Source organism: Aquila chrysaetos, chromosome 9 (assembly GCF_900496995.4).
Source record: "Aquila chrysaetos chrysaetos chromosome 9, bAquChr1.4, whole genome shotgun sequence".
NCBI classification, from domain to species: Eukaryota; Metazoa; Chordata; class Aves; order Accipitriformes; family Accipitridae; genus Aquila; species Aquila chrysaetos.
In genome coordinates, this window is record NC_044012.1 from 11,875,009 (window position 1) to 12,019,187 (window position 144,179).

General features: G+C 42.5%; 1 protein-coding gene and 1 long non-coding RNA gene across 3 annotated transcripts; both read right to left on the minus strand.

Annotated features, from left to right (window-relative positions):
* Nucleotides 1-14,016: 14,016 nt before the first annotated feature.
* Nucleotides 14,017-101,917, minus strand: LOC115346393. Of its 2 annotated transcripts, XM_030026401.1 has the most exons (5): nt 41,170-41,385; nt 29,377-29,508; nt 28,908-29,164; nt 25,938-26,067; nt 14,017-14,573 (listed from the first exon to the last, which is right to left on the minus strand). In XM_030026401.1, the coding sequence occupies exons 3-5, from the start codon at nt 28,973-28,975 to the stop codon at nt 14,088-14,090; spliced, it is 684 nt and encodes a 227-aa protein (XP_029882261.1). In that variant the 5' UTR covers nt 28,976-29,164; nt 29,377-29,508; nt 41,170-41,385; the 3' UTR covers nt 14,017-14,087. The 2 variants fall into 2 exon arrangements, 1 of the variants encoding a protein (XP_029882261.1); XR_005933223.1 differs by lacking the exons at nt 14,017-14,573; nt 25,938-26,067; nt 41,170-41,385 and adding exons at nt 27,884-27,962; nt 101,797-101,917.
* On the minus strand, nt 15,299-20,486 carry LOC115346394. The gene is made up of 2 exons (XR_005933224.1): nt 18,715-20,486; nt 15,299-18,116 (listed from the first exon to the last, which is right to left on the minus strand). It is a non-coding gene; the product is annotated as an uncharacterized LOC115346394 (long non-coding RNA).
* Nucleotides 101,918-144,179: the final 42,262 nt, after the last annotated feature.

Sequence of the window (144,179 nt, forward strand, 5' to 3'; positions counted from 1 at the left end):
CTAACTCCAGTGATGTGAGGGGGTACGTGACTCAGTTACCAGTAACTGCTGTTTACAAGGGGCAGGAAGAGTATATTTGCTCAAATGAAAAAAGGTCAAGGCAGAGGCCCATTTGCTGTTTGTTAATAAGTAATCTAAAGTACAACACAGCTTTACTGTAACAAATCAGCCTGGCTTAGCTTTTCTTCCATCACCATTATTTCCAATCCAGTTCTGGACTAAAATGCCAATTCAAAAATAATCCACATTCTCATAGATTATTTTCAGCATCTCCAGATCTATGGAGAGGATTTGTAACTGGGGAACAACAGCAACAACAGAAAAAAAACCCTTTCCATATTTTTGCAAGTGTTTGTCTCAGGACACGGTAGGCAACCAAGGTTGAAATATCAGATAGGGCATTATTTATCTCCTGGGAAATTCTCCTTTAGGCTCAGACCTGTGCATCTTCCCTATGGAATTGTGCCAGTCAAGAGCTGTGGTGTTGCTGGCCCACTTACAGCCACCTCGCTAAGTTACTGATGTAACTTACAAAACCACCTACGTCATCTCTGAATCTGGCTCACAGTCAACAGTTAAAATTCAATCATGGGTGCTAGACAACATCCTTCTTCCAAGTGTCTGAGCGTATGTGCACTTTATGCATTGTGACCACTGCCCTGTCATTGTCTTTTGCAAAAAAAAAAGGTCATTTTCCAAGCAACACTTGTCTTTAGCCACCAAGCAGTATTCTGGAAAAGGGCTGGAGTCTGTCCTTTGTGGTTTGTCTACTGGCTGCAGGTAGGATTCACTAGAAAAGGTTTTGCCATTAATGAGCCACTTAAAGTGCTTATCAAAAAAGCAATACTGGTGCCAGCTGCCAGCTAACCACAGCTTCTCATTTGTAACCCTTGGTGTTCATGTCCTTCAACTGTACTGGCCTGAGGCACACATCTAGTCCTCAAAATAGGGAATGTGATGTACACAGTGCTAGGAGCAGACATAGTCAAAGCACAGACAGCATGGCAGTGTTGGCATGTACCCACAATGCCGGTTTGTGAGAGTGTTTTGTCTTATGTGTAGTTATTTCTTGAAGGAGGGTAGCAGGGGCACACATGCACACGCACACATGCACGAGGTCACCTTTGGAAACAGAAACCATGCAGCTTGCAAACTACAATTCCTAGCTTCCTGAAATGCAATTTTGAAAGGCAATGATCCTTTAACAAATCAACAACCCCTGCTCCGGCAGTCCCAACTGCCTGTTAACCCAGGGGGAGGGAAAGAGGTTGGTGAGGAAAGATTTTTCCCTGTAGAGCAGGTCACGTTTGGCTGTGAGCTCAGAGCATCTTTCCAGTGCCAGAGCCTTAACAAAGAGTATTCTTGAGCTCTGTAGTCCTAGAGGGCACCAGGGCCTGCCTCTGTCCAAGGCAGGGCCACACAAACAGGGAAGGGGAGGAATGGCTTTCTACAGAACTGCCTCTCTGCCGCCAAGCAGAAGACAGTGAGGCTGAGCAGCAGATGCTGATGTGAGGAAACTGTAGAGTATACAGGGAAGAACACGTGGGAGCTGTTGTAGGGTCTTTGTAGTGGGATGGGAAGAGCATTTATGCAACTGAGTGCTCACACACACCAGAAGGCAGCACCAGTGGCTCCTAGCTGCCAGGAAAGGGGTATTTGGATGCCCCAGAGCCCTCATGTTTGCCTTACTGTTCTGTGTTATTGACACAAGAGAAGAGGAGGAGGGAGGGGTGGGGAAGAGGGGAGTGGAGGACACACAGTGTCCTGGGGAAGCAGGCATGGCTGGTGCTGCCCTCTGTGTCTGTACCTGCATGATGGGCTGCAGCTGGGTGGTTGGCAAGCAGTACAGTTCACAGAGATACTTGACCTGATCTGATGTGTGCAGGAGGTTCATCCCGGAATACCTGATGTGGGCAGCAGGGAGTACAGTGGAACCGATGCTCACTTCTATGAAATTTGGCTGAGCTGGGGATCTGGGCAAGTATCTTGTAGCTTAAGCAAGGTTAAGAGGATAGTAGCATAAAGTCCTAGATCCTGTGCCTCCACACTGCTCTGAAAGAGCACGTGGCCATGCCATACATCACACGTCGTGGCAGGGAGAGCAGTAAGTGTTACTAGCTGGCAGCCTTTGCAAAATGGTGATGCCACATGAAAACGCACGTGTTCGTTACTCATGAGATACACATTTAGTGCCCATCCCTGCCTTTCTACAGTAGTATACACCCAGGGTGGTGGAGCTTTCTGCTTCTGTCCCTGGATGTTGTGCTGTTTCCTCTTGTGCTTTGTTCTGGGTAACATCTGTTGTTTCTGAGTTGCCTAGTGAGTTGCAGGAGTCTTTAACAACACTGATACACTGCACTCATCCTCTAAAGACCGGTGAGCATTTACTTCCCCGTACAGCAATGGGAAAACCAGGGTACCAGGATGTCAGGTGACTCTCCTGAAGCAGTGGGATTAGCTAGAAAATGTTAAGTACTCCCTGAACCCAAGCCTGAGCATTAGTCATCACTGCCATGTCACCCCTCAGTGGCATCACGATAGTGAACTTCTGGACTGTACAGTCTTTTGCAGACAAATGAGAGGCATTTAATGAAAAGCAAGCCCAGTGCTGCAAACACCACTGTAGAAACATACACTCTGTTCTAACCGGTAGCCAGGGTGCCTGGGAAAATATGCAGGTGATTTCAGAAAATCATAAGTAGCCTATTATCACAGAGGAGAGGGGGAAAAAACCTCAGGAGTTTTGCCCCATGACCATCTGTTAATTTTCCCCTGAAGCCATTATTGATTTGCACGAGGTAGCATAGTAATGCCCTGCAAACAGTGCTGTGAATCAGAGCTCTGCACTGCTGTTGCTGGACCAAGCAAGCTTCACTGACGGGAAATGGCATGGTGACATGCTTTCTCAGCTTGTACCTTGGAGCTTCATGCACCTGCCGATCATCAGCCTCAGATAAAGTTCTTCTGTTTTCCCATAAATGCCGTGCTTTGCTGCACTTCAGTCTGTGGCAGAGGTGAGCCCCTCTTGTTTACTCACTGGCCGCCTTCTGTATAGTTTGTATAGCCCATAGCCCTTCTAATAGAGGTCTTGCTCATAAACTGCCGTATTTGCATGCATTTGGAGATACTCAGGTATCTAGCTATGCTTCAGGAGTAGCCCAAGATCACCACACAAAGGCTATGCTATTTAAGGGGTCAAGTGCTAAGACTGCTCCTTGTCTGCTGTCCCCTTTGGCCCTTACAATTTGACCAATGCGTACACATGTGCGACAATAAAAATAACTGATGAGCCTTCATGGCAACAAGTGTCAGCCTTTTGTATGTGCCCTGTGGTATCCATAGCCCTCTGTAGCTAATGGTGGTCTTGGGGTTGGACCCACCAGTGACTGTGTTTCTGCTTCTGCTTTGTGCTGTGCTGTGGAGGAGACGAGTCTCTTAGAGCAGCAGCTGTAATGCCTTACAGCTGGGTTGGGAGCTGCCCCTGCTTTCAGCTGGAGAGTCCCTAATGTTGCCTGCCATGGCGAACGTAATTGAAATCCAAAGATGAGCTGTGGCGTTGTTGGCAAAAACCTGGTGGGGCTCGTTTTGGCTGAAGTACACAATTCAAAAGCATTTTCCCAGCTTTCTCTTTCTTTTTTCATTCTTCTGAGGTATCAAATCGTGGCATGGAGGCAATGTGAACAGCTTTGCTCTTTATCCTGGCATCTCAGACAGAAGGAAACCTGAGAGCGTTTATAGAAGCGACTTGGCCTGTGCCTCTCTCCTGGTGTTTTCTCTGTGTGTACTGGGTGTGCTGAGTGGTTTCCAAAGGAACTTTCTGAGCACTGCAGCAAATGGGGAAATTCACTGTGGAACAGTTGCTGCAGTAAGTGAAACTTAGAAACAACTTTTGCTTTGCATTTGTGAGCAAAATATGGTGTTTTCCAAAGAATTTTTGTGTCAGAATTACCAATTTCTATCGTCACAAATATAATTTGTGTAGTAAAAATGGGAAACAACTAGACCAAGCTGCACACTGTCTTGAATTTGGTCCCAATGGAAGCTTGTCCAGTTGGATGTTTCCTCAGAGAAATGTCATCATGTGTGCATTTTAATGGTAAAATAATTCTTCTGCTCATGAAAGAATGTTTTTAATATCTATGAGCAATGCAAACAGATACAGGAAGCATTTTGCTATTCAATGATCTGAATACATTTCCCCCCCTTTTTTAGAAGAAACAAAGCTGTTTCCTTTCTCCTTAAATGGTCCTGGATGAGACAAATGCACCAATGCTTGTTAGGGAGAGAGCATTATCAGGCAGGAAGTTGGTGTGCTGCTGGGGTAGGGGAAGATTTTGTTTCTCTGTAGCGATAGCAGCAGTACAGGTTTTCCCAATGGCTTTCTCCCTTAGCACATGCTAACTCATGAAACTCCTCGTGTTATGCACCAAGACCTGAGTGCCCAGGCTGAGTAACTATGCGGTGTAGCCATTTGCAGATGCAATTACAAATTTTTGAAGTTGTACCCAAGAGTACTTTGATGGCTCAGTATTAAGCTCTGTGTTTCTTGATTTCTAGTGCCCAGCATCTGACTATAGAGCCAGCAATCCCTGCAGTGTGCCCGAGGCAAGCCTGGCACTGCCACACAAGGACCAAAACTTCCAGTGTGGTGGCCAGAGAGACTAATAGGGAAATTTTAAGTCTTAAATGCTACTGCTGCAGTGACCCAGCCCAGCAGCTCCTCTGGAAGGTGAGTAGAGACAGCCTTTCTGTCACAGCAAAGATGTCTAATCTGAAACATGGATTACCAGCAGCCAGGAAGTGACAAACAGGGTCACTGTTCTCCTCAAGCTGTTTGTTCCCCTCTGCCACCTCTAGCAGAGCACCCAAACCACAAGGCAGGGAGCTGGACGCTCCTAGCCCATTCTCTGCTGAGGATCTGCTGCTCTACAGCAACGTGCTGTTGACTCATTCGGCCGGAAAGCAAGTGCACATGGGGGAGCATGGCTGTCTTACCTACTGGTTTGAGCATTCACATGGGAGTTTGAGATTCTGGACTCTGCTCCCAGGACTGTTTATGCATTTTACACGAAACAGTCACCAGGTAACATATAATCCCTGATCAAAGCCCTCAGGGGATTTAGGCAAAGCAACGCCCAGTTTCTGGATTCTGATCAGTCTCAGGTGTGAATTGGGCTGAGCTGCTTGGCCCTGTCAGGACTGGGACAGTTCTGGACATGCATGAAGGTAGAACTCTAGATAGCTGATGAGCTTGGAAGTATTAAAAAAAGTTGGAGATTGAAGGGGCCAGATAGTGGGAAGGACCTAGCAGCTGCAGTGGGATGTATATGCCAGCATTTCAATCTAAAGTACAGATTTAGGGTAAAACATCAGGTGCTCCAGTAACAAAGTCCTCTTACAGGGAAACAATTGTTCTCACAGATTCCTGAAGTGGAAGCTTATTTACATAACCATTTTATGTGCTTTTTAAAAAAAGAAGTCCCATCCTAGCCACTGTGTTTGCTTGGATTTGTTTCCACTAGGCTGCATGTGCTGAGCTGCACAATGGTGGCTGCCGTATGAATAGCTTGTTATTCTTACCAAGCGTGACAACTGCTGTAGCGAAATCAAGAGCAACCTGCTCTAATGTAAACTGATTTCAGATTGCCCCCGGCAGTCCCAGCTACCTCATCTAACCTCTTTTTTTTGCCAGTTTTTTTTCTTTTTTTCCTTTTTCTTTTTTTTTCACTGAAGATGTACCCTGTGCTTTCTTATAAGGTGTTTTATCATGCTGGCTGTTGCACTGGTGTCTACGACCTGCAGATGAACTTCTCTGGTATTATCCTTGGTGCATTGCAAGGCCACTTGGACCCTTGGACCCCCCAGCAAATGCAGGCTTCATCTGCCTGTCCACTCCAGGGATGAGCTCTGTAGTGGCTGATGATTTTATCCAAGAATATCTAGCTACAAAGCACCACAGATGTGTGTCTGGCTCTTGATGGGGCTGTTGCATCTTTGATACCCCACCTGCATGTTTGGAGAGTGCTGCAGGGCTGGATAAATGCGGACAAAGAGAGGCCTATTCAGAGCGACACTGCTGTCACGCTGAATACAGGCCAGATACCAAGTAGGAAGCAGTTGTGTTGGTAAGGGAGCGGGGAGCATCGGCGAGTGGATTTGGGGCAGGGAGTGCTGTGGGAGAAGCAGTCCAATTTGCTGATCAAAGCTGCCAGATCAGTGTGTATGATGGGTGTGATATAAATTACTATCTATAAATAAATACCACAACAGCATTTTAATGAGTTGTTTTCTGGTAGCACTTGTCCAGGCTGGTAGTGTTATGTTACTGCTGGAGAAGTATCTCCAAGCAAACTTCTTGGCTAAACCTTCATAAACACGGTCTCACCCAAGATCCAACTATGATTTGTTTGGATAAGAGGTTTTGCTTGTTTGTTTCTGAGCATACTTTCAAATATATTTGGGTTTTTACTTTTATTTATTTATTTTTTCCTTCTTGACCCAGGTTTTGTGTTGGTGTCATAGAACCTAACTGATGCAGAGATAGGGGACAAATCTGGCGGCTTTTCTGAGCATTCATTGTCGTTCTGACAACAAGAAGCTTGCAGAAGGGCTGGGTCATCTGGGGCTTTGGGGGTGGGGGCATTTGGGGCTATGACTCACAGGAGTGACCTGTGTCTCTCCAGAGACTGGCAGGTAAAAATATCCTGGGCCCGTCTCAGGGAGTGCTGCGTCCTTTGCTTCTCCTGCTTTGCTGACACACCTGACATTGCAGCCAGTGCTGTTTGGAGGCATGGTCTCGTGGACCCATGCCCCACATTTGCAGTGTGGTTCTGCTGAGACTCAGCAACCAACTCTGATTTTTTTCTTTTTCATGGCAGCTAGCTATTTTTCTGAACTTTTGGCAGCCTGGGCTGCTGGACAAATGGCTGCACATAACTAGTGCACAGCACAGCGTGTTGGATGGGACTCAGCCACATGCACTGTAGCAACCCGTGTGTGCTGTAGGTTGCGCTGTGCACAGACACACTCTTTATGTGTCCTGGTCTATAAAGTCCCCCCCCAGCATTGTGTCAGATCCTGGAAGGTTGTCCCCGTGCATACCCAAGGACACAGGCTGCTTCATACCTCTATGCCAGGAGTGGACCCGGGACTAGAGATGGGCTGTGGTTTTTCTATCATCTGAACCAAACAGATCATGGTGGGAGGCAAATACTGAGGCAGGGGTTGGGTTTGGAGGCTGGATCACAGGCGTTGCTTTCACATTTCAGGCCAAAATAATGGTTTCATCAGAAAGCCTCTCAACACGTTAAGTTGCCACCACAAGAATGTGTGAGAGCTGCATATATCCAAAACAAAGCCGAAAAATAGTCTTTCTCATGCTAGGTCTGAACTGAGGAGTTTTTTGCAAATTTGACTCCTGTGTGAACGGCAGGACCTCTTTTCTGCTTAATTTGAAGATCTGAGAGAGAAAGTTCAGTTCTTTGATCCTTAAACATAAAATCTCTGAAGTGACGCCTCTTGACTGTCTGGACTTGTGATGCATACTCAGAATTCATTCATATTATAAATAAATGATTGGCAGGTGATGCTATAGAGATAACAGCTTCCATTCTTTTTGAGGAATCATTAACTCCCGCCAGGTCTCCCTGATCAACAGCTATAAAAAAAACCCAAACAACAAAACAACCCAGAAAATAATATCAGTTGGAAGGGACATCTGGAGGGCTGCACTCCAACCTCCTCAAAGCAGGGCTAACTTCAACATTAGCTTAGGTTTCTCAGGGCTTTGTCTATTAGATTTTTGAAATCTCCAAGGATGGGGATTTCACAAACCTCTCCGGGCACCTGCTCTAGTTTAACCGCTCTTACTTCGAAAAATTTCTTCTGTGATGTCCAGTGGAATTTTTCCTTCTGCAACTCTCAGTCATTGCTCTTGTGCTGTGCACCTCAGTGGAGAGCCTGGCTCTGTTCTCACTCATGCAGCCCAGGGTGCGATTAGCCATCGTCACTACAAAGGCACGCTGCTGACTCCTCTTCAGTTTTTTTTGTCCACCAGGACCCCATGTCCTTTTTTTAGCAAAGCTGCTTTCTACCCGCTCAGTTCCCAGCCTGTACTGTTGCACAGGTTTATTCTGTGGCAGGTGCAGACTTTACATTTGTCCTTGCTGAATTTCAGAAGATTTCTTTCAGGGTTGTCTTTCAGGTTGCTGAAGACCACCTGAATGGCTGCCTCATCCTCCAGCATAGTGACCTACAGCCTCAATTCAATGTCATGCACAAACTTGCCGAGGAACCCTTCTGCTCTGTCATCCAGGTTGCTGCTGAAGACTGGCCCTAGTGTTGTCACTTGAGGAGTGCCATCTGTTAATGACAATTAAACGTCTAGTTGTTGACCGTTATTATCCTTTGAGCTTCATGGCCCAGCCATGAGCTTTTTCCAGCCAGGTTGTGGTCCATCCATTCAGGCAATACCACCCCAGTTTGGCCTATATGGGAGACAATGTCAAAGGTCATGGTAAAACCAAAGTAAGTGACATCCACTGCTTCCCCCACCTTGTCCATCCAGCCCGTCATTCCAGCACAGATGACAACCACGTTGCCCGGGTACAATTTGTCTGTAGTAGATCCATGCTGGCTGTTCCTAGCTATCTTCTTGTATCTACACATGGCTTCTGTGTGGACTTGCTTCATAATATTCCCAGGAAACATGTACTGATATCTTACGTAAGACATCTTCAACTTTGCTAATGCTTTGGCTAATCCCCTTTAGAAGCAGCCTGTTGATTACATGTGTTGAGTTTGTGAGACCTTCAGCATAAGCCTGCAGTGTTGGCTGAGGGAATTTTTGGTAGGGAGTGGCTGAGCAGGTCAAACTCAGAAGCAACCTAACCAGGACACACCTCTTTTTCCTCTGTTGGGAATCCCTTTCTTCCCAGTCTCGCCACCAAGGATGATCTTCTTGCCATTGTTGCCACGGCCTTTGTGTTACCTCAGGGTAGGAGCCTTAAGGGGCGGAAGTGGGAAAAGAGGAGGAATGAGGCTACCATGCCAATGGACAGGAGAGAATGGTAGTGTCAGATCCTGGCACCTGGCAAGGATTCAACTAGTTTGAGTAAAAGGAAAAAATAGGGAAGAAGAATGGGTAAGGTCATCTGCACAGAGTGCTAGGGACAGGCATGGTCGTTTCTAGAGAGCATGAGTAGTTCAGTCAACAGGAGGGGCCAGGCACTTGCCAAAATACACATTTGCGCAATGGCCTACGGTAGTTTGAATTCACAGAAGACAGTTGAGGTTCACTAGGTATAACTTTGATTCACTGGGGTCTGAAGTACAATACTGAGGTAAGTACTATTATAGAAAGTAAGAAACAAAACGGTTGGAAAGCCACCAGGTCTGACTGTGGAGCCAGAGCAGGACAAATGCTGCTTTGCCAAGCTGGCATGCCCTTGGGTGGCTTGAGGCTCGCTCCTGCCACAGGGGCATGGCTGCAGCCACGGGACCCGCTCCCAGCCAGGGAGGCATCTGTGCTGGCCCCTGAATCACTCCGTTTCTGTGGAGAACAAAACTCCTGGAAATGCTGGTCAGTACAGCGATGGCCAGCCTCACAGAGGGCCTTGTAGGATTCGCTGGGACCTTCATGGCTGGAAAGGCTTGGCAGAGCACACTCGTCCCCTGTGACTGGAACTGGACCATGTAATTGCAATTGAGGAAAGAGGCAGGCGCGGTGGTGGGAGGTAACGACTGTTGGAACACTTGGGCATGCAGCATCGGGCATGTCTTGCTAATTAGAAGAAACATACATAATCCTATCATCTTTTGTTGTACCCATACTAATGTGATTGATTGTATTTCTGTGGTGGACTTACATTTGTAATCTCCTTACTAGCGCATTAGAAGACTTTTAACAGTGATGCACAGAAAAGCCAATAGGACATTCGTGTAGAGACAACGCTGCTGTGGAGCCATGTGCACCTCTAATGAAGGAGACACAATCTCAGTATAGATTCCTCTGCACGGCAAGCTGAGGTTTCCAGGGTCCCAAGGTAAGTGTGAGTACCTGCGTGCTGCAGTCCCTCCTGCATTAATGAAACCTGACTTGCTGGGTCACCCTCCTGCGGTGACACAGTATCATTTAAAGCTGTTTGCTTATTACAGAGATACTATCACAAGGTGTGGTGCCCTGATTGGAGTCTAGCAAGAAAGTAACACTCTTATTCACCCACCCACCCACCTTTGGCAGATGGTCTGAGGGTCTCTCCTTTGCTTCATGACAGAAAGTGGTTGATTCACCTCTGCCCAGTGGTAATTATGTGTTGCTGCCTACTGGAAGTTCCCATGTTGGCATCGGAGTGGTAAGCCTACAACTCACTGCTGAGATTAATTGCAAAGTAAAAGCATGATTTCTTGATGTCTGTTTTATATTCAGCCTAGTGAAAGTTACTTAATGCACTGTATCATTTACTTGTGATTTTTTTTTTTTTAAAGATCATTAAAATGCTCCTAATTGCTATTACCCTGCCACACTCCTATGTCTCAGCAGCTATTTGCATGCAGCCTTCCCATCAAACTAGAAAGCAGTTCTGGTAGCAAAAATTTTCTGGCATTTTTGGTTTTTCCTTTCCTTTCCGAAGAGTGTCCCCTTTTAAATTCTTTTATTCTAGATCCTCCTGTGTAAAACACAGCTCCTTCTGGAGGGGCTTTGCCCTCCTGAAAGCTTATCATTTTATCCCCTCAGCTTTAGGACAAAATTATTCTCCTGTCAGTGCAGTTCTTATTAAACCAGGCTGGCTTGGCAGGTCTCCACTCCTTCTTTGTTTAAGTTTATTTATTTTTATATCAGAAAGGTAATAAAATTGACAAAAGAGGTTTATTCAGACTCTAACTGTACAGTTTACCACACAAGCAAAATAAAATGTCCAACACAATTCCTTTCATTTATGGCATCAGTGCTGAGCCATTATAGTACCAGCGCTAGGTAACTTTTCCTCCCTTCACCTTTGGAAACCTCTTTTGCACCAATGTCCCATACCGAGCTTTCTGTTTGCTCAGTGTCCTCCACCTTCGCAGGAGGTTGTTGGTACAACGTGGAAGACTTTTAACAGAATCGAGGCCAAGCCTGTAGGGCCCCAACCCCCAGCGTGCAGGGCTTTCCCTGGGAGGGAAGGAGGAAGGAGGTGAGGGGCTCTGTGCACCTTCAGCTGCTCAGCTGGATGCTCCAGCTGTAACACAGTCTGCTGGAAGGCCCACGGGAGCCCTTCAGGACGGAATCGGGGGTCCCCTGGGGAGTTCAGCCATCTCCTCATTCAAGTTGTATGGAGCCCATCCCCACAGGAGGATGTTGCCAAACACCTCATCAGGACCAGCTGTAGCCTCCACTTGGCTCAGTCCTGAGCTCCTGGAGCACCTCAGAGCTGTGGTGCTGAGTGCTGTGCTGAGTAACCTGTTCCATGGAGTGAGTGCTAAACCCCAGAGTCCTTACTCAACCAGTGGGCTCTCATTTTTGGATCAGATGTAGTACCCAAATGATCCTATAAACGCGGCTATGGAACAGGAGCTGCAATCTGTTTAACAAGGTCTGTTTTCATGTATGTTCATCAGTGAGTTGGGATCAGAGTGGGTGTAGGTCCTGGGGTTGGTTGACTGGAGTTAACAAAGAAGAAAGAGGTGTGGGAGGGTGGAGTAACATTTCAAAAGAGAAGGTTCATTCACATCTTCACTGTTTCTAGCCGGTGGACAAGAATTCTCCTGATACCATGATACATGGGGCCTGGACAAAGGAATAAATTGTCTTTTAATGCCTAGATCAACGGAGGGAATAGAGCAGAGACAGCAATGCAGGCAGGGGAAATCAATTCACTCAATATTATTTGTTAATATACCAGCTTCACCACCTTTATAAGCACTGTAGTATCAGTGTCATCTGATACAAGCATGCTTCATGTCAGCTGATGGGGAGATCGCTGACGAGGAGGCTTGGAGATAAGGTTAGCAACAGCCATGCCGTACACTGGAATGTTTAAGGCAGCAGCAGTTTCATTTCTGACCCCAGCACTAGGACTACCCAGCCTCCAGACCCATGTGTGCATTTTGGGGCTGGCCTTCCTCTTCTGAGGCTCTGCTCCTCACTGAGACCGTACACAGGCTGGGGTGTGGGGGTCTGCAAAAGGGAATCAGGGAAGTTACTGTGCTCTGCTCACTGGGATTACTGCATAACAGCTGCTCCAAGTGCAGTGCAGGCTGCATACATGTTAACCAGCATTTCAGCTTAGGCGGGCTGTAACCTGTGTCGGATGGTGGGCTGGGTTTCACAGGGTTCTCCAAGAGCTCGTCATGGCCAGTGCTACTGAAAGGCAGTGGGATGGGGTACCCAGGTCCTTTTGGTGCTGTTAACATCCCTGTCTTGCCTACTTCAGGCATGTCTGGAAGGCGTTGACTACCAGCCTCCAAGTTTCCAAGTATCAATGCCCATGTGCTCTGAAGTGCCTGCCTTTAGAAACAATGGAAGGGCATTGCCTCTTGCCCTTGAAAGGATGCACAGCGTCTGTGTGCTTAAACTCGCCAATGGCTGCAGCCAGAACCCAGGCTTTGGGAGCTCTGTTTTTGTCTGACACCGTCGACTGCCTGAGCCTTGCTTTTGAGAGCCCAGTGCTGCAGCTGAGGTGAGGTGACCCTGGTTTGGCGGGTCAGACACCCACGCTGTCGAGCCCTCCCAAACATAAGCGGTGCCTCACCTTTGTGCTACTTCCAGCTGGAGGGAGAGAGGACTTTACCTCCTCTTCTTGTATCAGGAAGGTCAATCTCCGCACGGACTGCCTTTTCTTTCAAATCTATACATTAAAAGGCATCATAAAATGCTACAGCATAGGGGTGCAATTAATGACTCTTTGGAAGCATTGTGCGATTACTGGCTCTCAGTGCAGTAAATAGAAAGCAGTGAGGTTCTGGAGTTCATTTCCAAACAGGTGAGTGGGAACTCTCAAACGAGGAGGCGATTAGCACGTCTGCAGGTCTGGTTTCTCCTTTCCCTGAAGTGAAGGTGGGCGTTAGGCTGTGGTGTGCAACATCCACATCATGCCTCATCTAAGATTTGCCAATATTCATTTGTTGCTTTCTACTCTTTAGCAATCAAACAGAAACTTTTCAGCTGGTACCTTCTGGGTGACAAGGTTTGAGAAATAACCTTTCAGTCACTATTGCAGCATTGTGAAAATGTTCTTAGGTGATATAACAGCTGCATCACATGAGCAGAGCACATTGTCTCAGAGCTACCTGTACTCTCCAGTATGGTTCAGAGAGTTTGTTACCAAAAATGTGGATTAATTCTCTGAGTGATACTGTACACACTGCAAGGGAAATGCTCCAGATGGAGCTGCTCAGGCTTACATGAACATATTTGCCTATTCCAGAAACCTTTACACTTACTACTGCTCAAACACCATCAGTGGCAAAAGCTACCTTGGCTGCCATGGGAGCAGGACTGGGTCAGTAATGCCATGTTACAATAAATCAGCCAGGTTATATCACCAATACTGTAATTGCTCAGGAGGCAGTTGGCCCTCCAGTTAGTTTGGGGAAATACATTTAAATTTCAAAATTTGTACTGTCATATTAAACCACTCTAAAAACGTAGGTAATGATAATGTAACAAACAAAGGTATCTCTTCCCAGTGAAGCCATGTTAAGTCATTTTATATTACCACCGAAGGAACAAACCAAGTTTTTACAACAATAGTTGGCAGTATTTCTATTAAATGGCATTAGCCAATAATTTCTAAAACTGCCTGTTAATTATGGCATTGAACCCTTGCAGGCGGTTCTATTTTACATAAGTGCAATCCAGTTTCCAGCCATCAACTGAAGACTATAGCCTTTTGTTGTAGCCAAACAAGAGTATGCGTTACCAAATTCCTTTCTGGGGTAAATCTATTGTCATTGGGTTTTGGGTTTTTTTGTTTGTTTGTTTGTTTTTAATCCTGACACTGCCAGGTACCATTCAAAAGAGACAGTTTAAGCGCCACTACCTCTGGGCAGCTTGTCCGGCTGGTGCGCGAAGGCCTGCCAGCTCAGGTCCAGGGCAGCTACTTAGCTCAAACACAGCACTCTGCGGACGCGGCTGGGCTGTTGTGGCAGCCAGCTTGGCTCCAGAGCCCAGGTAACCTGTTGTCCGCACCACGGCTCTGATACCAGCAGCACACGGCTAGCCCAGGGGAGCAGCTCTCGCGCGGTGCCGCGTCCGCGCTGCAGCTGCCGGCCCGGGCTGGGGACCGCTCGCGGACATGGAGCAGAAAGCGCTGAGCTGGCTTTGCGGGAGCCGGGGCTGGCTGAAATGCGGGAGGCTGCCTGCTGTTTGGGGTGCCCAGCTCCATCAGCCCGGGCAGCTGAACTGTATTGTGCGTCCCTTGAATACAGAAAGCCCGCAGCACATTCGGCAAGAGGGCTGGCACAGCGTGTGCTGCTGTGTCGGTCTGTTGCTGGTCCTCAGCTGCTCTGGAGGTGTCTGCTGGGTTCACAGCATGTCTGGAGGACATCACATTGTGCTGCGAAGCTTTAATTTCTAGCTGCACAAACACCTCCTAGAACACACAGAGCAGGTGCAGGTAAGGATAAATCTCTCGCAGGTAACTGTAACAGTGGCAGGAAAAAAGTGACATTCATTTTGTACTTATCACTTTGACTAGCTGTAATTATTATTGCTATAGTTAGTGCTACTATTGTAATATTACCTGAGGCTGCCCAGTCAGCACTGAGCTCCATTGTATTCAGCACAAATGCACCCAAACCCCTCAAAAAAACTTACAGTTCAGAATGCCAGTGCCTTACAATGGTGAAGAGGAGGGGTAAAACCAAATGGATACAATTAGCTTAGGCACAACTTAGTCATTGTCTTCTTGGTGTAATTATAAAATGGACAAAGGTAGCGCCAACTAACCTCAAATGCCCTTCTAGCCATAATTAACTATATTGCATAATAATGGTGTCAGTTTAAACATTGTTTAAAACCGATGCTTTGCTCAAAATTACTATATAGCCACACTTACATCTTGCACAACAGACTAACACATAGCAGTGTCTTGACTTCCATTTTCTATTTCATTGTGTCATCTGTGCATAGGAAAAGCTCTTGACCAAAGAGGAGTCAGTGGTACAGTGGTAAATAAAAGTGGGTAGATTCATCTGTCTGTGGTATATAAGGAGCAGGTAAATACTAGAAGTGCCCAGAGTAGAAGTGGGTGCAAAGGGAGTGCCCTTTGCCTGCATTTACCATTGACTACACCACTTAGAAGAGTTGCATAATTGATACAATTGAACCACATCAGTCCTTTTATTTATAGAACATAATGAAATGGTTTTCAACATCCTGGATCATGCTGCATGGGTGATTGCCATGTATGCACCCAAAGAGAATAAATAAAAACATTTCCCTAAGGTATTATGTCTCTTCATCTTCTCTACTTGCATCCAGGACTTTGAGAGCAGTTCTGTAAAGCATGCAGCATGTAATCCTGCTCTGCTATTGCACACGCTTCATTCGGCGGAGAGCTGCAGTGATGCTGCTCCGTAATGTTGATTGCCCGTGTAGTACATAAAGCGTTGTCATAGTTTCGTGGAGCTTAGGATGTGCACATACCTAAACATACCATAACCTGCATTTGACATAAATCTGGCTTACCTAGAAAGCATATAGGCGCAAGCTCAAGAAAAAAAAAAAAAAAAAAGGAAGAAAAAAAAAAAAAAAGCTGTGGCATTTGATAGCTGCTTTCAGTGATGGAAATGGAAGTAGGTCATGAAGCAGTCCCCTGATAAAGACAAATGACGTAGATGATCTGAGCCCGCTGTTTGAGCCACAGGCTCCCACACCGGCTTGTGTTTGTGATGGTCTCTCATTAGAGTCTGACACCATGACTGTGAACGTCATCCAAGGAAGACTCTGGTCTACGACAGAAACACGAGCATCAGGTGGCACTGAGACAGGGTTACTGTAAGTTACATAAAATAAAACAAAGCACTGCTATAATTTTATCTTTTTTTTGGTTGCTATTATTGGAAAAATACAGATAACAAGTATTTCTCTTGCTGAATCGTTTGCCCATCTTTATATGATGTTCTACTGTTCCTATTGCATCATTTGAATTTGGCCTTTATTTATGATGCTACATTGTTTTATGTATACACTTTATAATTAGAACTACTAATTGCAAGCTTGCTAACTGCCTTTAGTTGGCTTTTCCAGAGCATTGCTTGTAAAAAGGTCACAATTACTCAGTTCTTTTCAATTGCTCAGTGAGTATTTTCATAAATTGAAAAGAAACCAGGACTAGGTTTTTAACTTATCCTATTTCTAAACTTTACATGGTGCCCATCTGGTGCATAGAAATGAACTGCATCAAAAATTGCATCTTTTTGGAAGCTGTTTAAGCTCTTTTCTCAAAAAATCTTCTTTTTCTGAATTAAAAAAAAAAAAAAATTAATCACCACATCAACATACTGAGGGACTCCCATGCTAGCTGTTATATTAGATTTTAATTGGGTTTTTGACATGTAAAACTTTAGCCTAGACACATTGTCATATTCTTGATACATTTTGAACTGAAAAGAATCCATATAGGTTAATGGTTCTGCAAGAAGTCATTTCCATACACACTCTGCAAACTTAGACACAATGCTCCCATTTTATCATTTGTTATTTCAACTTTGCTGATGATTCAGTGGTGTTATTCTGCTGAAAAACTGGATTAACACAGCAGTGAATCAGGCTCATTGGCTCTGCATCTCACTATCTAAAATGAGGATCCACCTACAGGTAAAATACTATCATACTGCAAGTATCTCACAGACTGTAATCTGTTCTGGCTTGCCAGATCTTCATCGGAAAAGGATTGCATAGGTTCAAAATTAAAGTGCATGCTGACTGCATTTTAGTCAATGGGAATACTCGTGAACAAGATGAGCTGGTTTGGGCTTTTCTAATTACAAATTGCTCAAATCAAAAATAGCAGAGCATGGGGTTACTTCTTTTTGTTGCTGATGTTTTCATTACCTGGCTGCCACAGATGCAGAAAGCGGCCCCTCTGCCGCTTGCCCAAGAGGGCCGGCACCCTGCGGGGACCCCGCGGCGCAGAGGGATTGCTGGGTGCGCAGTGAGTTCAGGTCGCTCTCTCCTGTCGCCATGCACTGAGCTCCAAGGAGACACCGCCAAGCGTGTGCTCTTGCAGCAGTGGGAGTTACATCAGACACTACAGCTATTTTATTGGCAGCCATGAGCTCAGCTTCACCGCGTTACACTTCGGTAAACACTCAATGGCAAATAATGCTAGAAAGTGTATGTAAGTGTAATCAGCTTATTGGGTTTTCTTCCTTCAGTGTGATCATCTCATGATTTATTAGACAGTCTCTGTTCAAACTGCCAAATAACTTCCCCTTTCCCTTATATGTCGTTCTTGTTTTGTTCCCTTCCCAAAGTCAGTCTTAAAGGGCATCTCATAGAAATGTGCATTCATCCAGTGCCTGCAGACGTAGCCCTCTCCCCCGTGCACAAACACTGTACGTTTACCTCTCATGCACCCTGTGCTTAAACTGACTAATAAAAATATGGATCCCAGTTATGTGATGGTCCAGACAGCCTCAGCAGGAAACACAGCCAAATGTCTGTTGATGTGATGAACCACCACCACAGAGGACCTGAGCAATTAACTGAGTGTATAGTTTTATTTGGGGGGGTGGAGGGGATGATTAAGGTGAGCTGCCTTTAGCACACTAACAGGCTGGGAGAGGGGCTCCAGCGACTGCATGGGGAACACAACTGGAAAAGCTCTTTTGTCTCCACCGCTCGGTAAGAACATCACCTTGGGCAGCATCTCTGCTGCTGCAAGCAGCGAGCGAGGGTTCGGGCATGTTTCTTCGCCCAGCGTGGCTCAGACCTCCACTCTGGAACCGCAGATGCAGTGCCCAGGCGCTGCTTGCCCAGGTCACTGGGGGCTGAGCGCGCCAGGTGTGAGCGGTGTCACGCAGGCTGCGGTCTTCAGGCTGACGTCAACACCGAGGCATCGCTCCTGGGTTTCACTGGGTTAGCACAAGCTTCTTCACCCCATTAAAGGCTTGGTCTTTGGGTCTTCAACCTGAAATCAACCCAGGCGTTAGGAGGTGAAGGTTGGTACTGTCTGCTGGTGTTCAGCTGGAAGGAGCTGATGGCATCAGGCTGCGGTGACAGCTGGGTGACACCACGAAAAGAGTGCCAATTTGCCGGGGATCCCAGCAGAGGGGGAAGGGGGGCCGTGACCTGCCGTTCCCTTGCCAAAGGCACAGTCTCCGTGGCAAGGTTTGGCTGCAGCAGATGGGAGATAAGTACCATGTCTAATTGCACTGCGTGGCTTTCGGGAGCAGAGTGATGGCTTCATTCTGCAGTGACACCCAGCCTCGACCAGCACTGAGCAGTTGTCACCGTCAACAGATGAACCCAGGAAGAGTGAAATGTCATGAGGTAAAATACGAAATGAGCCAAAAAGGCAGAATCTTACAATAATGCTAATGTAAACACTGGTCTGTTAAGAAATGTCAGCCTAGTTTTTATCTCGTAGCAGGGAGATTGTTTTTGAGAACCTATGCAGAGTCAAATGAATTCATAAACCTCCGTACCAGGTGCAATCATTAGTCAGTAAATGAATTACACATAATTATCTGCTTTGTATTTAATTCACTTGGCTTCCAGTTTCTTACTCTTCATACAGTGAAACTCTCTCTCTCTCTCTCACAAACACGCTCTCCATGGGCAAGGAGGTTTTGGAGGGCTGCCATCATCCTGACTCATGAATCAGACTCCATGATTTGAATGATATTTATCTAAGCCTGCAAACAAAGAAGATGGCTATGTGTCCAATGAGAGAATAATTATTGTTATTATGTTTATAGAGCAACAAAGTCGGGAGTTAGGACCCCGGGGGAAAGGCGGCAGGAAGGGCGAGCTGGGCAGAGGCAGGAGGCTGTAGGCAGTGTTTCAGTGCAGGCATGTGCCAGAGCCCTCGCAGGGTTCCCTGCCTGTGAGTCACCTCTGCCAGGAATCGCCCAGCGGCCAAGGCGGACGGCCAGGTGATGCCTGCCTCGGCGGGGACGCTCGCCGGGAGCCGCAAGACCACCTCCCCGAGGGCTCTCGCCACGACACCAGGACAACGCTGGGCCCGCGAGGGTTTTGGCAGCGGCTGAAGGGAGTTGGGGTTGGCCCAAAGCACCCCAGACGGCTCCGCCGCTGTGAGGCTGAGGATGGGGACGTGCCGGTCTGCGGGCAAGCCAGCCCGGGCTGCGTTGGGCAGCAGCGCTGACAGGACAGCCTCCTGCTTGAGCAGACAGCGTGTGTTTTCTTCTTTTACAGAAGCCAGCTGTACACTTACATCCACAGTTACTTTAACTAAACTACAAAGAAAGGAAAAATAAATCCATAACAGAAAAAGCTTGCTTCGCGAGTAACAGCCGCTGCCACAGCAGGTTGCTTAGAAATAAAAATGGCCCTTGAAATGACATTTGGGCTCACCCTGCTCCACAACTTCAGTGCAAGCTCAGGCAGAGGAGCCCTGCTCCACACCTGGAGAGCTTTGGACGCTGTGCCAGTGGCAGTGCCGTGCGTGAGCCAGGCTTGCTCCTTCCAGGTTAATGCCCCGTCTACTCAGAGAGGGCAGTGACAGAGGAGGCTCTACCTATCCTTTAGGACTGTCTGTAGTAGGCAGTAAGTTTGGGATAACCAATAAGTTGAAACCCATATTTCTAAAATGCATCTGCCGCTCTAAAGCTTTCCTTAGCTCTCCTGGGATTGCAAGAGTCCCCCGAATTTAAAGGGCACCCCATGCCCTGCTAGGAAGGGGGCCACAGACCTCTGATGTGTGGCTGTTGCCAAGGCACGCACCTGCACAAAACTGACTCGCGTTTCTTGTTGGGCTCACGGAGAGAGTTACCCATGTTCACAGCCGACTTCTGGTGCATCTGTACAGTGGGATAACAACTGGCAGCTTTTCGTCAGCTTGGTACCACCAAGCAACGGCCCTGGCCATCACAGCCGTAGCTCTCGAGACCTTGGAAAAGGACACCAGACTCTGGAAATGTTTTGGTTTGTGGTTTAAGGACTCAGCCAGCCATGATAACGGCAAGCAGCACTCCTGTTGAGAAAGTTGGAAAAAGTGTCATTTATTTCCATTAAATCAGCTTTAGGATGGTAAAGTTTGAGCCACCTTGCAACTATATCTAATGATCTTTAGGTTAACAACATAGAGCCAGGGAGACAGCAGGACAAACAGCCAGATGAAGAGGTTACCTGGAAATAACAATGAATTTAAAATGAATCCTATGCAGGGAACAAGACGTCTTCTTCTTGTTCTCCCAAGACCAGCGTGAAACACTTCCAAATTTTATCCCTGTTATTGGAGGGGAGGCAAAACCAATAACCTGCGTAATTATCAATGCTCAAAAAATTACCACTAAAAATGCAAGATAAATAACTTGATGTCCCTTCCACTCAACCCAGTTTTAGAAGCAAGTTTTACCTCACTAGATGTTTTAACTGATCATTAAATCCATGTTCATATCTTAGGAAGAAACAGGGAAAGGCTTTGACTAAGGCAGAATTGCCAATGCAATGATAGGCAATGATACTTTGGATCACAAAACACGCCTTTGGGGATGTGCATTGAAGTGCTGGCTTTTTTAAACAGTAGTAAATCTTCCTTACTTGATTCCCTTTTAAGGAACAACTTAAATTTTCTGGAGAAGGTTGACAGAAAACACGTATATGCCAACGTTAACATCCCAGGGAAAAAAAGGGCTTTTTATGAGAGCAATCAAAAACATTGCTGAGACAGTACTGGCCACAAGAGGAGAAAATGTGGTTTTACGGACTTGGTGAAGACTGGGAGTCCTGGATCAGGACTTTCTCAATCTCCCCAAACTGGCACATAGCCTCTGAGAAAGCCAGCCCACCTCTCGGTGCTTCAGTCTGCCTTGCTGTAGCAGCAAGGAGACACTGGCTGCCTCCCCCGTAGCCTGGGAGAACAAAAGGACGTTACACTGATTACCTGAACTCACAGCACTTCTTAGCGCATATTTACCATTGAAAATTGCTGCTTCTGTTGAAGATTACTTTAGAGTGAAAACAGACCTTTGTGCCCCAAAGCATGTTTGTTTATTTATCAGTTTGTTTGTTTATCAGTTGATCTAATAAAAATATTACTATTTCCCTCCAATTTGATCTACAAGGCATTTCAAGATCCTTGAATGGAGGAAGCGAACAAAACCATACAATGTATTACCAGGCAGGTAGAGAAATAGCTAAGCATAAGACTTCATAAATATTATTGTTCATACAGCAGTTTCTGCATGTCCCTCTCTCCCTCCCTGATACACAGAGGTTTTATATTATTACTACAGGGAAAAAAACTAGATAGTAGCCAAACTCATATGAAAAGCATTCCCCTGTTTACAGTCCCTGAGAAATAATGCCAGGAACTATGGGCCCAAAGAGAATGCCACAAATACTTCCCTCTGAGCTAGCTGACAGAAAACAGTCAAAAGAACAGGGCTATACATTGCTGCTTCATTATAAATCACTGCATTTGGCACACCTGTTCCAGCACACCTTGGGGCTGTTGCTGGACATAATGTGCCTTTAATTTTTTTATTTTTTTAATAATGCAACCCAGATGGCATCTGGCTTTGCACACATGAGCATGGTCATATTGTCACATGTACCACAAGACCACAGAGCAGTCATGCTCTTCACTGTCAGACCCAAGGAGGTTTCTGAAAAACATTGTTCTCCAGTTGCCTGGTCTTACTGAGAGCACATGGCAAGGCTCAGGCGCTGTGCTGTGTAACACGGCTGTAGAGCCGGCACGCATCCAAACATCGCAGAGCGTGAGCAAAGCAAGTTCAGGGCTGTCTGCACCTGTCTGGAGAGATGTATTTTTTCAGCACAGCACAAGAACTTAGAATCAGGTCCTTTTCCAGTGTGAACACTGCCTGTTTTGGTGCAAGATCAGTATGGGAAAATATATTTCAAATTTGGAGAGAGGAATTTTTCCCAGTTTACAAACTGTTCAACGTTTACAAAGTTTTAAATTGGAGTCAGTAACAAAAGAGCACAGATTCAGCAGCAGAGATTTGAATAAGCTTTACAGTTGCTGGACTTCTTGAGTTAGACCAGTGAAGCTAGCCTAGTATTTTGCACATAGCCTGTGCTTGTCGTGATTTTACTAATTTTTGATGAAGTTACTCAAGTAATTTAGAATAGGAATATTGTTTACCAGCCCTGGGAAGATTACAACACTGGCCTGTGTTCACATGTGCTTTGGAAGGCTTAGAAGGGGACAGGGAGAACAAATGGAAAGAACCACATCTGCCCCTGGATCACAAATCATGCCTGTTTGTACCTGAAAGACCATAAATTTATCTGTTTGCAGAGTACTGGCATGTCGCCTGGGAACTTCCATTAAAAGATATAGTTCTACTGCGCTGCACCTCTCAGCGTCAAAGTGGCATCTTTAGCATGCAAAGGAAAGCTTTAAGGTCACGTCTGTGGTAAAAAGAAAAATCCCTGATTAATCTGACAGCAGATTCAGCATCACCTTCCTGTGGGGCTGTTGGGGTATTTTACCCAGTGACGTTGCAGCGTGCTCTGGTTCCCAGCTTTTATGTTATTCCATTTTGTCTTGTTGCACAAGCCTTGCTCTAGGATGAATGTAAGAATTCGTATTTTGGTGATGTGAAGCAATCTAGCCCTGACCTTGCCACAGGTTCCTTACACACACATAAAGCGTCCTCTGAAGCCAGGGAGACTTTGGCTCTAAAAGCTAATGGCAGGACAGGTCATGCCCTTTATGTCCTGGGCAGGCAAGATCTACCTGCATGCCCATGACTTCCAGACCTTCCTCGTATCTTCCTGTCTGATAGGGAGGAGACTCATAACCTGGGCTCCCATGTACAGCTCTGTGGTATGACTGGGCTCTGTACATTCATGAAAATGAGTCCCCCAGCACAAATAATGGGCACAGCTGCAAAATACAACCTTTTCTGAAGAACCCATTCCTGGCCCTGCCTCCTGCCACCCCATGCCGAAGTAATGAACTAACCCCATTTACAATTGTTTTGCTCGACATATGGGTCCCAGATAGGGAGAACTATCCAAAAGAAGGCAAATTTAACTCAATGTGGGAAAGTCCCTACTGCACTGCGTGTGGGTATATACTGGTGAGCTTGGCTCTGCAACAGGGAAAGGACAAAAAGCCAAAGAGAGGAGAAAGGCTGAGCTGGGAGGGAGGGGCAGAGGAAGATTTTGTGTGTGCCTGGGAAGGAAACAATGGGACAAGGGGCAGGAATTAAAAGAACCACATCCTTCTCTGCATCATAGCCCTGCAGTTTAAGTTACTCCCTCACACTGGACCAACCCATAGTGCCCTACTTCTAACATTGCTCCCCTGTGACTGCTGTGGTGAAGCTCCATCCCATTAGATGTGTCTCGACCAGGGACCACTAGGGCAGCAATGCTCTTAGCGTGTCAGATCAAACCTCCCTCCTTCTTTCCGATGACATTTTGATGAGTCCCCCACCCTTGCTGGCCTATCCCAAGCCCCTACAATTAAGCTCCAGCCTCACAGCCTCTGCTGAGCGTAAGTCAAAAGATGTTCCTCCCTTCCCTTCACCTCTGACCCCACAGCCAAGCCAACCCTGCCCCAGGCAGACTAGCTCTCTCCAAAGCTCCCCACAAACCTTCAGTGGGGAGGTCCTTCCCAGCCACCCCACTTCCCTGCAATGCCTCTTGAGGAAGAGCTACACAAGGAAAGGACAAAGGCAAGATGGTATTTCCTTGCACCCTCTTGTACCTATGTCCTCTCCTCTCATCTCTGCTTCCACTAATTTTCTCAAGCTCATTGTCTTGTTTGTGAACTGCTGCATGTCTCAGTAATGACAATATTGGTGCTCTTCCATTATTGCTATATTCCATAATACTTGTACTATTCGTAATATTCACCCTTGTACACTCTTTGTATGTTCAAAGCATTTGCAACTATTTACTGCTTATTTCTCCCAAAAGCAGTGCAAGGGAAGTGGGGATGTCAGCACTAGCAGCCCCACTTAGCAGATGGACCAGTCAATACAGAGAGGCTAAGAGTTAGCAGCAGCAGCCTCAGCATTTAAGTGTCCGGCATAAGGTCTTCTGGTTTGAACAACCCAGAAATAGGTCTTCTCAATTTACTGTTCCCTTCAGGTAAAAAAAAATCTCCAAGTGCCCATTCAGTGGGTCACTTTAAGAGCTCTCAGCCATGTACAATGAGCAAAAATGGTTTAAAAAATCCATGTGTGTTTAGAACTACACACACATATATGTATATACATATGCATGTATATATATGGATATATGGATATATATACATATGCGTGTGTATATATGTATATATGCATATGGATATATGGATATACATGCCCATATATAGGTATACATACATATATACCCATGCAGTGTATAATGTAAATCTAAGGTAGAACTGCAAATATATAACAACATAATGTATTTTATATTGTAGATATTATATATATTGTATATGTTATATGTTATAATATATATACATCCCTATGAGATATAATCAGGTTTCCTTTTGCTTCAGTAAGTCTTTGACTATGGTCAAGGCATCTGAACATTTGAGGTTCCCTCTTTGGAAGGTGAGCTATACATGTCCAACTTCCCTGTCTCCAGAGAGCAGAGGAGCTTTATCCCTTCCTCATAGCACCTGTGAGAATGTTGGGTTGACATTCCCATTCTCTGAGCAGGAGAAGCCTAAAACAACCTGAACACCACCATCCTCTCAGCTCTCTAATTCCTACGGCTCAGAGGTCTCACCATAATAAATAGCATTACTACCTGGAAAGCTTCTGTTGCTGAGAACAAGGTGAGTACGAGGGGACAGGTTACACACTTGGAAGTGTATAGAGTCCTTCAGGATCTATTTGTTCACTCCAGAGAGAAAGTGAGTCATGAGAAACCTTAAGGTGGAGCACTCAAAACAAGGAGTGTATAAATGATTAGCAAGGGAAGGTCAGCACTAGTCCTTCAAGTCTGAGCATGTTCCACTGTTGATGGTACATAAATAATACTATGGATGCCTGTGGTTGCAGGAGAACAGCTATCACACTTCTAGGCTCTGACACGTCTCTGACTCATATAATATCATCGATAAGGCTGATCTCAGTCTTCTTTTAAAAAGGTAGTTAAGGTTACAGGAGTAAAGTGGTAAAAAATGGAACTCAGTCAACAGACTGAGTTTCAAGTCAAAGCTGCAAGCTTGATGAAAACCAAGCTTTTTTTTTTTAATAAAAAACAAACCAAAACACCTTTACTACATGGAGAGCCAAATGCAGGGATGGCAGATGGACTGAATTCCACTTGCACTCATGCAACAATGCAATTAATCATCTTGTCAGATAAAATCCAATTGCAGAATCTTTATTAGCACACTGATGCAAACAAAAGAAAGTATACCGCCTGTTTTCTTCAGATCACAGGTTGAGTTTAGAGCATTTGCAGATAGGAAAAAAATCAGCTGACTTCTTCAGTGAGCAGGAATGACTAGTGATTCACTTGGAGGTATCTGACAAGAACATTGAGATTTTTTTTTTTTTCTAAGATAAACTTTTCTATACAATTGATTTTAAAGAAAGTATTCTGTGGATAACAGACCTAAGTACACTAAATATGTTATCCTTAAATCCACTGATACTTGTGGCATTGCATGCTGTAGCATCTAACTACTGAGTATAGATGTCCAAAGGCTGTAGGTTCTGGTATTTTCAGCAACTTCAGCTGTATCAACTATGGGGGAATCCAGGCCATTGTTGTAGTTTATTACCCAGCTGTGACTGCTCTTAGACATCTCTGACACCACAACTCTTGTAGAGCTACGAAGTACCTTTTGCAATGATACGAAGCTTTTCTTCAGATACTCTCCAGTAAATTTCTTATCATGGATTAAAGATGGACAGGTGAGCTGCATCACAGAGACGGGGCAAATCCTGAATGGTGCAGAGCAATGGAAGCTTCTGTGGAGTGGGAAAATATACACTCATATACCTTTATCTGGTCTTATACTAAGACGTACATAAGTCATTTCACAGACATCTGCATCAGAAAGGACAGACTGCACAGCATTGGGTGAAAAAGCAATTTTTTCAGCATATTTCTATTTAGAAGTTCAAGAGCACAATCCTACTAGAACCCAGCAGTTAGAAGGAATGCCAGGAAAAGCTATATATATACATACAACAGACAACATAGTCATCAGTCTGCCTTTTCTCAGGGAGCTTCTCTTGTGCATTTTTCTTTCACCTACAGTCAGTCTAAGACACTTTGATCCCTACATCCAAGCAGACATCTGGCTGAAAGAAAAGGAGCCAAGAGACCACAGAGATGCAAAGCCAAGGCCAAGTGTTCTCAGTGAGCTGTGGGGGATGAGGTGCATGGGGCACCCTGGGCTGCTGGATGGAGAGGACCAGCTAGAACAGGGGTATGCTGAGTATGCAAATGCTTGTGATTCAACGGCTCCTGTCCCAGCTGGAATAGGGCAGGTGACAACTGGGTGATGCCACTACAAAACCTGAATGTTGACTGGTGCCGTCCCTGCCCCTCCTTGCTCTCAGGCAGTGGGTGGCAGGAAAGGTGACGCTCCTGCCCTTTGACTCTCGAGGCAGGAGGCAAGAAGGATGTAGTTCCATGTGTTTGGGTAAGGATACTATTTGGGCCCATTTTCATATGTGCACACTTTCCAGTCTCGGTGTCATCTGACTTGCCAGCACTTCCTTTGCAGCCACTACTTTCTGTCTGGGATAATTCTCAGCTCCTCTGGTGACACTACAGTGCTGACAGTGTGTGCCTTGCTGGTGATTTAATGAACTGTGGAATTAAAATGCAATTTTGAATTTTAATGAGGTTTAACACTGTGCAGAACTGTACAAAGTTCAATGAAATAATTTTGCATTTTTTTCCTGTCTCTGTACATCTATAGCTATGTATCTTGTCTTAATGTAATATATTTGTGGATGTGGTCCATACATCCCTTTGATTTGAGAATCTTAAAACATTTTACAAACAAACATTATTGGTGGAATAGAGAATCCTCACTCTGAACCACTCTTACCCCTCAGGATAGCTGAGATGCAGGGGAGACATATCTTCTTCTGCACAGCAGTTATAGTTTTCAGGACCCCAAAAAATCTGACACTGAACTGGCCAAGAAAAGAGATGAGTCTCTTGCTTTGGTAACTGGATGTCAACCTCCCACCTCTCAGACAACTTTAATTAACACTTGACCTTGTCTGGTTTGCAGATTTATTTGTCTTTTTGCTTTATGATCAACAAAAATAAGAGAAAAGGTCTTTGAAAAATAATAGAAAAGATACCTGAAAAATGCCAATCATTGTACAAACAACAATGGGTGAAATGGGGATATAGAATTTGCTTTGTTTGCGTACGTGGGGAGTGGCAGAAGGAAGCAGCACCACTCAATGGCTGCGATATCATCTTCAAGTTATAAGAGCCTTTTCTAAGCCATTTCAACAAAAGTTATATGCTGAGTTTGCCTCATCCTTCTCTACCTTCTGCAATCATGTGGGTACTCACTTGTGCAGCAATAGTTAGGGGAAGGACCCAAAATATAATTGCCTTGTTTAGATAGCTGAACTTCTGAAAAGCATAAAACCTAACCTGATTTGTAAGTGCTGCCTGTGGACTAGGCCCACATATGTACATTTTGCCTAGAACAGTATTTTTCTTGTGCATTTCTACAGGCACAGTGAGCACTGAGATCATGGGCATACAATTTACTCATGCAGAAATAAAGCAATAAAATGCAGTCTCTTGCCTGTTTTCTTCTTTAGGAGGTGCTACGGAGGGCTGCCATTTTCAAAGCAATTGTCAGTGAAATTGTGTCTGCATCCTTCTGTGTGAAACAAAAGAATGAGACAAGACACAATAAGAGTTACAAGCTAATCATAGGTTTGGCACCTGCTTTAGATCACAGAAAAATGTCTTGATCCACATACATTTAAATGAATAAATACCAACTTAACTACTTAAGCAGTGCTATCATTCTTTGTCAGTGTGATTCTCATGCTTATGCAAAGTGTATGAAGGAGCAGAGCAGACCAGCATGTTAGAGAGAAGATCGGTGACTCGCAGTTCCCTGCAGTGAACTATACTGAAAAAGGATGTTTAAACCTGTAACTCAGAATTGCTCTGCCTTCATCACACAGGCACATTGCTATGACACAGTGGAGTGGGAGCATAAACAACTTCTCAGAGAAATTTATAAAAAACCCCATATATTTACTCCTTTTAAAAGACAGGAGGAATAACCCCCAAAGCTCACCAAGCTATTTTCTTCTGTCCCCTTTGTTATTTTCTAGTATCTCTGGGCTTGACTAAAAACCACAGCTGTCCACCCAAGCCTTCCCACTGACTTCTGTGGGTCTTGGATGGGGCTTGCTTGTTATCAAGCTTTGGTGCTGACCTTAGTCTGCCATCTCATCTCCCAGGCTCCCAGGAAGAGAGAATAGCAGACCCCAGACAATGTGAGGAAAGAATTGAGGTTAAAGCTGCCTGGAACAGGTTGCAATACATGTTTTGAGATAACTGGTAGTGAGGCTTGGCTTCAAAATCCAAATAGAGGAATGATGTCCCAGCATGATATCCCAGCACGGGTTTGAAGAGCACCAAACACCATGAAACTGGAGGCTTTGGACAGTGCTGTTGATTTAATAATAACAAAATAAAAAATGGAACTGCGATTGAATTTGAAATTTGACCATATTTCTTGTTCTCTCAACTTTGCTGATACACATTACTGCTCCATTTTTTTCTGGGAAAATAGGAAATAAGGACAAACCTTGAAGGTGTAGCTTTCTGCCTGGACCTGCAGCGCTTTAGGCAGCTGCCTGCAAGTGGCCCAGGCATAAATCTTTTGTCATCCAGAATGGCACAGAGGGCATCACAGTCATTCCCACACTTGCTAGCAGAGCCTCAGCAAACTACTGCCACGCATTTGGGTTCTGGCCCAGGACACATCCTCTAAACATTGCTCCTTGCAGACCAGCAGCCTTCTATTCTCCCGTCATCTGTGTTCCCTCCTATTCTGTGCAAAAACTGTGAAGCACAAGGAAGAAAAAGTCAATGAGTGTTCCATTTATCCAGTAAGACCTTGCATACGAAATGGAATAGCACATGGCACCCAGGACAACATCAAAACACAGCTCTGATTAAACACAGTGGGTTTTGACTCAAGAAGTAAAACCAGGAACTAGTATAAATTAGAGGAATAAGGTACAGTTTAATAACCGCAATAAACAGCTACTAACCATGCGGTAGTGCAGAGGTTTCCATTAACCCATGAACTTTGCAAGGCTGCTGGGAACATCCAGTGCTATCTTCTCAGGTGAGAGAGCAGGTTGAAAGATGGGGTACTCCTCAATTCACCCCTTTATTCACACCTAGGGAGGAAATGTATTCTGCTGAGAATAAACCACAGCAAACACAAGAAGCCACCCCTCTGTCACAATGCGCAAACCTGCATTCATGAAGCAGGGTGCACCCAGCATAGAGCACCCCCAAACTTCTGCATTTTAGGAGGATCAACCACCCGCTTTGTGGACATGCCTTGCCTCTGGGATTTCTCTGCTGTTCCTGAAGGGCTGTGGCTGCTTCAGGGAAAGAGGAGAATTTAAAAAAATCATACTAGTGCATTATTATGGGTGACAATTTTCACCACTTTTTTAAAAGGGTGGTTCAGTGGCCCTTTCAGGATTTGAGTGTGTTTAATTTTTGCTGTTTGGACAAGACAGACTACAACCATGGATTTGAAAAATAAAGTTTAATACCCCACTGGCTTTAAAAGAGAAGGTTTGGCATACACATCTTCCCTATGGGATTTTAATTTCTCAGATCTGAACCCCATGCAGCAGGGGAGCCATCATTTGGCAGTAATGCAAAGTGTGGCACAGTGACATTTTTGTTCACACAAATCCTTGCACACACAGAATTTTGCTGAAATGCAGCTAAATGTTTAATGAAGCTGTAGCTGGATAAACTAAGCCTCAGAAATAAAGTTACATGAAAGCGTTGCTCCATGAATGAAAAACTGGTATCTACATCCTATTGCCGTAAGTGGACCCAAGTATCACCGCAGCCCAGGAGTACGAACCCTGAGGGCTCAGCTTCTTGTTGTAATAGCAGTATGAATGTACTGGATGAGTTTTTAGTTTAAAGAGCAATAAACCTTTTGCCAATCAACCCCGAAATATACCTAACCACTGATTCCTCACCCCTGCATATTGATGAGTAACCTGCTGTGTTTCTTATCCTCATCACATTCCTGTTTTGGCTGTTTTCTGTTTTGTTTAGTAAACTCAGATGTGCTAAACAATGCTATAGGACTTTTCCTCTCCAATCTCAGTATCATTTTGTACTACAATGCTTCAGTGCCACTTAATACTGTGACGAGAAGTAATGCATTGACTGCAATGTATATTGCTTGTGTTCTTCTTCACTGCCACAATGAGTCATTATTCAGAGTATGTTTATGTAATATCATAAATACCAATCTCTGGTATTTATGCAGCATAGTATTTACTTGGGCAAGTTGCCACATGCACTAAAGGAGTAAACAAAGAGCCATTCTTTGGAGGGTTAAAAAAGTCTTAAAATGAATCCAATTTTCCTTCATAAGGCACTCCTTGTTATTTTACCTAAAGTGGCTCTTTAAGATATACAGTATGATAAAACACACAATTCCTGGGAGACATAATTATGGTTCCTAAGAGACTGGTGAATAAACAATCAGGAAAAGAGTGTTTGTTTTCCCTAGGTTTTTTTTTTTTAACTATTAATGGAAGGCATTAAAAAAAACGGGGAGGAATGTGTTGGGTTGATAAATGGTAAGAAAAGTTGAGGAGCGCACTTCACTGAACACACAGGGTTTCTGCCTAAAAGCGGTACTATTTTATTGGATTGCAAATGCTCCTATTTTGCAAATGCATTTGCAGTGAGTGTAAATACCACAGTGGACTCTTTGTTTGTTATATTTACTGTACTGTGTACATCAATGGCACAACGTATGTTCTAAAGTAAAGAGCTTGCCTTGTCTCACATTACCTTTAAGCATTAACACAAACAACTTCCTTTGAATCAAGGTGACAAAATCTTCTGCCTTGTACGAAATGTTCTGCCTGATACAAATTCCTAGGGAACGGCAGGGGGGCCCCATCCGGTACAGTGCTGAGCCATTGCAAATACTTTTCTAGCAAATCAGGGACACTGCAGTCAACCCCTACACATGTGTGGCCACTGAAAACCTAGACGACAGCTAAAACAAAGCTGAATCAACAGCTGAAGAAAACCTTTTTGCAACCCCTGTATATCAGAATGCAACTGAATTGGGGGCAGTGGTTAATACTATTGGTCCTCATAAAGTCATTCAAGTGATCCATCACCTAAAACCAGCGGCTCCCAAAGCCACTGGTCACCTCCCTACATCAGTTACCTCTTCCATAAATCAGATTGATGAAACCAAGCTATTCATTCAATTTGATGGTGTGAGTCTTCAACTTGCCGTCGTCAGTAATATTTAAGCAAATGATGGACTTTGTAGGACCCTCGCAGAAGGGTTGGCTTCACACTGCAGGGCCTGGACATGCACCAGCACCTGCCACTGCAGGTTTTTAACCTCAGGAATATAATAATCAGGTCTTATTAGTTTAGCAGAAACAAACATAGACCTTACATTCCTCCTGTGGCAAGTAGGTGTCAAAGCAATAGATCACGCTGCTGTAGTTAATATGCATTTATGATCTACTCATTTCTTTTAAAAAAAAAGACAAGACAGCAGAAGTCATGATAAAGTCTATTTTTTACCAGATCTGAAGTAAATGCTGATGCCATTACAGGCGGAAAAGCACACAGCTCCTGAGTTATTGCCTAAGTGACAGGAAATGTTTTGTCTCTTTCTATCCTACACATGCAGATTTGCAAAAATGGCTAAAAGAAAAATATGTGCACAGGATGAATCTGGTCAAGTTAGTACTTGTTCCTGTCTTAAGGATTTATTAGAGAAGTGAATAAACATGCTTGTTGTGGTAATTAACCCCATGTAAATCACAAATCCTGCTTTTATAGGGTTTTGATTGTGCTGCTATCATTAAGGCCCCTTCAGTGTTTCCAAACTGGAGGCAGGCCCGAGGTTAAACCTTGGCAAACGAAGGGGGAAGGTGCACAAAATGGGGGACAAGGGGGCCCTGGCAGGGGAACCCCATCAGCAAGCCAGCCACCTTGTCACTAGTTCGCTTCCTTGAGAGTCCAGAGACAGGAAAGGCAGCAGCAATAAAAACCATCGAATTCTACAATCTTTGGGCAGTCTCAGCGTGGTAACTACATTTCTGTAATGTAAAAAAAAAAGATTTACTTCTAACCTTGCCACGCCCAGGTTCTGTCCGTGTGAGGCCCATTTCCCTTGCCCAGGCAAACAAGGGTTTGGCCAGCCCTGCACTGCCCTGGCATGTGTGGCACGTGTACAGTGTGTGCAGGGCGCAGGGTATGGCCATCATCTCACACTGCAGGCTGATGAGGAGCTAACTGTTCGTGAGATGCTGGGTTAGCTGCTCCTCAGCCTCCGGATGGTTCCTTCCACAGCCTACTGAAATCTGCAGGAATCTTTTCCCTGACTTCAATGGGCGTTGGATCAGATTTAATGTTCCCAAACCAAATGCCAGAAGAGATGTATGGTGGCAGTGCCAGGAACGGCCCCTTATCTTCTCCTTTGGTTTGTAGGGCCCATCCTGCCCTGTTCTTTTCTAGCAGTTAACACGATTAGTAATGGAAGTCTATGTCTAACAGGAAATGTCTTCTTCCTGTAAAAAAGCCCTCAAATTAATTACCAGTCTTTGAAGAAAATCTGAATTGATGCTATAACACTGACTGAGCAGATACTTTGGTAACTTGCTAGATGTCTTGCTGACATCTGCTATATACAGCATGCAGATGATTAAGGTTAAGTAATAGCAAGAAAGAATGAGATAGTTTCTACACGCACACTTCTGATCACTTTGGTAAGGAGTGGTCCATCAAAGATGTCTTTCAGTTCAGGACGCTTCTTACTAGAGGAAGTTTAATCAGTGAATAATCTACAGCCACCCAGTTAGGAGCATGCTGAAGAATCAAAAATACAAGCTCTTCATAAGTCAATACTGCTTGTGAGACAACTACACTTTTCCTCTCATGCTATGAATCCATCTTGTCTTCTGGCTACACTGAAGAGAAAACGATCACCCAACAAAGACAGCACAACACAGCAAAATTGAAAACACATTTAGCAATTTGCATACCTTGCATGCCATAGAACACCCCCAAATCCTGGTGGAAATGTGCATAATGTGCCAGACATCTTGAACCCAGGAACTCCCCTCCCCATAATCCCTCGGGACCGAAAAGTTTCTGATTGTACTCCAGCTTCCCCATAAAAGCTTCATTGTTACTGCAGCCCAGCCTTTACCAGGAGTCATGGCATTGGGCCACAGCCTCCAGGGACACTCTCAAGCTGCACAAAACAAGTTTTTCCAAACAGTTTAAGTATTTCCCAGCCCAGACTCTCACATTCTAGTTGTTTGTGCAGGGACAGTAACCCACCAAGCCCTGCCTAAAATACTGGTTGTTTAAACTCCACAGAGACATTTTTTACTAACATTCCTTACTGCTGTAACCTCTTGACCATTTAAAACTACTATTAACGGGCAGACTCCATAAGCCTAATGTCAAGGAGTCATCCCTGCTGCAAAAAAGCAGCAATCAGACAATAGATACATAATTGCTGCTTCCTCCGGACCACTACTTCAGCTAGCGATTTCTTAGTTTAACTAGACTTTGCAGCAGTTCACGAGATACATGCAGCATCAGCTGAACAGCTCTTAGCTGCGATAATAATTTGTGATGAAAACAGGAAAATTTGCTCAAGGGGAGTTGACTTGGTTCAGTGGCACTGGAGGAGCCGTATCTCTTGGAGGGGCCTTAGCCACCCTATGAACAGCAGGACCAGGGTGCCAGCTCAGTGCTCAGCTCCCTCGCTTGGTGCCCAGAGCACCCCAGCCGCAGCAGCAGGTTTCCATGGCCAAATTTTGGAGGGGATGTGTCCAAGCTCCTGTGCAGATATTTTGCCCTCTTTTCTATTCAGGCAGCACCAGAGTGGGAAGAGGCCATTGCAAAATTGCTTATTGTACTTAAATTTCTACCCTGGGAGTTAGGGGGGATGCTGGTGTTTGCGTCAAGGGCACGGACAGGCTGGGTGCAGGGATTTGATGGCAGCAGGTGGAAGCTGGGGACGAGGAATGTCACCGGGATACTCTGCAGCTGCCGTAACAGTCTCTGAAGGTGTCTGTCTTGCTCTTTGCTCGTTTGCAAGGGGAAACCTCAGTCAAAAAGTCCGTGATAGTGGCTCAGGCTCCCCTAGCTCCACCATAAAAGCAAGAGTCTCCTCCTCTCCAGCAGGTTTCTGCCAGCCTCTTTAACATGTTCTATACAAACACCGATCCATCATGACCTCCCTGCTCGCAGCAAAGGGCTGGCAGCCTGAAATACACTGCCTTTGGGGATTTGATGAGAGTGGCTACTTTCTGCAGAGATAGCAGCAGCCTGCCCATCCATCCCAGCCAGCCCCATGGGAGCCACTGAGCTGCACCTTCCTTCCCTGCAGGACAGCAGCTCTCCAGCCCCACTTAAGCCAGAGCAGACCCCTCAATATCCCACACCTTCCCTTCCATTCTAGTTCTAATCAAGCTAATCATGGCACTCATTTGCTAAATTAGTACTAATTAATGAAACGATAATTAAAAAAAGGGCTGACTAATTCATGGCTTCTGTTCATAATGGACTTCTCTCTCAGCACTTTGGAGGCACTGGCATCTCTGCCCTGTGCTGAGAAGGTCAAAGCCATTCAAAGTCACAAGCACAGGTCATGGGGACACTCCAGCCATACCACCTCAGCTTCCCCAAGTGTCTCATGGGGGAAAAATAACACCAGTTTGAGTCACCACTTAGCGCCATGGAGTGTTTGGTGTTTTTTAATACAGGGCCCTTCAGAAGGCGGCTTTTAGATGGCTTGCTCTGCAAAGATGATAAAACAAACAGAATTGGAGCTAGAGAGGAATTTCTGGAGTGCTCAGTACCTGCCCTGGCCTCTGCCAGAAGTCCAGGCAGGCCCTTAATGAGCCGCAGCAGGCTGGCGAGTGCCAAGTGGGCATAGCCCTTTCACAGGTGTCTAAATATACACTGTTATTTGAGGAAATAAAAGACTTTAAAATGTGCTTATGAATTCAGTCAGGGGTGCTTGTGTTTAAATGACCTTAGTCCATCCAACCTGTATCTCCCTGGACCTCGAGGGGCTTTGGGCAGGGATGTAGACACTGCGACCAGCCAGCTGCCCTCCCTCCACGCTGCCAAGCTTTAAACTTTGTGGCACTGTCCTCTCCGACCAGGAAGCTGCAGAAAGCAAGCATGCAACGCAGCGTCATCTATTACCTTGGTAAGGCCCTTCAGCTCCGTTTGGTCTAATTTGCTAACACACGCACCATAATTACAGGGCTTGTGTTTGGGCATATCTCAAGAGTTCCTTGTACATGTAATAGGAGAGGATAATTCATCCAGAGCCTATCAGGGAAGGCCAGCCCTAAACTGTCCAGGGCCAGGCACAGAGCCCTTTGTACAGTTGGGAAGAGCCCCAAAAGCCTTTGGAAATCTGGTGCAGATCAAACCTGATGTCTGGCAAGATTCTGCTTTTGCACGTTGCCCTTGTCTCTTTGCAGACTCACTGGTGACTGCTGACGAGGCAGGAGTAGAGATGCAGGCAAGCTCCCTCATGAGGGTGCCCAGTGCCACTCCACTTTTCAGTGCAGCCCCCTCTTCCTTGCCTTGCCCTGGCTAGGGACACACTGGCAAGCTTGAAGGTGCCAACCTGGAAAGGACAGGCTCTGCCAGTGGCGTGCACAACACAAAGAAGGAGACTTTGCTATTTATACGAGGCTTCTTGGCAGCATAACTACGTTGTTTAGAGGTGTGCTAGCTTTCTCTTTCCTGACCATTGTAGCTATGGCCACAAAATGTAAATGGAGACCAACCCCAAGTGCGGGAGTTGATCCTTTGCCTTGTGTGTGCCTAATGGCAACATCTTGTGTTGTCTAATAAGCTCTATCTTGCATCTCTCATTGCACAGATTGAGACTCGTAAAAGCTTGGCCAGGTAATGTGCAGCCCTGCAGAGAGGGCAGCTTCTCCCAGCTGTGCCCCAGTAGGGGCCGAGGTTTTGCTCTTCCTTCGTGACATTTGCTGAAGTTCTGCACTGAAACACTGAAACCGTCTTTGTTCCAGACTCAGCAACGCTCTGCTTTTGAGCACTGAGCAGAGCTGTTTTACATGCTTTGAGATGGCAGCAAACCAACAAAGAACAGCTGATACAATTAGCTGATGGAAAAATAAGTTCATGGCATTTTTTTGGCCTAGAAACCTATCTCACATTAATGCAAATATTCTATCAGGATTCCACTGAGTCCATTCCCCAAATGGATCTGTTACATGCTAGCAGCCTCTGAAGGTAAGCAAGGTCCTGTGTAAGGCCCTGAGGTCTCTGCACCCTGGGGGCTTGTTTTTGAACTCTGATGGTTTCTCTTTGCAATACAGTGAATTCCTGGCCTTCAAGTGGGGCTGTTGTGTGGGGGCACAACATGATGGTAACAGCTCTGCAGTGGTTACAGTCTTTGGGGAAATGGGAGGGTGGCAATGTTACCAGGAAGGTTGGTGCCTCTTTCCTGATGCTTTTATGGAGTTTCTGACAATTAAGACATTTAATTTACAAATTTCTCAAAAGAGATTTTTACTTCCCAGGGGACTGAAATATTTTGAGCTCTTTACGCTGAATTGGCTCTGGCTGAAGATGCAGCTGCCTGGACCATAATATTTCCATGAGAGGATGGACATGTGTGTCAAGTGCGGACCCTGTCGAGGCCTATCTCAACGCACCCGATGAAAGATCACAGGCACAGCTCAGAGCTGGCAGGAGCCCTTCCACTGAAGTGCTGCAATTACAATTGCTCTCACTAAAGCTACATTTGGCCTTTTATCTGACCTTCTTTGATCTTTTCCACAACCTCTGGCAGGTCTTCAGTACATTCAGTTCTTTATATTCCAGCCATCAATCCCACATGCAACCAATTAGGTTTAGACATAGTTTGGTGACCATAATATTGTACAGACATTCTACCAAGTTTTCAACAAGAGAGGGTGGCTTCTACATGTCACTTTCTAGTGGGGAGCACGCTGACTGCAGTTCAGAAATATCCCAAGGAGAAAAACATATTCCAGAATTACATTCCAAGCCCAAAAGTCCCACTTGCAGACAACATGCTGGCTTTGTGTACATACAATAAGGACCCAAATGCTGCTCCTCCTCGTTGGGCACAGCATGCAGGGCAAGAATCTCACTAGACCTGTGTGACCAGGTTTGTCATCCAATAACCTCATCACCTGCCACTGTCATTGCCGGTGACACACACCAAGTATGTTTTGCTTATCAAAACCAAAGAGGCAGCAGCACCCGTAAAGTCTTTTAGCTCTACCCATTTTGTCCAGGCCCCTAAGGAGGGATGGGAGGGCAGCCAATACAGGTGGGTATTTGCCTTCACTGCTTTTGCACTGAATACAGTGCAATCCTCATCGCTTCTCTGCCTTGCTGCTGTACTGATGCAATGCAGTACGGCCAATGTTTATTGTATTACCTGAAGCTCCTCTTTGGGTAGTCTTCAGTTAGAGATATATCCTCCATCTGTTTGTGGTGTCAAATAGCTTGTACTTGGACATGGAAGAAAAATGAAACTCCCCTGTGTTTAGATAACCCTGGAACAGCACAAGTCTTCCAAAATTCAGCAGAGGCATTGAAAGCCTGTCTGTCTCTCTTCAGCTCTGGGATACAAGCTATTGACACTGCTATTTGTTAAAGTGCCCTAGAGTCTGTTCACCTTGGACTTTGCCCTGTTAGTGACAGAGAAGGAGCATATTTCCTCGTGTGTGTCATTTCCTTTCAATGGAAGGAGCCCATGCTGGTGCCGATTGCTGGTTTGTTTTCTTGCTCCCCTGCCAGGGAGAGGATTTCTTGTGTTGGAGGATTGGTGGCAGCAAGAGCAACTTCAAGCCAATTCTCTCACACCTTGAGAGCTCTCTTCAGAAAAAGTGCTCTTTTCTTCCTGCTAACACCTTGCCAAGGAGAAAGAGACATCTGTGCGGACCTTCTAGGTCTTGCCATAGCACAAACATGCAATAAGAAGCCCACAAGCAGCAGCAGCATTATAGACCATGGTTCTGGTGCTAAACTATTTGTAGAGTATTTGCATTACAGCAAAAGGTCTGGATAACGTGTCAATTGGATCTCTAATGAACGTCAGATGGAAAATTATTTAGTGGAGTAGCTTCCTTCAAAAATGTCATTCTGTCACAATCAAAAATCAATTATTTTTACCAACTTTTTTTTTTTTAGGAAAAAAATGCCAACAATTTTGGAATAAAACATTTAGATTTTTTTATTCTATATAATATGTGCATTTTTAAAAGCTATAATGACCTAAATAAGCCAAAACTATTTATTTTTGTGGAATTTTCCTTTGTGGAGAATTTCAACATTTTGAGGTTTTGTTCTGAATTGGAATGAAAACAAATTTCAAAATCTCAAAATCGTCTGTGAAACACTATTTCCATTCTCTGGCCAGCTCAAGTTTCAGGCTAGAACATGTATAATAGCTCCCCTGCAGGGAATCCCTTTAGGAAAAACATCTCTGAATGAATTTACTGGTGCAAACATATAGTTTTAAAGATTTGTCTATTTGTCCACTGCTGAAAGCTTCTCCAAGTCACAAGAAGCCTCCACAAGTTCCTGAACAGCTTATTTCTGAAAGGCATTGCTAACTTTGTACAGTTGATGGTGGTCATTTCCTGGTATTGATATTAGTCATTCAGTTACAGTTGCCACTTACTTGCCATAGACCACAGAATTGATACCATAACTATTTTCTTGTCCAACTTTAGTTGGACTGCTTCTAATAGTTTAAACTAGAGATTATAAGCTTTATATTACATTTTCAAGGTGGGTTCTGTCTGTTCAGATTAAAATATTCAATAGAACAGAATTTATATTCTAGAATATTTAGATGGATTTAAATATTTACAGCCTTAGCAAATATTTCTGCCTCAAAAAACCCCACACATTACAAACAAGATGACTTGCACTTTCATGTGTAGAGAACAAAAACCTACCGTAGGCCAAATTAATTATTAGGGACGCTGATGGAGTCCTACGGTAAGTGCTGTTTTCAAGTGAGTTACTTTGGATTTACAGTGACATAAATGAGATCATAGGCCAATATGTTCACAGCAGCTTTATATATCACAAAGGTATGAAGAAGCCTAATACTGAAATGAATTAACATAAATAGATTGTAAATTAATCTCACACTCTATTAAAAAATCCCCGCATGCCACGGGGTCTTTTTCTGCCTTTTTCTAGTTGTGTTTTACTGGAGGGGAGTTGGTGTGCACTGTGTGCTGATGTACTGTGGAGAGTGTCTCTGCTCCTCCAGAAAGCAAAGGCTTTGTGTCAAGGTGAAAGCTGAACTAAACACACACTTTGCAGTCAAAGTTTGTTTATAACTCCTGACTCTGCTGGGTCAGTTATGTGGCAGTTTCACTAAACAAACAAGTAAAAAGCAGGTCAATGTCCACATACTGGAGTGCAGCTTATTTAAACTGCTTCAATAGTTGTTGGAGGAGTAAAGCTGTAAGTGAAACAAACTGCCTCTGCAGTAAATAAAAGTGCATAAAACACAGTGGATCAAACTCATGCCCAGGTATGACTCTGAGCTGTCTGTCTTTCACTAAGATGCCTTTGACCAACTATCTCAGCATAACACAGGAAGTTATTGAAAGCACATTTGGCACTTGATGCATTTGTTGCAGAATCAGCAACATAAATCTTTCAATCCACTGTCTTGAGTTGCTATATTGTAAGGTATGTGTTAAATTATCACAACAGGAATCACTCTCTGAAGGACTGGAGAGGGGAAAACAAACCAAAATTGCATGGTAAATCTATCAAAGAATGACACATGGGAGTGCAGCCAGTTGAATCAGTACCGTGTATGTCCCTTTCCCATGCCTCAGTTCAGCAAGATATTTTCTGGAATCACTACCCTATTGAGTTAGCTGTTTACCTTGTATATACAAACCACCTCCTTTACTAGACTGCCCATGCATCTCATACCCCTTAATGTAGTTCTCTTTAGAAACCCTGTGAAGGTACAGAAGTGCCATAGTCCCCCATTTTCTATAGGCGACTGAGGCCTAAAGTTAAGAAGCTGCCAAAATATAGGCAGCTAAACACCAGCCCTGCCTCCAGCTGAGCCTTCCCTTTTGTATTTCCTTCTTGAAAGACTGAATGCTTGTCTGGGTCTGGAGAAGAATGTTTCCATCTTTCAATCTGCGTACCCCTTTGTGAACATACAAATATAAAAATAAGCAATCAGTCACCTGATGCATATCAACGTGTATCTATCGGTTCATAAATTTGTTATCAGCCCATATGATATAACCACAGCCTTTTGACTTAATATCCCATCTTTCCTTCTACACTAGAATGCATGTAAAAAAAATGCCCATCTGATTAGATACCTAATTTTAATGTTAAAAAATCCCTATATAAATTTACTCCCTCCTTGCCTTGTATTGTGCAAGAAACATGTTAGCCTGCTTCCTGCTCAGAGCCTGACTTTGCAAAGGCACTGCCAAGGCACCCCGTCACACAACCACCAGGTAGCCACGCCAACGCCGCAGCTCAGCTCAACAGCAACTCTTTCCCTCTTGGAAGGGATGCTGTTACTGTTGCCGTTGGAAGTGGAGAGAAAAGGGTCTCTGAGAGAGAAAAGCTCAGGGAAGGACCCGTTGGTAGTTCTCATGTGCTTGATAGCAATTCACTTGTTTGATATCAGCAAATTCATCAACTGGAGTCTTGGTCACTTTCCTCAGTGTAAAATTTCGGTACAGCCATTTTAGAATAATTCATTAATTTTTACTCACATATTAAGGCTCTTCTCTTTCCAGCATGCCCCTCCCTCCGTGTTTGGAAAAGTTCCCTTTAGATGCTGTGGTTGCTCCCTTACATTTTTGCTCTCTGTTAGTATATCTGAAGGGGACCGTCAGAAGCACTCTGTGTTGGTCTCACTCTGCTCTGCCCGCAGCATGGACTGCCTTTGACAAGAGCAAACGTCAACCAGGGGTTTCTGCCTTTGAACACTCCAAACTGAAACAAAAATAAAGATTTGCAAAATTAAAGCAATCTTACTCATGCAGATTTATTCTAAGGGAAGTGGGCAGAGAACTGGTCCTAGGAAGACTGCAATACAGGAATCCCTGGATTCCTAGACAAAACCTGTCTAAATGAGTTTGTGGTCAACACTTGAAACAAGCAATTGGCCCTTCCATCAGCTGTTACAACAGACCGATTATGGCAGAGCTCCATGTGGCTGGCACAGATTGCTCCTCCGTGGCTTCTGCTGGCAGTCTGACATGTGAAGGTGCGGTAATACATTAACTGTGCACCGCAAGATGGAAACCACTGCTTCTTTTGATTCTACCTGGAATAGTTTTTTTTCTACTCAGCGTGTAAACATGTGAGCAAACAGGGAGAATGGTTTAACAACCAGCAAGCATGATTAAAATGCTTAAAGGAGAAGAAGATATTGTTCAGCTGAGCAGAAGTGAGAGAGAGGCAACTATCCAACTTGGAGGGACAAGGGATTTGTTCAGGGAGCCACAGAAATATTTGTCTGGAAGCCATGGGAGAAAATGAAAAAAAGTATGCTTTATAATAAATATCAAGACGATCTTGTATCACTAAGATCTAGCAGGCTGGGAAATATTTCCTTCAGGGAAGCTCTGGACTTTAAAGTCTAACGGAGATTTTCTAATAGCTAAAGAATAAATACATGCACAGAGTAATTAAAATAGTACTAGATTCCCATGCAGAATGTATAATTGAAATAGCAATAGCACTTTTGAGCAGCAAGTATTATACAGGACTAAAAACCTAAACTGCTGTCCCATAGTCAGACAGCTACGTTCTCTGACCTGTGACCGTGTGAGCAGGAAATAATAGGAGAAATTAAACTGGTCAGTATAAAACCAATAAGGAAGTAGAAGAAACACAAAATCTGTGACACAAAATCAATATGTTGATCACTTTTTGCTGTCCAGCTCCTTTTACAATGTGGAAATAGCTGGTTTGCGGTGCCACAGTGCAAGAAAAGCTTCCTGCACGCTTTCTTGTCCCTTTCTAAGCAGATGATCACAATTACAAATTCTACTTAACAATTAACAATTCTATTTTATTATTAGTAGTAGTAGCATCAGCGGCAGTAATGGTTGTTTTGTTACAGTAGCCTTGAGAGTCACGAACTGTATGCCCTGGCCTGCTGCACATTGCACTCCACAAGCACAGTAACAGATGGAAGAGTTTAAAACCTTGATCTTATTTGTTTGTAAAATTTTGATTTGATTTAAAATTTTCTCTGTTCCAGCAAAGATTTATTTGTGTGCTTTTCTTTACCACTGTGAGGAACGTGACGACTCACAATGTGGAAAGCAAAGCACATGCAGGACAAGAATCAGAAACAAGCAAGAAAGAGAGGGGAGATGGAGAATATTAGCATCCCTGAAGACTTTATTTGCCTTTGCCTCTTTGTAATATGAAGCTTTATTTACTGCCAAGCCCCTCCACACTCAGAAAACATGGGTGAAGACCCAGACCATGCTTAGATTGCCTTAAAACTTCAGAGATTTAAAAATGGCAACACAGTTTGGCTTGTTGTTGTTTGGCATCTGGTTTCTGAGCTTTGCAGTGCATTTGGATCACATTTTCAGGCTTTTCCCTGCAACTGGAAGAATTAGAAATTTATTGTTTAAAAAAATGAAAAGTGAGAGAGTCATGTGATCATATGCTTCCAGGAGCTGAGACTTGAAGAAAAAGCCCACCCCAGACTCACAATAAAATCATGAGAATTGAAAACACCAGACTTAAGAAGCTCATCCAAGCTTTCTGCTGTGCATATGGAAAACCAGGGTGTTGTCAGGACTAGTTAGCTAATGCCATAAAGCACTCAGAAGAACAACGTTAGTTATTATTTAGGAGGAAACCAAAGTGTAAAGTGTTTTACATATAAATCTGCCCTTTAGAAGAGCAACATTAAAAACGCAAGATTGAGCTCTGGATTACTGAAGGGTAATAAAGTGGTTTTAAACACAGCCGTAACTCATTCTGCATGAAAATGACTCAGCAGTGCCTTGACCAAGCTGGAAACAGGACCTCCGGAAGCGATTAGGAGGGGACTGTCTCCCATCATGCCTTCCCCCACTAATCTGTTTGGGACAGTAGATGTGCAGAGCAGGCCAGTGAAAGGAGCTAACGCCAGAGCCAAGCAGGGAGACGGTGGCTCTGCACCTCCGCAATCAGCCTGCGTTTGACTCGGGAGTGGAGCGAAAGATGGTGGCAGTGGCTCTGCTGACACTGACAGGTAATGCCTTGCAAAGAAGCAGAGTGTGCTGTGAAATACATGGTGTGGCCATCTTTGTGTCTGTATCGCAGTGATTTCAGGGGTTTCAGACCAGCTGTAGCCTGGCGATGTGGACTGAACACCCCCACTAGCAGTTGGAGCCCGTTTGGTGCACTCCTGGAGCACCTCTGCCCGTTTGCTTTCAGGCAGAGCAATCCAGTTTGCACAGCTGAGACCACACTGCAGTGCAAGCAGGACTGGGTGAGTGGGGACAACAGGGAGATTTCCTTCAAAAGCGACTCCTGAGCTGAACCAACCCACTGCCACAGGCGCATCCGCAGCTCTGCATAGTGGGCGTAAGGAACGTCAGCTCTGAGGGCAGAATTGAGCCTTCCACAAAACATATTTTGGGCCAAGTGTTTTTCAACTTTGTCCACTTGCGGGTTCATAAAAATATCGCCGATGGGGGTGAGGACTCGGTGATAGCAAATGCAAGACTGCTGACAAAAGATTTGCTTTTCCTTTGCACCTTTTGCAGACTCTTCAGAAGTCCCTCCCTTCCCCAGACATCCCCAGCTAAGAAGCACTGGTTTCAGTCTTTTGGACCAGATCTGTGAGCAGCAGAGCTCTGTTCAGTTTGGTGGCAGTAGAATAATTCACACATGTTGAAATGTTCATTTCCTGGCTTTAGCTGCTTTAGAGCTGGACCTGTCTTACATGCTACATAACTGCTTGGAACCCGCTGGTCCGTTCCTCCTTCAGATGCAATGCAAAGGGAGTGCTGTTACTTTTTTAGGAGAGAACTTAAAACAAACGAGCCGCCACCAACTGCAGTTCATGTATATGGTTATGATTTTAAATTGCAAACAGGAGGCTACTTGGCTTTGCATGGTAAGCATTGTCTGGCAGCGGATGGGCTCCTCTGATCTCCCTGAGCCTTGGATTGCTGCTGTGAGATTGTGTCACAACTAGTCATTAATTATTTCATCAAAAGCTTATTTTTCTCATTTCCTCATCATTATTTCCACCTAGTTTCTTATAAATTGAATCCAGTTATTGGCAAGGCTTGTTCCTCCCCTAAGTGGGGTCTGGGCTTTGCCGAGAAAAACATTGACCTTAGAAAAAAAGTACTGTTGATATATGTAGTTCACGTGCATGTGTATGCATACACTGAGCAAGAAATTACTGTATACGTGTATAAACATTGCTCTGACCCTCCTTGTCTTCCCATTTACTCTGGAAACAGACTCCCCTTCTTCCTACCTGTTAATAGATAGAAATATTGTCATTCTCACCATGGGAATGAATAAACAAGGAAAAGCAGAAAGGAAAAAGAAGGTGAGTGCAGCTATCAGGAGATGCTAACAGTGCCTTAACCTCCTTGTGAGATACTTATTTTTAAAAAGCGACACGGTATTCTTGGAAAAATGGAGACCCCTCCTGGTAATGCCAGCCGTGATAGACAAAATAGGATAGCACTATTCATGGGAGATAATTACAACCTCAAGACAGTTGGGAGTACCAAGCCAAAGAAGTGGGGGAGGAGTGACGCAGCCAAAAGGTCCAGAGAGGAGGCTCAGGAAGCTCTCCTGTCACCAGCCACTAGGATGCTACCAAAGAGAGAGGAACTACGGGATCCACCAACCCCTCCATCCCCACAGGGCACAAAAGCAGCCTCACAAGCACACTGGGTCGCAATGTGCCGGAGGTGAGGGGAATGCCCCAGGAGAGGCTCCCCAGGCAGCCCCAGCAACCCAGCAGCGTGGCCGCTAACCCAAAACAGCAACAAAAGCTGTTAGACAGAAAGCTGCTGCTGCCACCCCTCCGTAGCCTGGAGCTGGAGCAGCCCGGCTGCAGGAGACAGGAACACTAGCAGCAAATTGCTGTACCTACGTAAGAGTAATCTTGTTGAAGAGCCCAGTTGTTTTTGGGAAACACAGAGTCTTCTCCTCACAATATGTTCAGCATATCGTGCGCAAAGCAATGAGTAATGTCAGCAAGATCCCTTCTGTGCCTGACTCAGCAATGGCGCTGCGATAAGCGCGGTTTGTCCTGCAGCTTGTGCTAAAGAACGCAAGACTTACCACAAGGACTCCAACTCTTTCACAACACGAGAGCACAAGAACATAACAGCAGCCACACTGGGCCAGGCCAAAGGTCTATCTAGCTCCTGTCTCCAACAGTGGGCAAAAGCAAAATGCCTGGGGAAAAGTATGAGCACAGGGTAAGCACATACAATATTTCCCCTGAGTGCTCTCCCAGCCGCCAACCATCTCCAGATTAGAAATTTCTGGAGCCAAGTATGTTTTTATGTAAGCTGCCCTGGGTTGCATCCTTCAACAGTCCTTGTGCTTCCCCTAGTCCTTGTGCTCTCTCAAGACTTACTCTTTCTGATCTCTTATTTATTTGCCCTCCAGATACTCTTCACCCTCTTCATGCTGGATGTATGCCCCTCCATACCATTCATCTGAATTTTCCACCCTTAGTCTTGCATGCTCCTCCTTTCTTCCCCGTCCTTCAAACTTCACCACAACTGACGAAGAAGATGCCTAAAGCTCAAAGTCACCTACTGGGACTGTCCATCACTTGAAAGTTGATGCTTCCATGCTACAAACTCTCAAAACTTTTTGGTCCCAGGATACACATATTGTCTCATGTTTCCTCACCCTCACTCGTTCTTTCTGACCCTTCATTTTTGCAGTTCTCTGTCCAGTGCTGGTGCCTCCCTCTGAGGTTTACCTGTGCTCCCCACAAAATCTCTGTGGATTATCAGAATTTCCCCAAAATTTTTTGGCTTATTTGTAGCAGAACTGTTGATGAGAAGTGATGGACCAGTCTTCTGGTGCTGTCATCTTGTGTAACCAAGGTTAGGCCACAGAGTGTGTGACACTCCTGAACTAGGTGGATTAAATGTACACGAGCTTTCTGCAAAGTGTGAGAAAGACAAAAGCCTTAGGTCTTTCCAGAAATCCCCATGCAATATTTTTGGCTCCTGAGAAAGACCCATTAAACTGTCTGCAAGCCCTTATTGGCAAACACCCCATTCTGAGGGGACACTACGTGTAGCGGCCCAGTCTCAGTAATTCAGAACTGACAGTGAGGAGACAAGTCCCCAAGATCTGCACCACGTGGCTCATTCCCAGAAGCAGCAAGTCATTTTCAGTGCTACGAAAGTCAGGGGAGGAGTCCGTGTAAAACATCACAGCTGTCCCTTTTGGGGAGGCGGTGTCCATACTTCATCCTGGACTTCCCCAATAATGAATCACCTCTCCACGAAAGCTGTTCCCATGAATGCAGTGGGTTCAAAGAACAGCTCTTGCACCCATGGTGATGAGTCAAGCCTCTGCTCCCTATGCTTTTTGTTGGATTGTCATCAACATTGACACGCAGAGCCCACTGCTGCTCTGCCTGGGGAAAAAACTACCAGAGCTTCCTTACTAGGGCTACAAGCTTCAAAATGGCACTTTCCTTCTTTTGGGGAAGATGTACTAATCTGGTGAATCAAAGGAAGGCTTGTATTCCTCTCACCCCTCATTCCTGGTGGAAAGGGAGAAGGTCAGGGAAGATCGTATGATTTTTCTCACTCTCTCCTCACCAGTAATCATAGTGAAGGATTGAGCCTCAGGGCTCTGGGCAAATTTTTTCCCCATCCACATGCTCCACAGATATGCCTTATAAACACTTAATTTCTTGTCTACCCTCTAATTTTGAAGGTTAAAGTCCATTGTTCATAGAAATGGCTCTTGTAAGCATGTCCACATTCCCCTGTGCTGATACTAAGGTGTAGAGACCATGTTTACATATCTGCAGGGAGCAAGTTTTAATGCTCATCAGTCTCTGGCTTCTCACAGCCAGTAAGTGTGTATCATTTCAAGTGGTGTTCTTGTGAGCTCCTGAGTGGTGCCCTGCCAGAAGATATCTTAATTTAGAAAAGCAAATAGTGAGGCAAGCTTCATCTTGCTGCACATGCAAAGAGAAGAGAGGATGTAGAAAAGTGTGTAGCTTAACCCTTGGATGCTCATCACAAGGACTTGGCACAGGAGCCATCACAGCCCTTCTGGAGTGTCAAAACTCTGCCAAGCCAGCTATTGCTCACCTCTGCAAATGGCACTGGGACAATCCGTACATATTCTAACCCTGCGGCACATCATGACTTCAAAAGCCATCCCGAGCAGATGATCAGCTGCAAACTGGTCCAAAGCTGGAATTAGCTCCCCCACTAGAAGGAGCACACAAAGCACAGAGGAAAGCTATTATCAACATAAACAGAGTCTTATTTTGGTTTTGCCAGTTGTTGCCCATTTGTGTCTGGTGTGAAGTCATTGTCCTGCAACTAACAGCAGGCGCATGCATGCATGACATTATCAAAGCAGAAGGAGATGTTGTCATGCTCCACTGGCATTAGAAATCTTGCCAGGAAGAGGAAAGAATATTTTAAAGTATGGTGTTGCTACATCCCCATGTCTCTACAGAGCAGGAAAATGTTTTAAGAATTCTTACTTAACATCTTTATCAGTGTATAAGCAAAATAAGATTATTTTGTAGCTAAGGTTTATCTGTGTAAAAAGTTGGAATAAAAAAAGGATACTTAACACCCAGCTAATGTAAATATGTAAATCAGCCGTTAGTTGGAAATGTTTCACTCAGTTCAGGGGAAAAATGTTATTATAGCTTTACCCTCTACCCACACTTTTCTTCTACCTATTCCTTTAAATCATTCATGTGTTTAAAATGATAGTCAATATTTTTAACAGTTGCTATATAGAGACTGTGAGTTCTTAGGGGCAGGGACCATTTTTTTTCCCCAACATCTAACACAACAAGGTTGTGCCCTGGCTAATAGCCAAGACATCTGTTCCCAAATAAATATTAATGCTACACCTCAGCATGCACCCTCTGATAGTTGTCAGGGCTGTAATTCACAACACACATCTCACTGAGAGGTTTTCCTGCACAGCACTCCAAAGCCCTAACAAGCTTTGAGCAGATGACAAAACAATCTGGCAAGCTGGCAGTGACAGCAAAAATGGACATTTTTGCAGGAAACCCAGAGATTTATACTATGTCTTCTAGAATAGCAATGCATTACAGAAACACTACACATCTGCATAATTGCACTCTATATGATGCCATCTACTCTGTACAGCCCACTGTGCTGGAATATGTACACTGATCACCTAAGGTACACTGGGCTCCATTTAAAACACATTAGTCCTAATCATAGCATCTTCTCGCGCTTCCTATGCAAGAATAAACACCAGGAGGAATGCATTGCTCTGCCTCCCCCCACCATGCACATGCGGAGACTATACAGCAGCATTGTGTCCCACTCACAGCAGACCTGAGACTCAGCATGACATAGGTTATCTCCTTATGGAGGTAACATCACTACACCCAGTGCATGGATTTAATTTTCAACAGTCTGGCTGGTTTAATGGCAATTAGTCCCTTTAAGAGCTTTATACTGAAACATTCACAACCCTAGACCAGCCTAGCTCAGACAAGCTGTCGTTACAGTGTCAATGCCAGCAGCCTGTCTCAGAAGTCCCTTTGGTCACAGATCCTCTTCTCCGGCTGCTCACCCTCCTGCTGTTTCCATCAAATGTACTTCGGACACTTCTGAGCTCCAGCTCAGAGGTCCCAGCTGCCACCAAAGAACAAACGTGACAGCAGTGGCAAAGCCTCTGCCACATTTCAATCCCAAACCTCAACCACAACAGGGGTATGAGCTGCAGAAGTCCACGGGTGCCCCGCACCCACAGCATGCACCAACCCGTGAGGGTGAGCCATAGGCATCTCTGCAGCTTCTCTCAGTGTTGTCACCACTCACTGAACTGAGCTCTGAGTTTTTCACATTAAAGAGCAACTGGGTCTCTCCTTCCCTCTTGCATGTGTGTCTTGTGGACTCTAACAGCAGCTGCACATATGATGGTGGGGAGTGAGATATAAATTAGTAAAAAGTTAGAGCTCCTCTAGGAAAGGTACACAGAAACCAGAAAGCTAAAGGGACTTCACGGTGCCAGTGCTGTTTCTGAGATAACTAATTTGAAAGCAAAAGGGGAATAATATATTTAAACTGAGGCAGAATTACACAATTAGGAGGGGCTGGGATACTACCCAGTTGAGAGAGTCAGCGATAGAAGAGAGCCTTAGCCATGCATCAAGAGAGGAACTGGACACATTTTTGGAAACAGAGCAAACTGAGGCATAAAGCCACTGGCCAAGGTTAAATGAGCTGGAAAAGAAAGTGATTTATATGTCCTGGGCTGATAAAGGCAGGTCTTGCTGGGCTTTCAGGGCAGAATTTCCCCATTTGTTAGTGTTCCTACATTGCTTGCATGTTCAGTTCATTGATGAGATTAAATGTAATGGCTTTGGAAGTGTGAAGCCATGATTGCTTTGAAACTCTCAATCAATGGGATAAATCCAGATTGCCTTCCCTGAAGCTAGTAGAGAAAGGCTGGACTTAAACCAGTTTGGCAAAAATCAGTGTTCAGCCTTTGATAACGTAACGTAACGTATTGTAACGTAACGTAACGTAACGTAACACAGTACTGTTTAGCTTAAGCAAAGGTAGCAGGTTTGAGCTCTTGAGAATACATTGCTTGTATCAGAGAAGGAGTATTCTTTCTTTCTGTACCATTAAATATTTTTCTGATGCAATATTCAGTCACAACCGAAGTACATATGGGCTGAAACACAAGCTGAAGTTTTACAGCTCCCATTGGTCCAACATCTCTGAAAAGTCAGTGCTGTGCATATGCACAATCTCAATGGGGAAATAAGGATGAGGCATCCTGGAGAGGAGACCAGTTCTTCTCTGGCTCACATCTAAACGTGTCCATTCAAGCACATGTATCATGTCCACCACCACCACCTACTACGTGGAAATATAAATCCTTGAACCAAGGGGAGGGAGGAGGCGTATGGGGCTCCCCTCTAGACTTGGTAATGAAAATGAATAGTTACATCAGGCTTTCTCAGAAGCTAATCTGTGGCTTTCAGGCCAACAGGGGTTGCTGCCAATGACAATTTGATTTCTGCATCAGCAGGTCACAGAGATCAGGTGGGGGCAGAGGGAGTGCATGTATCAGCCCAATAGGACAAGGCTGAGCTCTCTGTCCACTGTCTCCTTCCCATTTGGTTGGCGTCTCCCTGTCCTGAGTTTGGGGGGGTGGAGCGGAAGTAACCCTTTGAAAAACAAAACTCAGATGTACTCAGAGGCAGCTGCCGGCCACTCCTGGCTGGCAGCTGTGGTGCTTCCTGGACAGTCAGGGGATTCTGTAAAGCCGGGAGACAAAATGACTGTGTAACATGCAGGGTGTTTACTAAAGGCTAGACAGATGAGATAGTGGCTGTGATACCCGTGCTAACAATACCACATTGATCTCCTTGCTGCTACTGCAGGGCACGGCAGCTCAGGCACTGGCCTCTCACCTCCTGGATTACTGTCCTGATGCGCAGACTCTACAAAAGGTCTAAGGATGGAGGCCACAGCGCTAAAGGCCACTCAGCAGCCTGCCAGGGAGGTGGGTGCCATTGTGGTATACTGCACTGGAGTGGCCAACCTTGCTTCAGGTGAGTGGCGTGGACTCAGCACACACACCTCTCTGCTGGGTGGGCTGCTCTGCAAAACCAGCTGAAATGGATGCAGGAGCTATTTTGTCAGAAGGCAGCATCAGACAAGAGGCACCTGCTGATGCAAAATGTGATGTAGGATGTAAAATCTGCATCCTGGCTCTTGGAGTCAAAAAAGACAAAAGAGGTGAGAGTTGCACGGGATGAATCTCATATCCTCAGCCTGGGACCCTGGCTATGCTGCAAGCACACTGGGGCAGGAGGTGCAGCTACAGCTGCCAGTTAGTTCTGGGGCAATCTGAGGACATTTTGGCCATCAGACTTGCACAGCATATTCTTTCCCAGCCTCTCCCCAAAGCCTGAGATGAGAGACTTTGGCCTGATTTGTCCTGACTGGATTTTGGATCAAGCCCAGAAGGTATGAAGGTTTCAACAGAAGATGGTTGGGACCAAAGCTGCTCAAACAACCCTAAAGCCAAGCTGATAAAGGAACTTTTACGACACAGTCCCCATTTTATAAATGAAGCAAGAGATAAGAGGAGATAACAGATTAGGGAAGATAAACCCTCCACCGTCCTGCACCAGTCCATGATACTGATCATACCAATCTCCAACTGGCTTTAGCCCAAGGCACTCAGACCCTGCCGGGTTGAGGCCTAAGGTAAAGCTTCTGGGGAAGCATCATGAACTGAATATAGATCTCCTGGCTGTGGCCACAATTCCAGAATGATAAACACAACCTCCCTCCCAATGAAACATTGAGCAGATAATAACAGCCTCAAATAAAACTACTACAATAAAACACTTAAGTAAAACACCTTGCAATGTGGGATTGTGACTGGAGTGAGGAAAGCGAGAACTTGCAGTGTCTTGAAGGCACACTGATAGGTAATGTTTGAAGAAATTAGCACAGAAGCAAAAATTGCTACCACCAGCCCAGGTTTAGACTCTGATGCTAACGATGTAGAATTATAACTGCGTTAGCAGAATCACATGACTGTAACATAAAAATCAGTTCAGGAAACAGCTTGTAATTAATAGTGCATACTAACAGCAAACTGATACATTCCTCTTATCTTCATGATCTTAACACATGCGGATGCTCCAGCTATGCAAGTTGTACATTGGCTGTACTCCCAGCTGGGGAGGTCTGTAGCACCTGACTGAAGAAATTCTGCATTTCCTGACTTGTTCTTACTTTTCATACATCTTGGAAGAAACACCTATATATAATAAGGTACATTTCCCTCTCTATCTTAAAACAAAACCAACCAGAAACAGACACAAAGTGGCTTCTGGCCAGGACTTTCTTCAAAACATCTGCTCTGCAGCTCAGTCAGGCTCTGTGCCCTGTGAAACCAGATTTTAATGAAGAAGGAAAGGAAGAGGAAGCAAAATCACCTGTGGCTTTTCTTCTGAAGAACTGGATGGTTACATTAGGCTTGGTTTAGCCTGGCATTGAGCACAGGTGTTAACTTAAGAAAATGTGTTGCTTTTCTGATCTGCAGCCTATAGATTTAGGGCAAGGAATGCATGGTCTGATAGGAAGGAGTCAACTGCGAGCAAGTCAACTAAATTCACGCAGTGTAAAATTCTCTCTAAGTTACTACATTTTTAATTTATACACTATGCAGCATAAATGTGTTACTGGCTATCATTGTTCTTACAGGTACAGCCAAGTCGAACTGTAACCAATGCGAATTTGAAAGTGTCAAGAATTAGCACATTTAAGATATTATCTGCCAAACATTTCAGAAATTACTCCGAGTTTCACTAAATCTTAGCACTAAATCCTCTTATATAACCTAAAGAACAGATCTCTTTGTTTTTAAAATTACTCAGTGTTGTCTGCTTGGCTACCAGCTGCTGCTATCTGCCTGCTGTGGTTGGTAACTGTAAATGTGGGGGGCCATTTTGAAACCAAAAGAGATTAAAGACAAGAAGAGGAAGTCCAACAACTTGAAGATGCTATCATCAATCCACAGCTGGCCGGGAACAGGAAGCAAGCGGAGATGGCATACATAACATACAGCCTCTATGGCAGAAAGACGAAGAAAAATTAAAGGCTGTAGAAATGGTAGAGATTATTTCTCTATGGGCATCTTTATTGCTTCAGGCTGGTCATCTGTGAATGAGGAGCATGCACTTAGAGCGTGGGCTCTCTCCCGGTGCAGACAAGGCACAGTTTGTCTTACAGCACAAATGAATCTATAGCTGGTTTAGAAAGGGAGCAGGGCAAAGCCCAGAATGAAGAATAATGATCTGCAAGGGAACTTGAGGATCAGACTTCGTTCGCATGAATGTCAGAGCTTTGTATTGACCACAGTGGAAAGCTATTCAGGTCCTCAATGGTTTCATCACCAGTTCAATTATAGCAGATGAAAAGCAAAACAAGACACGGCTTCTCATACACAGCTTGCAGGGAAACATAACGTTATCATCACCTCAGGAGTCTGCGTGCAATGGAAAAGCTGCCATTAGGAGAAAGGCCATTTCAGGCCAAACATGAAAGAGCCAGATGTGGGAAGGCACAGCAGTCCCTAAGAACAGGCCTGGAAAGGCGGGCATGCTGGATACACTGAACCACAAGAGCAGAGCTGCTTTGCTCCCTCCCAGCAGTCAGTCCGAGGTGAGGCATCTGCTCAGAATTCACAGGAGCATGTTTGCTGGTGTGTCGTGTCCATTCAGGGCAGCAGATGCGTGTGCTTTGGCTGTGGCCTCCCCTGCACCTGGACCACAGTGCAGTGGCAGTCAGCAGCATGCCACACCATCCCTGCTGCAGCTGCATGGAGAAAAGGGACCCACAAAGAGTCTACAATATTTTTCAACTCCTTGTGACCCCTGAAGGACAGTGTAAATGAAAAGAACTCTCAAGCCTGGGAGGAGTAGAGCATTCAGGCTAGTGCCAGGCACAGGACAGGGAAAAGAAAGCATTACGCCCTGACTTGCAGCTGGTGGAGTTCGGCCAGCTCCAAGGATCTGACCCACAGCTCATTAAACACTTCACAGTGCAGTCTGAATCTCTTTTTATGTTTTGTTAATGCCATGAAGTAAATTGTACCTGTAATACATTTGCATGTGTAGCTTGCATCAGGTTGGATTAAGGTATAGAAAGCTTCTTAAGCACAAAAGTGCCCATTGTAAGAGTGCTGTCATTAATGACACTGTACTCATTTAGAGCAGAGTTCAGCCACAGCCTACCTAGCGTCACTGTAGAGAAATCAAAGTGGGCACATTCAGCCAAAGTGCTAATACTCAATATCTGCACCAGTGAGGTAATTACGATAATCCCTTAATTACTGGCACTGGGAGAGTTTGAGGAAAACCTGCCTGGCAAACAAGCTCACCCTATAAAAACAAAAGTTCACAGGCCTGAGAAAAGCTGAAAATATTCAAGTGAATGGTTATATCAGCATGAGTAAAAGATAATCAAAGGGGGAGACAAGTGAGAAGAAAAACTAGAATCCACATTTTACAGGTGACTTTCTTGTCTTTGCTGCTTGCTTCCCATAGCCCTTTCTGGCAGAAACACAGGATCCATTTCACAGTCTTCATTGAGGTCCTTCGGTGCCCCCCCAGCTCTTCTTCATCCCCAGCACCACGCCTCCTGGGAGAGAAGAACATGGAAAAGCACAGGGAGGATGCACCAAAACTCATGCTAGCTGAATCACAGCCCCTTGCTGTAACCACTAGCTCTTACTGGTTTCTGCACAGCAAACTCAAAGCAGGCAGCAGGCACTGTGCTGTCCTGACTGGCGTTAGGTGCTAACAGGAAGCCCAGAAAGACTAGATAAAAACTGAAAGGAAATGAACAGCACCAGATGCAATGAATTTCACCAAGGACTAGCCTGTGCCTGAGCAGCCTGCCCCAAGTGAGGGGCTGTCCGTGGCTCTGCTGCCTCAAAAGCCAAGTGGGGAGAATGCGGACTGAGTCAGCGCTTGTTTCCTGTTCTCTCCCCGCTCTGCGATGGAGCAACTTGTGCTGGCCGTGCCAGCTACCCTCGCCAGGGCACTCAGTGTCTCAGCCTGGCACCCCTGCTCCGGGCTGCAAAGGGGAAGGGAGCCACGTGGCGCTGGGATACCGCCCTGTCACAGTGCAGGGGAGCTGCTCTGTGAGACTCCCTTCACCCCCGCTTGGTTTGGGGAATTCAGGGGTGCCCCAGGCATCACGTACAGCAAGCAGTGATGCTGGCCTGGAAGCACGAGTCACAGCCCAGGCAAACTCCCAGGAACTGGCTTGGTCAGAGGAGAGGAAGGGTCTCAGGTCCATCCCTAAGACATGAATCTGCTTGGAAAGATTTAAAAAATGGGGATTCTCCAACAATTTGGTGTCTCAGGACACTGCGGTGCTTTACTTGCATTAAAGTTTCCCTCTTTGATTCATAAAACAGATGGCCACAGACTTTAACTCCAAGAGGACCTGGGTCTGTGTTCTCTTCATCAGAGCTCCAAATGTGATGATGAGGAACATACCATGCTGAACTGCATAGAAAACAAACGCTCGGCTCAGGCTCCACGAATAGTCCATTCAGGACTGCTTGCTAATAAAAAATCACAAATATAACATAGCACACACTGTACTCAAACTACAAATGACTGCAAAGTTACTAATGTAGATTTGTTAAAAAAGAATCAAATAGGTCAAGCAAAGCACGGAACAAACTGCCATACCAATCTTGCCTTGACAGGAGGATGCTCATTCTTGATTTTCAGAGTCTTTGGCTCTTTTCAGTTGCATGCGCAACTTTCACCCTGGTTAATATCAGCTCATCCAAAAATTCACAGGCAGTTTTACCTTTAATTGCTAGAGGCATAGGCAAGACTGCATTGGGGTCCAGGCACATGTTTAATTGATTAGGTGAGAATTACACTACACTAATTGGGAGACCTGTGCAATAATCATAGAATCATAGAATGGTTTGGGTCAGAAGGGACCTTAAAGATCATCTAGTTCCAATACCAGGGGATATGATAAAGCTTTCGGGGAATATGAGTTTTATGAAGCAAAAACTAAGTATATACCACCACTACCATGGTACATACCACCAGTACAGATTTCCCACTTCAAATGACCAGCACAGTTATAGTATCCAGGGAGTCTGTTTCTCAGAGAGGAGGTACTGGGGGAGACAGAAATGAGCACAAACCTGGTAGAAACTTCCAGTTAACCAGTTAAACCAAAAACTGAGTCTGGCATCCTTTGTGACTTATGGTCTGAGAGCAGAGTTGCATGCAACACTTTGCTGCAAATTGCCTTGTTCTGTGATTGTAAAAATGAAAATAAACACTTGAAGAATTGTTCTTTTATTCAGTCTTCCAACAGCAAATATCAGGCCAAGTTTATCAGCTCTACTGACTTCAGTAAAGATACCCCCAGACTAAATTTGGCTTGCTGACCTTTGCGCCTATTTAAATTTGGAGTAAATGTTATTAGTTGTGAAGACGACGGACTGAGCCAGACAGGGCAGGCACGTGCTGTGCAAGCTTCCCCACAAAAGTTCTGCTGATACAACACAATCCTGACCTGCAAAACCTCTGCTGGTCTTACAGTCTGCCTTTCTTAAAGAGAAACTGTTACTGATGTGACACTAGATCTAATTGTTCTGTGACAATGAGCACATCTCTCCTAGGAATTAGACCAAACATACTTCATGGGCAATCCAAAGCAGCCTTGAATTCTGCTGTGGGTCTAAAAGAAAATAAAATCTAATTAAATCTGCAGGGTAAAAAGCCCCTCCATCATTCCGAAGCCTGATTTTCAGGCTTCACCGAAGACCTCTCCAAATCCAGGCAAACCTACCAAAAATTGAGCAAGCCATACCTGGGTAACAGTTTTCTGGAATGCTCCAGTAAGCTGGTAAAGGAGATAAGATAAAAGTGAAATATTTTCATGAAGGCTCATTAAAAGTGTGCCCATCATGAAGAATGCATATATCTTGCAGTGCAGAAAGACACCAACAAAATTGTTAGAATAGATTCTGCCACTTTCTCTGCCCTTGCTGTATTCTTGGTCTCTGACTTGCCTTCAAGCTTAATAATGAAGTGATTCTATATAATGGGTGGACTAGAGAATTGCATATATGTGCTTTGCATAATTGCCCATTGCATGCTGTGGTCGATCATGCAATAACAATGAATCCATTATAATTAAATCTGGGAATTATTAATTGATTCCATTTACACATACTGTTGTCTTCCATAGGAGCTGCAGGAATCTGTTGTCTTTAATGATATTGCACTAGGAATCTTGGGGATTGTTTGAAGTCACATAAGACAGAGATTTACCTGTGGTAGGTATTCCTAGTGAAGATTAGGTAATTAATTTTGTGTATAAATAAAGGCTCAAATGCACATTGTAATCATTAGGTTTGTTTGGCTTTTTAATGTCAAAAATTAAGGACTTAACTTGTTTACTGCCTAACTATAGATCGGTTTGTGTGGAGATGTTTATAATGAAATTCAGCAGCAAGGGAGCAATATAAAAACCAAGGAACTGGAACCGATCTCAGGAATAGAAGTTCAGTATTGTCCTAATAATTATGCTGGCAGCTGTATTTGCATGAAACCATGCTTTTTCTGTAGTACTCAATTAAGGTTATTCAGCTGCCTTGATGTGTTTAGAAACAAAACCACTGGCATCCAAATAAGGCTAATAACAAAAATGCAATATGATGTTTCCCATTTCCAGCAAAGGGTAAGAGAACAGATGTTCCTTATGTTGCCATGTTTCACCAGCACAGGGGGGAGCTGAGAAAGTTTGCAATTCATAGTGACAGTGCCATTAAACTAATGTAGTGCAGAATGTGTGCGATGGAAGCATGCAGCTCTGAACAATCTGTTTGGGCACAGAGGAAAGGATGGGGAGAACTAGAATTGACCTTTCAGGTTAAAAAAGAAAAACCAACAAAAAATTCCTCTGGCCTCTCTTCCCATACTGCACAGAGCAATCAGCTATTAGACGGGACTGCTGATGGCATTCCAGGCTCCTTTTGTTGTTTGCACATCCAGCCTCGGCTGTGGACATTCAGGATCCAAAGGGAAATGGTTGCTTCGCCCTGTCGCACTTGGCTCATGCGTGGGAGTATCAAGCCCAGTGCTGCACAGGCAGGCTCTGCTCCTGCAACTATGACAGCAACGCCACTAAAGAGGACAGTCAGCAGTGTCAAACAGCTACCTCGGGCCATGAAACGATCTCTTGATCTCTGGTGGACAGCACATCTGCCAGTCCGTGCCAGGACATGGATTACCACAGTGCAGGATGGACTGACACAAGGTGGCAGTGCTCTCAGAAAATTGCCACAGCTTCTCCTCTGGGATCTTCCAGAGCCGGAGTGGCTGCTGGGGCTTGCCACCTTGGCATGGCACAGCCATGCCACGGCCACAGCACGGCCAGGCCCCTATGCCCACGTGTCCCCCTTGGTGCACGGGTGCACCACAAGGCCAGCTGGCAAGGCTGGTGGCTGGCGCAAGGAAACGACAAATCTTCACTGGGATGAGACTGTTCCCTGCGCCTATGGCTGCAGGGATGCCCTTGGGGACCTGACCAGTGGGGCAGGGGCTGGTGGACTGCACAGGATGGGGAAGCAGCCTTTACTTTTCAAGACTGTTTATTCCTCTCCAGAGATCTCTTGGTGGTGGATATTTGCAAAGTCCGTCACACGCAGACACAAACAAAAGCCGCAGAGCGAAGCACCCCCGGTTTGGACCTTGTACGTAAGGCCCCCTGCCCCAGCACGCTGAAGCACAGCCTGCGCGGGGAGGCTCTCGGTGCGCTCTGCTGGGAGGACAGACGTTCAGCTCCCTGCGGTGCTGGGGCCTCAGCACCGCCATGGACAAGTGGGTGTGAAGCACAGTGGGACAATGAACCCTGAGCCCAGGCTGCCTGCGCTCCCCAGGGAACACCTAAGTCCTTTGGGAGCCATCCTCCAGCCCCCCCTGGGCAGCCCCCTGGTGACAGCTGAGCACGGGGAACCTCTTCCACTGGAAATCCCCAGAATGAGCTGAGCAAACCATTGAGCAAACATATTCTCCAGGGAGATCTCCCCTCCTGAACTTGAGTCATCCTAACATCCCAGGGACCTAAACCCAAGAGCAAAATATTGTATGACACGTTAGCACATTTTGGGGAGGGGGGAACAAGGAACCACAGACTGCATCCACTGCCTTCGAAGTCTTTGCCAGTGCTCGGTTAATAGTTCAGGCGTCGCCACTGGGGCAGGCTGGGCACTGTGGTGGGAAGGCTGCTGGAAGACACACAATATCAAGCAAAGGGTAGATCTCCAGCAAGGCAGATGAGATCAGGGCCACCAGCAGAGAAGGAGACGCACAGAAACCAGTGGCCGCCAAAGTAAAGCGTCAAACGAATCCAATATTGATTTTACTTTCTGTGCAAATTCCTCAGGAAAGCAGCAAGCACCCGCACTGCCTGAGGAAGCAGGTTGTGCTCCAGCCTGCTCCTGAGTGAGCACCACCACCTCTGAGGGGTGCTGAGCACCTCCCCAACACCAGCAGATCCTCAGCACTTTGCAGGATCAGACCCTTTGACAGATCTGGAGTATTTTCACTGACCTTCCTCCAAATGTGTCTTGCCTTGGCTCACAATGCCAAAGTAAATAAATAAATAGACTAACAAGCAGAAATGCCTTTACCGGACATTATTCTGGGCTGATTGGTTGTGAAACTTTACTCAAAACCCCAAAACCACAAAAACTGCCAGTTTTCCAAGCCCTGTGTTTTTCATAGCTCTCATAGCATTCTGAATAGTTTGCATTATTTCAAACATAGAATAAATATACATTTAAACTGGTTGGATTATTGACACAGAAAAAAAAAAAAAAAAGAGGCACTTAACTCATTGTTCTGTTTTTTTTTCCCATGAAGTGAAATAAGAATTAACGCCACTGAATTATGCCTCAGACTTTCACATTTACAGATGTAAATGCTGACAACAGCCAGAGTGCCTGCAAATACATTCATACAAAATTCATTGAATAGGTGTACTTTAAATTAAAAACAAATCAAAATTCACCACTTCTGTCTCTGTGTTATTTACTCAGAGAAAGTATATCGTAATGACCCCAGGTAGTTGCACAGTTTTTATCATTGTATTATACACCATGTTCTCTAATGTTAGCACATCACCATATTTCAGCCAAGCTCAGTAAAACACTTTGGGCTGCAGTTACCCCTGTTTTATAAATAGAGCTGTATAAAGACAGGTAACTTGGCCAGAACTGTGCCTAAGTCAGTGGCAGTGATAAGGAGTCTCAACCATCAACTCTCTGCTCTTGTATTGTTCATGAATGGTATTTGATGGCCATGGACTTGACTTCTAAGGCCAGAGGTCTGCGGTAACATCTGGACAGGGCATAGCTTTATATGAAGCACAAAGTGCTGGTGCCCATGCCATGCCCTGGCACAACCCGCTTGTCTAAGCCCATCCAGGCTGCACACTCAACCCCTGTCCAGGGTCACTCACAGCCACAATGCCTTAGGGAAAAAAAGGCATGTTTGAGCTGCCGGTCCCCTATTGGAAAATCAGGCACAGAAGGCAATTTCTCCATTATTCCTTCAGAAATGCTGTTGTATTTCATATGGTCATAATTCCATAAATTCAACACACTGCCGAACAATCACAAAAGGCTACTCGAGGACAGGAGGACAGACGTCTGGGAAGGAAAACCAGTCTATTATATTTGGAGATCCTGCTCTAACGAGTAGTTATTCAAATACAAATGTCTGGGTAGCTAAAGTGTCATATGTGATTAAATCTCTGCAACAAATTATGTTAATATTGTTACTTCAAGAACACAAATTAATTAAAAAGTTACAAAATGTAAGCATGGAAATCATGTTGTGTAGAACCTGTATAGACAGTTTCCATTTTCATACAATAGCTGGATTCATTACTGAAGTCGCAAGAAAATGAGAACCCTTGTCAAGTAAGGTATTAGAGACTTCAAGAGTCTTCACTGAATAACTGACTCAGTACTCTTTATGCACACAGGTGTGATATCAGGAGATATTCATAAAGGAACATGAACAGCATCATGTCCATACTTCTTATACTAACTTGGAGATTATTTAAATTAAAGAGTTTTGCTGGGAAAAAAAAAGATCAGCTGAACTTTCAGCACTTGCTCTCTTCCTTAGCTAGCATTTGTGCTGTTCTCTGCTTAGAGGCAATGTAAATGGATTGATTTTTTCCAGCTTCATATCTGTTTCTGACTCGTTTCATCTACTTGCCTAAACAATTCTTTTAAGAGATGGAAAGTCAAGGGCTTTTGGGTGGTTGCTTAAAATCAGGAATTTACTTTAGTGCTATCTGGATAGGGAAGTGCTTTCCTGAAATGAGGTCTTGGTCTGAGTTTCACTTCTAGTGAAAAAATGCTTTCTTTAAAGCAGTAATAATTGAATTGAGGGAAGAAAGTAAATGCAAACAACTTCAGTTAAGCTTCAGTTGCTGCTTTTTAAACAGCAATAAAAGAAAATCCTTTTCAACTTCAGTTATACTCTGGGTCTAGAACTGTCCAAGTCTTCACACAAATGCCCATCCTTTCTCTGGGACAAGAAGAGTGGCTGCAAAGGGTCAGACACGACCCTGGCACACAGGCACTTCTGTGGGGAACAGGTCCCAGAGATCCTAATCAGACTCACTGAAGCTAACAGCATTCTGCACAGGTGCCTCTTTCTAACTGTGCAGGACAAGGGCCTTAAATAGTCTTCTAAATCAAGTGAAACTGCAACAGATGGAGGAGACAGGGCTGCTTTCCACTGAAGAGCCAAATGCCTTCAGGACTGCCTGGGTTTAATACAGAGCATGCAACCAAAAGTCTTTTATTTATTTCTTTGTTCTTCTGAGCTGAGGGAGGGATGCTATTTTTCTTTTTATGCTGCTGCAACATAGTCACCTATTAAAGTTATGGTTGTGCTCATTCCTGGAATTTGTAATGGATGGTAATTGTGCCTGTAATAGTAAAATTGCTCTCAGCTAGGCTTTAGCTTTGCTGTGATGCATTCCCTACTGTCACCCAAATCCTGGGATAATAATAAGGCTGAGCTGCTTTTATCACAGACAATAAAAACTGAATACACAGTATTGCCGAGAAACAAAGTAGAACACTTCCCGACGGACTATCAAAATGTAATACGTACGGGTTAATGAAAAAACAAAGTACTTGGTGATTAATTTGAACATTAATTAAACCCTGTATTAAGATACATCTATGTAGTGCTGGAAATTAATGCTACGTCCCTGCATCTCTCTGATTTCATTGAGAAATTACAGCAGCTCAACAGCTCTGGAAAACATCACATGCCTTAAAAGAGATCTGGATTGCATTAGTAAGTGTCATGATGCTTTAAGTAAATCAATTGCTCCAGAACCATCCCTGATTTAACAGTCTGGTAGCCCAGTGTTCACCATATATGTAGAAGGCATACAGAGGCATTGTTCCTAAATATGTTTCAGTCCTTATTTCTAGAGATGAGATTATTAATTTCTGCATCTTTACAGCAACTTTACTGACACTAATCTCCATTTTAGCTGCAAAGCTTTTGGACGGAGAATTTGGGATGACCACAAAATGGAAGTCTGGCTAAGTCTAGGCTGCAAATTTGAGCTCTCATATCTTTCCTGATATAAGCTAATAGTATTTAATTGGGCTTTTGCACAAAGTGGAGTAAGAATATGGGTGAGCTATAAGTTAACAGTATTTTTTAAAACATTTTGACGTCTTCATCAAAGGCTGGGTGCAACCGTCAACACATGATAGATACTACAGCCCATAAACAGTAGAAAGTAATAATTCTTGAGTGTTAATACATGCAAGCAGAATGGGCTGCTCAAAAGGTGAAATGTTGCCTACCTCAGTGGGATATTAACTTTAGCAATCATCCTCCCAGAAAAAATAACTAAAAATAAGATTTGACACTGCTTCCTGCTTCTACCTGTGCTGGGCTTAGCAATTGCAAGAGGAATCCATACTGCCCTCCACCTCACCTGGAGTTCGTAGCACTCCTTATACTCTCACTGTAATATGTCAATGCTCTTCTTTCCCCAGGTCATTTTAAGAATGAATATACCAGACATAATTCTCATCTAAGCCTATTACAATGGGCTATAATAGAAACAATGGTGAAATGGCTTTGAAATAATGATGAATTGGGCATGTGGCACACGAATGTGTGCTTCATCAGTGAGTGCCTTGTGGACACTCCGTGTGTCTCTGAGGCGAATCTTACTCGTAGTCCATTATTATTCTTTTCAGCAGGAAGACCTCTTCTGCTAAGCCATGGTCGCTCTGACCCCGGGCCCCTGTTCTTCTGTATTTTATGGCACTTCTGTTTTCCAGTTCTATTCCCAGTCATTTTTACCCCACATTCAAAAATAGGAAGGACTTTGATATGGGTCTGCTGCTGTTACTTGGTGGCTATGTCAGAGCTTCCTATCATGGCATGTCTCAACAGCAGAAAATATACATTGCAACAGCACAGAGCTGTGGCTTATGGCCAATCAACTGTTACGATTACGCTACTGCACTGAGCTGCTTTTGCGTTTCTCTGTGAGGAAACCTTTCAGAGGCCCTAAACTATGTTTCATAACCTTTTCTGGTTTTACATGTCAGACTCATCTTACTCACTTGCATCTTCCCCTGCACAAGTTCCCCTTGGGAGTCTCTGGGAGATGCTGACGTGGGCAGCAGAAAAATGGGCCCTTCATTAGTATGGACTGTGCATCGAGTGCACGTTAAGGGGACAGTGTTCAGGACACCAATGGCACCTGGGTGCCCAATTTCTTTTCAGCAGGGAATCAGTTCAAAGCCCTGTGAGAATGCCTGCCCAGCCTCCCAGATTTCTTTATAGGGATTGTACAGCCAGAACATACAAACCAGCTTGGTTTGTCAACAACAAGCTCCTTTCGAAAGCTAGTGGTTGAGTGCTAAGGTCCTGCCTTTGGCTTCTCAGGAACCCTAAAATAAGATAATCTATGTACAGTACTAAATAATTTATTTTAAAAGTGTGTGTGAAACTGCTCAGAAGCAATTGAATCCTAACAGAATTACCTTCAAATACATTGATACTCTATCAGCAAAAATCCAGTAGTAATAGACTTCTAAAATGGAAAAACCTGAGAAAAGGAATCAGCTATGGTAAAGTAGGAGGAAACTGAAAAGCTGTCTTTCATACAGGCCATATCTATTTACCATCTAGATATATTCAAAATCCCTCATCATCTTCATTCACTCTTGCTATTACCAATGAGAAATTTGGTAACAGGATCTAAAATACAATGTCACGTAATGGATAGCACATTGCTATGGTACTATGGTACACACTGATGTAATGTGAACATGTCTATATTTTATACCTGAAAAAACTGGGAGACAAATGTGGCCCTCACTTCTGCCCAAGCTCAGCACAGTGCTCGTCCTCACCAGCCCCACATCAACCAGGCATTGAGCAGGTATTCAAAAGTCCTCATCTGCAGTGCACACTGTAGCCTATAATCATAGTAATCCTGTAAGGCAGTGCTCCATGACTGCCAAAAAACGATTAAAAAACTGGAAATACTACTTTTTTTTCCCCTCCCCAAATCAAGCCCAAGGCAAAATGTGTTTCTTTGCCAGATACTTTCAGCTCTCTGTGGATTAGCTTCCCAGACGCGGGTAACCAGATGCTTTATACATGTGTCTAAACTGGCATTAAAGGTGTGGCCTCTGGTTTTCAGTTTTTCAACCTGTCAAGTATCTTCCAAATTTTGGAAACTACACACTGTTGACCACTGCTGAGCAGCAAGGGAAGATCCTGTCAAGTACACTTCAGGTATTGTTTTCATTTGGGTCACTTGTAGCTCTGGCTAGCACAGCTTGACAGGCTAACACAGCACCAGGGCAAGAACTGGATCATGTTTGGGTGCTCCCTGCTACAGTGCTGGTGAAAATAGCCTTTGAGCTGAAGTGATCTTCAGTCCTGAAAGAAAGACAAATCCAATACCTCAATGCAAAGGCTGTTGTCACAGTCATCTTCAAACACAGTGCCACTCTGTGCTCTGAAATGCATTTCACTACAAAACAGCAGGGAAATTCGGTGCCCTGAAATGACATATAGGTTGACTTGTAAATGCTTCCTCTCTGCATTACACCACAACAATAAAATGTCAGAAATATTTAGAAGCCACTGAGGTATATACATTACTTACATAAAGGGATGCCCTCAGCGACACTGGGAGTTCCCTGCAAGCCAGGGACAAGGTAGAAGATGAAAGAGGTTGGAGTCTTATGAAAGAAAGCTCAAGGAGATAAGATCTCCTTGTGTGGGCCAAAGCTATGGGTAGGAAGTGGGGACACACGATATGGTGGGGCAGCTGGCTTTGAGCAAAGGTCTGATCCTGCTTTGAGCCACTGTTGCTGACCATGAACCCCACAGCAGCATGGTGTGCTTCGGTGCATCCCGCAACAGAGTCCTGCAGACACCTCTGGCCTTTTGGACTAGCAACAGGGGCTCTCCTGGTCCGGCGGGACTTTACCACTCACTCCATTAGGACCTAGAAGGAGTTCATCCTAAGGCTTTAGACTCCAGTTGCTTAGTTGTTATTTATTATTGTTTTTATTATGGTAGCCTCAAATGGCCCAAACATACAAGGGTACCACAGGGTTCAGCCTTGATTAAAAGCAGATGAGGAGCCAGACCCTGCCTCCAGTAATAAAATGCAGAAAGCTGATGTAGCAATGCAACAAGGCTTTTGTGTGGTTTCCTTCTCACTACCCCTGTCTCTTGCTTCCTAGGGGATGTAGGAGACAGAGTCCTGGTACTACTTTGCAATATTACTATTAAGGGGACCTATTTTCAAGGACAGCAGAAACCAAAGGCAGCTCCTGCCTCCTTTGGCCAGAGCCAGGTCCTAATAGCCCTGTCACATTCAGTGGTAGTCTGTATTGCCAACAGGTCCTGTGATGTCCATGCTCACGCGCATATAAAATGAGAGGTATAAAGATCTGGCTCTAATCATCATTTAGCCACAATTGTCTTGTTTGTGCCAAGTTTTAAACTTCACACTTCAGACATTTTGGGGGGAGGGAGATTTTTACCAGAGCTCTGTTCACAACAAGGTGGTTCAATTTATACTGGGGAATGTGTAAAAAGTTCCTCTCCCACACACAGAAGTGGCTCAAGAGTTCTTGCTCAACCATAGCACAGAGAGTGCCATACCCCACTGCACAACAGAAGCCGAACTCAAGAAGTTTCAGCAGACAGAAATACACAGTTCAGGGAATTAGGAGCCTGCTAAAAGCAAGGATCATAATGGAAAATATTTTGCAACCCTAACTCTTGTTGTTTCTAGAGAGATAAGCAGAGGATAGCCAAACTGAAATTCAGCTAAAACATCTGGACTAATTCTTCTGCAAAATGTCCCATAGAATTTTTATTAAAAACACAGTCAGTGCCCTCAACAGCCCAACACAATATAAAAGCAATGCGGGGCTACTGACTCAAGCCGCTTACAGAACTAGTACTACCACTTCCCCCAGCGTTTACATTACACCAAGAGGTTTCCCATTCAAATTCAGATCAGAGCCAGCCCTATTTAGCTGGTTAATTCTGGCGAGATTATATCAGAGGAGATCTGACTTAACACTGATTTTAATAACATATCAAACCCTTTTTTTTTTTTTTTTTTTTTTTTTGGACAGAGGCAGAGACTGTCCCAAGTAATACTTTTTTTTTTAAACTACCAGTGTTAATAACATAAATACAGAAGTGACAAATACATTTGTAATTGCACAGCTAGTTTGTGGTATTGGCATAGCAGAAAATGTTTCAAGCCTATAATACTGTCAGTAAGAATTACATTAGGTAACTACTTGGGATCAGTTACTTCCTCTAAAATTGGAAATTGCTGAAATTACTCCAATTACCAGAGCTCTCTGGGAACAGTATATACACATACCACTTGTCCTCTGTGCTGTTTGGGAATATTTTAACTAATAGCAAATTATGGACTATCCATAAGTGGCTATCATTATTTCAGAGAGAGCTTTTCATCTAAATCTGATTAAAAGACCATTTTTGTTTCCCATGTTTAGAGAATACAGCAGATGTGGATCTGAATGCTGTTATGTTTGCTAATAGATGCAGGGCACATGGTAGTGTGGTATTAATAAAGGTTCGGGCCAAGATTTTCAAAAATAGGAGCCTAATTTTAAGATTCCAGCATCCATATTTAGTGTTGGAAATGAACAACCTTTTTTCACAGAGCTCCAGCAGCTCCTATTGAAATCAGTGGGTGTCACAGCTTTTGGAAGTTGAACCACTAATTCAAGAATCCCAAGGGAAAGTTAAGAGCCAAATTTTCATCTCCTCATGTTTGAAAATCTGGGGATAAGATCCTGTGTGTAGCAAAATTCCCATTCACTTCAATGGAGCCAGGATTTTTCTCTAATCTGGAGCTGGTTTTGAGAAAACCAGGTTACCCTGATAGACACAACCAGAAGTGAGTGATGCAGGTCATTCCAGCACAACAAAAGCATGAGGTCATCCCAGAGATGCCATGAATTTTATAGAATAACTACTGCTATTTTAGATTTTTTTTCACTGTTCTAACAGGCTTGTTAGTATATTTATTGCTTTTCATTTTCCTATGTTCTGAGCATTCTTATACACATGGAAGTAAAGGACAATTTTCACCTGTGGGAGGACATGCTCAGAATCAATACTGTGCCTATGATATAATGGGAAAAAAAATGCAGTGTACTGCAGAGGCTTCTCATAGTTCATCAGCTTCAAAGATTCTGTCATACCACGGGCACTTTCAGGGATTGGGAATGCAGTTCATGTGGTCTTGGAGGGTAATCCATTTTTCTCTAATTACTATTACTGAATGTCCCCCAAAATACCCTTCTAGAAAGCATTTCTGCAGCTACCACATGCATGAAGAAGGGCTTCTCGACAGCAGAAGAGCAGGGGGAGGGAGATGCAAGACTCAAAGTTGGTCTCTGCCCTTTGCTCAGCCCCTCCTCTTTTATGCCCATGGGACACCTCCAAGATTCAGGTCTGCTTCCAGAGCTGCTGCTGGCAGCCGAGACTGCGCTGTGATCAGGACATATTTTATACACATTATGTCCTTATGGATGTGAAACTCTGGAAGACTGGGGCAGATTCACTCCCTGCCTATGTCATCAAAAAGAGAGTTACACCCAGTCAGGCCAGCAGCAAGCCCTTTGGCTCCAGCTGGGGTGAATCATGCCAGCGTGGAACCTGATTCTTCAGGGGAGATAACATTGTAGCTCGAATTTTTAATAAACAAGGCTGGGCTTGAGCTTCCTCTGGGTAAAACCACACAGGGCCTCTTTCAGTTTCAGGAGGTGAGAACCAAAACGATACTCTGCCTCCAAACAAAAGCTCGCTTTTATCAATTTCCAGGATTTTCCTAATGCCAATGTTGTGGTTCTCATTTTTCCACAAAAACATTGCTAATAATGGAGCCATCTCTTGGAAAGTTCAAGGATTTATAGCAACTGGCAGCATGTTCAATACGTAATTGTTTTTTGGAACAATCATAATCTTATTAGTTGCCAGTCTACCCCACCAAGATAAATTTAAAGGAAATCAATCTGCTGACACTTCCCTGATAATTCTGGTGATTCTAACCTTTAAATTTAGCAGTTGCACTGAGCGTATACCTTGAGGGTGTGAAGCCCTAAGGCTTCCAGTTAAGAATTAAACAGTTAATTACTAGCAGCGAACAAAGACCATTCACTAGCATAAGCCCCGACCTCGTCCAATTAGTATTACAGGAAGATATTGAAGCAACTTTGTCAACAAGTTCAAGCAAAGATTTCATGGAATTATCTGGATGGGTAACAAACATCAGAACGTCATCAGCGGAGAGAGTCATTTTATACTGCTTCTAACAAGAAATATGTTGTATCCCTTGAACTTCTCTGGGTCCTGTGGTGATAGCATGAGGTTTCAAATCATAAATTATCTGCACTTTGGGACTGGTCAAGGTTTTGAGTTATCTGGCTAAGTATCCCTGTTTAGTGTTAGCTGGATTTATTTCTTTTAGTGAAAATTCAACTGGTCTGGCTGGATATCAAATACTGAATAACTATTTCTATTCTTGAAATTCTAATCTTTGGGAGAATAAAAATCTTGTAATCAAAAATCCTGTTTACCCAATAATGTTAGATTACTAATGATACTGTCAGCAATTGCTAATGGTGACAAACTATTATTTTGGCAGCGCAGTCATACACATCCAAACACAGATCTGATATAAGCGCTGCAACCATTTGTCTGTTTACAATATTTGGCCCACTGAATACACACATGAATGCATGAACTGAAAACACAAATATAAAGGTTAGATGTGACCAGAACACTTGGAGGGGTTTGCTCTGCAGAACTAGTCGTACCCAAAGCTCATAACTTTACATGCCATGCCATGTGTGTTCAGCACACCACGGATGCTCATGTGCCGCATGGGCACTATGCCAGCCGTGGTCAGTTGACTAAATAGGTGTGGGGCCTATGCAGCTAGCCTGGAGAGTCAAGTCACGTCTCGTAGGGGCATACTGTACAGATCACTCAAGAGATTTACAGGTGAGTCAAAATGAGGGTTAACCTCTCCCAAACGTCTAAATCCACGGCACTGAATGGCTATGTCCAACGTGGTCTGCAGAGATTTCACAGAATACTTTCCCGCGGTTACTGCTTAGTGCTATCTGGCCACTTTGTAACCTCTTTTCAGCTGTGCAATTATACAATGAATACACAACATCTGGTTTCTGTTATGTTTGAAACACGCCTCATCAGAGTTTGAATGAGAGGATATGCTGGTGAACAGCTCTGGAAGGACAGCTGATGCAGCAGCAGAGAGCATTGCCTTTCCACTGATAGCTCTGGCAGCATATGAAGCATTCTAGCTGGAGCGATTGCGGTCATAATGGTATGCAGTTGGCATTTTCTGGTTGGAATTTATTGATATAACTCGCTAAAGAGGAGACTATGTGAGGGTGCCCCCTCCTTACACTGGAATGTTTCACAAGCAGGAAATATCACCTCCTCAGCCAACCTGGATCCCCACTACTGCCAGAGAGCAGGATATGGTGCAGCTAGCAGAGCTGATAGCACTTTGCAAAATGACTGAGGCTTGGTGGTGAGGAGGAGAAAATGGCCTGATTTTGAATTATATTCTCTTTTCTGAGCAGTGTTTGGGTCTTTTTTTCTTGTTCCCTAGCTAAATTAAAGCTATTGCTCCCTGTAGGTACTCTGGGGAGAGATACTACAAGAGCTGTTGAAACTAAAAGACAACTAAAGAAAAAGAGGTACAAAATATCCATGAATATATTTGGGCTAGAAACTGAAGGAAAACCTCTGGTCATGAGAGGATGAGAGCCAGAACAGGATTCTAGTATGAAAAGGAGGAAGAAAAAGCTTGTCTCAGATGTGAGTAGGATTAGAAGATGAGAAGTTGCCTGCAGAAGCTGGAAACTAGACTTGAAGAGTTTTCCCACCAATATATCCTACAGGAGATGGAAAACAGAGGCATTGCCCAGACATGGCTCAGAAGGATCATTCTAGCTCTCTGGCTGCCCATTACAACTGCAGCTCTGAATCCCAGATCTGTGACTTTAGGGTGACAATCTGGAGTCTGAACTGGGCATTTACATATGTTCTTCACAGGCTAGGGATCAGAAGCCTTTATTAAGGTATCTGACTCTGGAAATATGGGCCCCTATGTTGGTATGATACAACTCCACATATCATCCACTGCTCCATAAACTGTCGACTTCCCAGAGCTGCTCAGTCTTCAACCCATATCCATTAGCATGTCCTTTAGCCCAAGTTCATATTATGAGTAGTAATATTGAAAATTATTTTTATCATACTTTAGACAAAATAGTTACTTTCCATTTATAGATTTTCTCTTTTTTTTCCCCAATAAAAAATACATTTTCTACAAAGACAGGAATTTTCCCACAACAGTTCAACTGAACAGCAGTTTTCCACTCAAAAACCATAGGCAGGCAATTTCTGAAGAACTGTTCTTAAATGACAGAAGAAATCCAATATGGTTTTCTTACCTTGCTAAAAGAATCATGAACCCATCTTTTCTTTTGTCATCTTCTATTTACACAATTCAGCATTAGAACCTGGATTTTGAACACTTGAAAACTTAGTTGAGTTTCCTCAGCAGAGACGAAATCACTGAAACACTCTGTTCATTGTATAAATAACACTGGAGCAAATCAATCCTGAACTAAGCACCAGTAACTATTGTTAAGATTTAGGTAGATCTTTTACAAAGTGTCACACTTCAGGAATTAGTAGTTAAAAACACTGTTTATATTTCAAGACAAAATACAGAGCAGGAATTAATCTCTATCCATATTCTTATCCATTTAAGTGAGTGATGACAGGTACTATATAAACATCAACATGTGTGATAAACTGAGTTGGTTTTAATTCAGTGATCTGACTGAAGCAGTAATTGTGCTGAAAGGTATTTTGAGAATCAGACAAATGCAGTCAGTTGCCTGACTGGAATAAGTCTCGCTTACCATTTGGTGACTACAGTTTGGTCCTGACCGACCACATGTGCTATTTAGCGATGAGCACAAGCAGCTGTTTAAGCCATGCCACTCAGTCAAGGTCCAGGTGTCTGCTGCCCTAAGATATCATAAACTATCACTTGTTACTCAAAGGAGCTTTGTTTCAGCAGATTGCACTGCCGTGGCAGCTAAATCCCACTTGTGAATGAAAACATTCACTGAGTTCCTCTTGTGTCAGGTATTTTTCCCTCCGTTACATGTCCCATGCTAATTATAGAATTATCTGAAGGGCTTTCTAAGTGATAATGACTGTAAAACACAGTTCAGTGTTGCAATTACATTTCCTCTTTCCATCCTGTGAGGCTAAAGATTAACTGATTTCATCCTAACATGCCAGTTTTTTGATAACTTCATAATGTTTCCTAATCTCTGACTAACTTCCAACTGATGAGTTAACTACTGTAAAATAGGTAACACAAAATCATCTTGATGAACTTCTTTTCAGCAAAAGCAGTGAGTGACAAAGACAGGGAAAGAGCATACAGAAACAACTCAGTTTTACTGTGATTCATATGGATACCAGACTAAGTTCTGGACTAGTTTTAATTATAGGAATACTTTACATCATTTTTCATGACTCCTAACATATTTCAGTGATTTAATATTTCAGAAGTTCCATGCTAACATTTTGTTTTGGTTTTTGTTTTCACCTGAAAACATTTTACCAATGGGAGAAAAAAGTTATATAAGAAATATTTTAAAATATAAAGGGTCAATATCTAAATGAAACCCAAACGCTTTTTTCTTTGATAAGTTGCAAAACACACCCACATTTAGGTTGTCTCAGATTTGGGACACTTGCTTTCAGCATTTTGATATTTTCAGAATGAGAATATTGATTTCTGGGCAGGAAGTTGGCACCTGGATTTTAGCATCCAATGGCCCACACAAGCCAACTGTGGGATGCTCTGCACACTCATTTCATTACTAAACTCTGTCTTTCAGACTCTTCCCAGTACCACTGAGCAGGTAATACCTAATAAAGAGTATTTTCTTCTATTTTTCACTCTGAACTGTTGAGGATCCAAGGAGGAAAACAGCCCTGCTACCTTCCCCTGGCTGCTGCAGGACCATTGATGGAGGAGCTCTGAGGCAGCTCCCTGTGGTGGGCTGCTCTGCAAGTCTGCTGCTCTCCCAAAGAATCAGACTGACTGCATGTTGTAGACATTCACTCTGGGAACGTGCATTTTGGCCCAATTCTTCCCATGGATTTTGTCCCAATTCCAGGCGAATTAGACAGCCCCACTGTGCCTGCATTGATTACTCCATTGTTCTGCACAGCGGCAGTTAGTCTGATGCCTCAGGGAAACGTTAGAAATGTAGTGCGAGTCCTGTAAGCTGTTCAGAGCATGAAAAGTAAATCTGACCTGTCCCAAAAGAGTTGGACTTAGTGCAAAGTAGCTGGTGCATGTGCATATATTTCTGTCCTTAGATTATTTGGGTCTGTCCTTTGCTCTGTGAGATGTGGAGCAGGGATGCAGACCCAATGCAAAGAGAGGGGAACTCTGGAGGATGCAGCTGAAATGGTATATCAGTTCAATGAATGAATTCAGGCAACTATGGATGGCAGTGGCCAATTAAGTGAAAGGGAGAGCAGAAAACACTATCACAAGCCCTGTACTGAGAAGGAACATATATTCTCAGCAGACTAACCGTACCATTGCCTTGCACTGCAGCACCCTCATTAATTCTGTCAGCCTGTCCCTGATAAAATGGGACCCAACACCCGAGAGTTACTTGTGCCTGTGTTTTGCAGTATTGACTAAACTAGCTTTGACAAACATTCATTAATCCCTTAACTGCCTTCCGTGACAGATCAGAGCATGCCCTGATTTGACTTACATTTGCTGTTGAAGATCACACACTGAGTCAGACACAAGTGGAATCCAGGAATCCTGCCTCTCTCTCCTGCGTTACCCACCCAGGACTCTAGCTGGCAACTGATTCCATCAATCATTTCAGTATTTAGGGGGTGCCAGTCACCAGACTGCAGGATCCAGGAGGCATAGTTACCTCAGTGCTTAAGAAAACGGGAAGAACTGCATTCCCTGTGCGTGGCTGTGGGTAACTGTGCACACACGTAGACTTTTTAAAGAAACTCCTCCTCACCAGACTACAACTTCAGTTCTAAACAAAGGAGAAAGCCAGCTCTCTACTGCACTGGGCATGGCTTTGGTTTCCTTGGTACAATCTACAGAGGTATTCCAGTAAGTCCATTTAGAGAGCACTCTGCATTTTCCAGACTTGCCAAATACTGCTTAGCCCAGGTAGGAGCCATCACAGATAAAATGCACAGGGTGCAATTAAAGACTGTAATTTTATTCAGATACACTGGGGACTTGAAACAAAGTTGCGCAGGTAATCTTAATTATGGCATTTGCTAACTGCTCTCTGTTTGACCTTGTAACCTAAGTAATTTTCTCTTAATATAATTTTGTGTGTATGTGGTAGTGCTACATGCACTCCTGAAAGACTGACTGTATAGCCTTCTTCATCAGCCACAAACTTTCTGTAAGTAACTGGCAAATATTTGTATACAGCTAAATGAACTCCTTCCAGTAGTCTGGATGAGGAATGTGTGTACTCTCAGGCCTGCAAATGTTCTCGGTGTTAGTCAATGCTCTAACCTTTGGCCTTGAATGACACAACTTCTGCCAGTGGCTTGCTGGCATTTGTGTCTGTCTGCATTTGATGGAAGGCCTGAAGCCTGGCTGGCTGTCTTTCTGTCCATACTCCGTTTTTATAAAGCTGCCTACCATTGAGTCTCTAAGCACCCTCCAGGATAATTGAAATACACAGAAATTAAGATAATACAGTACCTGAACATGCAAAATTCCCAAGTTCAGTAATGATTAGGCCTGTGTCAGGATTGCAAGATTTGGTCATACATGTTAATTATTAACAAGGGTCTTAGTTTCTAGATTGCTCTAAATAGCCATGTTGATTTTCTAAAACCCAAGATTTAGCTATTTTGCACGATCAAACACTTGATGACCTCCTGCAAGCAAAGATTTTATCAGCTGTCTGCCCTCTGTGTTTGCAAAGTCTTAAGGATAAATTCCATCTTGCAGAATATGTAAAACAGCTTTCTGTCACCTTAAAATAGACAGTGGTTCTGCCGAACAGATATGAAAAACAGATTATCGGTTGGACATTGTGGGGTTATTACCAATGCATCATTGGTTTTAATTGATTAATCAGATAAGGAAGGTTAGGTGTAGTTTTATAACAAATGGTAATTTTCTTCCTCTCTCATATGGGTATGCTATAGGAAGCAATAGACCACAGAAAATGGCTACCCCCTTTGATTTTACTGCAGATCTGGCCACAGGAAATGTTGCACATTTGGATCAAGCAGGATAAACAGCAAGGGCTTCCTCTTTTGTGAAATCTTTAAGCAGCACCCCTCCCCAGGAAAATAGGTTTTCCACTTTACATAATGTTGCAGCAGCAGTGGTTTGTTCCTAACTTTTTTCTGGGTAGGTTATGAACTTTACGGCTCTGACCACAGATCAGTTATTTATCATAACAGGAAAGATGAGACCAAAGATATTTCCTAACCTTCTTCTTTGCAGATCAGAGAGAAGCAAGGCAACAAACATTAACGCTTCATATTCAACTGACAAAGATTATACAGAAATATTTGCTCCTTTCTTCTAAACATATTTGGTTGAATTAATCTGTAATTTTAAGCAGAAATGAGGAAATCAATATACACAGTTTCACTCAGATCTCTTCTCCAGTGCAGTATGATAAGTCTCTCAAAAGTAGACATGCGGGTACAAAAAGAATAATTTTGTTTAGAGACAAACTAAAGAAGGTGGTGAAGAAAAATCTCTTTTCTAGAGAAGGCTTCTCCATTTGATATCTATTTCAGGTGTTCCTATGTATCCTGGCAGCATGTTAAATACATGAAAAATGTCTTTGAAATATTGCTGGAGACAAAAAGCTTTTCCTCATTTAATGCATTTGCCCCTCAAGAATTGCCCCTCAGCATCAGGGAGCCTGAAAACACTGAACTCTAGTGGCAGATCTAGCATATTTTTTAAGTTGCAGGAGAAAATTAATAACTGTAGAAAAGTGTGTTCCTACTTTACAGTGCCATATGACAAGGCGCACATAGCTGGGATTGCTCAAGTTACTGTACCACAAACCTAAAGAGCAGAGTATTTCATACAGGACCAGATTGCAGCACTTAACCACAGGCCTGCAGCATGCTGGTGCAGAGCTGCGCTGTTGGAGGGGGAGGTGGAATAGATACTAACCTCTCCCAAACTAACCTACCAAGAGTGAATTCAGAGCAGTCACTGACAAGCATGCTTACAAGTAAAAGCTTTAAGAAATGAGGGATTAGTCACAAGTACCTAAACCTTTAGTCCTGCTACCTTGGAGCAGCGTTAAGCTCCTCTTCCGATACTCCTCCGTATTGTCACACGCATCAGTTGCCTCGGTTCACCTTCCCTCTGCACTTGTCAGTGAAAGTGTCAGTTCCTGTTATGCTTGCCCTGTGTCTAGGTAGCATTTTGCTACCAGTCCTGGAGATTTTGGGGTCTTGCTCTCAACTCACTCTTCCAGCTAGCACTATGTTCAGGTGCCCTCAGCCTGTATTTTAACAGGTTGTTTCTGGCGTGTTCCTCTAGGATGCTGGTCACCACAAAATTAATAGAAAAGGGAAACTCTACTGCAGTCCTTCACAGCTCAGGAGATTGCCTTGGGAAGATGTTTCCTACTCATCTGAGGTGAGGGAAATGCATTCAGACAGGCACACAGGGAAGGTGAACGTCATTGGTTACATTACAGAAGACACGTCTGACCAAAAGACTGTTTGAAGTCATGAGGCTCTAGCACTGGCTTCAGTAAACTTTGGATCACATTCCAAATGAATTATTTTTGTTTCCTTTTGACATCAGTTGGACACTTCCTAGTTCACATGAGCCTGAACACCCAAACAGGACTCAGCAGGTTGGAATGGCAAACCATACAAAGAAATCCTGCAAGCCTGAATTTGCTGAGGCTTGCCTCAAACAGAAACGTGGGTGATCTACAGCTTATGGGGCGTAAACCACAGACTGCTGGCTATAAAGCACATACTGCCATTTCTCCAGCCCTGTGCATTAGCCAACACATGTAAGAACAGAGATATTGAAACACTGTCTTGACTTTAACTCAATTCAACACAATGCCCAACTCAAAAGATTCCCAACTGTTTCCTTGCTGGAAACAACATCAAGAGAATATATGCAATTAGCACTTTAAAAAAACTCTGAGTAGCTCCCAGCAGACTCACCAGTGTATCTCAAGTAAGATTAACACTTCCAGATTGGGAAGTATGGTCTTTATGAGCCCACCACTAAACTTTGTGCCTTGTTCCTGCAGCCAAAGCTAGTCATAAAGGCTGCGGTCATACTGCTGTGTTTAGAAAATCCTTTGTAATTAAAATAAATAGATAGATAGATAGATAGATAGATAGATGAGCAGCAATTAAATTTAAACTCATTTGTTCCTGAAATTACTGAATTTGCTCTGAACACAAGCCTGGCTGTTATGCAAATATCTGAAATCTACTCAGTTTAATTCTTTAAAAGGAATTCTACTTTGTCTCATAAAGAAAACTTGACTGCCGCCCTTTTTTAATCAAGACCCTTCTGTTTAAGCAGAAATGTCAAGTATAATAAATACAGTATTGGTAGAAAAAAGACGAATCTATTGTCTGAGAAGAACAGGCTATTTAAATTCCACAATGATGGAGAAATTGAAGGGAAAGAGGTGGCTGAGGGGCTTTGTGAGTCGCACAATGCCTCGAGCGCTGCAACGAGTCTAGAAAATAATAGTGATCTGCTTAGGGGTTGTGTCTGTTTCAAACAATGATGACAACTCTTCCAGTCTCATTTTAGTACTGTTGCTGTTATGGAAACTTTCCCTGTCCTCATCAGCTTGATTATGTGTCTCTACGACACTAATGAATCACAGCTGACACTTCCGGGGCTCAGCCTCTTTTGAAGGCATTTGCTTCCTTAGTAAGCTCTTTGGTCAAGTTTAAAATCTTATTTTCAGAGACTGAATAAATATTGTGAAGGGACTTTTGAGGATTAATTGAGAAATACATGAAGACAGCAATGACTGTTATGGTACTGGTACTTCTACTTCTACCACTGATATCTTTCTAAATAATGACCTTAAGTTTTTGAGAGGCACTCAGACATAGACAAAAAGAAAATAAATACAAATAAATAAAATAAATAAAATAAATTCAGATTCCCTTCTCCGATCTCTCGAGTACCTGTTGTCTGCTTTGCCGGGTCTAAGCTCTACAGCACAGGGAATATTCTTACCTCTCCTGATGAAAATTTGCTACAGGTACTCATAAGGACTCAAGGCAAGAAGTATTTCTTCTGGTGGTTTGGAGCACTCTTAGGCACTTGATCATTTAAATCACTTTTGCAAACAAGACTCACACTCCAAGGTTTAGATCCACAAAATACCATTGTAATGCTGACTTTTAAGAGCTCAACCATCCACCAGAACCTGCAACCCTGAGTACAGCTCCCTGTACAATGCCTCTAGAGACACAGACACCAAGGAAGGACAAGTGTGCAGGGAAACCAACCATCTAAATTAGCTTATAGAAAACACCAAGAAGAAAGACGTATCTTTTACCCTAACCATGTTGCATGCTTTCCACCAGACTGCAAAGACACAGTGCCTACTACCCACATCCTTGCCTGCAGGTTGGTGCTGTAATGACACCAGCTGTTTCTCCCAAACCTGGCAGGGACAGCATCTGTTTTTCCCTTCACTAGCTCAGTGGTTACAGCACTTGTCCAAGATGTAGGAGGCTGGAGTCACTTCCTTCCTCTGCCTGAAGGGAGTTGTCCCTGTGGGTGCACCCATCACCCACTTCCCAGGTAACTGAGGGAGCCCTGGAGATCGTGCTGTGAGCTCAGGAGCAAAGCTAGAGGTCTTGAGTGCGGGGTGTTGCACATGCTCCAGAAGAGATGCCACCACAGCCAGCACAGCCAGCTCTCTCTCCCCCTTTCCTCTGGGGTATCCTTTCAACTGAGAGCTTTGTAAGAAACGGCAGCGTGCCTGTGCCAGGTGACACAGCAATACTGGGGGACTCGTTACAGCTTTCACCTCTGCTAGCTAAAATAAGGATACTTATAGCTCCCAATACACTCTCCTGGCTGAAACAGCAGTGAGATGGTGGTGCCAAGGGTGGATCATGCACTACAAAGGGATGGGATGGGATGGGATAGAATGGGATGGGATGGGATGGGATGGGATGGCAACAAGGCAAGCAGTATGCACAGCAGAGGGGCAGCTCTGTGCAGTTTGAGCATGTGTAGCTTGACTGTAGCCCACTAATATACAAGCCATTTCTAACTCTTAATGAGGGTGAAAATTCTCTTTCAGCATTTTCACAATTATTAGGCCTCCAGGAGTTTTTACTGGAAATCACTGACAAGCTCCTGTCAAAAGTATAGGCAACTCAGTGTTCAATGGCAGAGCTTAGCTGACAGTTTTATGACACTCCTGAGCCAAACAATCAACTGCATTTAAGGCCAGATGGCTCTCCTGTTGTACATCCATATATGCTTTACAGTACAGCTGTAAACAATAGTGAAAGCTTCTACAGGAAATTAGATTTGCAGATTTCAGCTTTTAGAGGTTGGGCAAATTAATTTGATTATTTAGTGCTGATCTGTCACTGATGAATTTTGCATTATACACTCCCAGGGACCTATCCAAAGAAAGACACACAATGTGAGATTCAAAGTCCCATTGTCACCCTAATTTTAATTTTACTCACTTTGAAACCTACTTCTAGCAAATCACCAAACATTTAGTTATGGTTTTCATGAGCTCTAATGCCAAGAAAATACACTTATTCACTAGCCTAATCATACAATGCAATGACAGAAAGGGCACAAACAACATGAATTTCCTCCCAGTAGAACTATATGCTGTGAGCATTTTTATTGGTAGCACTCACCCACCAGATGAAGCTGTCCCCGTAACTCAGTCTAAATAACTCCTTCCTTCTCAGCATTTTGGAATGTATTTTCCATTTCAATTAATTTCTTATTTGAACTCTAATGAGCTAGGGGGTGCAACCCAGTGGCCTCTCCAAGGCATCCCGGCTGTCCAGCTTTGTTACTTCACACAAGGGTCTTTTATTTTTTCTCTTAAGGTTATTAGCTTGGATGGGCATGTAAAGGGAAAAGCAATATATATGAGGACTCAAAGTAAAAATCAGACATGCTTTTTAAAATCTATTCTCACGCAATCTAAACTACCAGTGATGGCATGCATATAGTAGTAGTAGACATCCAGTCTTGTACTCTTACTTCGTATTCATCTACACACAAAGTTGTACCAGTCAGTTAAACCAGTGAAAGCTTTGATTTAAAAGTGGAATTTGTGCCTTAGCTAAGGCCCATTCTGATTAGGCCCATTAGCTGATTTAGGCTAGCCCCAGGAGACTGCTTCAAAAGATACTGCAGGCAGCATTTTATACAAAATTAACAATAAAGTTATGTTTCATTTCCAAATTGGTTTCAACTGTGAATTCTTTATTCTCCACTTATTTTCACAAAATTCCAGTATTTCCTAGATAAAGTGAGCTCCACTTAACAGCAGTCTATCTCCTTGCCTCTCTAAATGCTAAATTGTAAATTGGCCATATGGCCTTCGCCACTCTAGAAGAATGACAGCAAAGATTTGAAGATTGTCTTGGGGCCAAAGAAGTCTTCTGCTAGACTTGGCTTTATGCTGTCCTTCACTGACTACCTGCATCCCCAGGACATTATGTAAGAAAAGCAAAAGAGCAAGTAAGACCCAATGGGGCTTTAGTTAGTGAACAGCAATTGAAGACCACTAGGCAGCAGGGACAGACCAGTGGGTGAATATTTATCTCAACATAGTTGAATTGTATATTATTCAATATATATTTTAATAAAGTATCGTTTACAGCATGAGTGAGGTACTAATAGCTTCACAACAAAGAAATAAGCCAAACAAATAAGACACAAAATTTAATTCCATATTCTAAAACTGCAATTCAGATTTATCCCAAAGTGAGAGCCAGTCTACAGATCAGACTAAGAAAGAGTAAAGAGAACAAAAGCCATCCAACAAAGGCTCTAATAACAACTATAGCACATAGGAAGATATGTCATGTAGTGCCTATGCACTTATGAAATAGTTTTCTAGCTTTAATAGTGAATTACAGCAGTTTTAACAAGCAAGTTCAGACCACAAAAAACCTAAAATAGTGCAAAAAGCCACGGGTGAACTGCTTCCCTAACCAAAGTGACTAAAAGTTACCTACTTTGTCATATAACCACTGCCTTAAGTCTTTGAGAAGCAGCTCCAGGAGAATAAATATTTCTATTAAAAAAAAAAAAATCAGTTTGAAAATGGATTGTCCATGGATCCTGAAAGATCTGTGGCATTTTGGATGCAACCTTAAGAGTTCAATGTTGAATAACCTCCTATTTAGGGAAAAAGGAAAACAAGGGCACTAGGAAAGATGTGGTAAAGAGAGGGGAAAAGAAAACTTTGTAAACTTTGAAACTCTCTGCAAGCGTAACTACTCCTTGCTAAAAAGGCTACTCTGCAGGACAGATGTTAACTGCGTGCTTGTTTAGAGACAAAGCAAAGGTTTTAAAATAAAAGAGCTAGAAGTTTGCATCACTTCTCAGGTAGCAATGTAACAGCGCTACTTTGGTGCTCCCCATACTGCTGATTCAGCCAGTCCTGTAAGCTGGTCCCCTATCAACTGTTGCTGGCATGATCACAGCATTATTTTTAGTGCAGCAGGCAGAAGGAAGACAGGCATGTAGCCAGCAGAAGAGGTCCGATGGAAGGATTTAAGCTTTAAAATAAAGCAGTACATGCTGTTTTAAAAGCTGAAAGGGAGAACAGGCAAGATTTAAGAATGGTGGGAAAAGGAGAGGAGGAAAATTACTGCCCTTCTGTTGGTGTTCTTGGGAATACTTCACTTGTTCTACGTAACTAATGTGCAACCCAAGGTGTGGACTGAAAGAAAAGTTATTCTCACTCCATCAGTGAGATTGCATCATCGCCTTGAAAACAGACCAGAATTCCTTCCCAGGAAACATGCACTGGGATTTATTAATTCTCTCCCAAACTCAGATTATGATGAAGTTTACATGGTTAAACTGGCAAGAACATCATTTCTCATCTTCGAGAGCACAGGAGAGCTGTAAAGTGGGGATTTGTATGGAAAATTCAGCTGTGGTGGAACATGTGAAATTGTGCATATCCACTATCCCTGCGAGGGCTGAAAACGGTCAAAGATTGGCAGGCAGTGAAGGCAAAGTAGAGCAAATTCACACCTTGTGTCATCCCAAGAACTCCAGCCTCACACAGAGTAGCTTGTGGAAATGGCCATATGGGAAGTTTGGCTTCAACAAAGTGATGCCCATTTGAAAGAAGTGACATTCACATCCTCGGAGCCGTGTCAGGCTGCAGGTGCACTTCTGGAGTCATCCTGCCTCTTCCCCTCCCGGGCCAGACACAGTCCCAGTGCCTGTCCTTGGACCTACCCATGCATGTGCTTTGCTGCAGCCCTTCACAGGGTGTGCAGGCCACAAAGATCTGCAGAACCAGGGAGGCACTTGGTGTAACACCCTGTTACTGATGGGAAGAAAAATCCTCCATGTTTTTGCAGCGTTGCAGGTAGGCAGATCATTTCAGACAGGAGCTGAGACACTTGTCTACTACTTCACAGTGCCATATACAGGGTTTTTATTTTCTTCTCTTTAGCTCACTTGGGCCAGGGTCAGCCAAAGTACACCATGCAGCTGCTCCCTTCTTTGATTATTGATGAGGATTAGGATTTGTTTTTTATATACAGCTCTGTAGGTGTGCAAGACATTTCACACAAATATACAAGGACAGGGCTCTGAAGAGTTTATACAGCCCAAACAAGTCACAGCACAGCTAGTGAAGACACACATACGATTAAAGGCTTATTGATGTAAGCTCCATATGTATCTTATTAGGTGGACAAAATGTAGGTTGCTTTGTGTGGCCTTTTTCTGAAGGCAAAGGGTCATTTTTATGCATGACACTTTAACCTTTTGTTATAGCAATCAGCTGTTTCAAAGCCTAGCTCACAGGACTCCCATATCGAAGCTTGGTGAGGTGATTTACTTCAAAAATAGCTTGTGAAAAAGTTTAATTCAGATTAGCACTTGGGGAAATAAACATTATTGGGTAAAGGGCAGAAGATGGCCCTTTGCTCTTGTTCCAGAACAAAGCCTGTGTTTCTCCAGTTTTGCCTACAGGATTTAGTAACTAGCTGCAAGGATGTGGGACTACTTTCCCAAGCTTTCTAAGCCCTTTATTCTCCCAGGAGTAGTCCCAGGGGCTGGGCAAAGGGAACGACAGGATTTCCCCCAAAACACAGAGAAATAGTGTGCTTGTACTTAAAAAAGGCGCGGGGGGCGGGGGGGGGGGAAGCTGTAGTATGCTTTCTTCAGTTGTGTTACCTCTCTGCTGCTGGCACTTCATTTAGGGTTACAGCTGCACCCCAGTGCCTTTCTGTGGCTCACAGTGGGTACCCACAGTCACCTCATTTCTCACTATATTTCTTCCCTTCCACTCCCAGTGATTAGAGTCTAGAGCCAGAGGCAGCCTCACACTGTGTGCATCCTCACATCATCCTCCGTGCACCTGAACATGGGAAGACCTTCTGTAAACTTTTAAATAATTTTTTGCTGAGCTGGTTTCCTAACATCTGCTTGTCTATTTTACTGCCTGTGCCTCATGATGACACAGCGTCTGAACCAAAACGTGAATAAAGGGATAATTCTGTTCATGCTTTAATAATGTGAATGAGTTTTAAATGGCAATGTTTTGTCTAGTTCTTATGTAAGTCAATTGCAATATTCTTTGAGTAGATGTGTATTGAAATGGGATAAGATCGGCATGTTATATAGCTATTCAAACACACACTCCGACAGACGTCCTGAAGAGGGATGTCAGAGGCACCACAGCTCTGATTTCAGCTGCACCACGTAGGTGCTGCATGGCAGATAACTGAGGCTCATATTTATGATTCTCCCCTAGCTTAGGGGGTTCAGGCTAAGAGATACAAAGCCCTGTTTCCAGAGTTGGTAGGCAGTGCTAGCTGGGAACGAAGCTCTGGAAAACAAGCTTAACAGGTCCTATGTGTCTTCACAGACACTAAGAAGGAGTTGTCACTTCCTAAAACTCTACTCTGAACTGTCCCCATTATGCACCATTACATACCCCAGTATGTAAAAGGCAGACAGTAAGTTTAAGCCTCTAATATGTGTTTCAAAGGGGACTTTAAGGGGCTTTGGGAATGAGCATGCTGTCAAAGAAAAATTTATGCTGAAGATGGAAAAAACATGTAAGGTTCAATAATGACCACTTCTGCTGATCACTGGAGCATGATTGCATCTGACTGCAAGAAGACTTGAATGATGGAGACTAACACAAACCGTCATCGAAATAATCCTCAGGACTCCAAGTGAGATGTGCCAAGGCCAGAGGCTAACAATAAGCAGAAGAATCAACACAGGAATATTGAGAACTAACTAGGCATACTTGAGACCCATTGAACAAGCAATGCTTACCATCAAAGACCTCTAACATTACTGAAGAAATTTCTTTGGAACCGGTTATCCAAGGGGTCCCAGATTTGACAATATAGCATAGCAATATTTTAAGCCAACATGAAGCAATAGGTATCCAAGAGGACAGCTGTATCTAAAGAATACAACTGGCAAGACTGGACTTATGGCCTTCCACAGAGCTATCACTGCAAGATACGCAGTGCTGTCCATGACGTTTCAGCAAAACACTTCCTGACTCCTGGAGCCTTCAAGTCAGCAGTATTTACTGGAAAGGATGCAAAAACGGTTGCCTTGAGTAGAAGCAAATCTACAAACCAGCCTTTCAGCTAGTGAAAAGGGGCACTGATTAATGAGCTGGCATACACAGGCAAACTTTTTATTTCATCAACTTTACAGGTTGGCTAAAAGCCCCCAAAATTTTGTAAATCGTGATTGCTCCTAGGGGACTATCTCTGTCTGGTTAGTTTATTTGTTTGTATGTACATTCGGTAACTAAGGTCAAAAGTTTTATAGCAGCAACTGTCTCTGAACTGTTACTTGGCTTTGATTTTTCAGCTATGGCACTGAGACTTTTATGCAATATTGTTAATAATAGAAATGCACTTTGTTTTAGTTTTAACTAATTATAGATTTGCCTGATGCAGTATTTCATGTGCATGGGTAAAAGGTAATTGTTATAGCCTTATGAAATCTAAAGATTAAATTCTGCCTTTAATTACAAGATTAGGTAAAATACCTATTACCTGATGTCAAATCATAGTGGCACAAACAAACCCTTAGAAATGACTGCCTGGACCTGAGCTGAATAAGTATTACAGTACCACAGTGGAGTTTGTGCAAAGACGACTGATTCCAAGCTGCAAAATTCACATCACTAAATTTGATCAGTGCAAGTACTGTGCAACCCAGCATCCACCCCTCTGTTTACAAATTCAAAGCCATTCTTATCCCACCCAATTTCAAGCCCCCTACATGGCGTTTGAGGCAATTTGCACCAAAGAGTTCTGTTCATGTAAGTTTTAAAGAAACCTCCAATCACGACATTTCAGCCTCCTTTGATTTTCTAAAGCAAGTATTTGTAAGCCAATTAAATAATTTCATATTATCATTCACTTTAGATTTAGTGTGCATACACAGGGCAAATACTGTCTATGAAATCTGGGAACAGATAATGCCATCTATTTAGGTGACCCTTCCTTTACAAATACTTAATAGGAGCAGCAAAAGTCTGACAACTGTCCACTTGGTCTTTTGTGGCAAATATTCACAAATAACCCTAAGAAATAACATCTGCAGAAAGTGGGAGTTTCATGAACAGAAAAATAGCTAAACTCACTGTGCAAGTGATTTGCAGTTAAGAATATTGCAGACATACTGATATGTAGATTTATTTAAAATTTCCACCGATAAGCTAAGAGGGAGGAAAGTAGTCATAAACACTGAAGAAAACAGATGTTTTCACCTTTAATATAAACTGCAAAAAGAAGCAACACCAAAAGCATCTACAACAAAGGGCCCCTCTGGGCACAATGCCATCATCACCACTGCTTTCCATTATCAGTGTACATTTGCAAGAATTATGATGTTCAGGTTCCATTTTGAACTCCCGTTCATCAGAGTGTATAAACTTGTCCTTTTTCATTTTCTTCAAACTGAAATTTGGCACGGGAGTGCTGGTGGGTGGGGAGTTTTTGGAAAGATTATTATTTTTAAAATTTGGTCTTTTCAAACTGTTCTAAATACAGCAGAGGGGAATATGCCCTGAGGAGCAACGCTGTTGCATGTCTCTCAAGGGAGGGGTATTGACAATTAGATATTGTCAGTCTCTTACTCAGTGCAAGAGGAAAACAAGCATTCTCATTTCAGGCTAACTCATGGAAGGCCTCTGGCTCAGCAGAAATGATGAGTTCAGGGTGATGCTGTGGGGCCAGGAGGCTGGGAAGCTGCCCATCAACGGTTCCCAAGGGTGGTCTGTAGTCCTCTTGCAACACACAGAGCTTTTGTATGTGGCCTGAACAGGATCTGGGGGTTGTGGCTGTCCTCCACAGAACCAGCTGATTGTCAAGGCTGTAGCAACCATAGGGTCTCCTCCAGCAGCTCTGGGATGGGGTGAATGTCTGAGCACTCAGGATCTGTCAGCCATCGAAAGCTTGGACTAGCCTGCCCCTCTGGAGCAGTCAGGCATTTTGGCTGTGTATTTCAGACCGCTGGCTATTTCTCCAATCCTTCCCATTACTCCACATGACAGCAAGAACGCTCTGCAAGAGCTGGCCCAGGAGTGCAATATTTCCAGAATCAAGATGAATTTCTTCTTTCAAAAGCAGCAGAAGCAGTGCATAACCTGACTCATGGTGTTAGCGTTGAGCACAGATGCGGAAAGCAAATTCCCACTCCAACTAGGGGCCAAAGCGATGGACAGACTCCGTCTCTAGGAGATGCTCTCTAGAGGGAATACCAGAAGTTAAATCTGAGAGAGGAAGAGGGGAATAGGGAGTAATAACCAACAATAGAGTTGAGGTAGCCTAAACACCAATTTGCAACACTAATCCCCTGTTAGAATTTTTCTGAGAACGCTGTAATGCCCACAGCTACCTGTCCTCACATGCCAGCATATCACCTGCCTCATTCACCACAGAATCCCAGAAACCCCAGACACAGCCTGATTAGAAGTAGCTCAGGAACGTGGTCTAGAAACAATGACCTTCCATTCACTTGCAGGGATCGCAACTCATTTGCAAATTGTGTTTCTTCGCTTTTTCTCGGTTTATGCCTGCCTGCACCGTAGTCCGCAGAACGATGCTACAGATAATGACAAAAGCAGTGAAAGTGTTTGCCAGGGGGCTAATACAGGGCAAAATGGGCTGTTGTGAAGAGCTGAATGCACTTAGTTACACGCAGCGAGATCTCAACATTGCCTGGACATTGCAGGGTGGTACAATGGCCTTAACTATTTTGGCCTAATGGAAATGTTCTAGGCCAACTGCAAAAAATGGCCTTTGGATCAGGCCCTTATCCCTTAGTTTCCACACTTTCCTGCTTGCAAAACCCCAAAGTGTTCATTCAGCTCCAGCCTGGAAAGATGCCAGAGACCTAGAGCTAACCACAAAACAGAGGGGCTTGAAATTCAGCACAGAAGTTTTGAAAAACTTCTTTGTTTCCAATTATTTTAAAGAATAATGTATAAATGGATCTTTCTGTACATTTGTGCTGATATGGGTTGGATTATGGGGGAATTCCTAATGTAGGCTAATTACTATACACTGTAAGGTACCTTTGATCCATCCGGTTCTAAAAAAAGATTCAAATCATGCACAGATTGAAATGTTGGCAGCTGATCCTTTCAGCCTTGAGAAAAAGTGACTGTCTTCACACTTGCTAGTATCTCACTGGATTCAGCAGGTTTGGTGATTCGCATTTGCAGGACTGATTTATTTGTGTACCATTTCATAATACATTTAATTTATCAGCTACACGGCAAATATGATACAATTACCTAACAAGAATATGTAAAAAAGTAGGGCATGACATGCAGCTGTACCTATATTTCCTCCTGTGCTTCTTAGAAACTAATGCAATTACAAAGCCATTTTGATGAAGACACTTTTGCTGACTCCTTCACATAAGAGAAGTTACTGGCAGGCTCTTATCTCTTCCATCAGAAGAGTGTTCCTGGAAACAGGACAGTCCGTGGCTAGAGATAACACATCGTGGAATCTTCTGCACCTGCTGGGCTACAGCATCCGCCCTCTTGGTCACATGTAAGTTATGGCGATAAGAGATAGTAATTTCTGCCCCTGTGCAGATCGACACGGTCCGTCCCACAGAGCAGAAGTGGTAGCAGTGGCGGTTTCCATCTGCTCAGACAGTGTGAAACCCTTTAAGAGCCTGCTTTGGAGCGAGATGCTTTTCAGTCACTTGCCTTGGAAATGTGTTCATATAAACCCCGTGAGGAGGAGGTAACCTGCCTGTTTCTGCAAGTGTACTTCCAATATGCATAACAAACAGTACCTACAGCGTACAGCTGTTACCCTGAGGAGACAGGTTCTATGCTGAGGCCAGGAGCTAATTAGTGACAATCATTCCTATTTCAAATTACTGACAACCATTCACTGTATTACGTTCTTATTGGGAACCAGCACTAGGCATGATTTATTTTACAATACCCAAAGAGGAGCTGTTTTAAACCTGGGAAAAATGTACCTTTTATGTCCCTTCTTGCTCCCCATCTCTCCTTCCTTATTTCCAGCACACAGCTGGCAGAAGTCTTTCACAGCGGCTGCTTGGATCACCAAACTTTAGCTGAAGAAATCACCGCTTTTAGTATATAATTGTCCAGGATGGTAACTGTCACATAAAGCATGCCATAATACAGATGAAGACATGGCTCATCATCAGTTGCCCTTAACCACCCTACTTCACTTGAATTACAATGAACTCGGTACACGTGCCCCAGAGAACTTTCAGATCAAGCCCAATGACACAGCGCCCACTGTAAGCTCAGCTTTCAACCTGACCAAGACTTAGGTGGCAAACAGGAGACATAAGCCAAGCAGATACAGTTTTGCATAGCTGCTTCCTAGTCACATGTCAGCATCCAACATGACACTCAGAACAGGCCTGATTTAAAAATTAGTTTTAAAAAGGTAGGGAAATTGTGTGATGATTTCTTTGAATCTGGGCAAAAAGAAATCACTCCCTGAATTATACTTTTGTTCGGCTCCAAGGGCTGCCACCCTGCTGTTTTAGCTATGTGGAAAGTCAGGGCGCTCCTTCTGTCCTAACATTTATTTTCTGCATCCTTGTTTTATTTTTAACAGCTTACAACAGAAAGAAACGCGTTATCGCATGACTGTCTAAAGTAAATAGTACATTATGGTTTGGGGCTTGGACACTTGAACGTGTAACTTCCCAGCAACAAGTACTGTTCTCTCTGTAGGGCACTTCTGGTAACTCATCTCTCCTAGTGAGAAGTAAGGAAAACTGTCACCTAGCAAGTGAAACAGCTATTTCTTGCAGCCCTCCCAGTTGAGAAAAAGCAGAAAAATGACAACATACTGCAATTATTATACAAGACATAATGCTGCACAGAAAGCAGCAGGCCTTGGACAACTGGGATATGGTCCTGACCTGCTAGAGGCTACTGTGCTTCCCCAGCCAAGTCATTTCACTTTTCTGCACTTCGATTTCCCAGTCTGTGAAAACGAGTGTGCTGTGGTTTATTTTTAAGCATTTCAGCAACTGACATGCTGTACCTCAAACTCCTTAAATGGTTACATCATTTTCACTGCTATGAAAAGTTCACTAAAACAGCATTTCAAAATCCCTCTCTATGTATTGTACTTTCTGTTCTCAAGTCTGACTGTGGTTTGACTTCTGGCATCTGAAGTTCGGGCTACTGTGTGTGTTTGACTTCAGACAGCAATTGCTAATGAACGCAGACCTTCTATAGATTTGAATGGGTTGCATAATCAATGGAAACATAACCAGTGCAGCTTTAAACACTGGTCTACACTTCATTCGTGTAGGTCCTGCTTATCAGTGGCTACTCCTTTGAGAATATTATTAAGACCCTGTAGAAGTTAGCCTGTAAAAGTTAACAAGTGCCTTTTTCAGATCCAGCATTCATTTGAACCTCTTAAGAGAGAATTCTGGACCCAAATTGATGAGGAAAATGCATGTAAAATGTTAAAAACAAAATAAAAACATTTTTAAGAAAAACTGTACTTTCCATCCTTGTGAAAGACACCATATAGCCATATTCAGCCCTTGTGTTATTTGTTGATTACTGCCAGTTTAGTCAGAAGCTGACAGATCTGTTTTTATTACCAAAAATGACCAGAACCTGGCAATTTACTTTGGTGACAAGAGTATCTTCTGCATGGATTGTCCTGCCAATAGCTTGGATTTTCTTAACTACATTAGATCTTACATATTTTAAAGTTAGAAACTCATCAAATAAACCTGGTTTCTCTTTTCTGAGTTTTGCCGTATTTTCTTGGTCTGCTGCTGCACCCAGCCTGTCAGTGAGCTGCAAAACTGCGATAAATGGGCTCTAGAGCAGCTGAGGCCAGCGGTCGCAGACTGTGAGGAGACATGACAGGCAAAGGGAGGAGGAAGAGATTATTACAACATATACAGAGAGAAATATGGCCAGGATTCAATTCAGCTCAGCTCCAGTGAAGTTAACCCAGAATTACCAGAAACTGAGAAACATCACAACTACCGTGCACATACTTTAACAAGCAAAAGTCAAGAGATGTTCAATAGGCACAATACTGAGACAGTCCCCATAGGCAGGTACGCTCACCATGCATGGGAAGAACAATGCGTATCATTCTGAGAACTGATAAAGGCATTACAAAACTACTTTGCCATGCTAATAAGGAATCTTTATACTGGCGGAGCAAAAAAATCTAATCTTTCAGCATCTGTTCACATGATTAACATCATTGATTATTCATGCAGTCTCCCGAGGAAAGACCAGATGGTTTATTCACTGGGTTTGAATCCCTGATTTTTAGCTTAAAAAATCTGGCCCTCTAGTAAATGAATTAGAATAGTCATGCTATTAGCAATACAGTAATGCTACTAGGAGGGAAGCAGTAGATCTCATCTTGTGCAACTGGATGCCACTGGGAAGTCGAACACATTGCAAAGATGTTACATACTTTCCCTCAAAGGAAGCGTTATGCTAATGCAGCTGAATTCACTGGAATTCAAGTCAAGCGTTGGTCATTTTTTGTGACCTCACTTCCCCTTCTCCTGCCTGGGACCTTTGACTTTAAATGCAGGGTCATTTGCCTGTATCCTAAAGGCAGGTTGCTCTTCAGTATCAGCCGTATACGATAAACACCTGTTATGTGGATCTCACTAAAATGGGGTACGACCTACACTGTGCGAAAACATTCCATGTACAAGGATCTATTACTTTAGTTCTGAAATCACACAAGCAGTGAGTGGGGTTCAACCACAGAACACATCTTTCCTAACCATTATTTTCAACTGTTCTGTAACTGAGCAGTTGTCTTGCTGCACCAGCTGTGGTGCAGCTTATCTCTCAGCACTATTTCCTACTCTACCCTTCATCACTGCGCCTAGAGTCGTGATTTTCTCTACTCTAATTGATGTAATCCTACCATTGTCTAACATGCTGAATTCAAATTTAATCCTATCAGAGCTATAGCAACAAATTTGCAGTGAAATGTGAAAATTAAGGAACTCCAAAAAATTACTTGAAAGTATTGTGTGAAAGTAATAGCAAAAAATGGATCCTGCTGTTAACCAAATTAAAAAGCGAACATTTAAATTCTGTATCATTTCCATTATTTGCATACTTCTGTTACTGAAATCAGAACAGTGACTTCCAGTAAAATCTGGTCAACTAAATGACTCATATGACTTCTGAAGTGACCATGGACTGCTTCTGAGCTGCATGCGCTCGCAGGAGTTCTCGTGTCCAAGGGCGGATCAGAAAAAAAGGGGAACTGAAAATGGCTGACTGTAAAGATGGCTGCTCGCTGCACTTCCTTATTTATACCAAAATAAAATAGAAAACATTATTAACCATTTTAAACTTTAAATGACGCGACCCCTGAGACTAGAAGCACCAGTAGACATGCATACAAGTGCATGCACTTCATTCATGCCCATCCTACACGTTAACCAGACATTGCACAAACATGCAAAAGGACTTTTGCATTCAAGTCTTCAACATGCACACATGCCTTCCACAGCAGGCACAGACAAGCTGGGTGCCCTTTACACAGACAGTCTGAGGCTTCCCACCATCCTGCTTACATTGAATTACTATCTCTGCCATATTTCCAGTTCCAAGCCTAGGAAAAATGGACTGTAATAGAAAAACATACCTATGCTTTGAAAAATCCAGGCCAACATTTTCAGGTGATTTGGTATGGCTCCGGTGCTGGTGCTCAGCCTTTAACACCTGACCTAAGCCCGCTTTTGGGGCAGAAGTGAGCTTGCTCATTGCAAGGTCTGGCAGGCAATGAGGCAGAAGAGGAGTCACCCCAATCGCTCTCCATTTCCGAGGATCTTGGAGCTCGCTGATTCTTAGCAATGGCCACTACTCAGCATCATCTTACAGGTCTAAAATTCCAGCTCCAAAAATAGAAAAATATAAGAATAGCATTGATTGAGCAATGCACAAGTGAAACTATTTTTAAAGGCAGACAGTGAGTGACTGAGAGAAATGGTGAGCTTAGAAATGATGAAGTTTTCACAGAGGAAAACCCACAGAAATTGCGGCAGAGGAGGAAAGCTTAGAACCACTGGTACCCACTGGCCTCCAAGAGGAAGAACGACATTTGTTTTAGGAGAGTAGGTATTTGAAGGGTGATGTGCACCACTCCTGGCTTTGACATGGAGAGAGGTCACTGTGCTCCCTAAAGCAAAAACTACAGGGGACTGGATTCTGTGCAAATCCTGAATCTCTGTGTGTTTTTTCCTGTAGGGTAAAATCTAATCTACTGACCTCATTGGAACTGCTAGGTTATAAATGAGAGTAGATTAAATCTACAGAAGAAAAATGCCGTGTTCAGAATTTTAGTCTCTGCATTTTCAGTACAGATTTACATCCTGACTCTTCTGAATGACAATGAATATAATAAGAAGGAGCTTTAAAGAGCATGAGTTTTCTTGTTCGTGGTACACAGCTGAAGTTTGCTTCCTGCAGAGTCTGAGCAATTAATACAATCAGCCCAATCCTCTGTGGGAGGTGAGGGTCAACATGAAACATCTAATTTCCTGAAAAACAATGTTCTCCCTTTATAAAATTCTGGAAGAAAAATTCTGAAAAAAATCTAGGCCATGCCATGAATCCTGCACAGGAAGAATGGTCCAAAGACTAGTTTGCCTTTCTCCCAAAAGATACCTTGGAGTCTCAAGGACTACTTACACATGCACCCCAGGGAACTGAGCTGTCTGTCAGAGGACAATACCACCATGAACAGAGCTAGCAATGCAGATGCCTCTTTTACTGCATCTACGAGTCCTGTCCTACAGCTGAAGATTTTTTCATGTCATTGTACGCTTACAAGAGAGAGCAACCAGCAGCTAAAAATAATGCACACACTGAGGCACAGAATAGAAGAAAATATAAAACAATAATAATGGAAATAATAGGAAGGTTTAAACCATGGGGAAAGTGGAATTGAATTGAATTCTTTGTGTCTTCCAGGGAAGGAAAAAGGTACTTAAAATTCACCTGTTAAGCACACTTAAGGCCACATGGGCTTTCTCTTCCTGACCTTACATAACCTCAAAGTTTTCATCATCTTGCTCAACCCTGCAATTGGCTATTGTAATAAGGGGCAAAACAAACTCCTCTTCAGAGCTAAAGTCATGCAGAGGAAAATTGTAGCTCCATTCCTTTGGAAAAACACTAGCAGATTGTTATCTTGACACTGATTATGAACAACACTGAGCATAAAGGATAGGACTGAACTGTTTCCTCTAAGACCTTACCATAAGCCATGCTGCACTACACAGAGTGCTACATCTAGAGGAGTCTTTAAAAAGGGTGCTTAAGCATGGCTAAAGCAAGGTCAGGGCCGAAACACAGAACCGTGGCACAGCTGGGACCAAAATGCATCAACCACTCACAAAGACACACTGGTCTAATTAAAATGAGTTTAAAGCTGATTCAGTGAGTGCTTTTAGGGCTACTTAAAATTCACCTAACATAATTTACTGTGGCACCCAACTAGATTAAGATTCACTGATATGGGCTGTTTTAAATTGAGTGAAGAGTACCTAGGCTGGGAAAGAGAAAAGAGAAGGGTGTTACGTCCATTCAATGAATTAGACTTTTGAGTTTGACTAGGAACAAGCTACATTGAATTAAGGTCTCACGCACTCAAAGAGCTTTTGTTTCCCTTCTCAGACAGCTTCCTCTGCCTCACCTACTAAAACATCTCCGTGCACAACTCATGGTGGCCAAAGGGGGACTGGGATTTGAGAGCGCAATGCCTTCTCCCATACAGCCAGGTGCAGATATTGATATACTCCTTTGGAGGGGGTAGGGAAAGGAAATGTATACAGTAACCTGAGTTAGCCTCAGATTACAAACTTTCATTCAACTTTCTTAAGCTGTCTGGAGGAAGCATCTGGGGCTGCAGTGCATTTGGACAATGCCAAAAGTGGTGGATGGGGAGTGGCAGAGTATGTAGGGATGATGGGAGCTGCTGGCAGGGGCCCTGCAAATGCTGACACAGGTTGCAGAACATGGAAAGGGGCGTTCTACCTGTGCATGCCTATGTCCTGACAGGGCAGGATGAGGGAGGTGGGCTCTGCACGGAGGGTACTGTGTGTCCTGAGCACTCAAGGGGTACCGGGATGTTTGGAGGGCAAAAGGGCATGAGCCACTACTCAGCTGCTGAGTGGTCTGAGCAGCACCATCTAGTCAAAGGCCAGAGGGCAAGAAAACATCACAGCTGAGAGATGTGAAATCTTGGACCTGTATCCAAGAGGGTGGTATACTCTTGCGTGTTGGAAGAAAAGCAGCCCAAGTTTAGCTTGTTGCTAGCCTCTGGGCTCTGTGGTATAATCTGGTGCTTAAAGACGGAGTGGCAGCCACTAAAGACAGTGGCAGCCCTGACACAGTTGGACACCCCAGGCTCAAGCTGAACAGTGCTGCACAATGCACAGCAGCCCTGTGCTTAAAGGCAGATGTGTGTGGGAGGAAAACAGTGAGATCCCAACATTTTCTCTGTCCTCTTTTTCCCCTCTGCCCCCAGAAATTGTGCCACTTTTGGCATGCTAGATGTAGCAAGATAGCAGCTGGCAGTGCTGTCCCCAGACTTGTCCACTGCCACGGGGAATCGGCTTCTGAAAGTAGTCAGGACTGGAGCCCTTTGGGGGTGCTCAGAGCATGCAGAGCCTCTGCGGCACCATCAGACCACGTGCTACAGAGCAGCAGAGTCAAGCTCCTACCCTGCATCCCTAACACCGCTGTTAGACCCAGCTATCCCCATTAGCAAAGCAGTAATGGTGTACAGAACTAAACTTGCTTGTCAAAACAGATTAAGCCTATCATTCCTCACAATACAGAATGAAAGGAGCACTAAGCCCTGCTTTGTCAAGAAAACAGCTGAAGACAATGTAAACAGCATAAAAGCATCCGTAGCTGGCTTGTACTGCCCTTCTCTAGGAGCTCTGACCTCCTTTAAAAGGTGTCTATAGAAGGCTACTAGCACTGCTGAGTGAATCACCTCTCTCCTGGCTCTCACTGTAAGGGTATCGAGAACCTATCCCTTTTATTCCGCACCTCCCTACAAATCTCCTCTTAAGGATTAAGCTCTTTCCTAACCATTGGAAAATCCAGCTCCAGATGCCTGACCTACACACACAGGCCCAGTCAATAGGGAGTGGAGGGGGATATCACATTTGTTTCTCAATTGATTGAAAGACCAAATGAAGCTGAGTCAGACAAATCCCTTGGTTTCCTCACACTCCACTCCCTTTGCTTTGGGGAGCTCCAATGTGCTGGGAGGGGAGATAATGTTTGGCAACAGCAAAGAGGAGTGTGCAGGAGAAGAAATAGGGAAGTCCACCTCCCCAAAATTACTGTAAAATCTGACTCTCAAAGATAGGCTGGTGAGACTGGGAGGAAGTGGAAAATCATGCCAGGAAGACTCCATTTGCTAGTCAGAGAGCAGAAAAGCTGGTCACTACCAGCGGATGTCTCCTGTTTTGTTATCTCTTCCTGCTGAGCTGCCCAATGGGAGGATGAAGATTTAGTCAGCCCATGGCCTCCCCACTTCCGTGTGCTGCCTCCTTTGAAAGAACTCACTTGTTTTCAGCCTGGATATTTTATCCTGCCAGAGACTTGGTGCAACCAGTTCCTGCAGCCCCCTGCAAGGCCACAGCAAGGGCACAGAGGGGTGCAGTCCAACACAAGCCATGCTCTGGCAGGCCCCAGTGGCCACCGGCAGCTGGTCCTGATTAGAGCAGCCCCCAAGATGCTGTAATCTTTTCTCTGATATTGCTCTAATCAGTGCTGGGGCCAGTTTGTAACCTGTCCTCAGATCAGGGAGCTATAATTAATTGGCTACGGCTCCCCGTAGGATCTGGGCACAGCTCGGATCCCAGCCTTTGCAGTTTAACTTGAGGCTAACACTTATCTGAGTCTAATGTTGCTGTAATTAGTTTTTCCCCAGTGCAAACCAGGACTGTTAGTGCTGCATGTTAAATAGAAAAGATATGAGGACAAAAGTATGTGAATTACTGTAAGTTTTGACTACTGTTCAGGCAAGTTTCAGCTGCCTGTTTACTTTGCTGTGGTATGAAGGCCTTGCTTCACTGAGGAACGTATAGAACTGAGGCCGTACATAAATCAAACCTGAGCAATGCAGGAAAAGTACAGTATGCATTTCTTCCATAAAGGTAACAGTAAATAATCTACTAAGTTAATGGTTCACTGATGCAACTCAGTTTAAGAGGTGGAAAAAACCTAGGGATGTTTTATCTATGACCCTTGGCTTAGGTCTGAGATACAGCTTTAACTGAAGAGCAAAGGTTAACTGTAATAGAAAATGTCAGCATTACTATAGCTTACAAGCCACATTCTGAACTTTTTTGTCAAAATGAAGACAACTTCTTTAATTGTAGCAACACAACCATAAAAAGTCGATTGCAGAGAAGAATTTGTCAATGTTTCTTCAGAGTACCATGGAAGAAGACAGGAGTAGGTGGAAAGAGAAGGCTTGGGGAAGAGGGGCAACTTCATATTCGCTTGAAAACTATGAAGAGAAACAATAGTCAGGAGAGCTCTCGTTGATGGGAGAAACATCCTTTTAGGCACAGCTAAACACAGTAAATTTCATGTCTCAAAAGTTGTGCCCAGGCACAGCTTTCACTATGGGCTCAGTATTATCCTACCAGACAGAGCATAAGCAAAGAAGCAAGATGCAAAAAAATCAGGCAAATAGTAGGAACTCTTCAGACAATGTTGCCCTCGGGTAGCACATAAATGTAAAGGAGAGCAGAACATAGTGCCTCAGCCTGGGGGCCAGCCTTCCAAAATGCAGCCGGGGGGAAATACATACATTTCCCAGCTGAAAATCTAACAAACACAGTGTAAGACTGGAGGGTACTGCCATCACTTTGTTTGACTGACAACTGCTAATACCTTGGGGCATGGTGAGGGGAGGAAAATTCACTCCTGGCAACTATGACCAGCAAGTCCCTGCTCTTGACTGGTATTACAAGACACCAATACTCAACTGGGCATCTTGCAAAGAAATAGCGTGAAGTAAAATGACAGTGAGGGCAGCATGAGACACTGACAAGCACCAAAAAATAAAAAATAAATTGAAAGCAGTCAGTCTCCACTGAGATGAATTTTCATGTGGTTTTTCTGGCATTGTCTTTTAGAAAACACTGGGGGTTTGCTACGCTTTCAACTTCTGGAGTTCTCACAAAACCTCTAAACCAGGTCTTTATTTATAATAGGAATTTTGAAACTATTTTTTGCATTCTTTTAGACTCGTTCAATTCTTGACCCCAATTACATTGAATAATGTGGTTACGACTAACATAAATATAGTTCCGTTATAAATCAGGACATGTTTGCCTGGAGACAGCCCTTTTTCTTCCCCTTGCTCATGTTCTGCAGCTGTCCAAATACATCCCCACAATCCCTGGAACCTGCAGCACAGTCTCACTGCCACAGCTGGTAGGGGCAGAGGTAATCGGCTGCAGGCTTCCCTCCCTTTGTGCCCAGCCAGCACGCAAATGCATGCTCCAGTTTACACTGTGATGCTGAAAGGCTGAAAGAATATTGTGTTCCTGTGAGGGGTATTCGATCTCCCTACCAGGGATGAGGGCCGCCCGTGTCAGTTTGATAAAGATTCAGTAGCTGGCTGGTTGACTCCCTGGGGCACAGTTAAGTCTTGGCTTAACTGGAGCAGACATCTTACTGCATCTCTATGCAGAGAATAAATGATTCCAGGAATGCAACTATAACTGAGTATTCAAGGCTTTCCGCAGTGGGGATTATTAAAAAGACAGCAATTGTCATCAGATATCAGTGATACCACATTTGATTAGAATAGGAAATAAAATCTTTACTGGTATTATCTGCTGGTGAAGCTGATCTTAACTGTCATGCTGCTCTGGTACATCAGGTGTCATATCAACACGAGGACAGCTAGGGGAATTAGGAGCCCAGCAAAGTACTTCCATGATCCTGTCTTCCCCACCAAACAGAAGACTTGTCAGGAAGATTTTGCATTAAATGATACAAATTGCAGGGGCAGCAAACTGATGGAGAAAAAAGGGCTCACCCACCTTGACGGAACTAATTTCCCACCATGTACCTTGTAATTCTTTTTTCATACTCACCTCCTACTGCCAGTTTACCAAAACAAACCCCTAAGTTGTTCTAAGACAAGGGGATCAGCTCTTCTTCTAAAATTTTCAGACTCCACTGGAAAAGGCCAGAAGTGCTCCCAGGAAAATCCGTTCTTGGGAGGTTCCCATCCCAGTTCCCAGTTCACTGGAGGTCACACTGGATAAGCATTGACAAGCTTAATGAAACAGTGGGGTTCAACATCTACCTGCAAATACATGCCAGCTCAGGATCTCATCCTTCAAAAGTGTATTCATGTATAAACTCCTGCTCAAGTCAGTGACATGGTAGAACGTCCCTAGAAGAAAGTCTTTGACATCTTGTATAAGAGTTTTGAAAATACAAATTAATTTTCAAATGATACTGAAACACGACCAAGCCTCTAAACTGTCATTAGCAAACATCAATCAGGTCAAAGAGAAGAGAGCTTAGCCTTCTGCCTACAAGGGGATCTAGAACTCAAATCATTTGTACCAATTTCTCAGATGTTCACACAATTTTGCCACCGAGATATACGTTTGCACAGTATGTTGGTGGTAAATCTATTCAATTAGGAGCTGAATCAGGACTGAATTTAATATGTTTTTATTCTTTTCATTTTATTAGAGTCAGGAAATTCTGTTTGATCTAGCAGCTCTTACTCTAACAATAGGTTTGATGGAACTCACTGCCTGGAGACACAAAAGGCCATAAGTACCAAAGTCCTAGCTGCTTTTGGTCTGAATGCCCCATGCAAATGTGCCTGGTGTGGGCACAGGCAAGACCCAGCTTCATGCAGCAGACTCACAGGAACTGCCTGCATCTTCCTACACTACTCAAGCAAGTAAGGAAACTGAGTGCTTCCTGCAAACAAAGTGGTCTCCCCACAGAACATAGTCACCTTCCTCTTACAAGACTATTACCTTCATGCCCCACCTTCACCAACAGCTCAGTGGCTACAGCATTCACTGAAAATGGCAGTGTGGAAGGGAAACAGGTTTAATTCCCTTCTGTAATTGAGGGACATACCTGCTACCCCACAGGCATTGGAGGAAGGGCTTTCTCAGCTCTGTTGGGAGCCACTGTTCAACTTTGCATTGAATCATTAAACAGTGGCTGAGCCAGAAAGAGACTATTTCTCAGCCTAAAGCTAAAAAATGAGCTGGCCTACTGAATACATGAACTCCTGCCTCGCTGCATCCACAAGCTTAGGACTTTAGCTACAGATCAATAATTATGAAGTGTACCACCACAAAATGTCCACTTGCCTTGACCTATGACTGTGTAGTATTTATGGCTCTTTTCTGTATATTCCCTGTTCACGGATGTTGAACTTGGAGATTATTTACTCCAGATAGGGGCAGATTCTGATTCATTAACACAGAAGAGGAGCTATTCCATGAATAGTCCCACTGAGACTAACTGGACTTTCAGCTTTACTGCCCAGCTCTATACCCCCTCTCATCAAAAGGTTAACTGAGAGTAAAATACTAGAGGATTATTTTTATCCACTGGGGTTTTATTTCAAAATACGTCCATGCTTTCAGAACATTGAGTTTAGAAAGTTCACCCATTAGAGTGCAGTACATTGGCATGAAGTGAAAGTTTGCAGCTACACATGATCCCGGAAACTCTGCAATACATGCTGAAGTGCAGTATCATAGTTTTGCAATTAGATTCACATTCTAAAAAAGAACTGAGATAAACTAAGAAATAGTTCTCCTACAATATGGCAAAGAACTATGAGAATTTATATGAAGTTTGCAGACAGCTGCTTCCCAGCCTCTTGTCATTATCCTGGGCTTAGCAACAGGAAAAAGTTACGGTGGGGCAAGAAAGCCATCGTGTCCTCCTTGGACACTTTATAGGAAGTTACACTGATGAAGTTCTTATCGTTGGAGTGGAAACCACTTCTTGGTACCTTGGGAAGCCTGCATGCACTCACGGTGCTAAAACCTAGTTCCACGCATTGTATTGAAGTGTTACCCGCACTGACACTGAGCCAACATCACGGTAGCTTCAAGCTACGCTACATGAGAGCTGCTGCTGGAAGGGGTAGGTCTGACCATGTTATCTCTGCCCTTGTGCAAGCACTAATCCTTGCATGACTGCACAGGGAGCCAGATCTGGGAACTGATCCACATGAGAATCAACCCAATGTATCAGCTAGCCTGTGTTCTCCACATGACTCCATAAGCACTGGTGCTGAACACAGCTGGGGCAGTACAGCCAGTGAGACACCTTTCTCACTGGAGGGGAACCCACACATGGATTAGCACAAGGCAGTCATGATGCTGCAGGCTAAGAGGCTCTACTGTCATGCTAACCTCATGAAGCAACCATCAGTGCAAATGAGATGACAGGACAGGTGCTGAATGGATATCCACACAGCGTACATCTGATGTACAAGGGTTCAAATGGAAAACTAGGTTGCTCTTATATGCAGTTGTGAAATTCTCCTGAGTGTTTCATAAACAAACATTTGCATCTTGGACACCTTTTAACATTTCTTCAGACACCCATGTTGAGCAAACTGGATACATATGTTTTCTTTGTAAAGTTTCCAAACACAGTTGCCTCAACTTTTATTTCAATGTCAGTGGGAATCTAAGCTAGGTAAAAGAGCCCAAGACAGGGCCCTTTGGGTAAAAGAATATTGTAAATTATTTATCCAAAAGGTCTAGTATAATGCAATGTAATATTTTGCAATGGCAGGCATTTCACATGTATCAATACTTCTATATTGATCATGCAAGCCCATCACAGCTCACACAAGGGAAGAGCACAGCCTATGCAACCTGCTACCACCAAACTGAGGAAGGAGCTGCTGTGCCCTGATACTGGCCCTATAACATGAACACCACTCTGTAGGTGACATGAGGCTATAGCACCTGCTAGCTGCCCCCCTAAGCACCCCAGAGTTTCACTCACACACAAACTTATCTAAACAGGAGCTTTCAAAGGGCCTCACTTCTCACCGATACCTGTCATGCAAGCATCACTGGAACCACCAGACTCTTGGTTAGCAGAGGTAACTTCAGCTCAGTGCAGGACTTCATTCAAGACAGAGAGTTTCTGTGGTGCCCTTTACTAGAAATGGGTGGGACCCCGTACAGTTCATACTGCAAGGGCCACAGAATTGTCTCGTTCCTGACTCTTACATTTAGTTCCTCATCTTTTGACCCAAGGAACCTTTGAGGAGGGGCCAGAGCAGCAGTTGTATGATCCTAGGTCATTGCTATCCATAAATGCATCGTGATTCAGGTTATCCAGAGCAATATGCATCAGCTAACGTTAGCTCAAGTAATGGCAAACTGGTGCATAAACCCATGCTGGAAAATAATGAGGAGGTTGCTCAGGGCTTGGAGGTTGGAACACAAGCCTTGGATTGGCTATAGAGGTGTAAATCTTGCTTCAGTGGGCTTAAAGAGAGTTGCATAGGAAGATTTATCCCCAAGATTGTCTCTTGCAGGACATGCCTTGCAAGAGCAGATTAAATTTGCAAGCAGAAACAGTGTGTTGCTTTTTTTCCCACCTCCCTGGAATAATTTTATTGATACAGCGCCAAATCCTCTTTTCTGTATACAGCAGTATGGTTCTGCAACTACTCATTTAAAATCAGCAGTTAGCTATGGCCTTACACCCACCTAACAGAGCAGGATTTGCTCTGTTGTCTTTTTGTTGAAATGTGACTACCCTTCCTTCATACCCTTCCTTCTCTCGTGCAGATGCTGACCACAAGGAAAGCCACAATGATAAAGCTGTTTTCTCTTATTAGTCCATTTTTGTAAACAGTTCTGAATGCATGAGCATAGGTCCTTGATGTGTGTTAAGGAATGGAAATCTCCACTCTGAGTTGAAGTCCTAATGAATAAACTTATGTTTCCTTAGCTTGAAAGGAGAATGTTGCCTAGGTAAAGCTGTATCTAGAAAAATCTTTTCAAAATAGAGGGAATTTAGGTGCAAAAATAATGCAGAATCATCTCCTAATTGTCCCCTTACTTACACTGTTCTGATTTTTTTCTGCTCTGCTGGAGCATTTTTTGTTTTCATCCCCCTTTTCTTTACTTTATTGAGTTATTGACAGTCAGATAAAATATTACAATAAACTCAGTGTATCTAAAAAATAGGCCTGACTCATTAGGCTGAGTCAATCTAACACATTTTCCAAATTATACTCATATAGTCTAATTTTAAACCATTTTAATGTAATTTAAAAATGTTTCAGATTTTGGCAGAAAAAAAAGGCAGCTAGCAATGGCAGAATAAAGATCCAGCTGGCAAGGAAATAGAAAGGAGAAAACAATTTTGAGAAATACATTGTAAATGGCAAAGAACTAAGCATCTAGTATAATGAAAGCAAATGGATTTTAATAACCCAGCTAAATTGTTTATGTATTTTTTAAATAAAAATAATTAACCATCTTACAAAAACAAAACCTTCTTAAATACAATGTACTTACAGAGACTCTTGAGTGGAAAAGCTTTCTACTGCTCTGGCTTATAGAAGCACACACAAAAGAAATTCTTCCCTCTAAAACCACATACTAACAAATGTTGCATTTTGTTCTCACATTGCTCTGTAGAAATTATTAGCTAGTAGCTTTCTTACAGATAATTAATTATTAGCAGTCTTAAATACAGATATGCAAAAAAAAAAAAAAACCAAGAATACAGCTACCCTTCACCTGCCATTGTCACAGGCAGTATTTGGGGCTGATTATCAGGTGAGCTGTTCTTACTGAAAGGGAAAGTATGGATGCTTCCAGAGATACTTCTAACAGAAGAAATAAGAAGTAATCCTCAGAAAATGTAATTTTTTTTGTCCTGAAAAGGGTATATTAAGAACAAGTATGATGTCTCTACTTGGTCTTTCCACAGAAAAGTACAGTAACTGAGACAAAAAGAAGAAAGGTTGAAAAGCAAGATATGTTCAAGTGAAAACGAGAAACTTCATCTGGAAACTGCTTAAAACATGTCTCAAATGTAGACAAATGTCCTGGGTAGGCTACATCTCTCATGATGTATCTCTGCCTGTCCTCCCAGCATGGATGAAAATTTTGTCACAGGAAACCCTTGCCGCAGTGTATCAGATGTGAAATAGCCCAGTTGGGGACATTGTCCTCTTGAGGCAAATAGGCTCACAAAAGCCTGTTTCTCAATTCCTGCTGTTAAAACACTCAGGCTTGACCTGGGGCTTTAGTAGTTTTTTGGGTTTAGGAGGCAAAAAGCCCACTTGCTTTTCAGATGGGTATAGAATAGGGTAGCTTTGGGAAAAAAAAAAAAGCCTTTCTGGATATTAGAGCGTCAATCTAGCTACAGCCAGAGGAAATCCCTGTGAAAGAAAACTGACACATACAAGGCAACCAAACCTTAAGCACTTAAACATCTTCTGGCCCGCAGCAGGAGGACTTGTGTGCTGTTATGTGACCATGGAGACTGATGTAGGACAAGACAGAATCTTGCAGGTGCCCACCCTCTGGGGACCCCATCACCAGCTGCGGTACAGTGCAGTGGCCACGTCCACCACTGTCACCTTGTAGCTCAGGTGCAGCGGGTCACTGGCTTGCAGAGCAGCCCACATGCTGCATCTTGCATGGGGGCCAATGGATCGAGATCACTGCAACGAGCGGGAGACAGGCCTCGTGCAGGATGGACACTCAGTGCACCTTGCTCACCATGTGAGAGACCTCTCTAGTCTGAATTAAGAATTAACCAGTAACAATGGTCAGTCAATGTAGAAAACTGAGATTGCAGGTACTTGGGTTAAAAATCAGCAGCAAAACTGGCAGCAACTTAAGAGAGTGTGATCCTTAGTGATGATGTGCTAGAACACCATCCTGCTAAACCAAGAGAGTCAGTAACAACAGTTATTTTGGGTAGCTGTGCTCACCAGGATCAACTAGGATGCCAGTCCTACAAGGAGATCTGCAATGACTTGACTGCCATTGAAGTCAGTAAAAGAAACAGTCTCTTTGCAAGATCAGGGCTAGAGAGTTTAAATGCATAGAGCAGCCAGCTCTCGCTTGTCTTCTTTCAACTGGGCAAATAGGTGTTATGAAGAAAATGACCCAGCTGCATCACCTTGCAAAACCTCGCTGTTGGAGGCTTCAGGAGTCGGTCTGCTGGCCATTTGAGGTGAAGCCATAGCCTTATGCTTGCCATCAGTCTTCCCTCTCTATTCATGCCTTAGCATCTCATCAGACAGGTACACTTGTAGTCACCCTGCTACTGATGGAGGAGCTGAACAGCCACAGATACGCTCAGAGACTTCATGATCATATGAGGCTGATGAGGTGGTGTGGAACCAGTCTGAGTGATGCCTTTCACCAGAGACTCCTTAGGTTAGTTGCTGCTAACGAGTGTCTGTCTCCCCTTTTCTTTCCTCAAGGCTGTTTGCTCCAGCCATCACGAGGCTTAGTGCCAGTGCTCTCAGCAAGGAAGGACAGCACAGCTGTCTAGCCAGACTCCCATCCTGCCACAAACTTTATGCACAACCTCTGCCCAGCCCCTGGCACAGCAGGGTTTCAGGTGCTGCCTCCAATAGTGCAAATGATAAACAGCTCCTGGCACAAGCATAGACTCAACTTCAGCAGCACAAAAATGAAATAGTACCAGGAGATGGTTTTAGTTATTCAAATTTGCTCTAATTTCAGTATGTCACTCAGAAAATTACTGTGGTGTGCACAATAAAAAATTAGGGAAAAACAAATCAAAGGGTTAAAGAGATACAGCATTATAATTGACAAGATATTTACATTGTTTGGTGGTTTTTTTCCTTCATGATTCTGCCAAAACCAACCTATAACCACAGCATTCAATTTTTCAAGTGTATTTGCCGGAGGCAAGGCGAATTTTTGCACCTACACACGTGGGCTTTTTCCAGGCATGTATGTGGCTGTTGTGAGTGCTATTATCCTTCATTAAAAGTGATAGATCTTCAAGATAAACAGGCACGGATTACCATTCCCCAGCTGAGTCTGGATTTATTACGTAAGTAGTCACTCAATTTCTATAGTTCAGCTTTACAAACATAAAGTTATATGTGCTTTCTCAATATCTCTCATCACATTATAATTTCTTTTCTCTTTACCTGGAATCTCTTATAATTTTTCAGAAGCCAAAACAGTTTCTCTTACTAAATACTAACCAAGTACTGAAAATACATACATTAAACTATGGAGTGTTAGCTCAGCAAAATCTAACTTAGTTCCAAAACAGAAAGTTTTTCCTTAGAAAATACTCCAGGTGTAATTACAGGCTCATGCAAGTTTGTTTTTCAGTGAAGGTAATGTAGAATTTTCCTTCATTGTGCAAAAAAATCAGTAGTCACGTGTTGTAAGACAGCTTGTCTGAAGTGATGATAGGTTGCCTAGATATACCAAAATGCCTGGATACACCAGGATAAAACAGGATTATTTTTTAAAGAACAAACCACATTGTCGGACATTAAACAGACTTAGTCAAAGATCAAATTTTCACAGAAGTGGCAGTATCTGTATTTGTTCAATGAGCTTGCTTTAAGTTTCCACACACAGCTAGCCTCTCAATCAGCTCCTTACATTATTTGTTGGCTAGCCTGAAAGCTTCAAGCAAAGCTACTTAAATGGCCATTTAAGTATGCTTGTGTCTCAAAGCACTGCAGATTGATTTCATTCAAGGAGATGGAAACTATGCAGAGAAAGAGGACGGGGCAGGAAGCTACAAGAAATAGTATCTAATATTATTTGCAGTGTAGAAAAACTGCCCTAGTTCTTCTATTTATCCACATGCTAAATGCTCTCAGGGCAACCTCTGGTCCTTGAACGTTTGGCATTGGATTGGAGTGATGTCCACGTGCAGTAGGCAAGCAGCTGACTACTTTTTCTTGCACACCCATCCACACAGTCCAAAGTACATTCTTCTAATGTACAATGGCTCAATTATGGCTCTGCCTCCAGATGTTCATCTCCAAAGCCATGGCAAAAACTGCTTCTCAGACCCCTGGCCGAGTTTGCCATGTAGGGAATTAGGGCTGGCTGGAAAAGAGCTATTGCATTTCATGCAAAATAATTTAAGTGTTTGAAATTTGTCTTTAACACAATATAAAATAAAAACAAAAACTCTCAAATATCCTGGGAGACCGAGCCCTGCATCCCCAACTCAATAGTCAGCAGTAAGAGCCTTCATTGATCTGTGGGAAACTCAGGTTCAAGTCCCCACTCTGAACCAGGAAAACACTGACTTGAATCTGGATCTCCCACATCTCGGATGAGTGTCCTAACCACTAAGCTTGGGTGGAGCTCTTCCTCTTGCTTTACCCCACCCTGGATCTGCTGACATTTTTACTGGAACAGATATATTTGTGTGAAGGGAAGAAAAAAAAAAAAAAAAAAAACAACAAAGCCCAAAACTCAGGAACAACTCTGATATGAAAAATTACTTCTGGATATTTAGAATCTGCCAGAATCTGGATTTATTCATCCATTTTGAAAATAGGTAAAAATATGATGCTTACCCTTTTTGAAGGACGCCATTAGCAAATACAAGACAGGCCTGTTCTACAGTAGAGGAACAGGATTTGTCAAGTGAAACAGAGGGAAATACATCCATTGCACATTTCAGAGTGCTCTGCAGGACTTACTGAGCAGCAGCCAGAGAAGAAGGACAAAGGAAGAGATGGTGCCAAAGGTTTCAACAGAGTATAGACTGTCCCAACACTCTTCCAGTCATGGAAAAGACACTGTAGGAGCAAGGAGGATGCATATGGAGGCTCCCTTGAGCATTCCTGAGGCACGGAGAACAGGGTAAAGGGTAAATTGTATCTCCTCCTTTTTCTGCCAACTCCTTGAAGGGCAGTACTAACTGGGCACTGGGAGGTAGGTCAGGGGCTTTTCAGATGAGGATGCCAAGCACTTCAACTGGTGAATTAACCCAGAGATCTCATGTCCCAGACAACAGCTAGATCCTATTATTTTCAGGGCAGACCTTGAGCCTGCTGAGTATGGTCCCACTCCTATTTTTGTATCATGAAAACTCACTGTGAAGGCTGCTGTGAAAAACAGCATCAGTTCCAACGAAGCTGCCTGCTTTTCTGTTCAGCAAGTGTGAAACATAACTGAGTTATACCAGTTTTGTGGGGGAGGGAATTACAAAACTGCCTGACAAACTGCCATGGATTTCACTAGGGGCCAGCCCAGCCTTCCCTCGGTGAAGTCCCCACTGAACTGCCTTGCTTAGGACTCAGCCACACAGTGTACTCTATTGCATTATTCTGTTCATTATTTCCTTTTCCTGATGGGTCTCTTAACTGTTCCATAGATTTTATACACATGGAATCAAAAGCTCATTGTTTTATGTACTCACAGGTCAAAGAAAAAGATGCACTGATTTTTCCAGAACTTATTTCTACTTTTTTCTTCTTTTTTTTTTTAATATAGAAGCCTTTTGCTATGAAATATGGGATTCTCTTCAATTATTAACTATCTGGTAACTTATTATACAAGATAAAATTAAATTACTGTTTAACCTTGGGCCATACACCAGCAGTAGTCATTTTGTGTGACACCATTTCACACTGAATTCCCCTGTACCAGGGGAAATCTTTGGGTTTTAATTTTTTACAACTTTGTTGTATTTATACTCCGGAAAAGGATGGTCAAATGCAAAATACATTTCTCTGGCTCTACTGCAGTTTGAATTTGATTCTAATAGTACTGAAGTTCTCAAGCACTATACCAGTTCTGTGAATGTAAAGAAACACAGCACGTGTGCATTAACAATTGTTTAGGGGGAACTATTTTCAGTTTTTATCCACTCAAAGCAACAGATGTAATGGGAGATAAAAGAACTAAGCTCTCTGTCTTTCCAGACACCTGATTTCTTTTAACATCATGGAAATGAACAGTCTCATTGAAGAAGCCAAACAACATAGACAAAGTTATGTAGAAAGAAAAAAAAGCTATCTTCTAACACAAAGATATTTGGAGAAACTCATACAACTGATTACCCTGTAAATACTGAAGAATACAGACAAGCGTATCAGTCAGTGCTCCCAGGCAGCATATCAACTTGTGCTGACCAAGTCACCCTCCTGTTTGGCTGTAACCTTTTTTTTTTTTTTTCCCTTCTTTTTTTTTTTAATATATCAAATTAACACCTGACATTTGCTGTTGAAAAATGCATCTCCAATCAGCTCATCTCCATTATCAGCAGGCAAATATTATTTGTTTGTAATATTTCAGGAAAGACTGTAGTCTAGCAGATGACAGCAAGTGTATTTACTTTCTGTAGGATTTTTTTTAAGCAGCAACTGCTTCCACCCAGCTTGGATACCAATACAGTCCTATTTGTACAGTACCATTGGCTGGTTCAGGATCAACAAATTGGAGGCAGGTCTGGAACCGGTCATTTCATTACAGACATAAGAAAAACATTACTGGATCAAACCAAGGTCCTGTATTCAGGCTCCAGCAGTAGTGAGTAACACACAGTGATATTTCCCTAATACAGCCTCCCAGCCTACAGTAACTGCTCCAGCTTCCTAACCATAAGCAGTATCCTTCTGCTTAATAGTCTTTGATGGATTTTCCCTCCATATATTTCTCTCATACTTTTTAAAACTGTCAGCTTTTGCCATCCACCACAATTCATATCAATGGGTTTCACATTGTGCTAAACCTCTTTCTGTTTGCTTTGAACATGCCCTTGATAATTAATTTGATGTCACATTCTGCAACACTGACCAGTATCCCCTAATCGACTCTACAGGCCATTCGGGACCTTGATTGCCTCTTACTCAACCAGGCTGCTAATTCCTAGCCACTTTGGTTCTCCTGTGTCTGGAAACCGTTCTCTGCCCTTGGTTGCCTGCAGCTCTTCTATCCTTCCTGAGATAAGAGTGAACACTGCACAGTGTTCAAAATGTGGATGTAGCAAGGATTTACACAGTGACGTAACAGTATATTCTAATGTGTTCTCTATTCCTCTCCACTAAATTTGAATATTTCATATTTTTTTAACTGCTCCTGAACACTGAAGCCGGCATTGTTACAGAATTAGTTAATAAAACCTCCAAATCTCTACCTGAGTGCTAGCAAGTAGTTCAGAACTAATGAAGTTGATGTGTTTCTCCTCTGCACATTGCTACACGCTGAGGTCGAAAAGGCCCTGCTAGTATCCTGTAGTACAGTACACACCACATGAAGATCTGGCATCAGATATTCTAAGTATTTCAAAGTCTCTGTGTGATCCAGCTTGGTTTGTTCATCTGAAATGTCAATTCAAGTGTTCTCTCAGCTTCTAGGGTTCCTCCCAGAGGGCTGTTCAATCCTTACACTAGATTGTCCTACGCACTTTATAAAAGGCTGGGGAGTCTAGATTCATATTCAAGCTGTTGGAAGAGGCAACAGGTCTCTTCTTAGCTCTTTACGTGAAGCATCCATTCATCTCCCAAAAGATGTTTAACTGCTAACACATCTGCATTTCACAGTGGTCTTGAGAGAACACAGCACATAACAAATTTGACACTAGTTTGTATATCTAATATTGAGGTAAGATAATTTCTAAATAGCTGCTTTTTCTTACTGTAATACTAACCCTTTTCCATACTTTCCCACTCAGTCACTTCACAGAAGACAGGTATTTTTAAAGATTTGTTGCAGACGATAACACTAGAAAAAAAAATATTTAACAGGAATAAACATGACAGAGATCTTATAGTGTGTAACCCTTAATTTTACCTACCTCTGACCAAAACATTTAATTGTGAGGGTGTAATTAGAGTCACTGTGTCAAAACCTTCTCTCTCAGTTACATGCCCAATACAGAGCATTGTCCTTTACCCTACATTTAACACAGGTCATGGAAAAGGATTCTAGTCAGTTGTATTCCCTAAACCACAGAAGCTGTCCTTCCACAATAATCTCTTTATCAAACCACCAGATTGTTTTCTTGCTTAATATGACAGACATAATAAAACACTGGGGGCTTTGAGTTTTTTTCCAAAGTTCACAAGGTATGTTGGCTTGTACATACATGCTTTAATGACAAGAGCTAAAACACACTGAAAAAATATGCAGCAGCATTGAAAGTGATCCAGGATGAGCAATACGATATTCAGCTTTACTAATTAGTGCAGAACATAGTTACTAAATTACCAATATCATTAACACACTGCATGCAACTTTGCATAATAGACTGTAAACTAACCACATTGTAATTCCTGAGAACAGATAAGCACATTTGGTAGATGAAGCTCCCAAAGAAAATTTCCTTAGTCATAACAGGATCCAACTCTTCTATTTTCCCTCCCCTATCACATAATTTTTTTAAGCAGATGAACTCTTGGACATTGATTTTTAATAGTTTTTTTTCAAACAACGAGAGAATCTGATATGATTCTGTGTAAAGCTGAGTTAATTTTCTGGATAAAGCATTAAAGTCCAGGTCACACTCAGTCACTAAGCATCTTTGTATATGCAAAACTCCACATCACATAGGTAAGAGAAGATAAAAGCCTGACAGACTCACAGTTATTTACCTTTTGTATCACATTACTTATTTCAACCAAATTTGAGAAGGAGGAGTATATAACCAAAAGAAAGAGAATGCTGTAAGTAACATAAAGCTTTATATATTTTAAAAATTCAGAGACATCAAGAGTTCTTTGGCTGACAGCAAAACAAAGCCTCTGCCTGAGTTAGGCTCCTCTGTGGTGGCTGCACCATCAAAGTTGACACAATAACTCTTAACCTGTAAGTGGCCAAGAATCTCCCATGAGCTTCCATGCACCATTACTTCCATGGCTGGCCTAGCCAGGTATTTATGCGAACAACGCTACTTAGCCTAGATGTGACCCCCCCCCCCCTCTCCAAAACAATACACACTTTACCCTTTCGATTTTACAGTTACCTGTGTCTGAGATCATTTCTTATAGAACTTTGGGCTGAGATGCTTTAGGACTCCTTTCCAGACAGCTGGCCCAGATGCAGGACAACTTGCCTGTCTTCCAAGAACACCATGGCAAAGGCATTGCAGGACTAGCAGCCCTTGAATGATTTGGTCTCAACTATAAGGTGCACAAGTTCCAGTCCACATTACAGGCAAATCTGGGCTAAGACAGGCACACACTTGAGCAAAATTTGTGTTTAAACCATCTCGATACCAAAAGGACTAAGTCATAAATCCAGCTAAGATCCAGGTTGGCAGTGCAGTATTGATGTACTCTGACTAAAATGCACCTTGTGGGAAGTACCCCCTCCTCCTTGAGTTTGGCAAACATAGTGCATCTAGAAGACCTTTCACATCAGCATATACAACCTGAGGCAAAAGCTAGGAGTCACCTAATTTCTCAGTTCTAATCAGATGCCCGAAAGCACTGGCTGAAATAATTTTTTGCCTTTTCCTACCTCCTTTCTTTCTCTCTCTCTGTCCCATGCACTTCACTTAGGACAGTACTTTGTGATTTGCCTGCAGCAAGCTCTATTCCTGACCAGTCTAAGACATGGAGACTCTTTAGTGTGGTGCCCTTTTCCACATCCTCTTGCACATAATTAGTTGATATTTAAATACAGTCAGTTGGAGTTGAGTATGTTGTCTGTAAACAATGTGAAGGGAGTGAAAGAGAGACACACTCAAGCCAAACAATTTGACATCCTGCCAGCCCAGCAGGCATCTGAAAGGAGTTTTCAATTTCACATCAACATTTTTGTTCCAAGAAAAAAAGAGAACTTGCACTCTATTTAAAAGCTGTTACAACTCTATACACTGGCCAAAAAGGAGCATACTTCACCTAAACTCCTCACATTTTATAAAATAAGCAACCTATTGACACAAATTAGGAGCTATGATGCTCCATCTCTACCCATCAACTCTTTCTGTCAAAAGACTTTATATGTTTAAGCATACTGGAAGAGATTCAAACCTGTCCTTTAACCTGGTGTGAAATGTGCTTCTAAGTTAGTGTATAAGTTTCAGCATTTAATATCATGTCACACTCTCCTCACTTTTTATCCTGGACCACATGCTTTCATCTCTGTAAATGATGCCTGTAAAAGTTAGATTCATTTGCCAAATTTATTAACTATCCAAGGGAGATTTTTGTCTATACTAATAAACTGAAAACATACATGTCAAAAAGCAATCATATCTTGATTTCATTTCCACCACTGAAAGCTTTCAAGTCTGTGCCAAGCTAGGTAAAACTACTGGGTTCCTGAAGATATTTATGCAAGACAATTATACAGGTCTTTTCAAAATTTAGAATACACAAACATCTGGCAAACCTTTTGTTACAACGTCTCCCCCCTCTCCATGTTTTTCCTTTCCATCAGTTCTTGCAGTAAAGTTGATCAAATACCCTAAAACATATTCTTGTGTTTTAAATAAAATAATTAGAGTTTAAACAAAAAAGCCTCCCAAATATTGCCTCAATAACACTACTCCAGTCTCCTAATGTGTTTTATCCACAGGAGACGTCTTCACAGATTAACAGGCACGAGAATTTTCTGCCAGTTCTCCTTGCTGGCCAGACATTACCTGAACTTTAGAAGCCACACAGACTTCAGCACAGTACTGAATCTGAGTTGATAAGTCTTGCTAATGAGGCAGGTATATTAGCTTGGGCTTAGTACTGTGCTAATGTGTTTGTACTCGCATACAGTCAGCTCAGCGTACAAGCAGAAGAGTGTGTGAGCTTTCTTCTCTGGTAGGCATATCCATTGCATTCTACAAAAACAGTACCTGTAACCTGCAGGCAACTATGCAATGAGATAGAAGCAATACCTGTCAAAACACAGACTGAACATTCAGCATCCACAAATACTCCTATTGAAGTAAGAAGGGCTATGAGCATGTAAGATTGGCTCATCCTCAAGAGTACAGTTAATCCAGGTACACACATCATGTGCAATGCTATTCCACAGTCCCTATAGAATACACTTAAAGCATTTTCTTAGATGGCTTTTATGGACTTTTAAAGTGCTCCAGGTACTCCACTCAACCTAGCAGCTTAGAAATTTTATTATCTCAGTGTGGCATACACCATATAGAAAGCAGCTGGGTTTTCAAACAGGTTGTCCTAATCTTTCACACTCTCCCTTTTTAAGCCTTCTTTCCCAGGAACTCACAAATACTTCTTCACAACTGAGTGTCCCGCATCTCCCACCTTTAAAAGAAATACAGTTCACAGAGTCTATAGATTATAGTCTTTGCATAGTCTGTCCCAAGTCGTCTTCTAACCTGAAAATGCAGTTTCTCAGGAACCATGAAGTATGGTAAATTGCTTGGCGTTCACATGTGTAACATGCTAAATTAAGATGCCAGAGAATCTAGAACCTGTGCGCTTCATCCTTTAAGGTTTTGGCTACAGAGTAAGTCAGCAAAGCAGGCCTACGGTCAAACAGAGATGATCTACAAGTATTTCATGATCTCAGGAATGAGTCCACAAATGCCATCCTAGCATAGGTCAAATATTTTCCTTAAAAACAAAAAAGTAATGGGAAAAACACACCTGCTTTAAAAAACTGCTCACATGGGAAAAGCTGAGCAGCAGCAATGTAATGCTGCCATTGGTTAATGCTGATATGAAGAGTGCCATTCTTCCAGCCACCAGGTCACAGCAATTAGATGAACTGTGGCTGCTAGTGTAACAACATATTGTGCACTAAGGTGCTGTCAGAGAACAGGGTACGCTCAGATGTTTTTCATAAAAGATAACAGGCTGCCCAGAGAGGTTGTGGAATCTCTATCCCTGGAGATATTCAAAAGATGCCTGGACATGATCCTGGGAAACCTACTCTAGGTGACCCTGCTTGAGCAGAGGGTTTGTATAAGTTGACCTCCACAGGTCCCTTCCTACTGCAACCATTCTGTGATTCTGGAATGACATGGCTTTTTTCCAGAGACATAAAGATAATATCCACTGCTCCACACTGACACTACTTCAGACCATAAAGTTACAAATAATAAGGATGAACATGCAGTGCAGATTTTACCACATTTTAGAAGTGGTGCTTAGGAAATCAGCATGCCACTCCCTTGTCAGTGCTTTATCAGTTCCCTTTAGCCATCAGTCAGTGCTGATCCTTGATGACTCAAGTTGCCTATCTGGTGCTTTCCTGTGGTACGACTAACATAGGTGTCCCTCGCAGCACACCACCTCCTCTTCCTCCTCCCCTAACAGGACAGCAAGAGCAGCAGAACAGATACATAGGTTGATCTGTCCGAAGATCTACCTTGCACCAAGGGACCCTAGGCTGGTAGTTCCCAGCCAGATTAGTCTAAACTGCAATATTTGAATCTCATAGGGGACCCACAGCCAAACTAAGACTCAGATGTCTTTTTTTTTTTTTTTTTTTTTTTTTTTTTTGTAAACAAATACAAGCAAAACTGACAGCTTTGAGGAAAGGATGTGGGGAGAAACAGAATGGAGAGACAGACCTTCCTAGATATAGCCCAAGGTGTAACCGGAGCTCGCTTTCTTGCAGACTTTCTGCACTGTTTTTCCCCTCTATTCTTCTGTTTGCCAAAGAGCTAAAGGCCTGAAGAAGATTCTCTCCATCATTACCCAAATCATAGGCTACAACAGCATCAGTACAGCAACACATCCTTAGCCCTGGTTCATCCCCCCCAGTTGTCCCACATTTTGCAGGACATCAGTCATGTTAATGCCAGAATACAGTTCATGCAGACAAGAATCGCTTTCCTTTTATTGACTCAGGTTATTTACTAAAAATAAAGAATCATTAGTCTGAGATTACAGAGAGTTATTTCTATGGATGAGGTCTACAGCATTTTAAGATTTTGTCTCTCTCTGACTGGAGCTTGTGTCCACAGGAACGCTTTCCCAGTTACGTGGTACAATTACACTGGTGTAGTTAAACCTCTGTAGTTATATTAGAATTACTTCTTCCTCCCTGTGGTCACTCTTAGTCCAGAATAAGGATGGGGTTTTATGTTTTATTTTAACTGCTTCCAACTACTACATGGGATAAATAAACAAACAGACAAACAAAAAGGCATTCTTGTACCAGAGTAACAGTGCCCAGACACGAGGCAAGATCCACATTGCTCCCTTAATTTCTTTGCACACTAGATTTGACCTGAACGTGGTTCCCTTGCAGACGAGCCCCTGCTGCTGTTGCATCGCACAGCTTTTTCCCAGCTGCTGGAGAAAAATCCCCACAGTAGTTAAGTTCCTGTTGTGCACACACAGTGGGGCCCTGTGCTCACTTTTGAGGACCTTTTTATCCCCTCAGCAGCCCTCCTGGCATCACAAAATGTCTTAGTCCGGAAGCTGCCCTGTCAAAGTTACAATAAAGGGAGCATTTTCTATAAAGAGCAAACATATGCCAGTTCTCAAGATGGAGCTACTGTGGGACTCTTCACCTGTCCGGACCTAGACTGGAGCTGATCTGTATTTGCCAAAGTTATACTGAGGTTTCAGTATGTCCTAATGAGAGACACTCCAAGCAGCCTGCTCACTGCCTGCCAGACAGGGAGTCACAGAGAGGCACTGCCTGTACTGGAGCAACAGCAGTAGCAATGTACAACTCTGAAGAGGTGTTCATCTTCAGGCCACTGAGTTAGAGTGCCTTGTCCTCTCATGGTAACCGGACAGTAATGCAGAGGCAATTACATGGATACAACAGCTTATGGACCAAATCCACAAGTGTATTTCCACATCAATGCAACTGTCCACATCAAGGGAGGCTGTAGCCCACTATCGGTCGAGTACTACGGGGATAGCTCTGAGTCAGCTTCGCCCAGCTGTCTCCAAACTCATTTTATAAACTGCTTTCCAAAGGCACTGTCATCCTCCTCCTGCCACCACCACGGAAGGCATTGGGGTCACAGCCACTATAGGAAAGCAGGAGCAGCTGCAATCAAACCTGAGCCACAACTTCCCCTCACAATACAGTGTGGAAGACGAAGGTCCAAAAGGTGGCTCAGATGCCTTGCCATAACCTGGGAGGGGCTGAGATAGTTGCAGAGGTGCTGCACTCAGCTCCCTGGAGGGAAGGTGCGCCTGGAATCACTCATCAAGTGGTTCCAAACCAATTAAGAAGAGACGCTCACAGGCTACGTTGTACCTTGCTTTTATTTTTTTCTCAAAGGAAATTGCTGGGCCACAGTATCAATGAATTTGTACCTCTTTTCCAGAATCACATGCAGGAGATTATATTGGGGAAAAAAAGCAAAAAAAGTCCCCCACAGATTTTCCATGAACCTTTATCACCAGCAAGAGCCCATCCCACAGTTCTTGTTCACAGATTACTCCAAAACTATCAGATCTGAGTAAAACTTCTCAAGCAAAAACATTTTCCCAGTACAAAATGTCATTTCACTGAAAACAATCCTTTCGTCTAGCGGCATACTCTATTTGTCAACATTTAGTGATGAGAACTCTCAAAGCAAATTTTTTCTGCGTTAATTTTAAAATTTCACTCCAAACAAAATTTCTTATACAGACATTTCCTGGCTTTTTTTTTTCCCTTTTTTTTTAAACAGGAAAGACAACCAAAAAACTTCAACTTTCTAATAGTTGTTAGAAGTATTGGTTACTTGTTTGAACTTGTTATAGGAAAAACACTAGGAAAAAGACAACACTGTGACTGTGTTTGGTTTATGTTACAAGTTAATATGCTATTAAAATGTTTAGGTCTTATTATGCACTTTAAAAATGTTAGTGCTTAATGTGCTCTGATTGGGGCTTAACAAGCCCTTTAAAATGTTACAATGTTAAACCACCAAATCACATTGTCTCTAAGGAGTAAGAGGCTTAAAAAAATCTTCTGTTCTTCACAACCTAACCCTTACATTAATAAAAACAAAATCCAGTCATAATGAGTTTATATCATATATCAGAATGTTTTGACATCCTTAATGACTGGGAGTTAAAAACTTGGCTTAACTCTGTGTGCTAGTGTGTGCTTGTTTGAGTGTAGGAGTTAAGGTTAGTGGTTTTCTGAAAGCCTTAAATAACAGAGATAATGGAGATGAACATCGTGCATTTTTGCCATAACTGGTGTCTGGAATCCTATTGCCTAATTTAAAGGGCCAGTTATGTGACTGTGAATAATTGAGAAAATATCCATTTAGCCTCATAGTTGTGATGCAGTGTGCAGAATACCAAGGTAGTGACACTGCCAGTGAAATCTGGTGAATTCTGCTTATTACTCACTTCTAAGCACCAAGGCACAGATTTTCAAAACAGGTACGAAAGTGTACCCACAGTGCCATGTCAGTGACGATGGCACACACTAACAAACTTGGGCCAGATTCTGCTACCTTGCTCAAACCAATCAGTATTACATGCCAGTCTTGCAATGCACTGGTGGTCATGGATTTCTAGTATTAGACAGTTCTTACAGTCACACTCTCATAATAAATAGGCTTTGTTACTATTCCTCATTTGGAAGAAAGCTCCACAGCAAAGGACATCTATCACAAACTCCAACATAACATGACAAACAATTAACAGAGTATCAATGTTGGCTTCACAAAACAGATGCATGTGATAAAATAATTGCAAAGCACAACATTCTAATTGGGGGAGGAATTGTTCTGGTCTGTACAACAAAGGATACCTGCAACGGCAGTTAGCGGATGTCCCCTATGTATAGCTGTGCACAAAACATTATGACAGTAAACATGATAGGCTTGTTTCTTTGTTCTGCTCTTCGAATTTAAATGTGTATTACTCTCTGGAATTTGAATGATCACTCGGGCAAAATGCATTCACTTCAGTATATATCCAGCTTTCTTGAAAACTATAAATTTGGGAGAATCCAGTTGCAGCAAAACAAACCCACATGACTTCTCTAGCTAATTACAGAGCGTGAACAGTGAATTCTAAAGTAATAGCCATGGCAGATAGTTCTTGAGGTTGAAATACACTTGCACGCCCTATTCATCAAATAATTTGAAATAAATAATTCAGCAAAATGCTCAGTCTTCATGGATATTTAACAAAAAAAAAGTGGCCTAATTAGCTCAATAAACTGTTTGCTGCAATTAACTCCACTAAGCTTTAAAGGGCCATTCTTCATGGATTCAGTTTTCAGGAGGACTATTAAAGTATTACCGAGCATTTTCCAGTGACATGGGATGTGTTTTCGAGCCGACTGCTTCACAAGTCAGACCATTTCAAGACGTCGAGAGCACTGATGGCTCCCCGTATTATTTTCTCACCACAGATAGCTCAAGGTTATGTTATCAACTTAACTTATGCACACCTCTGTGCTAATATACCACCCTGCTATATTCAAGCCCACAGTGTTTACTTGCTCCTCGTTAAACTGGATCAAAATTTCTTGCTAAATAACATGACATGAAGAATTTCTCTTGCCTTTGGTTTTACTTGTTTACTAACATCAGCCTATTGTGAAACAAACATGAAAAACGTTCAAAGCCTTAAGAAGTTCTTTCCCTTTCTCTTGAACTTTCATGTTCTTTTCATTTTAAATATGTGGTAAATTGATTTTTTATTTTCCATATTAATTTCCTCATGTTCCTTTGTATTAAAATAACTAACACAGAAAAATGGTTCCATCTGCTCTGCACTCAGTTGTTCATGCCTTCAGAGATGCTGGGCTCTGTACAGAGAGCAAATAGAGTGCTTCAGAGCTACTCATCCCAGTCCAAATTTTCTCCAACCTCAAGCACCCCAAATCACAAGGTTAGATTAAATCTAATTATTATTAATCAAACTCATCAAGTAATCCAGACACAAAAAAGCCCACTGCTTTATTTTTCTTTCCATTTTCTTTCTAGGGTCTGAACTTTTTCTATTATACACATGGCATGTTTTCAAAGTCTTCTGCTTAACAATTACAGCTTAAAACTTGTGTGTGAGAGAGAGAAGACACAGAGAGAGGGAGAGAGCAATAGGGGAGAAAGACAGAGAGAGGGAGAGAGAAAGAGAGAAAGACAGCCATGAGATTGCTGACTCAGTAGGTATTCCTTGCCTGGGAGGGGACTGGGGTACCAAGGCCAGAGATGGGTGCCTGGGCCAGTGGCTGGCAGAGTGCCCTGACATGCCCAGGCAGCAAGGTCAGTCTCACGCTTTCCCATTTTTGGGGGGCATGTGGCTGTGGGAGGTATAGGAGCACAAGGCGCATGCCTGGGGCCATCGAGTCCCCAGGACAGCCCACAGGCAGATGTTCTGCACAATTGCCTGCACATTTCCCCTCTGTGGGCCCATAAAACACCCCATCCCATCTCCCGGCTTTCTTTCATGCTCCTCTCTAACTCATTAACTTATTTCAACAAATAGGAATTTTTTTTGTCCTATGTCAGCCCAGTCCGGGTGCTGCAGTGACAGCTGACCAAGGCAGAAGCTTTGCAGGGAGTTTGTGAAGAGGTGCAGGGCAGGAGGGCCTAGCAGCGTGGACATGCTCTTTTAGCTGGACTCCACAAGCTGCTTTCCAGCTTCCTTCGCTGCAAGGGGACTGGTGTGTGCGCGCTTTACTTCATGCAGGTTTCACCCTGCGCCTGGGACACTAACCAAGGCTGGGAGCAAGCTACAAGCATAGGAGCTTGCAAACACACCCGCTGCCATGCTGCAGAGCGTTACTGCCCTGCTTTCCCACAGTGCAACAGGGAGCAGCATTTACTGCAGTGGAGAAACTATTAAAATCCTGTTAATATTCCTTAATAGGCGAAAGGCAGAAGAGTGAGGGAAGAGAGCAAACAATACGTAACAGTGTTTAAATTATAGTAAAGTACATTAACAATAAATACTCCCCCGTCAAGAATATGTCATGTATTTATATTTACTGCACTGAACAGAGGTAACCAATGTTTTGAGAGGGCGGTTTTGCACTCCCAAGATGACTCTCCTTCGGGGACAGCATATGTGAATAATCAGTCAGACATGGGGTATCAGCTGTGAAAAAACCTCCTCCAGCGCAGTGTGCCAGTTGTGATGGCTAGAAAGTTAGCTCCCTCTCCTGGATTAGACCAGAAAGTTAATGTACATTGCACTGAACTAAAGCAGGGCTCAGGCATTCTTTGGCATTTTTATTCTTTTTCTCCCTAGTCCTAGAATCTCAGTCAAGGGAAATCTATGCTTCCTGAAGAACTGGGGTGTGCAGGGAGATACAGCATATCACCTAAGCAATGACAACCATCTCACTGCCAAACTAATTGCGACCTTTGTTAAATTGCTGTAAAACTGTAGGATGCAGAATACTCATCTGCAGAGCCCAAGCAGTGTGACCTGCTGTCACAAAGTGCCAGGATCCATAAAAATGTCATTGCAAACCAGACATCTCTCATGGCTTTGACACTTTGCCCCTCAGCCCTTCTGCAAGCAAAAGGGCCGTTGCTGTGAGTAGGAATTTTGCCTGGACAGAGTGCACGTAAGGACAGCAGGACTTACTGCCTGAGCCGAGAATTCAAGAACTAAGACTGAGGTGGAGACAGAAAGCAGATCATAAGAAGAAATTTTACTAGGGTTTCAAGTGTTTTTGCTAAATGTCTTTGCAAAAAGGTTGAAATATTGCACAGTTTTCACACAGTTTCCAGACCACATGGGAACACAAAGCACTTCTATTTAGAGAATTACAGCTTCAGTTTGCAGATCATGGCAGCGTGGAAAGCTGAGATGCGACTAGGCAAAGAATGAAAACGTAGGTGTTTGTAGCACACTTACAATTTTGGATTTGATCAGATTCATATAAAATCAATGGCAAAGTAACTAAGAAGTTCCCTTTGTTTTAAATATAGGGCTTACAATAGCTATATGAAACTGCACATACAAAAGTTTAAAGTTGTTTTCCTGTCTATCTGTAGACTTTATTAACTGCTAAATACAATCCTTTAAGATTATGTAGGATCTTTCATCTGAGAAACTGAAGTTTCTTCACACTTTGAACAGTACCCTTCAGACATAAACATGCACTACTTATAAATGAGAACACAAGGCATAAAACCAAAAAGCAAAATGAAATGTACTCAGGACAAATGATTTATCCAAACAGGAAACCATTCGGATTAAAGCCCAGACTTTTCAACCCCTCTATCTCTGCTTTCACTACAAAAAGAGCTATTCTAAAATGGAGACATTTGAAAAACCAGTGACAAGAAAGAGACATATCTACAGACAATTCAACCTCCTCTAAGTTGGAATAACTTCCTGCAAGAGCCACTTTCTTTCTACCGAGGAGTCAACTGCCTTCCAGCTCAGACACTCCAGTTAGGTAGTCAGAGCCTTTTAAGAGCAGTATTGCCAAAGAGTTTTAGAACAAGCATGGGAACCCATGCCATAATAGGAGAGATTATCCACTACTGTATCTCACTAGCTGGGTAAGAAAAACAATCTCGTTATCCAAACTCAAAAGCTTTAGACTTTTATTACTATTATAAGTAGATATTCATAGATACACACAGAGTTGTCTCCAGTGGTGTTGGTGCTGTGTAAACACTGAGTGAGCTAAGGTTACTCTAGTTCAATTGCTCAGATAGGACGTGCTCCTTAAAAAAAACTGTGAACCTCTGCTGCTGAGCTTAAATCCTCCTGAGCATCTCTCTCACAAAGCCACTATTCAGTCGCAGACTTTGGGGCCAGTTTGAATAAACTCCATTACTCTGAGGTTTCAATGGGTGTGAGAGTCCCTTAGTGACTGGCAGCCTTTCCCAACATGGGTGAGGTGCAAATGCGACAGGTAGCGTCATGGACAATGCCTGCATTTGCCCTGCTCTCCAGATCTGTCAGTCTGGAAGACCTTCATAAGAGCCAAGACGTATCCAAGCAGTTTCAATAAAAGTAAATAAAAATCCTATTTTAAACAAGGGTATCTACCCAAAGAATTTCACTGGCAAATTTATATCTTCCTATTTAGTTTAAAAAAAAAAAAAAGTGCTCTCTTTGAAATAGAAAAACATTACACACAGAAGAGCCATCTCACCCAGGAAAAGGTGGGAAATTTTCTGCCTCCTGAGCAGATCAACAACTGTTGATTTTCATGTCAACATACAGGATCTGGATGAAGTTTGGCTGTAGCAGGAGACCAACTAGAACACTTCCCACCTTTCAACTCAAATTGCACAGGACTCATTAGCTTTGATAAACACTGGGGAGGAAAAGGGACAGTAAGGGCTAGCAGCAGCCCTGATCATTATGTAGGAATTCAGTCAAGAAAGGAAGAATAATGCCTGGATAATGAAGCACAGAGATACAGAAAAGATACACACATACTGGAAACCTTCAAAGGGTCCTGCAAATAGCCTTTTGCGTTAAAAATCTTGATTAACATCTGTGACATGTATGTATAATCCCAGAGACACACATATTTTGAGGCAAAAGGAGAACTCAAGTTGTTCTAAACTGTATTTTCCTGGCTCTCTGCGCAACTGGTATCTGTAAAGGAATCTCAGGAATAGTAGAGCATGGAGCACAGAACCTCTCCCAGGACTCAAGCTAATTACATCATTTCTATGTCAGGATGAATCTAAGTTGCCAAAAATTATTTTGGCTCCTTCAAGTTCTACAGAACTCCTGGAGAATTAAATATTCCCAAATCTTAAGTTTTGTAAAAGCTGTACCTTAAATTTAGCCCTATTTATGTCACAATACTGTACAGTCTGGCAGCATTTAAACACAGATAGTTTGTGCTGAGTGCACAGTAGTGACTAACAATACAACTGGTCTTTTATTCTAAGTATTGGGTATAAGAATTTACAAGCTTGTATGTTCCACGGTTGTAACATTACACATCTCAGAGATTTACTGTAATTCCTATTGATATGAACAAAAAAAAATTTTCTGAATGAAATGTTGCAAGTTAGTGAAGACTTTTATTCTCTGCTGCATAATCTGATTCATGTTTACCCTCAACATTAATATTAGCTGTGACAGCTATATTAAGAAACGCCTACAAAAAGTAGCAGCTTTATAAACTCTCAAGTTCCTGCAGTGACTGTTGAACTCTTTTTAGTCAAATAACGTAACTTAAAATAAATGCAAACTGTTTCTTTCATTTTTCACTCATGAAATGTGTATTTTTATGCTTGGCTTTTGCAATTATTAAAAAAAATAAAGGAAGTCATGTCCATTATATCAAGTGTTTCCCATAAACTCCCCCGATAGGTTCATTGCCAATATTTTTGTTGCTAGTCCCATGGAAACCAATACAATGGCTTTCAAATCTGTTTCTAAGAAAGGACTATTCCAGTCCCATCTTTCAGTCTCTGTGGATTTTCAGCAATTGCTGAGATGTTCTGATGTTCAATGATGCTATCCAAATAGGTGTCAAATTTGATAATAGTGCTATATTAAAATAATCTTTTTAAAATCCTACATGCACACTAGTAAGAACTTGTCAAAAAAAGAAAAACTATTTCACTTAATTTAAATAATTTAAATACAGTATTTTACTTAAAGTTACAACAGAATTATTTACAATTTAAATATTTAAAGCCAACCAATCACTTTAGTATTCTCAACTTTTCCGTTGCTTAATTTCTGAGCCCTCCTACTCCCTTTTGATTCCACATCTCTGCAGTCATGGTATAATAGGAAAAGAAAACAGAAAGTAAAAGATGAAAAAGTTCATATTTTAAAAGACCAGTTTTCACATGAAGCTTTAATTTTTAACCCATTTCAACTAATTCACAACTATCTTTTTAAAAAAACAGCAGAGGTATATACACACATGCAAAGATCTTAATGGATAGATCACAGTCTGTATTTCTTCTAATTAGCATCCATGCAGATAGCTAGCACGTGCAATGAGGTACAAGTCAAGAACACTGCATGTGGGGCTATTTAAAAGCTAACAGCTATAGAAATAGTAGAGTAGTAAGCTATAAAACCTGATATTTTTAGAATAATGAAGAGGTAGATGAACAAATACTTAAGACTTTTTTCTAATTTACTTGATAGTTTGAATAAAACCAGAAAAAATTCTCAAAAATTGTGTCTTTTAAGAACTTGAGTTCCCAGTAAGAAATGAGAAGTCTAAGTAACTGTTTTTTTAACAAATGGTTACTGCCCTGATCCATTTGTGAAAATAGCCCTGACTTTCAGTGAAAAATAGTGAATTCTTAAGCTAAAGCTAGAATATTAATGACAGCCAGTAATCACTTTGAAGCTTTATGTATTTGCCCTGTTTGAATGTAAGCCTAGTTTTTCTGGTCTTTTCGATTAGAAGCAGATTCCCGTAATGTCATCCTGAGCACTACAGTGAGAGTCCATCCTGCCACTCTTCTTTCCATGTTCCCACTGTGCTGACAGAAAGCCAAATGCACCTGTCCTACTGCGGAAGCATGTAGGAAACAGAGGACATCTCTAGGCACAGGATCAAGGTCTGTGGCCATTCTCAGTTCACAAAATGGTTGTGGAAAAGTCAAAGGACTAGTGACTCAGGAAACTGCACTATGCCATTAATCCTGAACTCTATTTATAAGACCTGTGCAAAATAACAGCCATTATTATGAGTTTATGCTCTGTCAGCTATGGAAGAGTGGCTTAACTCCTACTTAAATGAGTGTGCAAAACATGGGAGATGATCAAGAGAGTGTCTATACAAGAAGAGAGTCTCTTTCTTACTCAAGGAAATCCAAGAGGTACTTTGTCCTGCTTGGAGACAACCACCATTGCTGAAGTCACTCAGCTGCTCCTCAGGACTCCTTGTCAGACTCTCTCCCTTCCCAGCAAACAGGACATACAGTACATGTTTCTGTTCTGTGTTGTTTCTCAGTACTGTACCAGTCATAGCAGGAGCTGAGCAAGTGCTTCATTCAAACGAAGTAACAGTGCCCCACACAGTGAACAGGTTTTTACTTTTTTATTTCAACAAAGGCAAATCACAATGTGTGTGATTGCATTTCCTTCCAAACTACACACATTGAATCCTAAGTGTTCAATTAATGTTACTTAAAAGCTTATATATCATCTCAGTTCCTTTATATAGGTCAGATGTATTTGAAACTTTTTTCTCATCTTCTTCAGTATTATGAAACTGGATAGCGAAAACATCTAAGTTCCTCTTTTATGGAGGGTATATCTTGTACAGAAAGTACTGCTTTTGTTACATCTTGAACTCTCTTTTTGTGACCTGTCTCCTTAGGTTAAAAGGGCAAGGCTTGGCCAGCAGTTGCTTTTATGAAGGACTCAAGAGCTAACTTATAAAGGCCATAACGTCCCTCTGTTTGTTCACAGTGGCAGTGTTCAATTTACCTAGCTAATAGGTTATTTCAGTTAAACGTTCACATCCTGCGCAGGGTGAATTTCTGAACTATGAATGGTATCCCTGCTATTGTTGATACACCCTTTCAGAATCTGTGGTGCATCAGTAAATGTGTTTTTTCTGCCCAAGCATCCTTGAATAATACCAGGATATTTGTATAAAGAATATGGGAGGAAGGGAAGCTAAAAACTGAAACCTAAGATGACATTTGAAGAGATAATTGTAGTTAAAGAATTTGTGTTTGATTACTGGGCTTTACATCTGGGAGTGTCCTACTGCACTCTCATATTAATATAATCTTGGCAATCTGAGAACAACTGGGCAAAAGAAAAAAACCTATCATTCTGCACAGATGTGAATCAGCAGAATTGTGTTTTCTCAACTGGGAAGTGGTTTAAACTTCCTCTTTCATCTCCTATTGTTTTTAGAAAATTGTCTTGTGATTGTTCTTCAGCTACACAAACTAAGCCACTCCCTGGATAGGCCCAGGATATGCTTTGATTTCATTAACAATTTGAAACAAAAACCAAGGCGCCTAGCAATAGGATTAGATACGTACCAGGAGATATGACACCATCTCCCTGGCACGAAGGGTTTTTTTTCCATTTCAAGAAATGCTGAACTTTGATTAAATGCAGATAGCCAGGACATAATCACTTGGCTTTAAAAGAGAGATGCTTGTCCTCCATTCTTCCCTTGGCAGCATATACTTAGTACAAGATGGGACTAAGCCACTCTCTGCTACTTCCCTTGCAAATCCCATGGCAGTGAACAGAAGATCGTATCTCCAAGTTACAAGTCTCTGTGCAGATCCTGGGCCTCAGTGTGCCTCATACCTGTATACACTGACAGCTGCAGGAGCGCAAAATCTGGGTGTAACAAAGACGGTCTTACAAAGAGGTCCCCTCACTCTGATGCACCTTTTGCCCAGACGACAACTCCCGCTCTGAAGTATCACACACATCGGTTGACTGTCTTTCTACTGCAGCAAGGCCTATGATGCATCTGTTGAAATGCCCACCACTCCCACCCCATCCCCATTTCTTTCACTGACAAGTGGAACTAACATAGAGAAGGAGGAAAAAAAGATAGAGGAAGAAGACTCTCATATGGTCTGCTGCCAGCACTGGCTTACAGAAACACCCTGCCTGAAATTTGTTTGCCTTTATCTCAATCAAATGCATTCGCCTTCATTTGCTTACAGGGAATTGTTACATTTTCACTTTCCTTCAGTGGTAGAATTGAGACGGTGAAAAATTTTAAACAAAAGAGACACGAACGCCTAGCTAGTATCTGTGTCTTTACCATGCCTAGTAAATCTGTTAATGCATCAAACTCTTCTGTTCATGGTCATCAGATTATACCAGGACACTAGAAACATCCCAGGAGTAATTCCATGAGTGCTAAACAGATCAAGCTCATTAAAATTACACTTGTCTCATTTAGGGACACTAATATGTGAAATTGCACAATTGTGGCTTCCAATTTATATGTATCAGAATTCATAGGTGACTGAGTTTTGAAGGAGAGGGATAGAGATTGCAGTGTCCAGCATTAATTCTGCAGGAGAGCTCCCAAGGGGAGAATAGAGCTGCTGAGCTGCAAACAGCTGGAGGCGGGAGGGGATCTGTGGGGTAACACCTGTGTTTGCCTGCATTTTCTCTCTTCCCTCAGCATCTGCTTCTGGCCATTGATAGAGACAGGGCACAGGGAAGACGGAGCTGAGGAAGGGGGCTGAGGCAGAATCTTCAGGGACAGCAGTAGTCAGTAAAAATCATACAAGTTAACTTCTGTATTTTTTGTTTCTGTTGAATTAAAAACTATTAACTGGTCATAAATTTGATCAGAGAGATTTATGATTTTTAAACTGGAAAAAAAGCTGAAATTTTAAACTTGAAAAATTTTCCTTAGTTAGTAAATGACTTGAACAGACTAAGGGAGAAGTGATTTTTGTGGCTATTAACATCAGAGTAGCCAGCTGCATAGCATTCACATTTCATTGTAGAAACAAGCAGATAAACAATCTCCTTCCATTGTTTGTAGTAATCACAGACTGCTAAATAATTTCATGTCATTATTTTAGTTGTGCAACAAATAAGGGAAATAGCAAATGAAGTCTAAAGCTCCTTCTGTGTGTTTTGTTCTTGTATTTAAAATTTGTCCTTTTTTTACCTGTTTAAGACAAATCTGTGATTTATGCATGGTGTATGTGAAAAGAGGACAGGCATACTTTTTCTAGAACAAAAGTGCATCCCAGATCCCAGAAATTGTGCTAATTTATATATTAGTTTTAAGATTCCAGTCTTCTCAATGCCACATAGAAAGTGAGGCTGTGTAAAATGTGTTAAAACTAATGGTATTCTGCTAGCCAGTAAAACTTAAACTTTCAAATCTGTAAGATTGAGAAAGCCTGGACACTTAACACCAAGGGAAGAAAGGAAGTCTGTATTATTCAGTAAAATTCTCACCTCAAGCTTGGTAGTCTCCTTTAAAATAGATTGGTGGTTAGGGTACCTAGAAAGCTAAGAAAGTCAAACAAATTCTTAATTCTATTTATTCATGTTTGTATTCTGATAGCACATATTATGAAATAGACCCTATTGTTTTGGGCTCTGTTCAAATACAAAAGAAAAATAATCCCAGCCTACAGGAGTTAATTAAAGAAATTGATAGAATAATTCTAGCAGACTTGAGCTCTACTTGTTCACCTTTAACATCTACAACACGTGCTGTAAATGGGAGGGTATCACTGCAAGATCAGCTTATAAATCAACAGCAAGATATTTGTTCTTCTTGCTTGGTACAGCTTGGTATTGATCCCTTACTGCTGGCACAGGTTAAAGGAGAACATTTTCAAACAGATCCTTTGCTTTTGTTTTGTTTTGTTTTCCAAAACCACGTAGTAACTGTGAGCTTAGAATAGGTATGTTTTACCCTTGACCTCCAAAGCCCAAATCTAGAACCAATTTTAAAACAACATTTTAGAGACAATTCAGAAAAGAATTGGAAAGTCTCAGATCATTTTTATGCCAACTTTGTATTGCCAACTGCTGTTAAGTATCTCATCATTCATGAGTGCAGCACCTAACCACACCGAAATGCAGAGTGACTGCTGAGTTGCATGTTTCTCAGTGTGTGTAGGGAATGAGCGGGGATAAGAAGGAATGTATTTTTTCAAACTACTTTAGGCCCAATACGTGCATCCTTCATTCACTGCAATGTCACAAGATGATCTGCATACACCAGCATGACCTTAAGTAACCCATGGGCTGCAACAGCTCAGCACCAGAGTAAGCTCAGACTACAGTGTTAGGTGTTTCCTTGCTCAAGCTGAACCTAAGAATTAGTTACTTTGGGAGAGTGTATTCATACCTGTTGCTTTGACAGCACAAGCATCACTTTTCACTATAACACACTTGAAGCAGAGAGAGGCTTGAGCAACCTGAACACCCAGTGCTGAAAGGGAAGACGACCTTGTGGTACCATTGTTCTTACTAATATACTGAAATCGTTTGACAGTATTCCCCATGAACCACTCTGGAGAAGACAATGGAAGGAATGAGATGTCAAGCTTCATCTTCCCCACAGAATCCATGTAGTGCCACTGAGGGTGCTATTACTACACTATCATCACAAAGCCAGGCAGATGTGATGTTAGCTAAATGCAAAACAGCACAGTTATGACAGGAAAACACTCTTCCCCGGTGAATTTAACTGCTAAGCGGCCTACATGGAACTTTTCCTATCGCTAAAGGCGTTCATTCAGAGATATCTCAGGTATTGTGGCCCAAACCTGAAGAGCTGTGTGTCCTAGTGACTTGGGCCATGGAAGTGGGAACTTCAAAGGAAAGAGCAGAGTCACATTGAAAAGAAGGGCTGGACAGGCAACTGAAAGGAGCACACAAATGGGGAAGAACGTAGCCAGGAAAAGGGAATATAAAGAGAAGGAAGAAAGAATGGAGAGACATGCTAAAGAAACAAGAATGCCACAAAGGAGCAAGGTCAGCAGTAGAGTGGAGGAGGGTGAATTTACTGGGAAACATTGCTTTAGTCATCCCGAAACTGTTAAGTGGTCAACTGGTTTCATCTGGAGAGAATTAGCAGGGGCAGAGGGGGAGCAGATTCACAAAACTGCCTGAGGAAGCAGTAGTGTCAACTCCCTATCGCCAAAAGCTTGGCTGTCAGCACGCTCACTCAGGTTGTGTGGGATCAGTTGCCTTTTCTGGCTGATGGCATCTGAACCAACATTTCTGGAAGTGCCTTGCCCTAGGGCATTTATAGGGGTGTACTGAGCAGGGAGGGAGGGATGGAGCAGTCTCTCATGTTAATGCTATTTCACTCTGTATGAAATACTTTTATTCAGCATGTGTGAAGGACAAGGGAGCAAGGAGAAAATTACTCCATTACCTGGTTGTTGACAAGATGGATGAAAAGGTTGAAGTTGCTGAATAGTGGGTATTTAAGAATTTCTGCAAAGTGGAACAGCAACCAAAGGATAGACTGAGAACAATCAAGGGAGCCCAGACTACATCCCAGTGAGGGCAGCTGCATGCTCAATTATCTCAGGCAGAATGGGAATGAAACATCTGTAACCCAGAGCAACTTCTTTAACTGTTGGGCAACTGGATTAAAAAAAAAACTTACAAAAAACCTGTTTGAAATGTTTTGTTCAAAAGAACTTCACCTGACAAACAGCAACAATTCATGTGGTTTTCAATTTGGTAAAAACTGTAATTTAATGGTTTGCAGGATATTATTATCATCATCATCATCATTATTATTATTATTATTATTATTATTATTATTATCGTTTATCTTGGTGACCAAGCCAAAAATTGATTTCTTGTACAGATCCAAAAAAAGAGACAGGAACAGAAACAGTGGTCTTTTGGCTGTGATACACAGGAAGTTTCAGGAGAATTCGGGCATCAGCAGTGGGGAAGCTGCAAAGACCAGCCAAAATCAAAGGCAAGAAAGCTGAAAAAGGAAAAATAAGATACAAAGAGGAAGAGCTAACCCCACCCTATTCTTTCTGGCACCACAGGCATCCAGAGTACATGACACATGATTTCTTCCACTGTAGGAGGACTCACTTGATTTCTACCACGCCTTCTTCTTATCTACCATCTTCCACCTACATTTAAGATTCAGAATTGCCAGAATTCAGATTTTCTCTCTTGGCAACACTCTCTTGTCCCTCCCTCATTTCAGTCTGTATGTGCTGGGGTTAACAAGGTTTGCTTTGATCTTGTACCGGATCTGAAGATACCTGCATAAACCCTGTTCAAGCTGTGAGCACACCCTTAGGTTAAGCAGGTTCTTCAGCACTGCTCAGTTATTCCCTCACAATTGTGTAGAAAAATATGTAGTTCTCTTACAAAATAAAACAAAACTAGTTAGGCAGATGCAAGCATGATTTCATTCATTCATCTCATTCTTCATCCATACGCAAGTTCAAAATCAGTCAAAGTAATTGTAATAGCAAAACCATTCAGAGACTGCAGTGAAATATCACTCAGAAAAGACTTAGTTGGTTAACTTTAGGATCTTCTTTAAATTTTTTGGCCCACTTTTTCAGTTCATAATGTGGATAAAAACAACACACCTAATATTTCTAACATAGTTCAATCCTGAGCTACACTGACTTACAGGAGTTATTTTGATTTTTTTTTTTAATACACTTTTGTTTACCTGAAAAGTACTCAAAGGTTACATTGAGTCAGTCATGACTCAGTGTGAAAGTACAGTTCTCTATCTAACAATCAAGAACATTTCAACCAAGGGACAGAGGAACATGCTGAGGATCCAACCCCATTCAGCCTTACACACATGAGCAGCCCAGGTAGTTCAAGAGGACAGTTGTGCGAGAGTGTGGATCTTTATGGCTTTAACACAGTGGAGCTTCTGTGTGCAAAGTAAACATAATAAGGTCTTCAGGACTTCAAGTCAGCTGTGTTACAGAGTATAGCAAATATAAAATATATAGCTCGTTTATTGCTTTAAACCATCTCTTGCTTCTTTTACACCACCAGTAGAAAATTAGGATTTTTCTAGTTAGTTATCCTTAATGTGTTTTAATGTCCTCTCTTGAAACATATCACAGGGTGGTCTAACAGCACATTATTAGCATGATCAGTAACAACCACAGAGATGAGGAATGGTTTGAGCCCTTTGCAGTACACTATATTCATGTTACTTCTGTGGTGACCCATGGGAAGCACAAACTTATAAAATGCGAGATTTATGTTGAGTTTTCATGTTAGGTTAAATAAGCCAAAAGTCACTGTGATTCATTAAATCATTTTTATGCACGTCAATAGGATTGCCTATCCTGTGATAATTGCATAGTTATGGTTATGAATCTCATAATTAACCTGTATCTTTAAAAAAAAGATAGACCAGTCAGGCAGCCCAAAAGAGGGATTCCTGTGGTACACAGCATTATGCACAATTACTACACATTAACACAATCTTAATTATTAATCTTTTAATTTGCATAGTACTTTTCATCCAAAAGCACTTTGAAAGATGTATACAAAGAATACCAAAGAAATGCTGAAAGCTCTAGAATCCTGGGGCAACAACTCCCTGTCCCAGGAAGCACTCAGCAGATGGGGATAAAAGCTCTCAGCCACTTGCACCAAGGCAAACCCTGCCACAGAGAGAAATTACTACAGCACTCTTAAAATTCTTACAAAAGCAGAGAGGACGTCTACTTTAACATTGAGCAAGCCGAAAGTTTTGCATTTCTCTTAGCTGGAAGAATGTAATCTTGAGATATCTTATAAGTATTTTAATACAGAATGCCAGACATCTCATGTTTCAATTCTGTTTAAGAACACACAAACTTCTGAATCAACTAAATGAGTTGCACACCTTTCCCAGTCTTTGCCTTGTCATTTCCATGCTGCCCCCTTATACTAAGAAAAGCTTTATTTCCCCTCTTCTTGCTTATCTGTGCTGTTCTGCCATCTTCTGCTCATTCAGATCCTTCCTCACAAAGGCTTGAGCAACACAACTCAAAGAGGAAGTTAATTTTAAAAACAATAGCTAAAATACATATGGCTCGCTATCTAATTATGAATAAGCTCTCACTTATCCAGATAATAAACTCTGTAGAACAAGTGTTGTTCCCCCTTTTTTTTTTTTTTTTCACTGTTATGGGCCAAGTAGTTTGTCATCTTCTAATATATGTATTGCTAGGCTTACATAACAGCTAAAATATATTCATCCATTTGGTATTCAGAAAACACCAGCTATTAGTCAATCAAATCAAAGTAACCTTAAAGTGTTCAACTTGATAGAAACTCTCCTAGTCATTTACAAAACACATCGTTCAGCCTCTCCATTGTCATTACTTCTCTAAAATACCACAACAGATACCACAAGAATAGAACAGTTCTAATTTTAATACAGATATATATCATAATCAGAAAACAGGTCCTCCTCAAGCAGATGTGTTACATCACATCTGTACACCGATGTGTCACTGACTCTGAGATGTTACACACTGCTGGCATTCACCTCCTTTCAGGGGATCAGCAGAAAAGCTTCTTCCCAAAACAACTCCCACTTTCACGCCATAGCCACAACATTGTTGTATAACCAGACAATAGCAAAAATAAATAAATATATAAATATTGTCAGTGCTGTCTCCTCACTCCTGTTTACATTTTAATGAACTCTTCTAGTAATAACTTCCAGTTTCCTCCATTTCCATAAAGCCAGCACTCCATAAATATTGAGTTGTACTATTATCTGCTGATGTACTAGTTTTCTATAAACAGAAAATCCAAACTTATCACTGGGCCTAGCTGTTGAAAAAGGTTAGTATAACTAAATAACAAAACAGGAATGTTGTTTACTTGTTAATGTTCTACTAATGAAAAAAAGCTGTTACGGCTTTGATTAATCTAGACCATACTGGACAATTCTGGCATAACTTTCCTTAAGGAGTGACTATTGATTTCCTTTTCATTCTACACTTTGATACAACATATCTGGAATCTAGCCCAGGTTTCATAACTGCTACTATCTCCACATTAACAGCCTGTGCAAGATTAGAAATAGCTTTTGAAGATATATGCAAGGGTGAGGCAATCCAAGAATTTTCTCCATTTCCACAGGTTGAGCTTTTACATCTGTCTGTGTAACAGCTTTTAAGGAATTAAAGGTGTTTGTAAGCATGATTAAATTCATCAATTGCAACTAATTAATTATGACATTGTTTAATCTTTTAGCACTGCATTGTTTTTTCTCTTCTCTGTCTGTATTTATAATACCTGGTGTAGACACAGTTATTACCGGATACTATGGGATGGTGACTGCTTTATCAGCATAAGCTTGGGAGAGCCATACAATCTCATAAACGGTGAAGAGTAAGTAATAGCAATGGTCTCAAGTAGATGCCAGTAAAAATCTTTGTCCTAACCCCCTCCATCTCGTATTCTCTCTAATGATACTCTGTATATAAATCTGTATCCTATATGGATCTCTCTTATTGATTTACATACACATAAGGCACGATCATAGCTTGTCCAAAACTTGTAGGTTAGGTAAGTAGCTTTCACCTATGAAGAGCAACATATTAAAAAAAGGCCACAGTAATTTGCAAACAAAAAAAAAATAGTTGTAAAGAAAATATTTTAAATATTCAGTGTAGTGTAGTGTATTAATTGCGTGGCACATGTGAGACAACATCATCCTAACATATTCTGGTCATTTCTAGGAACACAGAGCATAATAAGTGACATGATATTCATGCCTCAAATAAGTCGTCTTTGAGAGCTGTCATATTCTATTTTTCCATTTTACTTCCTCAAGTCACAGAGTAGCTACTCTAAAAAGCTTGTGTCTGGAAGTCATAAAAGGCCCAGCCATACAGTACTGGGTTAATAACCAAAGAATTGCAATAAATTAGGAGTTCATCAGTTCGCAACAGCAAAGATTAGGACCTGGCCCATAGAATGACTGTGAAGCAATGACACAATGCCAAAACTAAAAAGGCAACTGTACATCCAGAATGGATCAGAAAAGGTTCTTCCAGCAGTTAGGAAAACATCAGTACCATGTAGAAAACTCTGAAGTTTCCAGTCCCTCTTGTTCAGTATGTCATTTGAAACCGGGATGTGTATGCAGAGGTCACAAGCACAAAAGGGGCAAAGAGAAAGCCTCACAGAAAGGAAACCAAAATAGTTGGCTTGGTTGGCAAAAGTGAAGAGGGGACAAAGTTATTGTTTATGAGTACGGCCATGGGAGTAAGCACTAAAGAAGGAAAACCCATTTAAACACATAAACAGTGTTTGCTCATTGACAAATGAACATAAACTGGCCTGGAATAATGTCAGCTGATATTTGAAAGACGATTTCTAATTATCAGAGCAATCAGACTTTGGAAAAGCCTTCAAATCAGAGCAGGCAAAAAAAGGTAACTGATTTGATGACCTTCAGTATCTCTATAAAGAGGAGTATACACTGAGGGGTCTGTGTAGAATGGTCTCAATGGTCCTAAAGGTTCATCAGTCCTGAGTATGCACACACGACACATAATGAAGGACGTGTTTATCAAAGGAAGTATTGACAGAGGTCTATCAGACACTAATCATAAATCATTTCTCAATTAAATTAAGCTCTCTTAAGGTCTCTTTGGTGGGCCAAAGAGTGGATAGGAACGGGTAAGGAATGACTGTGCAATGGAAGCCTGCCCTTAGTGCGGTAGAGATTTAAGAGAACTCAGACAAGGCAAATCTGCTACAGCCCCCATACTTCATATCTGGTGCTGATACAGTGACAATAGTAGGCACACAGACACCTTTGACTGTCAGCTGCAATCCATTTAGACAATTTGAAAGTGGCATTTCTGCAGTACTGAATCAGTGTTGTTTTCTTCCAATGGAACTTTACCCTTAATCAAGCTTAAAAAATAGGAAACAACTTTACTCCATCTCTTCTTTCAAGAAACAAGTTTTTGTGACAACATTATAAAAGTCTTTATCAAAATGTAAGGGTTTTTAAATACCATTGACACTAATGGATTTTTGCTTTTTCTATGTTTTTGTTTTAATTGAATTAAAATATGTTTATTTCAAATAATACAAATTAATAATTCTTCATTATGTTTTCCTCTTTTCAGCTCAAACTACACTAGGTAGTATTATAATTATTTAGCATAAGAGTTATTTTTAAGATAAATTCATAATGTAAACTATGAAAATCAATCCATACTGAAAAATAATTCAGCCACTATTAATTTTAGTGTGTATCTACAATGCAGTATGTCCATGACAGAACTTAAAGGTAGTCCTTTACTCATCTGTTTCCTGGGAACATATATTTACTGTGAACTCCCAAGCAAACTGGTAATACTAATTTATCAATGGAAAAAAAACCAAACATACTTTTTCTGTCAATTGTCAGCAACTGGCATAGTCAGAGACAATGAGATGGCCATTCTTACAGAAAGTCTAGTTTATGGATCTCCTTTTTATAAAAATATCACTGTTAAAATTGCTCTTTTTAACTCTCAATAAATGTAGAAGTCAAATGACCCAATACAGTAATAATAAATTGCTTAAGACAAAAAAATGCTGTGTAAATTTAAGACTTTTACACCCTTTGCTGCCACAGCCTGACAAGCACTCACTACCACAAGAAAATTTTTTCTATCCAGGTTTGTGTTGGACAAAAACATTAGAAAATGAAGCTGTTATTCAAAAGAGAGGCTTACTGTTACACAGCATCTTCAATTAATATTTTGCAATTGTCATGAACTCCAGAAGGACAAGACAGGTGACATGTGACAATGAATGTTAGACACAGAAGAGAAAGCCTGGTGAACAGCAGGCTGAAGGGGAGTCTGTACAGTGCTCTGCTGTTGCAAAGTGAGCAATCATCAGGTTGAGAAGTGAGGAGAATTATGCATAGAAGACAAAGTTACTTCCTCCTCCTGGGCTACCGGTAGCCTTAGCTAGAGCTCTCTGCTCAGATATGGAGCAGGGGGAGAATTCAGCAACCGTAATGCTCAGGGAACTAGAAATCATGATTTGAGCAGACAAAATGAAAGAACTAAAGCTCTCTCCAAACAAGACAAAATCAAGTACTAGGTAAGGAGTTTTCAGGTATGTGCAAGGTTTCTGCTTGGACAAGTACCAAGCAATGTTGCAGCTCGCTATTAGATAGTGCTCTCTAACACAGAGTAGCAGGGGAACGGAGTAACCTGGGGGCACTGGAGACCTTTAAGACCATTTACAGAAGACTCTGAAAAGTTTTAGGCAGATCTGATTCTATCTTGAAGGAGGAACAGCAACAAAAGGAAGCAAGTGCCCACTCTCAGCTTCCAGCGACACTAGACAAAACAAGTAGCAGTATTTGCTTCGTAGCCCTGAAAACCAAGCTACACTCTGGATTTGGTTTCTGCCAAAGCTCATTTCAGAAAAGCTATAGGCCTAATGGGAGCATAGACTGGGCTTTTCTATCCATAATCTAGTTTCCTGAAAAGCCAAAAAAACATGCTGAACTGAGCTACTGAGAGGTTTTCTAGTGTGGAGATCAAGGGTCATGGGAATGGTCCGTATTTCAAATGAATATGCTCCCTGTTCTTATCAATGAGATCCAATCTCATATGCACAAAATATATTACTACCCCCTTGATGACCAGTTGCATTCACATGGGGACCCACTTGAAAAATTGGAAAATTTGCTTCTTATATCTTAGCTGGATGTTACAATAGAATTACGGAAAAACGCATAACAGGACACAAAGGAAGCAGAAGTTTTAGACAGGCAAAATACATGCCATGCATTTTTAATAGTGCAGGTGATTAATCAAGTTGTTAGGGATGTGGTACTGAAGTCTTTACATCAAGGTCAAATGTCTTGGTACCTAACTAGAAGATACTGGTTTCCTGCAGGTATTGCTTGATGAAAGTCTACGGCCTTTGCCATGTAGGTCAAAGTGTTCCCTTCCAGCCCAAAGAATGGGATTAATAAGGGCAGTAACACAGTAGGTAAAGGATGGAACAAAGAAGGCCACAGGCAAAAGCAACAATTAATAAATAATAGTCTGCAACACTAATATAGCGCTTCACATGTCCAATGTGATAACTAATTAATCATAGCAACAACTTTGTACTCTATGATGCCTTTCATCCAGCACCTCAAAGTGCTTTACAAATGTTAATTAATATGTAGGCTGTACTTTGAGGAAAGATATTATGGCATTGGCCCCAGTCAGCGTTAATTTGTTCTTCAACAGCATGGCTTGTGAAATCTGGTCGACTTTCCCAATGAAACATAAAATGTGCAAATCTTCCTGGCAACAAATCTGAAAATGTGTTTCTCCATTCAAATATAAGCTATTCCGTTGTATTGCTGGCAATATGGCAAGCTCCATCCCTTCATGTTGTACACCAGTATAACCTCACATAACACAGCATGGTTTAAATGTAAGAGGAGATTAACTTTTCACAAGAAAATTGGATAACTGGTATTTTAGTCTGAACATCTGGCACATTTTTAGCTAAACTGTTTCTTTAAAAAGCTATTTTTTTGCTGTGCATTTGCATACTACAAGTGTTTGACTAACTTTAGCTCAACAGCTGAGACAGAAAGCTAATTTCTTTGCTGCGATGACCAGACTGGGGCTACCCAACATGACTGGATGTCTGCATATTTTACAATTATTCTAATTCCTCTATTTAGCAATGTAAATTTACATGACATTTTGTATACATTCAACCAATTTCTGCTCATACAATCAATCTCCTGGCTTCAAAGGAGCGTGTGCATGAATGAGACAAACACGGTTTATCCAACATCCCCATTAAAAATTCATAATAGATTGCTCTTTAAATTCTTTGAGTCTGTTCACATTGTGCACACATCCCCAACTACAGAGTTGCTGAAGCAAAACTTTTGCCCCTATGATCAGAGCTTGAAAAAGTCAGCTAGTTCCCCTCTGTTACACAGGTTAAGTAGAAAATGGTTAATAGTTGGAAAGCTATTACCAAGTGTTGCGACTTCCCTTTTCTTGTCTTTTTAAAATTTCATAATAGCACATCCAGACAACCTTAAATTTACACTGTTAGAAAGCTCTATTTATCCTCCAGAATAATAAATTAAGGATACCTTCTCATGTCATTCAGGTTTTGTATCAAAAACATATTTGCAAACATGTATTTTAAATACACATGCACACACACATTTAAGCTGTTGGAAGGAAATGCTAAGGAGAAGCAATACCAAACTGATCTAATCACTAAAGCATTAACATCATAGAAAGGGCTGCCTAATATTCTGCAATAAACTTATACCATTTATTTTGGGAACCAATTCCCATCTTCATGCCCTAGAAAAATACCAGCAGTACAGGATAGAAACAGAACTAGCAATTCCTAACTTTTGAAATGAAAAGAGTTCACAGCATAGCCAAGTTTCACCTTAAGTGTGGGAGAAGGGAAGGAAGAAAGAAAAAAAAGGGAGAGAGAAGAGAACAAGAACTATCATTGAACAGGTGTCTGCATAATAACAACATGAGTAGAACTAATAAGCTCAATTTCAGTGAGCTTTGAAGTCAGGCTCAAGCTATTAAAAGAAACAGTAGGTTAGCATTCCTGGGAGCAGGTTTACTAATAGTATTACACAAATAAGTCATTTTTTTTATGACTTGAATGGTCATAACTATCTAGAGCTTACAGCTTTCTTTTATCAATAAGGTGATTAAGACAATCCAAATCACAATGTAAACTGACACACTTTGTGCGTGGCTCTATGTATGTGTGTGTACATGTGTAGCAACTGCTTGTAAATTATGTAAAGCATCTACCTGTGTTACATTTACACTAATTGGTTTAGAACTTAAAAATGCAGATAATGTAAACTGGAAAAAGATGAAAAACCTTTGCCTAGTGACCAATATCACATTTCAATAAATCTGAACTATTCAAGGGGTACACTTAGTAATAAGGAACAGGAAAGAGTCAAAGAGTCAAACTGTTGCTTGGATCATGAAGCAAGCAGTCTTCTGCTGCTCTTTAATCAAGACGTATTTCAACTTCTCATCCTTTCTCCTATCCAGGGATCTGATAAGCAACTCCCTAGCTACCACTTGTCTTAAAAGAGAAAGACAGCATATCCCAGTGGTGCAGAGAACCTTTTGACACTGTTATCTTTTGGGGGTTTACGTGTGCTTTTACAAAAAAGGAAGAACAATCCTTTTCTCTTTGAGATAACAAGGAACATAAGAATGAATGCACCTTCCATCTAAACACAGTTTAAGTGTGTTGATACAGTATTTCTTTGAATTCTTAAGGGTACACAAACAGCAGCCTCCTAACTTCAGCAAAATACTGCCTTCACTTCATTGAAACCTGTATCTTCTTCCATGATTACTTCATTTAATCCTTTTAGACTAAACATAAAGACTGTACTCTACAAGACCTAGCATATATGGCATAGCTGGAGATAGTAGATGTCTCTAGTAAAACAACCTATTCTTCCACATATCTTTCGTTTCACTAGAAACACTGAAAATTAAGAACCATGATTACATCAGTTTGTGACCCACTGTATTTCTGGTTAGAGTTTTTTCTTTTAAACCCATACTAGATACCCATTGTCAAGGTCAGGGATATTAAAAGTGATTTGTTAGATGTAAAATACTGTTTATTATAGTCTAAAGAGCAAGCCAGCTTGAAATAATAAATTAGTGCCAGATGAAAAACTGCCAGAATTCTCTATTATACATGCCTTTCCCTGGAAAGCATCCCAGATTTTTTTTCTTGATAGGCTCTTTTACTAAAGAGTCCCTGACTTATGGAGTGTGAGCAAAAGTTCTAGCTTACAAAAGGGTCAGTGAGGAGCATTAAGGGGCTCTGAAAACAATAACAACAACAAACAAAACTCATGTGTAAACTGAGCTGTGGCTACAGCCTAAACGGTACAAATTGATGAACTGCAACAAATGCTAAGAAAAACTTAGGGAGTTCACCCACATAATTGCACTGGGTCAGATACTTGTAGCATCATCAGAAATCTGAAAACTGCATGAAGGAAGAAACCTGAATTATTCTCCTCTTCCTCACCACTCTGCATTGCTCTGTGTTGTTTTACAGACAACATGCATCTGAAAGAAATGAGTAACTTGTTTGAATTATGCATTTTATTCTCAACATGAACTTAAGTGATTTGGGAAGAACATATCCTGATACCATGAAAGAGAAAAGCATTACTGATACCAGCAGGAAGTCTGGACTGTAATGAAAGACTGTTTCCTGTCCCAAGGTAAACGTCGCCAGGTAAACTGCAAATTATAATCTGTTGCTATTCTTCAATGGAAAATAATGTACTTAGAATTTATATACATTTTGTAACTGCAAGACTAAGGAGAAATGGAAAAGTCGGCCTCTTTCTCTCTCTCTCATGCATGATTATTGATTTCACCACTATATGCTGAGAAAGCAGGGTGGGACCATCGGTCACTGCAAGTCAGCGTTAACAGCAGGGGCATAAGGAAGTGCTTAAACCCAAGCAGCTGGCTGTGGCTGGGAACCTGGAGAGAGAAAGGGATGACTAGAAGTTTTCATTGTACATGTTGCAAATATTGTGTAGTTCCAGATCCATTGGCTTGCTGCATCCCCACAAATAAGCCAAAAAGTGCCATCAAAAGCAGTCTGCCAGCAATAAAGCAACAAAGAGGCCCCCACCAGAATGGTCAATGCTGAAAATAAAAGTCATGTTATAAATGTTTACATGATGTAAGTTTGGAGTGTAGAGTCCAATAATTCTCACTGGCTCTTCTCTCTCACTTCCGTTCTTGGCAGCTAGATAACAAGTTCAGCCAAGCAACTTACTTAAAATGTACTGACATGAATCCCCATAGTGTAAATAACATATCTTACCTATGAAGGGTGATTATATTCCCTTTATTCTTGAAAATAACATCTTCCTAGCCTTTTCATGAAAATCAACTGTTTGCATTCTTCATACAGTTTATAGTTAGCCTATAAACACAATACTTAGTATTGCTGTTAATAACTAGAAGTTTGACATGGGCCCAAATCTAAACCATGGAGCTGACACCCCAGAGCATAGAGGAAGTTTGAATCTGAACATTGCATCTCCAGTCTGTCTCTGCGGGAAATGAATTCACAAAGCAATAATAATATCATAAACAGCACTTAACGTGTTAGGGCTGATCCTGCCAACCCGTACTCCTCCAGTGCAAAAATTCTTGGCAGGTCTTATGCACTGCTGAAGTCTCACTGAAACTCTCTAAATGGACCTTATGTGGGATTTAAGTATCATACTATTGCCAAAGGGTGACATTAACCCTTCTTACCTGTACCACTGAAATCAGTCATCATGCTGGCGTAAGCAATACATGATATATTCAAGTAGATAAGGCCATACATCACCCCTGTAAGAACACCAGTCATCTGATTTTTGTCATCCTCCCTTTTGGGATTTTATCACTAGTGATTTTTACATAAGGGCAGATAAATCTCATGAGCACAGAAGTCATGAAACACATTTGGGTCACCTTCTGCAACATCACAACTGCTGTTGTCTGCTCTGCAGAATCAGAACCTTTTTGTTGACACTTTCTGCAGCTGACAGTCCAGTTCAGTCTGGCTGTACATATGTCAGGGACTGGCCTGGATGGTACAGTACAAACTGAGAAGGAAGTCAGCAAAGGCAAGTGCTGTGTTATTGGAGGAGGTGCAGACACGCTGAACATGTTGGAACAGTACAGCTCTGCTAGCTGAGGTCTGTCCCCTGTCCTCACACTACTGGCACTGGCTACCGTTTCATTCTCCAGCTGGCTAGATGTGTATCTTCCACAGCAGACCAACATTAGCCTCCTGAATATACATGCTTCTTGCCTTCAGACTTTCACAGTTGAGATTTTCTTTTCTCCTAACACATCCACAAAAATTCAAGTTTTGTCTGTATCTTAATGCATTTTCTGAATATGAATTCCTGGAGCAATTCTTTACCTTTCACTGTTCCACAATCTTCAATGAAAGCATTAAAAATGAGAGTACACTTTGGGCAAAATTTCCAGACAGTGAAGAATGCTTTCTGTGCAAAGAACAAATTGGCATATGCAAATACTGCATATGGATAAGATACTTGCAGGGACAGGTACCATAAAGGTACTTGCATAGACAGGTACACAAAGATACGTGCAGTACCCAATTCATATACTGTCACACAAAGTTTGCATAAGAAATTCAGAGGTATATCTGCTTTAATTTATTTATTGCATGTATTATTAAAATACTGATTTTTTAACGTGTTTCTTCACTCTCATGTCAAACTGAACTTCCAGGGATTTACCGTGAAAGAGGAAAATGAGTATTTAAAACAATGGAAATTGCCTTAGCAACACTCAGTTATTACCACCATTCAATCTAGGCAAGTCTCAAAATCTTAAAAAAAAAAACCAAACACACCCCACCACCACCACAAAAAATCTAAACACTGAGACCTACTCTTTTGAAGTTGGAGGTGAAGGATGCCAAGAAGAAATACTAAATTGCAGCTTCCCTAGGAAACCTATTTCAAGACACGCCAGACTGACTTGGTGTGGATTCTTTTCACTGCAGCAAAGGAAAATCAGCAGTACAGGTAGAGATCAACAGGGAGCTAGTGCATGGTTCTCAGAGAATGTTTGTCTCACATTGGCCCTCAACTGGAACTTCAACAGATTTGTGCCCTGTCAGAAGTGATGGAAAATCTTCACAGAGAGGGAAAGAAAACAGCACACAGGTGGTATGGGGCATGCTAGCACCAGAGCTCAAGAACCTCCTCCTTGACACCAGCAGTCACAGGACTGACGTGACACAGCAGCTCCAAGCTGCTGATAAGGAATTGCCTGCTCTCCTTGTCATACTTAGCCCTTTCTCTGCTCCAGGATACCAACCAGAAAACCTTTAACTGGAAGACAACAAAATTGACAGGAAAGAGACATTACTTTATATGCTTGAATGCTCATATACAAGCACTCATGGCTCATCTCTTTCCTCCTGACACGTTCCCATCTGGGATTTGGGGGATGCATGACAGAATTCATAGCACTTGGGATTTATTTACTTGCTGTCTTAAGGCTTTCCTTAAGGTAACTTGAGCATAAAAGATTTTAAAGCTAAACAAACTAAACAATGAAAAAACCAAACGTCTCAAATGGGATAACC

Bases quoted from the DNA above. Each gene is read 5' to 3' on its own strand.
- LOC115346393 (XM_030026401.1), bottom strand. From the start codon at position 28,975: ATGCCTGGGCCACTTGCAGGCAGCTGCCTAAAGCGCTGCAGGTCCAGG. The intron at 26,068-28,907 runs GTTTGTCCTTAT...CCCACTCCACAG, and splicing joins CAGAAAGCTACACCTTCAAG to AAGCTTCCATTGCTCTGCAC. The intron at 14,574-25,937 runs GTACTTCGTAGC...TGTGTGTTCTAG, and splicing joins GCTTCGTATCATTGCAAAAG to GAGGTGTTTGTGCAGCTAGA.